The sequence below is a fragment of the Oncorhynchus gorbuscha genome, linkage group LG17, assembly GCF_021184085.1.
Source record: "Oncorhynchus gorbuscha isolate QuinsamMale2020 ecotype Even-year linkage group LG17, OgorEven_v1.0, whole genome shotgun sequence".
Taxonomy (NCBI): domain Eukaryota; kingdom Metazoa; phylum Chordata; class Actinopteri; order Salmoniformes; family Salmonidae; genus Oncorhynchus; species Oncorhynchus gorbuscha.
Window position 1 is genome coordinate 58570803 of NC_060189.1, and position 112870 is coordinate 58683672.

At 45.1% G+C, this 112870-nt stretch overlaps 5 protein-coding genes and 1 non-coding gene across 8 annotated transcripts in view; 3 read left to right on the plus strand and 3 right to left on the minus strand.

The window, feature by feature from the left end:
* The window catches only part of LOC124001502 (lymphoid enhancer-binding factor 1-like), a 68724-nt gene extending 43723 nt beyond the window's left edge, over window positions 1-25001 (plus strand). The window contains 4 exon segments of the mRNA XM_046308325.1: window positions 13711-13759; window positions 14733-14798; window positions 15380-15423; window positions 24661-25001. Coding sequence (XP_046164281.1) covers window positions 13711-13759; window positions 14733-14798; window positions 15380-15414 — 150 coding nt within the window. The 3' untranslated portion in view covers window positions 15415-15423; window positions 24661-25001.
* A 3567-nt stretch (window positions 25002-28568) lies between these two features.
* Window positions 28569-31993, minus strand: LOC124001499 (hydroxyacyl-coenzyme A dehydrogenase, mitochondrial-like). 2 transcript variants are annotated; one of them, XM_046308319.1, is made up of 8 exons: window positions 31773-31992; window positions 31071-31199; window positions 30828-30985; window positions 30167-30293; window positions 29864-29953; window positions 29627-29699; window positions 29329-29445; window positions 28569-29026 (listed from the first exon to the last, which is right to left on the minus strand). In XM_046308319.1, exons 1-8 carry the CDS (start codon window positions 31971-31973, stop codon window positions 28908-28910), a joined length of 1014 nt encoding a protein of 337 aa, XP_046164275.1. In that variant the 5' UTR covers window positions 31974-31992; the 3' UTR covers window positions 28569-28907. The 2 variants fall into 2 exon arrangements, 1 of the variants encoding a protein (XP_046164275.1); XR_006832796.1 differs by having other exon boundaries at window positions 29001-29026; window positions 29627-29748; window positions 31773-31993.
* A 724-nt stretch (window positions 31994-32717) lies between these two features.
* Window positions 32718-38181, minus strand: LOC124002282 (cytochrome P450 2U1-like). 2 transcript variants are annotated; one of them, XM_046309656.1, is made up of 6 exons: window positions 37592-38181; window positions 35171-35489; window positions 34630-34964; window positions 34280-34441; window positions 33893-34060; window positions 32718-33597 (listed from the first exon to the last, which is right to left on the minus strand). In XM_046309656.1, the coding sequence occupies exons 1-6, from the start codon at window positions 38040-38042 to the stop codon at window positions 33416-33418; spliced, it is 1617 nt and encodes a 538-aa protein (XP_046165612.1). In that variant the 5' UTR covers window positions 38043-38181; the 3' UTR covers window positions 32718-33415. The 2 variants fall into 2 exon arrangements, 1 of the variants encoding a protein (XP_046165612.1); XR_006832970.1 differs by having other exon boundaries at window positions 33455-33597; window positions 33893-33996.
* A 126-nt stretch (window positions 38182-38307) lies between these two features.
* Window positions 38308-61283, minus strand: LOC124002283 (phosphatidylcholine:ceramide cholinephosphotransferase 2-like). The gene is made up of 6 exons (XM_046309657.1): window positions 61074-61283; window positions 47445-48050; window positions 46923-47040; window positions 44600-44753; window positions 43725-43891; window positions 38308-39138 (listed from the first exon to the last, which is right to left on the minus strand). Exons 2-6 carry the CDS (start codon window positions 47897-47899, stop codon window positions 38953-38955), a joined length of 1080 nt encoding a protein of 359 aa, XP_046165613.1. The 5' UTR covers window positions 47900-48050; window positions 61074-61283; the 3' UTR covers window positions 38308-38952.
* On the plus strand, window positions 44912-44986 carry trnaa-ugc. Its single transcript has one exon. It is a non-coding gene; the product is annotated as a tRNA-Ala (tRNA).
* A 908-nt stretch (window positions 61284-62191) lies between the features above and the next one.
* On the plus strand, window positions 62192-91286 carry LOC124002281 (bifunctional 3'-phosphoadenosine 5'-phosphosulfate synthase 1-like). The gene is given in 14 exon segments (XM_046309654.1): window positions 62192-62438; window positions 63155-63269; window positions 63802-64037; window positions 64287-64425; window positions 67966-68084; window positions 68377-68490; window positions 68686-68797; window positions 71121-71165; window positions 71168-71325; window positions 76648-76783; window positions 76905-77072; window positions 77075-77172; window positions 83699-83928; window positions 89667-91286. Coding segments are annotated over 14 exon segments (1875 nt in total). The 5' UTR covers window positions 62192-62375; the 3' UTR covers window positions 89809-91286.
* The last annotated feature ends 21584 nt before the right edge of the window (window positions 91287-112870 follow it).

Below are 112870 nucleotides of genomic sequence, written 5' to 3' on the forward strand. Positions count from 1 at the left end.
CACTTTTAGGGCTATTCCATTGGTCATATTTATCCAGGCAAGGTTGATCAAGCACCGCTAAAGTATTTAAAATATTTCAAATGCTCTTTGAACCCAGGCCTGTTCAGTTTTGATGTAGGCTATATGTTGTTTACGAATTTCAGAACAGTAGCTAGTATTCTGTGTTAGATTTCTAAAGACAATGCTAGCTACAACATTCTAATAAACGTTAGCTTTTTCCATGATAATGGTGTCCATTTTTAGCTGCTATGCTACAGCCTAATGTGTAATTCATAGCACTCTACTTCCATGCTATTATTACCACCATAAAGGACTCTAGTATCAGACTCAGTATTATGCGACACTGAGAATAGTGGCCTGTGGATGGTGCTGCCAGTCTTTGATGTTCCGTATCAACATGGAAGCCTTGGATATGTAAACAGAGTTGATGCCCCTACCAAGAGCGTAGACACTTAGTGACGAGTAGATTACTGTGTGATTTCAGATGGCACAGCACCAAGATGTGTGTGTGTGTGTGTGTGTGTGTGTGTGTGTGTGTGTCAGGGCACCTGTCATGTTAGTAATATGTCATGTTCATCTAGGTGTGTGTGTCTGTTCCATATATGTGTGTGTGAGACTGTTCTGTGTGTGTGTGTGTGTGTGTGTGTGTGTGTGTGTGTGACTGTATGCTAGTGCCTGCCGTTGTTAAAAAGTGTGGCTCCAGCACTCGCTTTCACTCCACCACCACAGGGGCTCTTTGTAGTGTTCATCTGCCTTCTCTCTGGACAGCCCCGCTCAGCACCTCTCACCTTCTGCCTCCGCCGCCCCGCCGCCACCACACCACGCTGGGGGAAACACTGCAGGACAGGGAGTAGAGGACAGGACAGCATAGGGCAGAACAATACAATGCAGTACAGACTTTAGTCTCTAGCCCTTACCCCATTGGTGTTGACAGATCTGAAAGGACTGATCTGATAGGCTAAATGCAATTATCCAGGAAGCAGTGGATGACCTCCTGGTGTCTGATGGCCTCTACTACCGTATTCCTGCGTTCGAATACTTATACTAACCGTATTATTGTGACGTAAATTGAGTATGTAGTATGCTTATTGGTCATAGTATGGAGGTTAGTATACCAAAGGTTCCCGGATGTCGTACTAAATCCACCAGAATATGAAAGCAGTAGACACTATTTCTGTGCTCTTAGGTCCCATAATGAAATGATTCAGGAAATAGGCTTCACAACATTTCCAGGTTTGAAGAAAATGTCGGTAAATATGCAGCAGAAGTCAGGCGAGAGCGGATACATTATTCGTTGCTTTAACTAATTATGACAAATGTTAAGAAAATGTTGAGCAATGTCATAAAGTAATGACTTTTCAAATAAGTTACCTTACACGTTATGTTGGCTGACAATTTGTTAGCTACTCTGTCCTTACGAACCACATAGCATATCATTACAGCAGTATGGACAGGTATGTCAGCTAGTTACCTAACGTTAGTTGGCTACTAATACATTGTTGAACTTGCCAGTATATTAACTATATGCTATCTAATTAACTACCCAACTTTCACTGACTTATTATTCACAGCATTCTTAGCTTAGCGAAGTGGTATAGTCAGTGTGCGTTCTCAATGGACTGGCTATCTATTCCGATTTCAGAGCACTTGTCTGAGTGCAGAATAACTGATGAATTTACAAACGCTCAACACCCGTTGAATATGGCCGGTGTCAGTAAACGCTCAACACCCGTTGAATATGGCCGGTGTCAGTAAACGCTCAACACCCGTTGAATATGGCCGGTGTCAGTAAACGCTCAACACCCGTTGAATATGGCCGGTGTCAGTAAACGCTCAACACCCGTTGAATATGGCCGGTGTCATGGCCGGTGTCAGTAAACGCCATATGGCCGGTGTCAGTAAACGCCAACCGTTGAATATGGCCGGTGTCAGTAAACGCTCAACACCCGTTGAATATGGCCGTTGAATATGGCCGGTGTCAGTAAACGCTCAACACCCGTTGAATATGGCCGGTGTCAGTAAACGCCAACACCGTTGAATATGGTTGAATATGGCCGGTGTCAGTAAACGCTCAACACCCGTTGAATATGGCCGGTGTCAGTAAACGCTCAACACCCGTTGAATATGGCCGTTGAATATGGCCGGTGTCAGTAAACGCTCAACACCCGTTGAATATGGCCGGTGTCAGTAAACGCTCAACACCGTTGAATATGGCCGGTGTCAGTAAACGCTCAACACCCGTTGAATATGGCCGGTGTCAGTAAACGCTCAACACCCGTTGAATATGGCCGGTGTCAGTAAACGCTCAACACCCGTTGAATATGGCCGGTGTCAGTAAACGCTCAACACCCGTTGAATATGGCCGGTGTCAGTAAACGCTCAACACCCGTTGAATATGGCCGGTGTCAGTAAACGCTCAACACCCGTTGAATATGGCCGGTGTCAGTAAACGCAACACCGTTGAATATGAATATGGCCGGTGTCAGTAAACGCTCAACACCCGTTGAATATGGCCGGTGTCAGTAAACGCCAACACCGTTGAATATGGCCGGTGTCAGTAAACGCACCCGTTGAATATGGCCGGTGTCAGTAAACGCCAACGTTGAATATGGCCGGTGTCAGTAAACGCTCAACACCCGTTGAATACGGTGTCCGCTGAATATGGCCGGTGTCAGTAAACGCTCAACACCCGTTGAATATGGCCGGTGTCAGTAAACGCTCAACACCCGTTGAATATGGCCGGTGTCAGTAACCCGTTGAATATGGCTCAGTAAACGCTCAACACCCGTTGAATATGGCCGGTGGTGTCAGTAAACGCTCAACACCCGTTGAATATGGCCGGTGTCAGTAAACGCTCAACACCCGTTGAATATGGCCGGTGTCAGTAAACGCCAACACCCGTTGAATATGGCCGGTGTCAGTAAACGCCAACACCCGTTGAATATGGCCGTGTCAGTAAACGCCAACACCCGTTGAATATGGCCGGTGTCAGTAAACGCCAACACCCGTTGAATATGGCCGGTGTCAGTAAACGTTGAATATGGCGGTGTCAGTAACCTGAATATGGCTCAACACCGTTGAATATGGCCGGTGTCAGTAAACGCCAACACCCGTTGAATATGGCCGGTGTCAGTAAACGCTCAACACCCGTTGAATATGGCCGGTGTCAGAATATGGCCGGTGTCAGTAAACGCCAACACCCGTTGAATATGGCCGGTGTCAGTAAACGCTCAACACCCGTGAATATGGCCGGTGTCAGTAAACGCTCAACACCCGTTGAATATGGCCGGTGTCAGTAAACGCTCAACACCCGTTGAATATGGCCGGTGTCAGTAAACGCTCAACACCCGTTGAATATGGCCGGTGTCAGTAAACGCCAACACCCGTTGAATATGGCCGTGTCAGTAAACGCCAACCCGTTGAATATGGCCGTGTCAGTAAACGCCAACACCCGTTGAATGATATGGCCGTGTCAGTAAACGCCAACACCCGTTGAATATGGCCGGTGTCAGTAAACGCCAACACCCGTTGAATATGGCCGTGTCAGTAAACGTCAAACGTTGAATATGGCGGTGTCAGTAAAACACCCGTTGAATATGGCCGGTGTCAGTAAACGCCAACACCCGTTGAATATGGCCGGTGTCAGAATCAACACCCGTTGAATATGGCCGGTGTCAGTAAACGCCAACACCGTTGCGTTGAATATGGCCGGTGTCAGTAAACGCCAACACCCGTTGAATATGGCCGGTGTCAGTAAACGCTCAACACCCGTTGAATATGGCCGGTGTCAGTAAACGGCGTTGAATATGGCCGGTGTCAGTAAACGCTCAACACCCGTTGAATATGGCCGTGTCAGTAAACGCCAACACCCGTTGAATATGGCCGTGTCAGTAATACCCGTTGAATATGGCCGGTGTCAGTAAACGCCAACACCCGTTGAATATGGCCGTGTCAGTAAACGCCAACACCCGTTGAATATGGCCGGTGTCAGTAAACGCCAACACCCGTTGAATATGGCCGGTGTCAGTAAACGCTCAACACCCGTTGAATATGGCCGGTGTCAGTAAACGCCAACACCCGTTGAATATGGCCGGTGTCAGTAAACGCCAACACCCGTTGAATATGGCCGGTGTCAGTAAACGCCAACACCGCTGAAACGCTCAACACCCGTTGAATATGGCCGGTGTCAGTAAACGCCAACACGTTGAATATGGCGGTGTCAACACCCGTTGAATATGGCCGGTGTCAGTAAACGCCAACACCCGTTGAATATGGCCGGTGTCAGTAAACGCCAACACCCGTTGAATATGGCCGGTGTCAGTAAACGCTCAACACCCGTTGAATATGGCCGGTGTCAGTAAACGCCAACACCCGTTGAATATGGCCGGTGTCAGTAAACGCCAACACCGTTGAATATGGCCGTGTCAGTAAACGCGCTGAATATGGCCGGTGTCAGTAAACGCCAACACCCGTTGAATATGGCCGGTGTCAGTAAACCCGTTGAATATGGCCGGTGTCAGTAAACGCCAACACCCGTTGAATATGGCCGGTGTCAGTAAACGCCAACACCCGTTGAATATGGCCGGTGTCAGTAAACGCCAACACCCGTTGAATATGGCCGGTGTCAGTAAACGCCAAACCGTTGAATATGGCCGGTGTCAGTAAAACACCCGTTGAATATGGCCGGTGTCAGTAAACGCCAACACCCGTTGAATATGGCCGGTGTCAGTAAACGCCAACACCCGTTGAATATGGCCGGTGTCAGTAAACGCCAACACCCGTTGAATATGGCCGGTGTCAGTAAACGCCAACACCCGTTGAATATGGCCGTGTCAGTCAACACCCGTTGAATATGGCCGTGTCAGTAAACGCCAACACCCGTTGAATATGGCCGCAGTCAAGTGAATACGTCAGTAAACGCCAACACCCGTTGAATATGGCCGGTGTCAGTAAACGCTCAACACCCGTTGAATATGGCCGGTGTCAGTAAACGCCAACACCCGTTGAATATGGCCGGTGTCAGTAAACGCCAACACCCGTTGAATATGGCCGGTGTCAGTAAACGCCAACACCCGCTGAATATGGCCGGTGTCAGTAAACGCCAACACCCGTTGAATATGGCCGGTGTCAGTAAACGCTCAACACCCGTTGAATATGGCCGGTGTCAGTAAACGCCAACACCCGTTGAATATGGCCGGTGTCAGTAAAGTAAACGCTCAACACCCGTTGAATATGGCCGTGTCAGTGTCAGTAAACGCCAACACCCGCTGAATATGGCCGGTGTCAGTAAACGCCAACACCCGTTGAATATGGCCGTCAGTAAACGCCAACACCCGTTGAATATGGCCGTGTCAGTAAACGCCAACACCCGTTGAATATGGCCGGTGTCAGAATATGGCCGGTGTCAGTAAACGCCAACACCCGTTGAATATGGCCGGTGTCAGTAAACGCCAACACCCGTTGAATATGGCCGGTGTCAGTCTGAATATGGCCGGTGTCAAACGCCAACACCGTTGAATATGGCCGGTGTCAGTAAACGCCAACACGTTGAATATGGCCGTGTCAGTCAGTGAATATGGCCGGTGTCAGTAAACGCCAACACAGTGAATATGGCCGGTGTCAGTAAACGCCAACACCCGTTGAATATGGCCGGTGTCAGTGAATATGGCCGCAGTCAACACTGAATATGGCCCGTTGAATAATAAACGCCAACACCCGTTGAATATGGCCGGTGTCAGTAAACGCCAACACCGTGAATATGGCCGCTCAACACCCGTTGAATATGGCCGTGTCAGTAAACGCCAACACCCGTTGAATATGGCCGTGTCAGTAAACTCAACACCCGTTGAATATGGCCGTGTCAGTAAACGCCAACACCGTGAATATGGCCGGTGTCAGTAAACGCCAACACCCGTTGAATATGGCCGGTGTCAGTAAACGCCAACACCCGTTGAATATGGCCGTGTCAGTAAACGCCAACACCCGTTGAATATGGCCGGTGTCAGTAAACGCTCAACACCGTTGAATATGGCCGGTGTCAGTGAATATGGCCGGTGTCAGTAAACGCCAACACCCGTTGAATATGGCCGGTGTCAGTAAACGCCAACACCGTTGAATATGGCCGGTGTCAGTTGAATATGGCCGTGTCAGTAAACGTCGTTGAATAGTAAACGCCAACACCGTTGAATATGGCCGGTGTCAGTAAACGCTCAACACCCGTTGAATATGGCCGGTGTCAGTAAACGCTCAACCCGTTGAATATGGCCGGTGTCAGTAAACGCCAACACCCGTTGAATATGGCCGGTGTCAGTAAACGCCAACACCCGTTGAATATGGCCGGTGTCAGTAAACGCCAACACCCGTTGAATATGGCCGGTGTCAGTAAACGCTCAACACCCGTTGCGGTGTCAGTAAACGCCAACACCCGTTGAATATGGCCGGTGTCAGTAAACGCCAACACCCGCTGAATATGGCCGGTGTCAGTAAACGCAACACCCGTTGAATATGGCCCGTTGAATATGGCCGGTGTCAGTAAACGCTCAGTAAAACCCGTTGAATATGGCCGGTGTCAGTAAACGCCAACACCCGTTGAATATGGCCGGTGTCAGTAAACGTCAACACCCGTTGAATATGGCCGGTGTCAGTAAACGCCAACACCCGTTGAATATGGCCGGTGTCAGTAAACGCCAACACCCGTTGAATATGGCCGGTGTCAGTAAACGCTCAACACCCGTTGAATATGGCCGGTGTCAGTAAACGCTCAACACCCGTTGAATATGGCCGGTGTCAGTAAACGCCAACACCCGTTGAATATGGCCGGTGTCAGGCTCAACACCCGTTGAATATGGCCGGTGTCAGTAAACGCCAACACCCGTTGAATATGGCCGGTGTCAGTAAACGCTCAACACCCGTTGAATATGGCCGGTGTCAGTAAACGCCAACACCCGTTGAATATGGCCGGTGTCAGTAAACGCCAACACCCGTTGAATATGGCCGGTGTCAGTAAACGCCAACACCCGTTGAATATGGCGGTGTCAGTAAACGCCAACACCCGTTGAATATGGCCGTGTCAGTCAGTGAATAACGGTGTCAGTCAACACCCGTTGAATATGGCCGGTGGCCAACACCCGTTGAATATGGCCGGTGTCAGTAAACGCCAACACCGTTGAATATGGCCGTCAGTAAACGCCAACACCCGTTGAATATGGCCGGTGTCAGTAAACGCCAACACCCGTTGAATATGGCCGGTGTCAGTAAACGCCAACACCCGTTGAATATGGCCGGTGTCAGTAAACGCCAACACCCGTTGAATATGGCCGTGTCAGTAAACGCCAACATGGCGGTGTCAGTGAATATGGCCGGTGTCAGTAAACGCCAACACCCGTTGAATATGGCCGGTGTCAGTAAACGCCAACACCCGTTGAATATGGCCGGTGTCAGTAAACGCCAACACCCGTTGAATATGGCGGTGTCAGTAAACGCCAACACCCGTTGAATATGGCCGGTGTCAGTAAACGCTCAACACGTTGAATACCGTTGTTGAATATGGCCGGTGTCAGTAAACGCCAACACCCGTTGAATATGGCCGGTGTCAGTAAACGCTCAACACCCGTTGAATATGGCCGGTGTCAGTAAACGCTCAACACCCGTTGAATATGGCGGTGTCAGTAAACGCTCAACACCCGTTGAATATGGCCGGTGTCAGTAAACGCTCAACACCCGTTGAATATGGCCGGTGTCAGTAAACGCTCAACACCCGTTGAATATGGCCGGTGTCAGTAAACGCTCAACACCCGTTGAATATGGCGGTGTCAGTAAAACACCCGTTGAATATGGCCGGTGTCAGTAAACGTCAACACCCGTTGAATATGGCCGGTGTCAGTAAACGCTCAACACCCGTTGAATATGGCCGGTGTCAGTAAACGCTCAACACCCGTTGAATATGGCCGGTGTCAGTAAACGCTCAACACCCGTTGAATATGGCCGGTGTCAGTAAACGCTCAACACCGTTGAATATGGCCGGTGTCAGTAAACGCTCAACACCGTTGAATATGGCCGGTGTCAGTAAACGCCAACATATGGCCGTTGAATATGGGCGGTGTCAGTAAACGCTCAACACCCGTTGAATATGGCCGTGTGTGTCACCCGTTGAATATGGCCGGTGTCAGTAAACGCTCAACACCCGTTGAATATGGTCAGTAAACGCTCAACACCCGTTGAATATGGTCAGTAAACGCTCAACACCCGTTGAATATGGCCGGTGTCAGTAAACGCCAACACCCGTTGAATAGGGCGGTGTCAGTAAACGCCAACACCCGTTGAATATGGCGGTGTCAGTAAACAACACCCGTTGAATATGGCCGGTGTCAGTAAACGCTCAACACCCGTTGAATATGGCGGTGTCAGTAAACGCTCAACACCCGTTGAATATGGCCGGTGTCAGTAAACGCTCAACACCCGTTGAATATGGCCGGTGTCAGTAAACGCCAACACCCGTTGAATATGGCGGTGTCAGTAAACGCTCAACACCCGTTGAATATGGCGGTGTCAGTAAACGCTCAACACCCGTTGAATATGGCCGGTGTCAGTAAACGCTCAACACCCGTTGAATATGGCGGTGTCAGTAAACGCTCAACACCCGTTGAATATGGCCGGTGTCAGTAAACGCTCAACACCCGTGTCAGTAAACGAATATGGCGGTGTCAGTAAACGTCAACACCCAGTTGAATATGGCCGGTGTCAGTAAACGCTCAACACCCGTTGAATATGGCCGGTGTCAGTAAACGCTCAACACCCGTTGAATACCCGTTGAATATGGCCGGTGTCAGTAAACGCTCAACACCCGTTGAATATGGCCGGTGTCAGTAAACGCTCAACACGTTGAATATGGCCGGTGTCAGTAAACGCCAACACCCGTTGAATATGGCCGGTGTCAGTAAACGCTCAACACCCGTTGAATATGGCCGGTGTCAGTAAACGCTCAACACCCGTTGAATATGGCCGTGTGGCGTCTCAACACCCGTTGAATATGGCCGGTGTCAGTAAACGCTCAACACCCGTTGAATATGGCGGTGTCAGTAAACGCTCAACACCCGTTGAATATGGCCGGTGTCAGTAAACGCTCAACACCCGTTGAATATGGCCGGTGTCAGTAAACGCTCAACACCCGTTGAATATGGCCGGTGTCAGTAAACGCTCAACACCCGTTGAATATGGGCGGTGTCACCCGTGAATATGGCCGCAGTCAACACCCGTTGAATATGGCCGGTGTCAGTAAACGCTCAACACCCGTTGAATATGGCCGGTGTCAGTAAACGCTCAACACCCGTTGAATATGGCGGTGTCAGTGTCGTTGAATATGGCCGGTGTCAGTAAACGCTCAACACCCGTTGAATATGGTCGGTGTCAGTAAACACCCGTTGAATATGGCCGGTGTCAGTAAACGCTCAACACCCGTTGAATATGGCCGGTGTCAGTAAACGCTCAACACCCGTTGAATATGGCCGGTGTCAGTAAACGCTCAACACCCGTTGAATATGGCCGGTGTCAGTAAACGCTCAACACCCGTTGAATATGGCGGTGTCAGTAAACGCTCAACACCCGTTGAATAATATGTAAACGCTCAACACCCGTTGAATATGGCGGTGTCAGTAAACGCTCAACACCCGTTGAATATGGCGGTGTCAGTAAACGCTCAACACCCGTTGAATATGGCCGTGTCAGTAAACGCCAACAGTGAATAACGTGTCAGTAAACACCCGTTGAATATGGCCGGTGTCAGTGTCAGTGAAATGGCCGGTGTCAGTAAACGCTCAACACCCGGTGTCAGTGCTCAACACCCGTTGAATATGGCCGGTGTCAGTAAACGCTCAACACCCGTTGAATATGGCCGGTGTCAGTAAACGCTCAACACCCGTTGAATATGGCCGGTGTCAGTAAACGTCAACACCCGTTGAATATGGCCGGTGTCAGTAAACGCTCAACACCCGTTGAATATGGCGGTGTCAGTAAACGCTCAACACCCGTTGAATATGGCCGGTGTCAGTAACGCTCAACACCCGTTGAATATGGCTCAACACCCGTTGAATATGGCCGGTGTCAGTAAACGCCAACACCCGTTGAATATGGCCGGTGTCAGTAAACGCTCAACACCCGTTGAAATATGGCCGGTGTCAGTAAACGCCAACACCCGTTGAATATGGCCGGTGTCAGTAAACGCTCAACACCCGTTGAATATGGCCGGTGTCAGTAAACGCTCAACACCGTTGAATATGGCCGGTGTCAGTAAACGCTCAACACCCGTTGAATATGGCCGGTGTCAGTAAACGCTCAACGTTGAATATGGCCGGTGTCCGCTCAACACCCGTTGAATATGGCCGGTGTCAGTAAACGCTCAACACCCGTTGAATATGGCCGGTGTCAGTAAACGCTCAACACCCGTTGAATATGGCCGGTGTCAGTAAACGCTCAACACCCGTTGAATATGGCCGGTGTCAGTAAACGCTCAACAGTAAACCCGTTGAATATGGCCGGTGTCAGTAAACGCTCAACACCCGTTGAATATGGCCGGTGTCAGTAAACGCTCAACACCCGTTGAATATGGCCGGTGTCAGTAAACGCTCAACACCCGTTGAATATGGCCGGTGTCAGTAAACGCTCAACACCCGTTGAATATGGCGGTGTCAGTAAACGCTCAACACCCGTTGAATATGGTCAGTAAACGCTCAACACCCGTTGAATATGGCGGTGTCAGTAAACGCCAACACCCGCTGAATATGGCCGTGTCAGTAAACGCCCGTTGAATATGGCCGGTGTCAGTAACGCCAACACCGCTCAACGTGTCAGTAAACCCGTTGAATATGGCCGGTGTCAGTAAACGCTCAACACCCGTTGAATATGGCCGGTGTCAGTAAACGCTCAACACCCGTTGAATATGGCCGGTGTCAGTAAACGCTCAACACCCGTTGAATATGGCCGGTGTCAGTAAACGCTCAACACCCGTTGAATATGGCCGGTGTCAGTAAACGCCAACACCCGTTGAATATGGCCGGTGTCAGTAAACGCTCAACACCCGTTGAATATGGCCGGTGTCAGTAAACGCTCAACACCCGTTGAATATGGCCGGTGTCAGTAAACGCCAACAATGAATATGGCCGGTGTCAGTAAACGCTCAACACCCGTTGAATACCCGTTGAATATGGCCGTGTGTCAGTGAAACGCTCAACACCCGTTGAATATGGCCGTGTCAGTAAACGCCAACACCCGTTGAATATGGCCGGTGTCAGTAAACGCTCAACACCCGTTGAATATGGCCGGTGTCAGTAAACGCTCAACACCCGTTGAATATGGCCGGTGTCAGTAAACGCTCAACACCCGTTGAATATGGCCGGTGTCAGTAAACGCTCAACACCCGTTGAATATGGCCGGTGTCAGTAAACGCTCAACACCCGTTGAATATGGCCGGTGTCAGTAAACCGTTGAATATGGCTCAACACCCGTTGAATATGGCCGGTGTCAGTAAACGCTCAACACCCGTTGAATATGGCCGGTGTCAGTAAACGCTCAACACCCGTTGAATATGGCCGGTGTCAGTAAACGCTCAACACCCGTTGAATATGGCCGGTGTCAGTAAACGCTCAACACCCGTTGAATATGGCCGGTGTCAGTAAACGCTCAACACCCGTTGAATATGGCCGGTGTCAGTAAACGTCGTCGGGGAAAAAGCATCATTCAATTGTTGTCAGCAGGAGTTAGTCACCAACGCTCTGGATAACATGAACACAGCCTAACCAGCTCTGCTAGGGTGAGTAAAATGGTCAGAGTGAGATGTTCTCTCATGTTTGTCTGGAAGTAGCTAACAGGTTAGCCAGATAGCTTGGGTGCTTGACTGCCGTTGTGAGGTCAGAACGCTCAGATCAACCCCACTCCTCGACCAGAGCGTCCAGTGTGCGATCTGAACACTCCGAGCATTTAACGGACAATCTGACAAAGCTCTAAGTTTACGAACGCACAGAGCGCTCTCTGGCAGTCCAGATTGAATTTACGAACACACATCGTAAGATGTCTAGCTAGTAATTTGTTATGCTAACAAGCTAGCAAGAGGTTGCATAGCAACAGCATCAACTTCCGGTAGACAGGCGAAGCGCAAGTACGCTCAACTGAAAGCATACCGCTCATTTACAGTATACTAAAATGAACTAGTAGTATATAGTACGTAGCATATACTCATTAAGTATGTAGTATACTGTATGTTTTTATGGGTATTCGAACACAGCTTATGAGTCTCATAGACACTTAACCCCAAGTGTAACTTTAGACCGTCCCCTCGCCCATTACCCGGGCGCGAACCAGGGACCCTCTGCACACATCAACAACAGTCACCCACGAAGCATCGTTACCCATCGCTCCACAAAAGCCGCAGCTCTTGCAGAGCAAGGAGAACTACTACTTCAAGGTCTCAGAGCAAGTGACGTCACCGATTGAAACGCTATTTAGCGCGCACCGCTAACCGGAAGTTGATGCTGGGGTGGCAGGGTAGCCTAGTGGTTAGAGCGTTGGACTAGTAACCGGAAGGTTTCAAGTTCAAACCCCTGAGCTGACAAGGTACAAATCTGTCGTTCTGCCCCTGAACAGGTAGTTAACCCACTGTTCCTAGGCTGTCATTGAAAATAAGAATTTGTTCTTAACTGACTTGCCTAGTTAAATAAAGGTAAAATAAATCAAACTAAAACTAAGCTAGCCGTTTCACATCCGTTACACACCCCTCCGACATAAACTAAGCCTTTCATAGTACTGTACCACACACACACACACACACACACACACACACACACACACACACACACACACACACACACACACACACACACACACACACACACACTCACTGTCATAGACTACTGTACCCCCCCTCCTCTCTCTGTCTGCCACAGCGGTGTGAGAGGAACCCAGATTAGCTCATCATAAATAAGTGGATTAGTAGACTTTGCAGCAGGAAACCAAAGTGCTGCTCATATTTGACTAGAATGACTGTTATGCTGCTATCTCCACCTATAGTCCCCCTCCCTAGGGGATTTGGGTATAAGCTATAAATCCACACACACTTACTCACAGTGGAGCTCAGTGATCAGCGCTCGCTGGAGGGGCGGTTGACTGATGCTCTCCATGGTAATCAGTCGAGGACCAGCTCTCCCAAGTAATATATGTTTCTGTTTTAATTACGTATTGATGTTTGGTGTTAGGAGACTGAAAAAGACTATATACGCTGCTGCTGCTGCTACACTTTCAGCCTTCATATAAGAATGGCGATGGACTTTTGTTCATTATAGGTTGTTAGAGAGCACACACTGATACAGGTGAGGAGAGGACAGCCAAGTTTGCTACTTGCTCCGATTGGAAGGCAAGGGTGGGGTTCAAAACCTAACATTCTAGAATGGATCCAACCAAACATGTCTGTTTGTTAGAGAGCACACGGAAGTCAGGTGTGGAGAGGATGGAGACAACCAGCTCTCATAGGCAGGGAGTAGAGATGGTCAGCCCCTCTGACCAATCCCAGCGTGGTGATTGGCTGCAGGCCCAGAGAGCGAGGAGTGCTGGTTGGCTGCCCGGCGGGGGATGAGTGAACAGGGCAAACGGCAGCAGGACTAAGCGTGGTGGAGTGAGGGTGAGTGCTGGAGCCACACTTTAAGCGTTCACCTCGATATTTTCTAGGGAAAGAAGAAGAAGCGGAAGAGGGAGAAGATACAGGAACCGGCTGCAGGTAACCAACCTCTCCCCCTTTTCCTATCTCTTCCTCTCCTTTTCCCAATTTCACTCTTTCTCTCTCTCCCTCTTTCTCCCTCTCTTTCTCTTCCTATCTATCTCTCTCACCCTCTCTCTCCCCTCTCTCTCTCTCTCTCTCTCTCTCCCTCCCTCTCACGCCAACCCTTTCTCTCCCTGCCTTTCTCCCCCTCTTTCTCTCTCTTTTCCTCCCTCTGTCTCTCCCTCTCTCTCTCCCTCTGTTTCTCCCTCTCTTGCCCTCCCTTTCTTTCCCTCTCTCTTTTCCTCCTTCTCTTTCTCTCCCTCTCTTTCTCTCCCTCTCTTTCTCTCCCTCTCTTTTCCTTCCTCTGTCTCTCACTCTCTCTCCCTCTCTTTTCCTCTCTCCCTCTCTTTCTCTCCCCCTCTTTTCCTCTCTTTCTCTCCCTCTCTTTTCCTCCCTCTCTTTCTCTCTTTCTCTCCCTCTCTTTCTCTCCCTGTCTTTTCCACTCTCCCCCTTTCCTCCCTCTCTTTCTCTCTTTCTCTCCCTCTCTTTCTCTCCCTGTCTTTTCCACTCTCCCCCTTTCCTCCCTCTCTTTCTCTCTTTCTCTCCCTCTCTTTCTCTCCCTCTACCATTTTCCTCTCGATTGTTGTTCTATGAGGTGATGAGTGTTCAGTTTGTCCCGTACAAACTCTCCATGCAGTCTCTTTTGTGTTCGTCTCTCACACTAGCCCAAGTCATTTTAACACTACATGCACCACAAGCAGTAAAAGGCCTTGTCACTGTGAAACAGACCTCTGTAATGCTGAGATAATCATATGCAGGTGTTGTGACATGCTTGTCGCACAGTATTGGGGAAGTTATAGCTGCATTTCCCTAGAAATAACCAATCAAGAGGCCCCACTTTGACCATGTGGGTAGTTTCACCTGGAATATGCATGAAAGGTTTCAGCCCCATCCACCCATAACCACCCCTCTCCTCCTCCTCCCTCTCCAGACCCCCATAGAACTCCATTCGACCCCTCCGCCCTCACTAGAGTGGGCTTTCAGAACCACCATGCAGGTACCAGTGTCACTCAACCTGCACCTCTCCTTTGCACTCCCTCCCTGTCTCCTTTCTCCATCCACCCCCCCCCTCTCATCCCCCTCTCTCTCACCCCCCGCTCCACTCTACCTACTTTGGGATTAGTCTGTAAATGCTGGTTGACTTCTTAACTGCTCTATGGGCTTTGCACTCTATTGGTTGACCTGCTGTATGTCTCTGCCACTGTGCTCTTAGCGTAAAGCTCTATGTAAACACTGCACCGTTGTGGAGGAACCTATTGGGGGAAAAATATAGATTTAGAAATCTAATCACTGTCGGCCCAGCTATAATGTAGACCGCGTGCTCTATTACCATTTCCATATCTATTATCAAGTTGCTTCTACATCTGCATTGCTTGCTGTTTGGGGTTTTAGGCTGGGTTTCTGTACAGCACATGGTGAAATCTGCTGATGTAAAAAGGGCTTTATAAAAACATTAGATTGATTGAATTTCTGCTGTAGTTTGTGGTGAGACGCTCCATTAGCCCAATTGGCTTTCTTTTCCTCACCTGGACATGCCTTAGTAAAGACAAACATGTTAAAAGATGCCATTTTCTGCAGGTACAGGCCAGAGAATGAAAACGGCGTACATCTGAGCATAAATGGTAAGACCCCCCCCCCTCCAGTCATGCCCGTCTGGTCTGGTAGTATGTGTCAAGCCTTGTACACTGTTTACAGACTAATCCTACAGGGTCCACCCTCAACTCACCATGGTCATTGTGTCACTCAGTGGAGGCTGCTGAGGGGAGGACGGCTCATAATAAGGTCTGGAACGGAGCCAATGGAATGGCGTCAAACCATGTGTATGATACCCTTCTGCTTATTCTGCTCCAGCCATTAACAGGAGCCCATCCTCCCCAATTAATAATATAATAATAATATATGCCATTTAGCAGACGCTTTTATCCAAAGCGACTTACAGTCATGTGTGCATACATTCTACGTATTAAGGTGCCACCAACCTCCTGTGGTGTCAATGGTGTTAAGTCTCAAGGAGTGAGGTGTGTGTGTGTGTGTGTGTGTGTGTGTGTGTGTGTGTGTGTGTGTGTGTGTGTGTGTGTGTGTGTGTGTGTGTGTGTGTGTGTGTGTGTGTGTGTGTGTGTGTGTGTGTGTGTGTGTGTGTGTGTGTGTGTGTGTGTGTGTGTGTGTGTGTTCTGGGTGTATATTGACCTGGCCACTCCATTGACAGTCTTTTGTCTGGCTAGTTAGATGACCATCTGAATCCTCTGTGTGAACGTTGCAGTACATGGCTGAGAAACTGTTGTTGTTGAGTCCTGTCTTAAATCCAAACTGATGTCCTTATTAGATTTAACTCCAACACGAATATGGACAAAGTGCTCTGCATTATCGAAAGATGTTACTGCTCTTCATAGCAGCAGATATTCCTGGAGGAGTGGGAAGTTCCGTCCCAAATGGAACCCTATTCCCTACATAGTGCACTACCATACCCCTATGGGCCTAGTGCACTATATGGAATAGGGTGCCATTTGGGAGGCATGCGGTCTAGACCCAGATGGTCTGCATGTTTTCTGTTCTACCCAACACCAACACCAACTATATATATATATATATAGGGCAGAACTTACAATGAAATCCAACCCTGAACCAGACAAAGGTTTTCTGCTTGATTGATTCTTGACCGGTGTCTCCCCCCGCCGTACCTAAATTGGGCCGCTTTTCTCTTATTTGCCGGCCGCACTTCGCCTCTGCCTCTTTTCAAAGGCGGAGAGACTTTATCCGTGATCCAATAATTAGCTGGGTCTATCCGAGGCAGGATGGACACCACGGCGGATTCATTGTGACAACCTTAAACTCATATGCATAATACCAGAGAGGACTGCCACGACTCCTCAATTTATGTAGATCCCAAAGAGCCTGGATTGAGGTTAGCGTTTGGCACGGCAGACTTCAGGCAGCGAACGTTTTTAAATGAACTTACTTGTCTATTTCTTTTTATATCCGCCCTCGCCTCGATTGCAATGGTTTTGTAATGGTTTTGTAATGGTTTTGTAATGGTTTTGCAATGGTTTTGCAATGGTTTTGTAATGGTTTTGTAATGCATCTATCTATTCACTTTGAAAGGACACACCAGATGTTGTTGTTTATTTTGGTTGATATTGTTTGCACATTAATTTGCAGGGCATGATGAATCAGAACACCCTTTTAAAGGAGAGTAGGGTAAGGATCAATACAACTCTTCTGTACAGATTTAAATGTCTGGATGAAGAGGCCACACCAATGAGTGCAGCAGTTCATCAGTGTTTCATTTCCCGGAGTGGATTGTTTGTTATCCCCAGTGGGTCAGACACCAGACCCAGCAAACAGCTGGTTCTCTTACTCCGCAGTTAAATAGCTCTCTGGGAATCCAGCTATTAGTTTGACATTGTGAAATGTGTATTTCCTCCCTCCCTCTCGCTCGCTCTCTGACACTAAATTTCTCTCGCACTTCCTCTTTCTTTGACACGTTCTCTCTCTCTCTCTGTCTCTCTCTCTCTCTCTCTCTCTCTCTCTCTCTCTCTCTCTCTCTCTCTCTCTCTCTCTCTCTCTCTCTCTCTCTCTCTCTCTCTCTCTCTCTCTCTCTCTCTCTCTCTCTCTCTCTCTCTCTCTCTCTCTCTCTCTCTCTCTCTCTCTCTCTTTCTCTCTCTCTCTCTCTCTCTCTCTGTCTCTCTCTCTCTCTCTCTCTCTGTTCCTCTCTCTGACACTTACGTTCTGACACTCATAACTTTTCACTCTGCCCCCCCCCCCGGTAGTCTCATTGTCTGACTCAGCCAGTCTGATTCACAGGGAGATGTGTATCTGATCGGGAAACATACATGTCCTTAAAGCTATCTACTTTTCAGCCACTGCGCATTTGTCACAAAGGGAGGGAGACGACTACTAACAAAGGTGGCCATTTCAATCTGATGAACAGTGTGGGCCATGAGTCACAAACTTTCATAAAAACTCCCCAGCGTGGTAACGGAGTCATCTCAGTCTAACTCTTATGAACGTGCTCTTTTGTTTCCACCCGGTAACCGGATAGCTCTGTGAGAGCACACTTGAATTTCCCCAGTTTTTTCGTGCGAGTCAGTAAATATGTAGTTCTACGTTTTGGATATTGTTTTTTTGGGGGGATTCAGCTTGGTTGTTTGAATGTCTTTTTTTCGAATGCCCCAACTAAAAATGGTTTGGAGGCCAAAGATGGTGTGTTTGTGTCGGTAGCTGGTGAACTAGTGCGGTATGAAGCGTTGACTGTAGTGGAGAGACCTCTCTGTGATGTGTGGAGGCAGAAGTCAGCTGTCAGGCTTTGATGAGCAAGGAGTGGGGGTGGGGGGGGCAAGGGGGAGGGAGGGAGAGGGCAAAAAATAAAATTCCTCTTGTGCTCAAAGAGTTCTCATTCTCCCAACTGTCGTTCCACTCTCTCTCTGCCCCTCATCTCTCTCTCTTCCCTTTCTCCCCCTCTCTCTCCTCCCTTTCTCTCCCTCTCTCTCAAACAGCCAGCCACACTCTCCGGCTGCAGTCAGGCAAGGTTCAGAGTCTTACCTTCAGTTTGATTTGGTGCTGGTTGCCTTAAGGCCACAGTGGAGGACACACACACACTCCACCACCACAGCGTTATTAGCGACCTGGGATAATTGGAATGGTTTCGGGGGGCTGTGAAACACTCAGGGTCTTGCTCTGAGCGTCTCAGCTCAGCAGAGTAGAGGAGAGGGATCTCCTGCCTCCTCTTTAAAACTAGACTTCACAAAAAAGGGAAAAAAAGAGTGGCCTCGGCATAAATCAGGGCGACAGCCACCGGCTAATGTTACTGTGGGTTAGGAAGTAGAAACGGAAATGTCCCCTCTCGCGCTCACTCACTCACTCACTCACTCAGTCACTCACACACACACACACACACACACACACACACACACACACACACACACACACACACACACACACACACACACACACACACACACACACACACACACACACACACACACACACACACACACACACACACACACACACACACACACACACACAAAGCAGAGCCCTGTGAAGGAGAAAAAGACAACCTCAGCTCTTGTGGCCTTCCAGGGGTGTAGCAGCTGTAGTGGAATGTCTAAACTATGCAGGTGTGTTTTAGTCAAACACTGGACTTAATCTCTTGCCTCTCCCCCTTCAGAGAAAAGGGTTCTCTTTGATACTTCTTAGGGGCACTTGGGGACCTCTAGTTTACATGTGTGTGACTGAGCTGTGCATCCCCAATTGCACCCTATTCCCTTTATAGTGCACTACTTTTGAACAGAGCCCTATGGGTCCTGGCCTAAAGTAGTGCACTATAAAGGGAATAGGGTGCCATTTGGGACACAGTGAATCACCTAAAGTGGGGCTTTCTGTTTAGACTGGGTCTGTGGGTTTGTTTTGGTTGAGTCACTGGCCTATTGTGCCGAGGTCTGGCCAGCTGCAGGCAGCGACTGTATGAGGGTAGAGCCTCTCCCTCCCTGCTGGGTTTTGTCATGTCTTCTCTACTTCCTCTCCTTCCCTCCCCCTTCTCTGTCTCTCCCCGGTGGCTCCTTGAGACTGCAGATTGGGGGGTGGTGGGGGTGTGCTGCCTTGTAAAACGTCCCCCCTTCTGAGTCGTTATCTCTGGATCGTAAAAGGCCCGCAGGTAACAGAGGGGAGAGATGGGAAGGGGAAGATGGGAAGGGGAGAGGGGTCGCAGGAAGATGTTTTCTTTCTTTCTCTATTTAATAAACATGAAACTCTATTTTGAGATGTGGCTGAGTTTCTACTTCTGCTGAACAAAATGTGGCTCCTATTGTAGGGGGGTTTCTCTCCCTCTCTTTCCTCCTACTCTCTTTCTCTCTCTGTCCCGTCTTTCCTCCCCGTTCTCCCCTCTCTCCCCTCCTCTCCCTCCCTCCCATCCGATGGTGAGTCTGAGTGGCGGTGGAGCTCCTTTGAAGTGCGCCGCGGCAGAGGGAGCAGTCATTGTACGAGCCCTTTGATAGTGCCGCCCTGGCCTCCAGCCCTCAGCTCCAGCTTTGTAGCTGTGCAGTACTGCGGGGGCACACCACACTACACCATGCCGCGCTTGGCCAGACTTCAGCAGCTCGGGCCCCCAGCGACGGCGCATCAGATGTGGGTAGAGGGGTAAGGAGACAGGGCTCCTACCCCCAGACCCCCAACTCTACCCCAGTCTCACCAGCACATGCCTGAGGTTTGGGCTTTTGGTGGCTCGGTGGGCGGGAGCCTTACCCCCTACCGTTCCCCTCCCCACAATCAAAAAACCCTCCCCTCTCCCTTCATCTAGCCTCGTATAGACAGAAACCTCCTTTACACACTTCCCTTTCTCTTTTCTTCTCATCCCCCTCTCCCTCGTTCTGTTTCAAATGAACCCCCCCCCCCCGGTACATCCCACCGTTATCAACAATACCATTGTCCGTGGTTCCCAGCCCAGACAAGAACAACAACGTTTCTCCCACCAAACCACCCTGACTTTTGGTTGGAGGTTAGAAATGGCAGACACAACTATTCTAGGTTTTCCTGTTAATGTTCTGTCTCCCAGCCAGAGAAAGTGCTGACGGGATGAAGCCAGTTGTTTAAAACATCAGTTTGACCTCTTCGGTTTGACCTCTTCCTTCTCAAGCTGATGGCTGCCGGTTGTGGCATTGTCACAATTTAATAGAGAAAGTGAGACTGCCTGAGCCGAGAGGGTGTCGCCATACAAAACCATAGTTTAAACTCTTCACAGCAAGGTGATTATCTCACCAAAACGGAGCACAGTCAGTGCAAAGGGTGGCCATCGTCTTTTTTTCCTGGCCGTTTTGACTACGTTTCCTGAACTTAATGCTTTGTCTCTCTTAATGCTTTTTGGATTTGAATAGCCGCCATTTTCCTTTTCTTTCCATCCAGCCAAAGCTGTGTTAAAACCTGATTCTGACCATTTAGAAAATTACAAGAATTTCAGGTTTATTTCCAGATTTGAATGCCATCTTGGAGTAAATTCCAGTCGAGATGTACAAGTTCCTGGGTTTCTGTGATTTGGAGTTGATCTCTGAACTCATATTTCATAAAAGAAGAACATTGTCTGTCTAGGTTGCTGACTTTGTGGTCGAGACAGACATGGCAACAAACAGTCAGCTGATTTGGCATTTCCTCCTCTACTCTCTCTCCCAGAACTCTTTCTTTCTCTTTTTCCTCCTCCTCCTCCTCCTCCTCCCTCTCTCCCTCTGCCATGGTAAAGTCTACAGTCCTGCCTGTGTTGGAGACACCTCGCTCCATTTGGCTTATTTTCACTAATTTGTCGGCTGTGTTTTCCTTTTTCATGGAACCAAAAGAAATCCCAGAGTGCCGCTGCAGCGAAGGGAAGGGAAGGAGGGGGAGGGGGGGAGGAAAGGAGAAGGGGGGAGGGGGGGGGGGAGGAAAGGAGAAGGGGAGGAGGGGAGGGGGGAGGAAAGGAGAAGGAGGGGGAGGGGGGGAAAGGAGAGGGGAGGAGGGGGAGGGGGGGAGAGAAAGGAGAAGGGGAGGAGGGGGAGGGGGGGAGGAAAGGAGAAGGGGGAGGAGGGGGAGGGGGGGAGGAAAGGAGAAGGGGAGGAGGGGGGGGGGGAGGAAAGGAGAAGGGGAGGAGGGGGAGGGGGAGGAAAGGAGAAGGGGAGGAGGGGGAGGAGGGGGGGGGGAGGAAGGAGAAGGGAGAAGGGGAGGGAGGGGGAGGGGGGGGGGAGGAAAGGGAGAAGGAAAGGAGAAGGGAGGAGGGGGGGGGGGAAAGGGAGGAAAGGAGAAGGGAAGGAGGGGGAGGGGGAGGAAAGGAGAAGGGGAGGAGGGGGAGGGGGAGGAAAGGAGAAGGGGAGGAGGGGGAGGGGGAGGAAAGGAGAAGGGGGAGGAGGGGGAGGGGGGGAGGAAAGGAGAAGGGGAGGGAGGGGGAGGGGGGAGGAAAGGAGAAGGGGAGGAGGGGGAGGGGGAGGAAAGGAAAGGGGAGAGGGGGGGAGGAGGGGAGGGGAGGGGGAGGAAAGGAGAAGGGGGAGGAGGGGGGGGGGGGGAGGAAAGGAGAAGGGGAGAAGGGGGAGGGGGAGGGGGAGGAAAGGAGAAGGGAAGGAGGAAAGGGAAGGGGAGGGGGGAGGGGGAGGGAAAGGAGGAAGGGGGGGAAAGGGAAGGGAGGAGGGGGAGGGGGGGAGGAAAGGAGAAGGGGGGGAGGGAGGGGGAGGGGGAGGGGGGAAAGGAGAAGGGGAGGAGGGGGAGGGGGAGGAAAGGAGAAGGGGAGGAGGGGGAGGGGGAGGGGGAGGAAAGGGGGAGAAGGGAAGGAGGGGGAGGGGGAGGAAAGGGAGGGGAAGGGGGAGGGGGGAGAAAGGAGAGGGGGGGGGGGAGGAAAGGAGAAGGGGGGAGGGGGGGGGGGGGGGGAAGGGGAGGAGAAGGGGAGAAGGGAAGGAGGGGGAGGGGGGGGAGGAAAGGGAGGAAGGGGGGAGGAAAGGAGAAGGGGAGGAGGGGGAGGGGGAGGAAAGGAGAAGGGGAGGGGGGGGGGGAGGAAAGGAGAAGGGAAGGAGGGGGGGGGGGAGGAAAGGAGAAGGGGAGGAGGGGGAGGGGGGGAGGAAAGGAGAAGGGGAAGGAGGAGGGGGGGGGGAGGAAAGGAGAAGGGAAGGGGGGGAGGGGGAGGAAAGGGGGGAGGAAAGGAGAAGGAGGAGGAGAAGGGGAGGGGGGGAGGAGGAGAAGGGAGAAGGGGAGGAGGGGGAGGAAAGGGGGAGGAAAGGGGGAGAAAGGAGAAGGGGAGGAGGGGGAGGGGGGAGGAAAGGAGAAGGGGAGGAGTAGAGGAAGGCAGGCGGGACGGGCCCAGCTGCGGGCTCTTTGATTTGCCCCGGTAAGGTGGAGGCGGCGATTGAGAGACGAGGGGCCGTGCCAGTTATCTTAACCTCCCACGCTTCAAAGACCCAGAGCCTGGGCCCCGTTGGTCTCAGTCGCTCCCCCCACCTCCCATCCCCTCCCTGGGCCAAGGAGAGAGAGAGCCAGAGCCAGGACCCGGCCTCCACTGGAACAGAGGAGCGTTTCATTTCCTGCAAAGAAGTCCAGCCGGCATTCCTGAGTGCTAACTGAGGGGAGGGGAGGTGGGCAGAGGGAGAGGGGGCAGGGAAGGGGTCAAGTTGCTTCTGAATCCCGGCGTTTGTGTGTTGGTGTCGGGTGGGTCTGCTGTGAAGCCCTGGCCTGATGCCCCCTCCTGACCCACCACCATCACACCCCTCCATTGCCCCCTCCACCCCCCAGCCCCCCAGGCTTTTTTTTCCCAAGACAGGAAGGACTAAGCCAGGGCTTTTCATCTTGTGGCCGGGAGGGAAGGAAAAAGCTCCCCAGAACGGGAAGGGGGTGCTGGGGCTGAGGGCTGGGCTCTCAGATCCTGGGATAAAAAGGGGGCAGTGGAGGTAAATAAACAGCGACAGAGGCTCTTTCTCTCTCTGTGGCCCTCAGTACCTCCTCTCCTCCGCCCGGGAGGCTCAGGGTCAGCCATCCCTGGGAAAGGCGGCCTCCGTCCCACTCCCTTTCGTCCACATGTGGTGAAGCAATCTGGAGGGAGGGGAGTGTGTGTGTGTGTGTGTGTGTGTGTGTGTGTGTGTGTGTGTGTGTGTGTGTGTGTGTGTGTGTGTGTGTGTGTGTGTGTGTGTGTGTGTGTGTGTGTGTGTGTGTGTGTGTGTGTGTGTGTGTGTGTGTGTGTGTGGTGCCAGGGTGGAGTTGCAGGGCTCAGCTCAGCCTGACTTCTCAATCCACCAAAACACACTTCTTCTCTGACCTCACCACAAGGCAGCGGTCCTTCCACTAATACACCTTCTCTCTCTTTTCTCTCCTCACATCTTTCACTCCCTACCCGGTCAGACATCTACCTCTGAATCTCTTTCCCCTCTTTCCCCTCTCTCTTTGATCACGGATTCTATTTGATGCTGGAAAATAACCAACACCGTCCGTCCGTCAATAACTGAGGCTAACTCTTTTAGCTATGTTCGCCGTAGACCAGTATTTTGAGCAAAACCACTTTTATGGTTTGACAAACAATTTCCCTTGCATGGATGGGTGGATGGTGGCCGGCGGGGCTTTTTAGAAGGCCCTGTAAAGTGCCTTCTCAGCTTGAGAAGACTCCCTCTACCTCCCCACAGCCCACACACAGTGGTGGCAGCAGAAATGTCAACAAGAAGCTGTATCCTAACCAGATAGCTGGTTGCGTTCAGAGAGAGAGCGGTAGCAGTAGGTAGATGACATCAGGGTGTCAGTCAGAGAGGGGGGCAGAGCAGATGGAGCCAGCTTGGGTCACAGTGACCTGATGTCAGAGTGAGATCAAAGCTAATGCCAACCCACATCCTGTCACTAACCTACGACCTAATGTTCAGTCGGCAACGCCATTACTGCTCTCTGAAGATGGTAGAACTGTAGTGCTCCTTCACTCGTCCAGGTCCTCTGTAGTGTGTGTGTGTGTGTGTGTGTGTGTGTGTGTGTGTGTGTGTGTGTGTGTGTGTGTGTGTGTGTGTGTGTGTGTGTGTGTGTGTGTGTGTGTGTGTGTGTGTGTGTGTGTGTGTGTGTGTGTGTGTGTGTGTGTGTGTGTGTGTGTGTGTGTGTGTGTAGCATTATGAGGATGCAGCACTCATTCAATGTATGTGGGATGTGTGAGACTGTCTGGTTTCAGACGACGTTGACATCAATGTGTTGTTGCGGCTTCATGTGTTTCAGCTCCTTTTTTAGTTAGTGAGGGATTTTCCCTCAGACTGAACGGGTTATAAGTGCATTGCATCTCTCTGTTTCTGACCAGTATGAAAGACAGCAATCACTATGGACACGTTTAGGCCACGTTTAGGCCATCTGTTGTTGCCCATTGAACTGACAATGTTTCTCTCTCTGTCTTTCAGGAGGAAAACGGAACGCTTTCTCCACGTCGTGCAAAGCGAAGGCAGCAGCTATGGCCCCTCTGTTAGAGATGGAGGCCTGCTAGATTCCATCTTATCCCCGACCCCCAAGCCTCAACTCCTGTTCTCAGAGGAACTTGACTTTATACTCCTCTCCTGCAGTGGACTCTCCTATCTGCTGTAGAAACTCTGAACTGAACAAGACAATCACTACTAAAGACCATCATCCAACCGCATGCAAACTCCCCAGCCCCCTGACTCCCCAGCCCCCTGACTCCCCAGCCCCCTGACTCCCCAGCCCCCTCCCCAGCCCCTCACTCCCCAGCCCCCTGACTCCCCAGCCCCCTCACTCCCCTCCCCCCTGACTCCCCAGCCCCCTCACTCCCCAGCCCCTGACTCCCCAGCCCCCTGACTCCCCAGCCCCCTCACTCCCCAGCCCCCTGACTCCCCAGCCCCCTGACTCCCCAGCCCCCTCACACCTTTTTTTCTTCTTACAAGCAGTTCTATCTCAATACAAGGCCACTGCACTGAAAACAGTTCAGCGATTTCACTTTGTCAAACACAATTAACATCTCCCCAAACATACCCCAACACCTGTTTCTAAGTTATTCCTAAGTTATTTGCCACCTCCGTTCCTTTCCTTTGTACAGCCCACTATGTTCGACCAATCAACACTCCCCTTTCCTTTGTACAGCCCACTATGTTCGACCAATCAACACTCCCCTTTCCTTTGTACAGCCCACTATGTTCGACCCATCAACACTCCCCTTTCCTCTCTCTCACTGGATTTCAGACCACATGTTTGGGTTGCGGCCTGACCCAACACCTCTTTAGACTGACTGCACTATCACAAGGAAGATGGAGGGATGTCAATCACATGTTGTCAAGGAAACATCCTCTCACGGCTCCTGTCCTCCATTTAGTTTTTATTTACGACCAGTTGGTGCAAAAAATATCAACATTTTATGATTATAGCTTTTACTTTTGAGTTGGAATTAATTGAATGCTTTTTTTGTATTTTGAACTTGGTTTAAATTTCTCGGTGTATATTTTCAGTGAATGTTTTTTTGTTTTTTTATATATATATATACTGGTATATATGAAAATAAGCTTTGAACACAGGAAAGCCATTTGTTTTCTTGTTAAAGCGTCTTGCAGAAAAATGAAAATTAAGGCTTCTTTTGATACTATTTGTAACAAATAGTGACCTTGACTCGAGTCTTGCTCAGATGTAAGATAAAGCTCAGTATGTGTACTTTTTAAAGAAACTGTCAGGATATGTCACTTTTCTTGGTATTTTTGCAGGCAACGTTAGGACAAAGGCAAGTGGTTGCTCAGAGGCCTATATTTTATTGTTCTAAACTGACAAATGAAGCAGATATATATTTACCCCAGCACTTGGCAGTGTTCATTTTATTGCCATCAGGGTTGGGGTCAATTCAGAAAGTTAACCAAATTCCAATTGCAATTTGACATTTTCCCCGTTGGAAAGCATTGAAGAGAAGTTGGAGTTGGGATTTCAGAGTACTTCCTGAATTGACCCCAAGCTTGACTGCGATGGACTTTTCTCTTCTCTATCTGGTAACTGTGGTCTTTTTGCCCATGTTGTTTATTCCATGCATTTCTGTAACATTTCATTGATTTTATGCTCTATTTTTAGTATTACTTGATGCATTTTTTATTCATTGTCGTATTTTGAATCACTGTCATCTTGGTATAAGCACTTTGCTTCCCAAGAAGGTCACATTTTAACAGTTTCAACATGTTTTGTTTTTTTAAGAAAAATAAAAAGGCATTGGCTCATTTGATCTCCCGACCAGATTTATGTGATAGAAGGTGTACCTTACTTACAGGGCTGGTTTCCGGGAGAGAGATGAAACCTAGTCTTAGTTCAGTCTAAAAACCGATTCTTCATTGAGCATTGTTTTTAGTCTAGGGCTAAATCTCTTTCCAGGAAACCAGCCCAATAATCTTGTAGCTTGTGATCATTTGTCGGCCCATCATGATTCCCATCCAGAAATTCTGCATTTGACAACACTGCCACTTAGTGGTCTTAAATAGAACTACCAAGTGGAATTATTGACTATAAATCATTCAAATCTCGAAGGGAAACTTCAAAAGGCTCTAAAACCGACCAATTAAAACTCCAGCAGCATGTCGAGACTGAGGTTACGTTCATACTGTCTTACAGCTATGCTGACAAAAGGCTAAATCTACCTTGAGTATTGAAGCTGCTCTTAAACTGTGAAATCCATGGAAAAAGGTGAGATGTGATGTACCATGTATCCAAGATGATCAATTTAATGCCGGGATATAAAGAGGGTAATATTTTCGAATTGAGTAGTAGGGATAACATCAAAAGAACTCTTGAAACAATATTAGAAATGAACAGTGGGGTTGAACACGCAGGGGTTGTTGACTGACCATAGAGTACATTCAGAAAGTATTCAGACCCCTTCCCCTTTTCCACATTGTTACATTACAGCCTTATTCTACAATCCCTACTCAATCTACACACAACACCCCATGATAAAGCAAAAACAGGTTATACATATATATTTTTTAAGTACATAAGTATTCAGACCCTTTGCTATGAGACTCGAAATTGAGCTCAGGTGCATCCTGTTTCCATTTATAATCTTTCAGATGTTTCTACAACTTGGGAGTCCACCTGTGGTAAATTCAGTTGATTGGACATGATTTGGAAAGGCACACCTGTCTATATAAGGTCCCACAGTTGACCGCATGTCAGAGCAAAAACCAAGCCAAAACGTTGAAGGATTTGTCCGTAGAGCTCCGAGACAGGATTGTGTCGAGGCACAGATCTGGGGCACATTTCTGCAGCATTGAAGGTCACCAAGAACATGGTGGCCTCCATCATTCTTAAATAGAAGAAGTTTGGAACCATCAAGACTCTTTCCAGAGCTGGCTGTCTGTCCAAACTGAGCAATCAGGGGAGAAGTGCCCTGATCAGGGAGGTGACCCAAAACCCAATGGTCACTCTGACAGAGCTATAGAGTTCCTCTGTGGAGGAAGGGCAACCATCTCTGCAGCACTCCACCAATCAGGCATTTATGGTAGAGTGGCCAGACGGAAGCCACTCCTTAGTAAAAAGGCACATGACAGCCCGCTTGGAGTTTGCTAAAAGGCACCGGAAGGACTCTCAGGCCATGAGAAACAATAATGCCAAGCGTCACATCTGTTTTTCAGCGGCAGGGACTGGGAGACTAGTCAGGATGGAGGGAAAGATGAACGGAGCAAAGTACAGAGATCCATGATGAAAGCCTGCTCCAGAGCGCTCAGGACCTGACTGTAGCCAAGGTTCACCTTCCAACAGGACAATGACCGTAAGCACACAGCCGAGACAACACAGGAGTGGCTTCAGGACAAGTCCCTGAATGTCCTTGAACCCGATCTAACATCTCTGGAGAGACCAGAAAATAGCTGTGCAGCAATGCTCCCCATCCAACCTGACAGAGCTTGAGGATCTGCTGAGATGAATGGGTGAATCTCCCCAAATACAGGTGTGCCAAGCTTGTAGACAAATCATACCCAAGAATAAGAGGCTGTAATCGCTGCCAACGGTGCTTCAACAAAGTACCGAGTAAAGGGTCTGAATACTTATTTAAATGTGATATTTCCATTTATTTAATACATTTGCAAAAATGTATAAAAACCTGTTGTTGCTTTGTCGTTATGGGGTATCGTCTGTAGATTGATGAGGACAAAAAACAATCCAATCCATTTTAGAATAAGGCTGTAATGTAACAAAATGTGGAAAAAGTCAAGAGGTCTGAATACTCTCTGAATGCACTGGGTATCATTAATGGCAGGGTGTGTTGGCTCAAAGGACCAGAGGCAAATCCATCCCTAGAAAACATCTGTATGAATAGAAATCTCAGAACAACCTATGGGAAGCATTTGGAACAGTCAGTTTAATGCCACAAACTCAGTTACTTACAAACCACACATAAAGATGACATTCGGAATATACAGTCAAAAGACAGATTTGAATTGATAACACCGGTGTACCATTCTTCAGGAAGGCACCGAGGGTCGTAGCAGCTGCATCTCTGTTCTACCGTTGTCAAAGTTAACCAGCGGTTCATTCTATTATCATTCATGCCCTTATCAGTACTGGGAGGGACTACATGATCTTTGTCCAATCAGAAGCGCTTATTTTCATCTTCCATTTTGTAACGGTGTGCCTTAATGAACAGGCTCCAGCTCGTGTTGATTCTGGGGCGGGGTTACTTGTACTTGTAGAAGCCCTCTCCGGTCTTCTTGCCGAACTTGCCCTCGGCCACCAGCTTGTTCAGCATCTCACTGGGCTGCATCAGCGGGTTGTCAGGATCCTTCTCAACCCAGCCTGGAATCAAGTTATCAACACAAACGGTTCACTTTAACTAACTGCTTTTGCATTGGTTTTACACTACCTGCATCTACTTCATTTGATGTTTTTGTTTCTTCAAATATTCATCACCATTTTCAAAGACCACCGGCACCTCTCGTCCATCTCACCATTCTATAACCAAAACAGTGCTCTGCCCCTGTGCCATATGACATGCAGTTATTTCGATTGGGCCTGTTCCTAGCTGCTAATATAGTCTTCTTTTGGTACTGAAATCACTCTGTACTCGGAACACACTTGTGAAGCAGCCCAACACTCACCGTCCATGATGAACTTAGCCGTGTCCAGTCCTACGTAGTCCAGCAGCTCAAAGGGCCCCATGGGATACCCAGCACCCAGCTTCATGGCAATATCAATGTCCTCCTTTGACCCGTGGCCTGACGAGAAGAGCACACGCACACACTCAGCCATTGACTTTGAATGAAGGGTGACAACGGTTTCATATACAGACAACTATGTTTTGTTAACCATAGATGTTCGTACATAACCGTTTGTCACATCCCTCTTGGTGCCGATGCAATTTTCATTCATATACAGGCAATACATTTGGTGGTGTACCTCTCTCATGTAGCCTGATGGCTTCCATCATGTAGGGCACCAGCAGGCGGTTCACAATGAACCCAGGAGTGTCCTGGAGATGACCATAACGTACTGACGTTAGTGGACCGTTTAGAACGCATCTGAACGAGATATGATGAACATAATGTATGGTGTAATATGGTCACTGCATTATCTTTAAAGGTGTACAATACTAGTGACATAATTTATTTTTGTTCAAATGAGCGAGGATCTTACTTTGCAGGACACTGGCGTCTTTCCCAGTGCTTTGCTGAAAGCGAGGAGGGAATCAAAGGTCTCCTGGCTTGTGGCTGATGTTCCAATCACCTGAAGAGGACACGTAAACTACTTAACATCTTTCAATTGAATCTAGTTGATAAGGAGAGCAAGCCCAGTGTCATATTTTAAAGCAACTTACGTACGTTTCTAATTTAAACATCGCCATCATGACACAAAAAATAACTGCTTTGCGGGAGACTATATAGAGACTAATCATAGGGAGAGATGTCCTAAAATGTACACCACACTATTGATCCTTACCTCTACCAGCTTCATCATGGGGACGGGGTTGAAGAAGTGCAGCCCTCCAAATCTGTCCAGCCTGCTGGTGGAGCTGGCTATGTCGGTGATGGGCAGAGAGGATGTGTTGCTGGCGAAAATGGTGTGTCTTAAAATAGAGGAACCAAAAACATCAGGCAACAAGCAAACCCCCATGAGGTACATCCCAATTAGTAACATCAATTATGTGGGATACACAATGCCTTTCCTTTTGAAATATTTTATTTTAATTAGAATAGTTTTAAAATAGTCTCTTTTAAGCACATTTCAAGGATACCGGCATAGCTTTATAGTAAGATTAGAAAAAAAGCTCAAATGCAGATAAAGGAATTTGGTTATTTAGGCTACACATTCAAAACGGCAACAACAAACGTCTTCTCATCAAACAGCACCTGCTCTGGCTTGATGTTCATCTCAACACTGATCATGGATAGCTAACTCCTATGGTTATTGACAAAGTCCCAGGCAGCGGAGACAGGACAGTGCTTATGTGGTTTGGATTCACACTCACCTGGCGAGTGACCTTCAGACCAAAGACATGGGTTGGACCCACAAGCTAATGCCTGGGATTCAGCTCAGTGGGGTAAGACAGTCTTGTGGTGTGTAGGAGACACGGGTTCAAGCCCTAGCCGGTCATACTTACGCTGGTGCTACTTTGTCCAGAGCACCAAAGAGGCCCTGTTTGATCTTGAGGTTCTCCACGATGGCCTCCAGCACCAAGTCTGTACTCCCCACCACAGACGCTGCGTCTGTCGATATGGACACGTTGGCCATCACCTTGGCAATAAACTCTGCTCCTGCCTGCAACATACATGATGACTGTCAAATTAAGTTCTGCCAACATTTCCTCATTGGAAACAGCAACATTAACATATTAGTGACCAACATCTGGCTTGTCAGCGAACTTCTTCTTGACCACCCTCTTCAGGCTGCCTTCTATTCCCTTGGCGGATCTCTTCAGGATGTCCTCATTTGTGTCAACTAGCACCACCGAATGGCCCGTTGTAGCAGCAACCTATTAGAAAGGGGGAACACAAGTGCGAGTTGTGAGTGGGTGGGACAGGTGTTCACCAGGTTGGACTGTCAAAACGTCACTTTGGTAATAGAACTCCTGAATTGAAGGACATTTCAGGTAGGTAACAAAAACCCTTCTATAACTAGCTAGCTAAAGTAGATAGAGGTCAAAGGCCACCTCCTGCTGCTATCTTCACCATCTGTGTTGTGCACTGATCAACCTGAGACAGCTTGTGAGACATACTGTACTTCTTACCCAGACATGAACAACCGTTGCTTATAATACAGAGTTGTGTTACTGATTAGCCTGCACAACTTATCCCCTGAATTGCCTTGGTTGGCTTCTCAAGTGGGTATCTAACAAGCTAGTTAATAGCAAGCTGGCGTTTAGCTAACCAACAGTAGTCGGTAAGTTCGTGCACTTCATTGCTATATTTAACTGGCTTGTTAGCTAGTCTTGCAGCGTTAGCTACACAGCTGGTTAGCTTACAAGACAACTAGTTAGCCTCTGTAGCTAGCTAGCAAGCTAATGTTAGCAAACAAACTTCGGTCATTAACAGTTAACGATAACTACCTGTGCGATACCTGCACCCATCTGACCACCCCCGATGATCGTAACGTGTTTGATCGCTGCATTTCGGACTGCAGAAGAGGAGAGACCTCTGATGACTTGGTGAGTGAAGAAAGCCATGGTTTGCAAGGCGGAGAGGACCGCACCAGAATGAAGGAGCTGGCTGTGGCTGAACGTACAGGCAGACTGACACTCAGACACCATGGAAAGTAGGAAGGTCGTTGTGTGGCGGTGGTCACGTGACTATTTAGCCCGTTCCATGACCTTTCACACAGTTTTGATGTGGTGTGTTTTATTAGATTCCTACTATTGCTCGGATATATAAATTAGTCAATAATACCATTGTAGTTTGATAGGATGCAAGAGCACTTTCTATTGAAAGACAAGAATAGTGTGTGCAACAGATGCATTAAAGCACACCAAGATCATAATGCAATAGATATGTATTTGTATTTCAGTCCAGTGAAATACAAATACAAAATACTCAAGTAATTTAAATACATATTTCAAAAACATGTAACAGAATACTGGCCATCAGTGGATTAACGCACCAAAATACAAAGGGTATGAAAAATATAAGCTATGTAAAATATTTTAATTACATAACAGAAGGTTGTCTTTAATATTTACTGTTGCCTTGTTTAGAAGATAGAGCTGAAGGAAAAAATTGAGGGAACATTAGGCCCTAGGAACATTAGGCCCTAGGAACATTAGGCCCTAGGAACATTAGGCCCTAGGAACATTAGGCCCTGGGAACATTAGGCCCTGGGAACATGGGGCCCTGGGAACATGGGGCCCTGGGAACAGACATGGTCCCCCTGCATTGCACCCATTTAGTTTAGAAGGAACTCCCAATACCTTTGCATAGCAACTATGCAAAAAAAAAATTAAGACCATGTGGCATCGGTAGCAACATGACAAAAATAACTAAACCTGATTTTTGTCTAGACTATATCTTCCGGTGGAAGAATTAAAGAGTATGAATTGACTTATCAAAATATTTTTTTTTATTAAAATATGTTATTCATTGTTATTTTAGTACCAGTTTTATAAAAGCATTAAGGCACGAGGCAGTATCATGAATACAGTTACAGACAAATGGGTTGACTGTGTCACGAACCGGCTCAAAGCCCGTAACAAAAGGGAGACAACGTGGAGATAAGGAGTAACAAAATATATATTTATTAACTAAAGAAACTAAGGAAAATATACAATGGTGTGTAATCAGTAATCAGTAGTGTAAGTGAGTGTTTTACATGCATGAATGTGATAATGCAGGGTGTTGAAAGATGCTGTCGCAAACATCCCAAAAACCACCAAGAAACACAACAAAATCCATAAAGGTGTCTGCATGGAGAGAGTCTCCTCCATGAATGGGGAAGTGGTGTATTTATCCTGGGCGACACCGGGCCCAGGTGTTTCCCATGTAGCTGACGACTCACCCAACTCCGCCCACCAGCATCCTAATAAGGAAATAACAGAGAGAGAATACGGCAGACAGAGTGGGTGGGTCGTCACAACTGGCTGATGCTGTCGCATCGGGCCAACTAACGCTGTTTACCTGTGACTGTATTCATGATACACCACTTCCTCTTGTGCCTTATGGCTTAATTACAGTGTCAGCGGTTGTTGTTCGTCTGGTGGCCTCACTGCCGGGGCCTCACAGTCACAGTGTATGAGCAGGGGGCCAGGGTGAGGCCAAAGCGCCCGTGCATGGGAGGAGGGGCCAGCCCCTCGGGCAGTCTGAGACTGAAGGCCTGTAGTAGGCTGGTGAACATCAGAAACAGCTCCATCTTAGCCAGCTGCTCGCCCATACACACCCTGCGTCCTGGGAAAGAGAGGGAGAGATACACTGTAAAGATGCACATTAAGTCATGTGTCATACTAAGTGCATTCCAATAATCAAGTAAGACTGTGAAATCAAATTATTGAAATGTTCAGTCGTGGCCTTTTGAACCTTGTTTCAGTGGATTTTACAGGAGCCTAACTGTAAATGTTCACAGTAGAAAGGCTCCATACTCAGTGTATACCGTGTAACTACACTCCTGTTGGCCGATCGTAGAGCAAGTCGCTAATGGGACACCCCACATACGTCTGTCGAGAGAGACGGCCGAACAACCTACCTATTCCGAACGGTATGAAGCACTCTTTCCTCAGGAGATTCCCCTGGTCGTCTAGGAAACGAGAGGGGTTGAAGTCGTCTGGCTCCTCCCACACAGTGGGATCCCTATGGACAGACCACAGGTTGGGGATGATCACTGTGCCCTTAGGGATCGTATAGCCACGGAACTCTGCAAGACAACAACAGACGAACCATAGCGAAAGGGTTGTACTCTCCTGTTTTTGCTGCAGCAGCCTAGTCCCTGTTGTAGTGTTGGTCTGGTGGAACTGACTGACCAAGTTGTTGAGAAAGCAATTCAATACAACTTTATTGATCTGACTGTGCATAACGGAAGAGTCAGGTTCTACCATAGAATTAGAATGACTAGTATGGGTTTCTCTCTCCTCACCTGTGGTCTCTGAGGCCATGTGAGGGATGGCCAGGGGGACCACCACAGTCAACCTCTGCACCTCCATGATGGTGGCCTCCGTGAACGGCAGGCTGCCTTTATCAGTGAGAGACGGGACCCTGTCTGGGCCCACCACTGCATCGATCTCCGCCTGCACCCTCTCTGTGGTGTGAACGGGTACAAATGACATGGAAAACATTATTACAAAGCAACGAGCGTTGGGAAACAGGACACTGGATATGTTACACATAGCATTATGATTGGGCACTGTACTACATCATGCTTCAACAAGGAGTTCTCTTTAGGTTCCATTGAACTGGTCCTCCACACCCCTCTTTCTGATGTAGTACCTTGGATATCTGGATACACGACCATGTAGAGCATCATCCACAGCACTGTGTTGGTGGTGGTATCAGTACCAGCAATGAAGAGGTCTCCTATGATGTAGAATAGATAGTCCTCTGAGAAGCTACTGTCTGTCTCCCCAGCGGCCTCCTGGGCCAGCATCTCTACCAGGTACATGTCTATGAGATCTCTGGGGTTGGCTGGGTCTAACGTCTCTCTGTGTCTGGTGATGATCTGCTTCAGGAAGGCAGTGATGTCCCTTTCCACTTGCCGTACCTCTCTGAAGACACCGAAGGGCAGGTAGTAGAGCAGGGGGAAGACATTGATGAGGACCGCCGCGCTGTTAGAATAGAATAGAGTAGAATAGATACGTTACTGCCTGTTTTCTGGGAGGAACTGAAATGTGTTAAGCGCTTATGGGCACACAGCAGGAACTTCTACTTGAGATCAGAGGACCAGCAGCTCTCCAGTTGTCAGTTCAATTCTCACGTCTTTGAACCAGTTAACCTTCCGGCTACTGATCCACATCTCTAACCTCTAGGCTACCTGTTGGCGATGATCTCTAGGCCGCGGGCCATCAGGTCCAGCAGGGCGCCAAACTCCCGGTCAGTGTGGTGGAAGCGCTGGCCCAGGGCGATGTAGGAGATTACGTTGGACACAGAGTTAGTTATCAGAGGGGTCAGGTCCACTCCTGAACCCTCAGTATCTTCCTCGCTGAGACGCAGCAGCTCAGATTTGACCACAGCCAGCCCCTCAAGGATACAGGGCTCCAGGCTCAACTTGCCCAGGCCAAAGTTCCGCAGCGTGGTGTGGCAGAACTTGCGCTGCCTTCTCCATACTGGTCCATAAGGTGCAAAAACTATGCCTACGGTTCAGAGAAATGATAAGAGGCGAGGACGGTTAATAGTGCTGTCACTACACATATGTAATTATTTACAGAGCAAAATTACATTTCTCTTTCTTTTTCTGCTTGGAAGACTTTTGATGAGATTAATATAATATAACAATAGAACAGACCAATATAATATAACAATAGAATATAACAATATAATATAATAGAACAATAGAATATAACAGACCAATATAATATAGCAAAATAATATAACAATATAATATAATAGAACAATAGAATATAACAGAACAATATAATAGAACAATATAATATAATATAGCAATAGAATATATTAGAATAATATAATATAACAGACCAATAGAATAGAACACTAGAATAGAACAATATAACATAACAATAGAGCAACAGAATAGAACATACCAATAGAATAGAACAATAGAATAGAAAATACCAATAGAATAGAACAGACCAATATAATAGAACAATAGAATAGAGCAATAGAATAGAACAATAGAATAGAGCAATAGAATAGAACAATAGAAGAGAACAGACCGATATATTATAACAATATAATAGAACAATAGAATAGAACAGACCAATATAATAGAACAATAGAATAGAGCAATAGAATAGAACAATACAAGATAACAATAGAATATAACAATAGAAGAGAACAGACCGATATATTATAACAATATAATAGAACACTAGAATGGAACAGAACAATAGAATAACATAACAATCTAATAGAACATACCAATAAAATCGAACAATTGAATAGATCAATTGAATAGAATAATATAATATAACAATAGAATAGAGACAAAGGAGAGGAGGGGTTCTTTTGTTTATAGTTAATCCATGAGGTGCTCTTTGATCATGGGATGAAATACTATAAAACAAACAGAAGTTGATGCTGGATAGTCAACAAGATTAACTAAATGAACATGGAATAACAAGAATGCAACACCACAAAATAAATGCAATATTATAAAAGGAAAAAAATAACTGTGTACACGTGACCTCATGTTACCAAATTTAAGATTGGAGAATCACAAAATAAAGGCCATCTTTTACAGGAACAGAGAATAATCCATTTCCTCATTTCGACCTGGCAATACAGTGGCCTTTAGTTTAAAGATCCACAACGTTTTGCATGGTGGGAGGTGTTTGAGATCCCTGCGAGTACTGGGGACCACTTCAATGGCCATGGCTTTCAGAGAGTTTGGGCTGCCTATGTGGTGTACAGGCTGCCCAGGTGGGTGCTTTTACATAGGATGTACTTAGAGAAGGCTCAAGGACAGGGTGTCTGAACATGCCTATGCTATAAGGACTGCTAACGACATATATCCGTTGGCTAAACATTACAGACAGATTGGCCATGCCAGCCCAAACCCTCTTAAAGCCATGGCCATTGAAGTGGTTCCCATTTCTCGCAGGTGGGGGGGGGGTGATAGTCTCAAACGCCTCCTAACATGCGAAACGCTCTGGATCTTTAAACTAAAGGCCACTGTATTGCCAGGTCGAAATGAGGAAATGGATTATTCTCATTTCCTGTAAAAGATGGGCTTTATTTTTTGGTTCTCCATTCTTAAGTTTGGTAACGAGCTCACGTGTAGACAGTTCGTTTCTTCCTTTTATGATGTTGCATTTCTTTCTCTTGTTATGCCATGTTTATTTCTGTTCATCTTTGTATCTTGAATGTGTTTTTCCCCCATTTTTTTCCTACTTGATCAATTACATATGGTAATAAAGTGAGTCACTTCCTGCGAGAGTTGGGATATACACCTGTTCATACAGCACTATTCTTTGTCACCCTGATGAAAGCTGATATAGCCGCAACACGTCGGTGTAAGCCACAACGAAGAGGCGTTTACATTCTGCTGTTACATGAGAGTGGCTTGATTACTTCTGGAAGTTCAAAGGCTTTTCCGGCGTTGTTTACTATCTAGCATCAACTTATTTTTGTTTTTATAGAACAATAGAATATTCACCGGGCAAAACGCTCATCCAAGAGCGCTCATACGATGAGTAAAATCGACTCAGCAAAATCTATGGAATATTGTGCTTTCATGCGTTATTACGCACAGGTTGAGTCTAGAAGCAGCACTTACCTTTCCGCTTGGTCATGATGGTAACGGTGGGAATCTCTGGTCTGTCGGAGAACACATCTGCCCGGTTTGAGAGGGCATCCCTGACCACTTCATATCCGTTCAGTACTACTACCAGCTGACTCCCTACCCACATACTGTAGATGTTACCGTAAACCTTAGCTTGTTCCGTGATACTAACTTGAGGCGAAATTAGAGCTCGTGTCTTTGACTTTGGGACGTCCTTCTCTCCCCAGTCTCCAAACCTCCTCCAGATGAAATTGGGAACCAGAAACCCGCCGAAATTTCCTACTATTGGCCATGGTTTAGGACCAGGAGGAATATTGGAGAAATCCTGGTGTTTGCGAAATGTGTGCATTAGATAATAGACGGCCACGAATACTGTCAAGGCCAGAATGCAGACATGGGACGGCGCAGAAGTGCCCAGGAGCTCGTGCCATAATTCCATAACCATGGGGTTTATATCGGCTGCAAAGCAGAAAAAAATACCTCGTAATCCTTGGAAACGAGTTGAATATTTAGACTATTCGAAGTATATTTTGAAAGTTTAAATATGCTTTTCAAGGGTCTGCCATGTTATTTGTTTGTGTACGCAAACGACGCATGGGGAGTTCTAGCTTCCTATTGGTGGGTGAGAGAACGGGTGGTGTGATTGGTGCGTTGATAGATTACGAAGGCAAAGGGGTTGAAGTAGTATCTGCACTTTGATTGGACAAAACTGAAGTCAACGTGTTCTTTTTTTATTATGAAGGTATAAATTATGGTACATTAGGACACACAATCATATGAGACTAAAGACTAAATGCACATTGAATGCAAATTAAATTAATACACAATATAAAACATTGAAAACAAACATCTTAAAGTTTGCAATTTAAAATTGCATGCATTTCTATTTAAAGGCACATTTTGGAAATTATATATTTTTAAAGTACTTAATATTCATTAAATCAAATTGATGTAGACGTAATAATGTATAGCTCTATAAAATTCAATTTTTATGTTGGAGTTTTGAGTAAAGCTGCAAACCAGTGGCAAAGCGCTGCATGATATCGCAACATGTTGACTTCAGTTGAGTTTGTTACAGTAACATTCACAAGAATAAAGAACATTTTCAAATAAACGGACCTCATAAATAACATACATTGTAGTGGTGAAGTACACAAGGACCCAATGTGGACTATGTTATTCTTCTCACATACTTTCCCTATATGACCATTTCCTCACAAACTTCAACTATCCTTCACATAATACTTTAAATCACATAATAGAGCATAAATACTGCGTGAATACAAAATAGGTTGGGGTGTTCAAAGCAACACTGGCGGTGAATGCCTGGTGAACACGACCCTGAACTGGAGTCCCTACTCCTCCCGCAGGCTCTGCACTGCACTGTACTTCTTACAGGAGTTCTTAAGGCAGGCAGGGGGCCAGGTGATTGGCCAGCAGAAGGAGCAGGGCACCTGGGTCTGCACGTTCCTCTCAAAGAAGTTGAACACGGGGTTCCACCAGGTGTTGGTGAGGTAGTTGTTGGGTGAGCACCGCAGGGCCTGTCAACAGAAACAACAGACAACTTAAACGTGAGCATTACATCATAGGAGACTTCAAATCGCTGGTACTGATACCACCACCAACACAGTGCTGTGGATGATGCTCTACATGGTCGTGTATCCAGATATCCAAGGTACTACATCAGAAAGAGGGGTGTGGAGGACCAGTTCAATGGAACCTAAAGAGAACTCCTTGTTGAAGCATGATGTAGTACAGTGCCCAATCATAATGCTATGTGTAACATATCCAGTGTCCTGTTTCCCAACGCTCGTTGCTTTGTAATAATGTTTTCCATGTCATTTGTACCCGTTCACACCACAGAGAGGGTGCAGGCGGAGATCGATGCAGTGGTGGGCCCAGACAGGGTCCCGTCTCTCACTGATAAAGGCAGCCTGCCATTCACAGAGGCCATGACCATGGAGGTGCAGAGGATGACTGGTGGTCAGTTAAGAACAAATTCTTATTTACAATGACAGCCTACCCCGGCCAACGTTGGGCCAATTGTGCGCCGCCCTATGGGACTCCAAATCACGGCCGGATGTGATACAGCCTGGAATCGAACCAGGGACTGTAGTGACGCCTCTTGCACTGAGATGCAGTGCCTTAGACCACTGCACCACTCAGGAGCATTAGCACAACAAACAAAGACAAGAGCCTTACTGAAGAATAAATAGTCCTCTTTTTAATTTGTTTGTCTTTTAGCAGATGCTCTTATTAAGAGTAACTTACAGGAGCAATTAGGGTTAAGTGCCTTGCACAAAGGGCACATCTACAGGTTTCACCTAGTCAGCTAGGGGAATGGAACCAGCAACACCTTTCAGTTACTGGTCCAACCTATTAACCGCTAGGCTACTACCCAGTGTGGCAAAAGGCAAAAAAGATCAGACCCCTCCCTCAGTGGCCGGTCCAGATCCAGAGCCACATTTATGGGCTCTAAGACCAACTATTGACTGGGGAATAAAATAAGAAACTGCCACAACAGCATGCGACCAGCAGAGGGAGCCAAATGCACGGGAACTACAAGTACTGAGCATTAAACAAGAACCAACCTACAGGAAGACTGAGGAGGAGTGGTAGGAACAGACCTACCAAACCAACGCCCCAACGGAAGAATACTTATGGGCATCGGTGCTGAAGGAACTAACATTGGACTAAGTGCTACATAATCTTGAGCACGCGGCAAAGAAAAGTGGCAAGGACATAATGTAATGGCACACTGTGCTAAGATAGTTAGGGGGGAAGATGTTCGGGAGTGCAATCTGAGTGTCTAAAAGAGGTATAAAATTAGGAGAGATCAGTGCCTCGGCATGATCCTCAACCCATATGATTTGGACATCATAGAGAATCATCAGACCAGGTAAATGACCTTTACTATACTCTGTTTGTATTGGCTACTTTGACATCAAGGCAGAGCAAACTATTGACTGGTACATCTTAAGAATAGTGTTGTACACTAGAAGCTCACACCACTTAAAAAGAATAAGAGAACAAGGTTGTGAAAGAGAGAACTTCACCCCTCAACAGCGCGAGGCATAGAGAACTCTTGGGAGCAACAAGTTCCATCTTTAGTGTGTCAGTGAAAATTGCAGTTTGGCAAGATTGAAAAAGCCCTGAAATAAGTAAGCCTCGTAGTAGCCAAGGGTCGATAAAAGGGAATCAATATCTAAACAGTAGGCAGTAAAAAGTGGAACCATAGGAAATTCGGACTAAATAAGAAAATTATCGTATTATAAACAGCAGAGGCCAAAATATTACTACTCTTATAAAGAGCAGTTTCGGGAAGGACCAAGGGAATAGAGCTTCAAGGTAAATATATGGGTGTTTGCTTTGCTTAAGAGTTATAAGAAGTGTGTTAAGCGATTTACATTTGCAATATTATCTGGCATAGTATAGCGCATTAAGGATTGATTGAGCATTATTGATGTATTAGGAAACTGTAGAACCATTGAATTGTAATAACGTGTAGAAGACAAAAAACAGAGTGACTTAATAAAAGCTTGAAACTTTGACAACTAGGCCAGATTAACGATCTGGAGAGCAAACGCCTCTGACACTCTCACAGAACAGAAAGTGACCCTGGTTATAGGTTCAAGTGATTGCACTAAAGAATATTTCATTGTGTGTCGTTGGAAAAGTCAATACATATAACAATACTAGTTTCCAATGACTACTAGCTGACGAGCATAATAACTAACAGAAGATAAGTTATTAGGTATTGATATATAAAAGAAGAAGAAAAGGTAAGGGAGTATAGGAAGAGACTATAAACATAAAGTAATAAAGTACTCATCTATCCAAGGCCCCACGCTAGACCGGGAAATAAGGGAGTGACAACGTGAACGAAGGAACAAACCCAACTCACGCGAAGGGCCATTACGAATACATAGAAGGGTCTAACCAGAGGACGGGGTAGAGGCTTTTGCTGCAGACGACGGGCAAAAGTCAGCACCGTGACACCAGCCAAAAACAATTGTAGACTTTGGCATAAACATTTATCAATAGTAGTAATATGGATATGTAGAACATCTCATTTTGTGCAATTCAATAATCAATGAAATTGTTGACAGTCAGTCAATTGACACAACTACAAGGGAAGGAGCTGTAATAGTAAATGTCAGGCCCTATTATGACGTCAGTCTTAGTTTTGACCAGCAGGGGGAGTAACACCGTGCCAACACATTATAGCACTTCTATAACCTACACGTTGTGATGACACTGCTATCAAACAAACGTTCACACTTGTAATTCACAGAACTATGGGAGGTTTACACAACATTTCCCTGAAACATGAAGGTCATTACGTTAACATTAGGTTAATCATTATGTAAACATGCAGAAAGCGGTCGTCTTTTGAGGTGAATCTCACAGGGTGGGTAGAGCCATCTATCATGATCCAAGCCAGGGTTAATGGATGAGGATGAGGGTGTACTCAGTCGTGTAAACACTGTGGTAGGTGGTTCAGAAGTGTGTGTGAGTGCTTCTGGCATTGCACGTGCACACACACACACACACACACACACACACACACACACACACACACACACACACACACACACACACACACACACACACACACACACACACACACACACACACACACACACACACACACACACACACACACACACACACACACAGCTAACCTTGTGGGACACACAATTCAGTCCCATTAAAAATCCTATTTTCCCTAACCCGTACTCTTCCCCTAAACCTAGCTCATAACCCTAAAACTAACCCTAGCTCCTTACCCAAACCCTTAACGTAATTCTAACCCTAACACTAATTCCAACCTTAACCCTAACCCCCCTAGAAATAGCATTTGACCTCGTGGGGACTAACATCATGTCCCCAGTTGGTCAAATGATTGTTTGTTTACTATTATTGTGGGGACTTTTGGTTTGGAACCATTTCTTATTGGTCTATTAACTTATCACCTGGTGATTTCACCAGCAGGCAAAAACTACATCCCACTAAAATTGGCTGAAATTTCAGCCTGCCTTTTCAAACAGCTCTTACATTACAATGGCATTATCATAATTTCACATATTATTCCAACCTCGGTGTCACAATATACATAAAACACAGGTAAATCAAGTTTTTGACAGCACTGGGCCTTTTAAACAGCTGTATTGTGAGTGTTGTCTTGCTCATCCACCAATAGGTCTACAGAGAAAGAAGTAGAGACTGAACAAGCTGCTTGTCAAAAGGGACACCTTTTCTACTTTGTCTCATTCTCACTGGTGGGTGTAATTCAATTCATCTTGTAAAGAAGATTCTAAAGCAGCAGTATTCAACTCTGACCCGACGAGATCCAGAGCCTGCTGGTTTCCTGTTCCACCTGATAATGAATTGCACACACCCGGTGTCCCAGGTCTAAATCAGTCCCTGATTTTTGGGGAACAATGAAAAAAATGCAGTGGAGCTGGTTTCGAGGTCCAGAGTAGAGTTTGAAGGTTCTGAAGCCTGGTAAGCCGTTTCTGCTGGATAGCATCAGTCCATCTGCAGTATCATCAAGAATCTACTTTATCATCTGCTGTATTATCTATCTGCTTCTACTACATGACAGTATCATGTCACCTGGACGTTGGCCATGGTGTGGGATCACCAGAAGAGAAACGATTACTCTTATCTACATCACAGGAGGTTGGTGGCACCTTAATTGGGGAGGACGGGCTCGTGGTAATGGCTGGAGCGGAATAGGTGATCTAGAATAGGGCATTCCATTTGTTCCGTTCCAGCCATTATTATGAGCCGTCCTCCCCTCAGCAGCCGACTGATCAATATCTCACCTGGATGACCAGAAGAGAATGTGTCATTTATTTTTAAGATGTTTCATTGTCACATACACCAGATAGGTGCAGTGAAATGTGTTGTTTTGCAGGGTCAGACAAAGTAGTACGGAGCCACTGGAGCAAATTAGGGTTAAATGGCTTGTTTAAGGACACAGACAGATTTTCACGTTGGTTATTCCAACCAGCAAACTTTCAGTTACTGGCCTACCCCTCTTAACCCCTAGGCTACCTGCCACCCCATTACTATATCTAGTATCAGCATCATTCTAGATCCTACAGTGTCAGCAGGTCACCTGGACGTTGGCCATGGTGTGGTACCACCAGAAGAGGCGTGAGGTGATGAAGTAGGCCACCACCACATCCACACTGTAGTGTTCGTGGGCCACCAGAATACACACCACTCCCACAGCAGCCAGCAGCCAGCACATCAGGTGGTACCACCAGAACGTCCGCGGGGAGTCTGGACGAGACAAAAACAAACACAGGAGGTTCTTTCATTTCATTAACCTGGTCAATGTTAAGTGGATGACCATATAAACATATGAGTCTGGAGGGGGGGGGGGGGCAGACACAGGGGGTTGTGAATGTCGTCAGTAAGGTCAGACGTTGCATCCTCTTGAACAAGTCCCACACAGGAGGGAAGGTAATAGATCAGAGCTGTCATACTCATTCCATGGAGGGCCTTCTTCCAATTAAGACCCAGACAACCAGGTGAGGGGGGAGTTCCTTACTAATTAGTGACAAGAGAGAAGTGAAAACCCACAGACAGCCCCTTAGAATTAGTTTGACACGTGTAATAGTGCAGGGTTTCCCAAACTTGGTCCTGGGCCCCGCTTGGGGGACCATTTAGTTTTTTGCCCTAGCACTACACAGCTGGTTCAAATGATCTAAGCTTGATGAGGAGTTGGTTATTGAAGAAGAGGAGAGGGGTGGGGGCAGGGTTTGGGAAACACTGTAATAGAGGATCAGGCCACACCTGGAAAATGTCCCTCCATCAACCAAATGTATATCTGCCTGGTAACATTACTACATAATCCAGGATGCGGTAGCTATGGGACCTTGTTTGACCTAACAGATAATCTAACCTAGATGAGAATATGATATACTTGTTTGTTATCAAGAATGAACAGTATTTAGATGTGTGTGTGATATTTTATCCAGCACTCACACTCTTTAATAAACAGGTAGGTGAGGGTAAGCATGACGGTGTGTCCACTGTAGAGGAAGTCACCACACATGAGGTGGGAGCCGGTGATGGACAGACCGCCGCCGGAGATCAATGTCAGCACACGCTGCATCTTAGCGTGAGAGTCCCCATACAGCTGAGAGAGAGATAGGAGGGAGAGAGAGAGAAGGGGGGTTGAGAGAGAAAGAGATAGGAGAGAGAGATTAGCTTGACAGACAATACAAGCAGCTTCAGTTAGAGGAATAAAGAACATTATACAAAACGTCATTGTAACATCAGTGCAACACAAACGATGTTCCCGTGTGGCTCAGTTGGTAGAGCATGGCACTTGCAATGCCAGGGTTGTGGGTTTGATTCCCATAGGGGACCAGTACAAACAAAATATTAAAAGTATGGACTCGCTACCGTAAATCGCCCTGGACAAGTCCATCTGCTAAATTACGTACAGTTGAAGTCGGAAGATTACATACACTTAGGTTTGTCATTAAAACAATTAGGACATCTACTTTAAACAGCTTGGGAAATTCCAGAAAACTATGTCATGGCTTTAGAAGCTTCTGATAGGCTAATTGACATCATTTGAGTCAATTGGAAGTGTACCTGTGGATGTATTTCAAGGCCTACCTTCAAACTCAGTGCCTTTTGCTTGACATCATGGGAAAGTCAAAAGAAATCAGCCAAGACCTCAGAAAAAGAATTGTAGACCTCCACAGGTCTGGTTCATCCTTGGGAGAAATTTTCAAACACCTGAAGGTACCATGTCCATCTGTACAAATAGTACGCAAGTTGAAACACCATTGGATCACGCAGCCGTCATACCGCTCAGGAAGGAGACGTGTTCTGTCTCCTAAAGATGAACATACTTGTGCGAAAAGTGCAAATCAATCCCAGAACAGCAGCAAGGGACCTTGTGAAGATGCTGGAGGAAACCAGTACAAAAGTATCTATATCCACAGTAAAACGAGTTCTATATTGACATAACCTGAAAGGCCGCTCAGCAAGGAAGAAGCCACTGCTCCAAAACTGCTGTAAAAAAGCCAGACTGTGGTTTGCAACTGCACATGGGGACAAAGATCGTACTTTATGGAGAAATGTCCTCTGGTCTGATGAAACAAAAATAGAACAGTTTGGCCATATTGACCATCGTTATGTTTGGAGGGAAAAGGGGAGGCTTGCAAGCCGAAGAACACCATGTTAAACCATGGGGGTGGCAGCATCATGTTGTGGGGGTGCTTTGCTGCAGGAGGGACTGGTGCACTTCACAAAATAGATGGTATCATGAGAAGAGGAAGATTATGTGGATATATTGAAGCAACATCTTAAGACATCAGTTAAAGCTTGGTTGCAAATGGGTCTTCCAAATGGACAATGACCCCAAGCATACTTCCAAAGTTGTGGCAAAATGGCTTAAGGAAAACAAAGTCAAGGTATTGGAGTGGCCATCACAAAGCCCTGACCTCAATCCTATAGAACATTTGTGGGCAGAACTGAAAAAGCGTGTGCAAGCAAGGAGGCGGACAAACCTGACTCAGTTACACCAGCTCTGTCAGGAGGAATGGGCCAAAATTCACTTATTGTAGGAAGCTTGTGGAAGGCTACCCGAAATGTTCGACCCAAGTTAAACAATTTAAAGGCAATGCTACCAAATACTAATTGAGTGTATGTAAACTTCTGACACACTGGGAATGTGATGAAAGAAATAAAAGCTGAAATAAATCATTCTCTCTACTTATTATTCTGACATTTCACATTCCCAGTGGGTGGTGGTGATCCTAACTGACCTAAAATAGGGAATTCTTAACAGGATTAAATGTCAGGAATTGTGAAAAACTGAGTTTAGATGTATTTGGCTGAGGTGTATGTAAACTTCCGACTTCAATTGTAAATGTTTGGAAGTGTTAATATGAGCCTGTGTTAATGGATAGAATTGTACCTATCCAATGAAATTGCATTTAAACTCGCCAGTGTCGTCATCTTTCTCCCATCAGATCACTGTACCACAATACCCAGAAAACCTCAATTCCCTGGGGCATATATTTCCAATCGAACTCAAGACCGGATGCGATAATGTTTGTGTCTCCAGGGTTCGAATCCAAAATGGCTTTTTTTTATGAGCAGCTATTGAGCATGGCAGGCAGATCGATATGAGTTCTGGAGGGAGCCAGGATGAGATCACGGTAGGACGTGGGTCACATGCCACAGCTCACACACACACACACACACACACACACACACACACACACACACACACACACACACACACACACACACACACACACACACACACACACACACACACACACACCTTGGGGGCACAGGTGAAGTGATTGCCGGGTACAGGAAGGGTTGTGATGTACATGGTGACGCAGCGGTACAGGTAGAGGGTGCCAATCAGGAAGAAGAACCTCCGACCTGCAATCGACCTGGAAACAAACACACAAAGGGAAAATAAATGATGTCATCAAACAGGCCACTGTTAAAAGGGCCGTGGAACATTTCTCTTGGACATAGAACAGTGGAGGCTGCTGAGGGGAGGACGGCTCATAATATTGGCTGGAACGGAGCCAATGGAATGGCATCCAACCATGTGTTTGATGTGTTTGATACCATTCCACCTCCCCAATTAATTCCTCCCCAATTAACGTGCCACTAACCTCCTGTGACATAATAATAATGAAAATGTCATGTTCAGCATACCGTAGCACTTCATATAGCCTGCAATCACTGTCTTATACTGTTAAACCTGAATGTTGTATAGTCTGGTTAGAATGTCACATACATGGGGATAGCCTGTGACACAGATATCCCAAGATAACCGTTCTCTTACTTGTATCTGAGGAACAGCCACTGTATAACCCAGATTCCCACCAGGAGCATGCCGTTGATCTCGGTGACTGTGAACGCCCACTTCACCCGGTCGATGTAGTCAAAGAACTTATCGGGCAGTGGCGGGCTGTTCTCCTTCTCCGGGACCCTCTCGTGGACGACCGTGATGACCACGGTGGTCAGGACCAGGTTGAAGATGGCGTAGAAGAACGCAATGGCTGTCTTCCACCACTCCGTGGGCAGCCGGTTTCCCTTGGCGTCGGGCAGCGAGATCTTCACGTAGTCCCTGTGGTGCCCAATGACCTTGCGTAGGCATCGTTTCGTGTCCTCCGGAGTGTTTTGCCCGTGTTTGGGGCAGTTGGCGTTAGGGAGGACCCCAAAGACACTGGCAAGGACCCCGCTCTCACCATCCATGCCCGGGTCCAGATGGGATGCAGTCGGGTCCACGAGCGCCATGGTCCAACACTGTCTACTGTCCACACACCAATGAAGAGCTCTCTGGTTCACTCAGTCAGCTAGTGCCTCTGAGGGGCCTGGAGAAATAGGAATTAGTCCTTGTTGTTGGGCCTACTGTATTTGGTTTGACTGAGGCAAAGATGTCTTCCCCCTGAAGAAGAACAAGAGGTTAGGATTTCAGTTTCATTTTGGTTCAAAAGGTGTTTACTGTGTGCTTGTTTCCTGCAGGAGAAAGAAGACACTGGAGAGACTTGAGCCGTAATGGAAGGATGGAATGCCTATCTGTGGGTAATTACTGGCTAATGTTCCCTCATTGTCTTTAATTTGGCTGGAGACAGACATGTCTGTTGGAAACTCATGACAATCTCTTCTCTTCTCATTCTTTAGTTAACAACAAGTACAGTACACTAATATCCACCACCATTCCATTTGCAAAAGGACAGTTGTACACTGAGATACTAATTAATAATACCAGATGGCAAGGAAGTCATCATTACGAAATGCTAGTAGGCTACATATGTAGGATCTTAATCTGATCACTCTGTTGCAGGAGAACATTCCTGCAATGCAGGACATTTCAAATGTGCAGTATATTTGAAGTTTAAATGGCGTCTGAAATTTGTAATTTCCAATTTGAAGTTTCAGACTTGATTCTGCCCATCAAAATTTTAAATCAAAACCTACAAACATTTCCATTAAATATAATACACATAATAATTCAAATTTCCTGTTGCTGCAGGATTATCTTCCTGCTATATATTAAAAGTAATTTCCTCACCATCTTAAATAAGCATGCCCCTTTCAAAAAATGTAGAACTAAGAACAGATATAGCCCATAGTTCACTCCAGACCTGCCTGCCCTTGACCAGCACAAAAACATCCTGTGGTGGACTGCAATAGCATCGAATAGTCCCCGCGATATGCAACTGTTCAGGGAAGTCAGGAACCAATACACACAGTCAGTCAGGAAAGCAAAGGCCAGCTTTTTCAAACATAAATGTGCATCCTGTAGCTCTAACTCCAGTTTTGGGACACTATAAAGTCCATGGAGAATAAGAGCACCTCCTCCCAGCTGCCCACTGCACTGAGGCTAGGTGACACGGTCACCACCGATAAATCCATGATAATCGAAAGTTTCAATAAGCATATCTCTGCGGCTGGCCATGCTTTCCTCCTGGCTACTCCAACCCCGGCCAACAACAATCTGGATCCTCTCTTTCTAAAATTATCCACCGCCATTGTTGCAACCCCTATTACAAGTCTGTTCAACCTCTCTTTCATTTCTTCCGAGAACCCTAAAGATTGGAAAGCTGCTGCGGTCATCCCCCTCTTCAAAGGGGGGTGACACTCTAGACCCAAACTGTTACAGACCTATATCCATCCTGCCCTGCCTTTTAAAGTCTTTGAAAGCCAAGTTAATAAACAGATCACTGACCATTTCGAATCCCACCGTACCTTCTCCACTGTGCAATCCGGTTTCCGAGCCGGTCACGGGTGCACCTCAGCCACGCTCAAGGTACTAAACGATATCATAACCGCCATAGATAAAAGACTTTTAACTTTGTCAATCACCGTATTCGTCGTATTGGCAGACTCAATAGCCTTGGTTTCTCAAATGACTACCTCGCCTGGTTCACCAACTACTTCGCAGTTAGAGTTACGTGTGTAAAATCGGAGGGCCTGTTGTCCGGACCTCTGGCAGTCTATGGGGGTACCACAGGGTTCAATTCTCGGGCAGACTCTTTTCTCTGTATATATCAACGACCTCGCTCTTGCTGCTGGTGATTCCCTGATCCACCTCTACGCAGATGACACCATTCTGTATACATCTGGCCCTTCTTTGGACACTGTGTTAACCAACCTCCAAACGAGCTTCAATGCCATATAACTCTCCTTCCGTGGCCTCCAACTGCTCTTAAACTCTGGCAAAACCAAATACATGCTTTCAACCGGTCGCTGCCCGCATCCACCCGCCTGACTAGCATCACTACTCTGGACGGTTCTGACCTAGAACACGTGGACAACTACAAATACCTAGGTGTATGGCTAGACTGTAAACTCTCCTTCCAGACTCATATCAAACATCTCCAATCCAAAATCTTTCAATTTCGCAACAAAGCCTTCACTCACTCCGCGAAACTTACACTAATAAAACTGACTATCCTACCAATCCTCGACTTTGGCGATGTCATCTACAAAATAGCTTCCAATACTCTACTCTGGATGCAGTCTATCACAGTGCCATCCGTTTTGTTACCAAAGCGCCTTATACAACCCACCACTGCGACCTGTATGCTCTAGTCGGCTGGCCCTCGCTACATATTCATTGCCAGACCCACTGGCTCTAGGTCATCTACAAGTCTATGCTAGGTAAAGCTCCGCCTTATCTCAGCTCACTGGTCACGATAACAACACCCACCCGTAGCACACGTTCCAGCAGGTATATCTCACTGGTCATCCCCAAAGCAAACACCTCTTTCGGCCACCTTTCCTTCCAGTTTTCTGCTGCCAGTGACTGGGACGAATTGCAAAAAAAATATAAAAAAATAAATAAATAAATTTAAAAAATAAAAAAATAAAAAATTAAAATAAAATTTAAAAAAAATCGCTGAAGCTGGAGACTTACATTTCCCTCACTAACTTTAAACATCAGCTATCTGAGCAGCTAACCGATCGCTGCAGCTGTACATAGTCCTTCTGTAAATAGCCCACCCAATCTACCTACCTCATCCCCATATTGTTTTTATTTACTTTGCTGCTCTTTTGCAGACCAGTATCACTACTTACACACCATCATCTGATCATCATCATCTGCTCATCTATCACTCCAGTGTTAATCTGCTAAATTGTAATTACTTTGCTAATATTTATTGCCATACCTCCTCATGCCATTTGCACACACTGTATATAGACTTTCTTTTTTTTCTATTGTGTTATTGACTGTACGCTTGTTTATTCCATGTAACTCTGTGTTGTTGTTTTGTCGCACTGCTTTGCTTTATCTTGGCCAGGTCTCAGTTGTAAATGAGAACTTGTTCTCAACTAGCTAACCTGGTTAAATAAAGATGAAATAAAATAAAATATAAAACTAGCAAATCCTATATCTGTATGTCCCTTTAATTACTAACTCGTCAACTATCATCTCCTGTCCTGTGATTGAAATAGTTTGGGTTTAAATACCACATTTTCTCCCCAAAAAACCTGCCAACCTTCTAGGCAAAAAAAAAACAAATTGTCGTTTCTCTAAATAGGTAGTCCAGGGATGATGCCAGAACCAAAATAGGAACCACTTCCCCAAAAGTTTTCAGAATGTAGCCTAAGCAAGGCTGCTGGTTTGCTTTAATGCAATAGAACATTAGTACATGAAAAGCCATGGCTCCATAATGATGATTTAGGATTAGGATGATGATGAGCAGGGAGGTGGTGGAAACTTCCAGATGTTTACTGTTATTCCACTACTCTTTATATTTAGGATTAGGATGATGATGAGCAGGGAGGTGGTGGAAACTTCCAGATGTTTACTGTGATTCCACTACATGACTTTATATTTCGATTTTGGATAAAAGGTGGAAACTTGCAGATGTTAACTGATTCCACAGATTACTCTTTATATTTAGGATTAGAATGATGATGAGCAGGGAGGTGGTGGAAACTGTGATTCCTTTATATTTAGATTAGAATTGATGATTCCATACTCTTTATATTTAGGATTAGGATATGATGAGCAGGGAGGTGGTGGAAACTTCCAGATGTTTACTGTGATTCCACTACTCTTTATATTTAGGATTAGGATGATGATGAGCAGGGAGGTGGTGGAAACTTCCAGATGTTTACTGTGATTCCACTACTCTTTATATTTAGGATTAGGATGATGATGAGCAGGGAGGTGGTGGAAACTTCCAGATGTTTACTGTGATTCCACTACTCTTTATATTTAGGATTAGGATGATGATGAGCAGGGAGGTGGTGGAAACTTCCAGATGTTTACTGTGATTCCACTACTCTTTATATTTAGGATTAGGATGATGATGAGCAGGAGGTGGTGGAAACTTCCAGATGTTCCTTTATATTTTACTGTACTAGTCTGTGATTCCACTACTCTAGGGTGTTGACGTGAGTGTTTATTTTATTTAGGATTAGGTCATTCCTGGCTGTATCAGCATTTGAATGATGACTCTTATTTTGGTGAGGTGACAATTGCACCAGAAACTTCCAGATGTTTACTATTTGAAACCCTATTGATTTCCATTTACATTTACATTTATATTTAGGATTAGGATGATGGTTAATTGAGCTTGCATGGCTTAATGGTGGTGGAAACTACAAACCCCAGATGCATTTACTGTGAAACACTAAAAGTATTTGAAAGATTTATGTAGGATTAGGATGATGAGTTTGTTCTTCTGTCAGGAGGTGGTGATCAAACCATTTTCCAGATGTTTGCCTGAGATGATTCCAGCCTCCTCTCTTATATTTAGGATTCCAAATGCAGGCTTACATGTATAGACTAATGTAAGGAGAGTTAGTGAGTTTGAACACCATGTCACATGGCTTAGTCATTCCTAGGGCTGTGGGAGATCAGCTTAAATGTTCCTTTTATCAAAATGCACTTTGTGGTGTTTACAACTAGAGAGGAAGAGGGAAAAAAGAGCAGGCTACTCTAGGGTGAAGGAGAGACAGAGGGAGGTGTTTATTTTAACCAAGAGAGGGTGAGGGGTGAGGGGTGTCTGTGGGAATGACTTAGAACCTATGGACGCTCTCTCATAAAGGGAGGGCACCAATCAGGGGGGCTTTGTCCCGATGCACAAGAACACACAATCCCATTGTACCAGCTGACAATCCAGGTAAAAGACACACACACACACACACACAATACCATGCATGCACACATGTTCGAACACACACAATGCATAGACACATTACACCGACTGCACTGTACTTTGAGGTTTCTCTGAGCTAAGAAAAGAGAGCCCAGCCCATTGCTTATCCAGCTCTCAAATTGAGGGCATCTGGCTTGATTGAAGAGTCCTAAGCTAAGTATAACCTCTGACTCCAAGGCCTACTGCAAATTAAATCTTCAGCCAGGGGGTGGATGGATGACTGAGACCACGGAGTTGGTATCTTCTATCACAGATACAGATGACAGTCTTAGTATAGGGAGGCTCCAGTGTTCCTGCGAGATTCACACGGCCAAAGAGCAAAGTGTGTGTGTGTGTGTAACCTGAGACTGACTGAAACCTGTCGACAGACACACCTCTCCTGCGTCACATTCCTCCAGGCACACACACACACACACACACACTGAGAGCAAGGGGTCGCCTTCTGAAATTCAAAGTGAATTTTTCTCTGTAGTCTTTAATCATTAGAGAAAATGTTATTGCAACCACATGCTTAAACTCTAAAAAGTGAACAACTGTAGCTACAAAAATAAAGAATTGTTCATTTGATGTGGGAGTAATAGACAGTTTACTGTCAACCTTCCACTTTCCAGAGGTGGACAAACTAGCCAAAACAAAGGACCATGACTTACCTAAAGCCACAGGTCCGTTGACTAGAGGTTTCCATTCACACGCCAGAATAAAGCACAGAATCTTGGACACAGGAACATGAGTTTATTTGGGACTGAGCCCTTTTTTTTGTTTCTTTTGGGTTGAAGGGGACCCCCATTTAAAGCATCCGTGAGGTCTGAGGTGTTAAATCCTAGTGCCAGGTCCTTACTAACTAGTGTGTATATATCTGGGTTGATTTAGTGACTCAAAGGGGGTGATAATAATGGTTGGTTTATAACATGTTTCCAAGTTTAGTTGTTTATTGAAACTGAATTGATATGCAGACTTCACAGACCATGTTGAAACTGAATTCAAATGCAGGCTTCACATGTATAGACTATATGTTCTGCAAGACTGCCTCAAGTAGTTACAGTGTAGAAGCTGCTCACTGAACACCATGTCACATGGCTTGTGTCGTCCACCTTGCGTGGACGTTAGGAGATACAGGACATGGAGGAATAATCATTCAGAACTTTACCTTGTGTTTATTCTCAAGTTAAAAGGAATACGTTGTGTTGTTTCATATACTGTAGAGGCATGTTATATTTCCGTAGGTGGACCATGTTCTTAGAGGTATTTTACCCACTAGGTGGAAGCACTGCACAATTTTATGTATGGTTTTCAAATTGATGTAGTAGTTCTGTCCTTGTCTATTAAATGTTCTGTATTATGTCATGTTTCATGTGTTGCTGATACTTTTGCACCGGCTAATGGGGATCCTAATAAAATACCAAATGGTTAGGCCAAAACAGTACACATGCTGCCTATCTACCCACCCTAGATACAATTTCCAAACTGATATGAACAGGTCCCTCAGAAGAGAGGGCTACTCACGGAATTTGAATAGCAAAGTAGAGTACTTTGCACCTGACCCGAAATAGGCTGCATCCTGGTGTTCTAACTGAGCCTTCTAGTGTACCGTTTAAAGAACTGTACGGTGGTGTCGTAACGTTGCCTTAGGCAGATTGACCCGACAGTACAAAACATGGTTTCATTCACTGGGGAAAATCGCCCCAACAGCAACACGGAAAGAGAAAAGGATTAAGTAATAAGGCCCGAGGGGAAGTGGTACATGAGCAATATACCACAGCTAAGGGCTGTTCTTAGGCACGACACAACACGGAGTGGTAGAGTAAAAAGGAAGAGAACGCAACACAGCATGGTATAGTATTCCACTATTCCAATACAGGAGACATGAACCAAAAAGGATGCCAGTAAAATGTACTTTAAATGGGGATAATCTCTGCCTGTTCATGCTCTCTACCTCTTTTCAGTTCATGATGTGAGAGGACTTCAGGAATGGCCCTTTTCTATTCTCCTGCACTTCACAAGCTTCTGCCGCCTTTTAAAAGGTGTGAGTGCATCTCCAGCTTCCAAAATGCATCTTATACTGAACAAAAATATAGAAATGCAACGTGTTGTGCTGAATTCATTTTTTAACCTTTATTTAACTAGTCAAGTCTGTTAAGAACAAATTCTTATTTTCAATGACGGCCTAGGAGTGGGTTAACTGCGTGTTCAGGTGCGGAACAACAGATTTGACCTTATCAGCTCAGGGATTCAATCTTGCAACCTTTCGGTTACTAGTCCAACGCTCTAACCACTAAGTTACCTGACGCCCCGAGATATCAGAAATGTTCCAATGCGCACATAAAGCTTATTTCTCTCAAAAATGTTCCACAAATTTGTATTTCAACCCTATTCTTAGTGAGCATTTATTTTTGCCAAGATAATCCATCCACCTGACAGGTGTGGCATATCACAAAGCTGATTAAACATTACACAGGTGCACCTTGTGCTGGGGAAAATACAATGTCACTCTAAAATGTGCCGTTTTGTCACACAACCCATGTATCAAGGTTTGAGGGAGTGTGCTATTGGCATGCTGACTGCAAGAATGTCTACCAGAGCTGTTGCCAGATAATTGAATGTTCATTTCTCTATCATAAGTCGCCGCCTCCTGACAAATTCTCTAAAATAGCATTGTATGTCCAACCGGCCTCACAACCACAGATCATGTGTATGGCGTCGTATAGGCGAGCGGTTTGCTGATGTCAACGTTGTGAACAGAGTGCGCCATGGTGGCGGTGGGGTTAAGGTATGGACAGGCATAAGCTAGAGACAATGAACACAATTGCGTTTTTTAGATGGCAATTTGAATGCACAGAGATACCGTGACGAGATCCTGAGGCCCATTGTCATGCCATTCATCCACCGCCATCACCTCTTGTTTCAGCATGATAACACATGGCCCCATGTCGCAAGGATCTGTACACAATTCCTGGAAGCTGAAAATGTCCCTGTTCTTCCATGGCCTGTCTACTCACCAGACATGTCACCCAATGATCATGTTTGGTGTGTACGACAACGTGTTCCAGTTCCTGCCAATATCCAGCAACTTCGCACAGCCATTGACGAGGAGTGGGACAACATTCCACGGGTCACCACGATCAGCAAGTTTCAGACAGAACACCACCTTCCTGACTCACAGATGTTTCGCTTTCTCTTATGTAACAAGATTCTGAGAGGATGGCTGTAAACCAATAACTATGGTCCTGACTGTTGCTCTCTGAACAAAGCTCTATTAGGAATCCTATATCAGTAAATGATATAGACAAGTAACCACATCAAAGGCAACATGTCCTTGTCAAGGAGCCTTCTCTGTCTCCTCTCCTTCTGTAGCACTGAGGCCAATACTCAAAGTTTTGATGCTTCCCTCAAGGCTATCAATCACTGGCAGGTCCCTCAATACTCTCTCAAGGTTACAGACAGTGCAGAGAGCATCATAAGGGCTAAAATATGCTACAGGGCTTCTATGAGTAAGTAAAGGTGTGGATATAAGTCTATAATTTATTTCTATTCGTATTTACTGTAACTAATATTTTTCAGATGAGATTGAAGATATTTCTTTCCAATGGTGTCCTCCGCATGACTGTACTGTGTACTGACCTGCAGGTCAACAGATACCACCAGGCTAGTTTTCCACTGGCCCTCCCAGATGTGCACAGCAAAGCCTGTTTTCCAGCAGTCCCTACTGCTGCACCCAGTTCTCTCTCGGAGTCTACAGGGATGGGTGGTGATGGGAAAACTGGCAGCCAAACCTATCCCACATGCTCACAGACTGAGTAATGGATGGCACTCCACTCTCCTCATGTTAGCTATACTAGCTATTTCTAGAGGAGCCGCCCCAGTTGCCATGAAAGCTGTATTTTACTCTAGAGGAGTCGTGAAACTGCGGCCACCATTTTGGGTCCCACATAATGACATGTTACATGACAGCTGTCCAGTTATTTAGTCAGATTCACCATCAAAGGGAGGGTTAAAAATAAAGCAGAGTCAGTACCAGAAGTGACTCGGCCCTGTGGAGATCAGAGCTCATCATAGTGAAGAGTCCCATCCAGAATACTATTTACCCTAATCCCTAACCTTAACCCTAAAACTATACCTAACCCTCAATGTAACCCCTAACACTAACCCGAATTGTAACCCTAACCACCCCTAAAATAGCATTTCTCCTTGTGGGGAGTGGCAAAATGTCTCCACTTGAGGATAGTTAAACACACACACACACACACACACACACACACACACACACACACACACACACACACACACACACACACACACACACACACACACACACACACACACACACACACACACACACACACACACACACACACACACACACACACACACACACACTATTTAAGAGCTTTGCAGTTTAGTTTAGAAATGTTTGGAAAGCAATCATGATCATATTTGAGGAGACATTTCATGGGGAGCTCTAAGTGGAATATGATGCTAAATGCAGGTTCGAAAATATGGATGTATGTTTATGTGAGAGCAGTTAATTATGCATTTTTAGACAGTGGTTTACATACACTGTGAAGGCTTTACGGCACAGCACACAATAATGGGATGAATGATGGCAGGTCAGGAATCACTGTATGTCCTTTCCCACTGTCCAATCAATGCGGTTGATTTAAATAAAGTTCAGTCAGTGAATAGATAAATGCACAGTAATCAATATGAGGTACTGCCTAACAGAGGAATATTGACATATCGTTGTCTGTTAATAAGACCTTTTTAGAAACAACCCAAATTTCCACATTTACTTTGCCTTCTTCAAATTTCTTAGATTTGAGCTCTTAATCATTGAGTCTTCTTCTTATTGCAGTGATTGCTCTCTTTCTCCGATACTTCTCCTTCTCACTCAACAATAGGGGCAACAGCATTGGAAGGTCGGACAATTTAAATCCGTTTACCAAATTTTTACCAGCATGTCACATGTGCAACCAGAGGGAAAAAATCCTAGACCCCCTTTACTCCACACATAGAGACGCATAGAAAGCTCTCCCCCGCCCTCCATTTGGCAAATTTTACCATAATTCTATCCTTCCGATTCCTTCTGAAAGCAGGAAGTACCAGTGACTCGCTCAATACGGAAAGGGTCAGATGACAAGGATGCTACACTACAGGACTGTTTTGATAGCACAGACTGGAATATGTTCCAGGATTCATCCAATGGCATTGAGGAGTTCCCCACCTCAGTCATCGGCTTCATCAATACGTCCATTGATAACGTTGTTCCCACAGTGACTGTACGCAAGAATATCCTGCTATGCCCTCAGACAAACCATCAAACAAGCAAAGCGTCAATTCAGGATTAAGATTGAATCCTACTACACTGGCTCTGACGCTCATCAGATGTGGCAGGGCTTGAAAACTATTACAGACAACAAAGGGAAACCCAGACGCGAGCCTACCAGATGAGCTAAATGCTTTTTATGCTCGCTTCGAGGCAAGCAACACAGTAGCATGCATGAGAGCACCAGCTGTTCTGGATGACTGTGTGATAACGCTCTGGGTAGCCGATGTGAAAAAACCTTTAAACAGGTCAACATTCACAAAGCCACTGGCCAGACGGATTACCAGTGCGTGTACTCAAAGCATGCGCAGACCAACTGTCTTCACTGACATTTTCAACCTCTCCCTGACCGAGTCTGTAATACCTACATGTTTCATGCAGACCACCATAGTCCCTGTGCCCAAGGAAGCGAAGGTAACCTGCCTAAATGATTACCGACCCATAGAACACATGTCCGTAGTCATGGAGTGCTTTGAAAGGCTAGTCATGGGTCACACCAACAGCATCCTCCCGGACACCCTAGACCCACTCCAATTCGCATACCGCACCAACAGATCCACAGATGGCGCAATCTCAATTGCACTCCACACTGCCCTTTCCCACTTGGACAAAAGGAACACCTATGTGAAAATGCAGTTCATTGACTACAGCTCAGCGTTCAACACTATAGTGCCCACGAAGTTCATCACTAAGCTAAGGACTCTGGGACTAAACACCTCCCTCTGCAACTGGATCCTGAACTTCCTGACTGGGGCCCCTCAGGGGTGTGTACTTAGTCCCCTTCTGTATTCCCTGTTCACCCGTGACTGCATGGCCAAAAATGACTCCAACACCATTAAGTTTTCTGACGACACAACAGTGGTAGGCCTGATCACCGACAATGATGAGACGGCCTATAGGGAGGACGTCAGAGAACTGGTAGTGTGGTGCCAGGACAACAACCTCTCCCTCAATGTGAGCAAAACAAAGGAGCTGATCGTGGACTACAGGAAAAGGCGGGTGGAACAGGCCCCCATTAATATTGACGGGGCAGTAGTGGAGCAGGTCGAGAGTTTCAAGTTCCTTGGTGTCCACATCACCAACAAACTATCATGGTCCAAACATACCAAGACAGTTGTGAAGAGAGCATAACAAAACCTTTTTGCCCTCAGGAGACAGAAAAGATTTGGCAGGTGTCCCCAGATACTCAAAAAGTTCTACAGCTGCACCATCGAGAGCATCCTGACCGGTTGCATTACCGTCTGGTATGTGCAACTGCTCGTTATCTGAACGTAAGGCGCTACAGAGGGTAATGCATAAAGCCCAGTATATCACTGGGGCCAAGCTTCCTACTGTCCAAGACCTATATACTTGGCGGTGTCAGAGGAAAGCCCATAAAATTGTCAGACTCCAGTCACCCAAGTTATAGACTGTTTTCTCTGTTACTGTACGGCAAGCGGTACCGGAGCATCAAGTTTAGGACCAAAAGGCTCTTCAACAGCTTCTACCCCCAAGCCATAAGACTGCTGAACATTTAATAAAATGGCCACCAGACTATTTTCATTGACCCCCATCCCTTTTGTACATTGCTGCAACTTGTTGTTTATTATCTATGCATAGTTACTTCACCCCTACCTACATGTACAAATTACCTCTAACTGGTACCACCTGCATATAGCCTCGTTATTGTTATTTTATTGTGTTACTTTAAAAAATATTTGATTTACTTTAGTCTATTTGGTAAATATTTTCTTAACTCTTCAACTGCACTGTCGGTTAAGGGCTTGTAAGGAAGCATTTCATGGTAAGGTCTACACTGTATTCGGCGCATGTGACATAAAGTTTGATTTGATTAGCATTGTAAAGTTCAAGCCTGTCTTCCATCAAGACATAGGACCAAATAACATGTGCATGTTCCAACTCTTTTACATGGAAAAATAATTAACCGGCAGCACATAGCAGTAGCTTTATCTTTCCCCCTTAGAAGACCAACATGGGCAGGTCTCCGGTCGGCTGAAACCACTCTGTTACACCCTGGTGGCTTAGCCACACATGGGTGGGTGCCTGGTGGATAATTTCAGGGTATGGAGACTGCCTGGGTTCCAGGATTACAGGGCGCTGCGGCGGGGTGTGTCTGTGTGCTGAGCAGCAGGTCTCCACATTTAACATTTACTTTTCAGGAACAGCCCTGGTTAGTTAGTAGGACACAGCACCCCCCACCTTCACCTACCACCATGTTCTAAAAGGGGCACCAGGGTGAGGTGAGGGTTCCACCATGGAAATAGTCATTATAATGTTAAGGGTTCTGTGAGCTGTTCTGTCTCTTGTAACTCAATGGAAGGACATTTCCAGACTTTCATAGACCTGCTGCAATTGGAAATGGGCCGGTATTGGATTAATGTAATGTAATTAGACTAAGAAACATTTGAACATCTACTGTAGCCTACGTCGTTGGCTTGTACATTAAACGTATTATATTCAAATACTGTATAGTTAGCATAGTTTAGACGTTCAACAAGAACATATCACCTGTAGAAGTGTGCCTTGTCTACAGTATTTCCTGTTCCACGTCATGCTGCCAATGAATGATAACGAACCTGTTCTCTTGGCCCTAATAAAGTATCTTCACATGACATCCTCATTTCGTGCACAGTATTAGGCTAGTATTCTTTCACCACTCATGCATCTTTGTTTGCTAATTTACTATTGTGAAAGATCATGTTTTAATTTGGAAACTAGGCTATTTGGAACTGTCCATGACTATAGGCTACACAGTGAATGAAAGAAAAACGTATTTTGTTGTCGAACTACAATGACGTGACCTACTGGCAACATAACATAAATTGGCGATACCAACCTAGATCACAATAATTATCTTCACACGTTGTAATATTCATTCCATATGATGCAATTCACTCTAGGCTATTTAGTAGCCTAGCATACGTGCATTTGGTTATAATTCATTTTATATAGAGCATATCGTTTATCAACCTACCTGTCTTGCTTGGGATCCTCTCCAGTTGTGCGCCTTGTTCTTTCAGCGATCAAACTCCTAATGTTTACATGGCTGAAATGAACTCTGTCTTTGAGCGTGCGCTCCTCCCATATGCAAACATACAGTGGTCCAACCCCTCTCTGTATTACTGTACAGCCTAGCCTACAGTCAGCTGCAGAAACTGTCGCCAAAAACATCACTTATTTACGTACCTGCCCACTCCTTTGTATAAAGATGATTTAATAGCAAGCATACAATTGTTTCACCTGACCAGAGGTGATAGACATGATAAAGCAACCTTCCAATTCTCACCCATTCAAAGATATATTGCATTTTGAAGTGCAAGATATGCATTTCAATCTTTTTCTAACTTCCCATAATGAATTAGGACTACAATGTATACAACTGGATATTTGATTGCAATTCAATTTATAAAAAAATATATATATATTTTTAACTCTCATACAAAACATCTAAGAAATAAACATGCTCTATTTAAACCAGATTGTTCACGCTTCAAAAGAGGTAAAGCCTAGTCTTAGCCAACTAGTCCTGCATGATGATTAAGAAAAATAGGCTATTTATTCCCAGGCCTGTTCTGTAATGAGGACATTGGATAAGTACATAGCCTATCATCACACTTCTTTCTTTGATGTTGGGTTTGGCGTTTTCCAAAGAAGCAAACTACAGGGCCAACCATATGCAACATTTAGTCGGCTACAAGTTTACAGTGCAATTCTTCACAGATTGCTTTTAATGTTTTGTAATCAAGTCTGTCTTTACGATAATTGTTTTATAGGTTGGATAATATTTTGTATGTATTTTTTCATGAGTAGGATTTGCCCCAGTACGCGATATAGTTATTTAAATAAGTTATTTCCAATCATATAATTTAATTGGAAAAAATCGAACTGGAGCCAACAAACTAAAATGTCTAATATGAATATGTATTTTATCCAATGTGCATTCCGCCCTTATCTCCGCGACGCACACCACAGGTAATAAATAACTGGTCCAGGATATGTTATGTAATCTAGCTCTGTCATCCATAGTTGTCATCACCGTGTCGTTTGAGACTTGCGCGGATAAAACTGATTCAAAATCAGTTTTCAAAGAACAGACAGTTCACCAGCCAATAGACATCACTTCCGATTCTGATGACGTAGGGCGTCCTCATCGGTTCCTGTTTGAGGTTCCTCCATTCAAAGAGATAACTGTCCGTAAAAAGATAACGTTTTAGTAATTGATTTAGTAGGTCGCATATACCTTAACTGGTGACGAAAAATTTCATTATAGACCGTTATGGAGACTTCCGGAAACTCTCACAAGAAACCGAAGCTGAGCAACTCGTCCAGCGAGAATTGGGTGAGTTGTTGTATTCATTCCTACCCCGGCGACCGCTGCCACGTCAACAATATGCTGCTGAACTATCAATGTTGTCTCTTGTTTCTGCAATTTCTGTTCCCAGTAAAACATTTACTGCTATAATTAAATTATGCAATACTTTCTTAGCTGCGCGGAATGGCCGTGTTGCTAGGATTGGAGAAATACAACTAGTTAGCTTCTTAGTCCTGCCACCAAATGCCAGACAGACAGCCATTTGTAGCAAGCTATAGCTTGCACGACATTTCAAAAGCAAGCTGTTCTACCATATAGCAACTGCTATATGCTGCAGTTAGCTAGTTAACTATGAGATACTGTATCTGCTGCAAAATGATCTGTCGTCATCACGATGACCCGTGTACCTTGACGTACATTTTTGTGTGACTCTCAAAATGCTTCTTGCTAATCTACTCAGCAGGAGCCTAGTGACCGAGCACATGCATTGGAATGTAGTCCTATGTCACCTTACTGTACATTAGGGTCAAACCAGTCCTTCAACGTTTTTGTCATTATATTGCTGATGACATTTTGCTTCATGAGTAAGAAATGTGCCTGTCCTGGACTCAGTGCACGTCATTGTGGCTTCAGTATGTTGCAAAGTCACAGTCAGTGTTGGCTGCAAATGCAAAGGAACAAATGGGACTAAGTCAGTGTAATTTGATATGAAACTAAAGGACAGAACAATATTGTGATTGCAGGGAATGCAGAGGGCGACTAATGTGACCTACCAGGCTCATCACGTCAGCAGGAATAAGCGTGGTCAGGTGGTGGGGACGAGAGGGGGCTTCCGTGGATGTACTGTCTGGCTCACAGGTATACAGAAGAACTAAAGTTCAGTTCGCCTGGTCCCAGATCTGTTTGGGCTGTGTTGTCAACTCCTAGGGTCATTGGTTGTTGTGAGACTGACCATAGGAGTTGGCAAGACCACACAAAAAGATCTGGGACCAGGCTATCGTCAGTTAGTCTTCACAAAGAAATACAAACGTTTTTTTAAGCCTTTCTTTCAGTCCCTTTATATTCACTCACTAAACTCACCATTGAACAAGGTTTACTGATGTATTTACATTTCAAATACTACCAAAAGACAATATTAGCATTCAATCAACAGTAGCATTTCTAAAGACTGCATCACATTCATCCACGCTCTGCCTTCAATTCTAATATTGTCAGGCACCATTTGTTATCATGCATTCAAAGCTAATATTGACGGCCACCATTTTCATCATTCATTCAATGCTAATATTGACACAATGCTAAAATGGGGGTATTGCTAGTTGGCTACACTCAATACTAATATTGACCAACCACCATCAACACCTATTCCTCGCCACTCTCTCCCACCCAGGTCTGTCTGGGGCTGGGAAGACCACGGTGAGCATGGCCCTGGAGGAGTACCTGGTGTGCCACGGCATCCCCTGCTACTCGCTGGATGGAGACAACATCCGCCAGGGCTTAAACAAGAACCTGGGCTTCAGCCCTGAGGACCGCGAGGAGAACGTCAGGCGTATAGCCGAGGTGGCCCGCCTGTTCGCCGACGCAGGGCTCGTCTGCATCGCCAGCTTCATCTCTCCCTACGGACGGGTGAGTGAGGGGGGAACAAGTGAGAGAAAGAGGAGAGGGAGGTAGAGACCCAATAGAAGAGGATATCGGAAGACCGAGGGGAAGAGGTGATAAGTCATGAGAAAGAGGAGAGGAAAGAGAGCAAAAGAAAGATGCAGAGAGTTAATATGCTGCTACTTGTGTTTTGCCTGTAATTCCCAGTTGACGATTTCAAATACACCATCATCGTCAGGAGTTAACTATCCCGTTGTTTGTCTCCCCATCGTCCAGGATCGTGTGAACGCCAGGAAGATCCACGAGGCTGCAGGCTTGCCCTTCTTCGAGGTTTTTGTCGACGCGCCGCTTGACGTGTGTGAACAGCGAGACGTCAAGGGCCTCTACAAGAGAGCCAGGGCTGGAGAGATCAGAGGTAAGGCAAGACAAATAACACGTGCTTATGTGTCGATTAATTAGGGCCAATTTAAAGTTTTTATAACAATCGGAAATCTGTATTTTTGGACACTGATTTGGCCAATTTTTATTTTATTTTGTACTACACCTTTATTTATCCTTTATTTACCTAGGCAAGTCAGTTAAGAACACACACATTCTTATTTTCAATAACGGCCTTGGAACAGTGGGTTAACTGCATCGTTCAGGGGCAGAACAACAGATTTTTACCTTGTCAGCTCGGGGATTCAATCCCGCAACCTTAGAGTTAACTAGTCCAATGCTCTAACCACCTGATTACATTGCACTCCACGAGGAGAGTGCCTGTTACGCGAATGCAGTAAGAAGCCAAGGTAAGTTGCTAGCTAGCATTAAACTTATCTCTTAAAAAACAATCAATAAATCATAATCACTAGTTAACTACACATGGTTGATGATATTACTAGTTTATCTAGCGTGTCCTGCGTTGCATATAATCGATGCAGTGCGTATTTGTGAAAAAGGACTCTCGTTGCTCCAATGTGTACCTAACCATAAACATCAATGACTTTCTTAAAATCAATACACTAGTATATATTTTTAAACCTGCATATTTAGTTAATATTGCCTGCTGACATGACTCGTTGCGAACTGCGAAGACTATTTCTTTTTAACAAAGACGGCCAACTTCGCCAAACGGGATGATTTAACAAAAGCGCATTTGCGAAAAAAGCACAATCGTTGCATAACTATACCTAACCAGAAACATATTTTTAAACCTGCATATTTAGCTAAAAGAAATCCAGGTTAGCGGGCAATATTAACCAGGTGAATTGTGTCACTTCTCTTGCGTTCATTGCACGCAGAGTCAGTGTCTATGCGACAGTTTAGGCCGCCTAATTTGCCAGAATTTTAAGAAATTGTGACATAACATTGAAGGTTGTGCAATGTAACAGGAATATTTAGAATAATGGATGCCACCGCTTAGATAAAATACAGAACGGTTCCGTATTTCACTGAAAGAATAAATGTCTTGTTTTCGAGATGATGATTTCCGTATTCGACCATATTAATGACCTAAGGCTCGTATTTCTGTGTGTTATTATGTTATAACTAAGTCTATGATTTGATAGAGCAGTCTGACTGAGCGATGGTAGGCAGCAGCAGGCTTGTAAGCATTCATTCAAACAGCACTTTTGTGCGTTTTGCCAGCAGCTCTGCTGTTTATGACTTCAAGCCTATCAACTCCCAAGATTAGGCTGGTGTAACCGATGTGAAATGGCTAGCTAGTTTGCGGGATGCACGCTAATAGCATTTCAAATGTCACTCGCTCTGAGACTGAGTGGTTGTTCCCCTTGCTCTGCATGGGCAACGCTGTTGTTGATGTGTTCCTGGTTCGAGCCCAGGTAGGAGCGAGGAGAGGGACGGAAGCTATACTGTTACACTGGCAATACTAAAGTGCCTATAAGAACATCCAATAGCCAAAGGTATATGAAATACAAATGGAATAGAGAGAAATAGTCCTATAATTCCTATAACAACTCCAACCTAAAACTTCTTACCTGGGAATATTGAAGACTCATGTTAAAAGGAACCACCAGCTTTCATATGTTCTCATGTTCTGAGCAAGGAACTTAAAGGTTAGCTTTCTTACATGGCACATATTGCACTTTTACTCTTCTCCAACACTTTCTTTTTGCATTATTTAAACCAAATTGAACATGTTTCATTATTTGAGGCTAAATTGATTTTATTGATGTATTATATTAAGTTAAAATACGTGTTCATTCAGTATTGTTGTAATTGTCATTATTACAAACAAAACATTTTTTTTTTTAATCGGGATCTGCTTTTTTGGTCCTCCAATAATCTGTATCGGTGTTGAAAAGTCATATTCGGGGGCGACCTCTAATGCTTTTAGGCATTTTACCATAACTCTCTTATAGCATTAGTATGTATGAAAAAGTTGGAGAGAAGTCTCTAGAGAAAGTATGTATTGGTTTTGTGTATTGGTTTTGACCAGCAGGAACATGAGATCTCATGTCTTTGGCTGTGGTTACCAGAGGAAGTGCTGTGTCATTTATCGCTTAGTGAAACAGTGAGTCACAGGCTAAGGAAGCTGCTGGGACAAGATCTTCATCTAGTCTATTGCACCCTGCTGAGCTCGGAGTCAGTTCATGTGTCATATGCACAGTATCCCCACAGTGTGCAGAGTATCCCCACGGTGTGCACAGTATCCCCACAGTGTGCACAGTATCCCCACGCTGTGTCAGTATCCCCACGCTGTGCTCAGTATCCCCACGGTGTGCACAGTATCCCCACGGTGTGCACAGTATCCCCACGCTGTGCTGCAGAGTATCCCCACGGTGTGCTCAGTATCCCCACGGTGTGCTCAGTATCCCCCGGTGTGCCATCCCCACGGTGTGCACAGTATCCCACGGTGTGCAGAGTATCCCCACGGTGTGCACAGTATCCCCACGGTGTGCACAGTATCCCCACGGTGTGCACAGTATCCCCACAGTGTGCACAGTATCCCCACAGTGTGCACAGTGTGCACAGTATCCCCACAGTGTGCACAGTATCCCCACGGTGTGCAGAGTATCCCCACGGTGTGCAGAGTATCCCCACGGTGTGCAGAGTATCCCCACGGTGTGCAGAGTATCCCCACGGTGTGCAGAGTATCCCCACGGTGTGCACGCTGTGCTCAGTATCCCCACGGTGTGCACAGTATCCCCACGGTGTGCAGTATCCCCAGTATCCCCACGGTGTGCTCAGTATCCCCACGGTGTGCACAGTATCCCCACGGTGTGCACAGTATCCCCACGGTGTGCACAGTATCCCCACGGTGTGCACAGTATCCCCACGGTGTGCACAGTATCACGGTGTGCACGGTGTGCACAGTCCAATGAAATTCTTACTTACAGGTTTCTTCATGCTAAGCTCTGAGCTGTAGGCATGAGACAATATACTGCGAAGCCTAGTTAAGCTCTCCAACTGGTCAAGACATGATCTACCAGGTGCCATATGTCAGGTAGTAGAGTGACTAATTGAATGGGGGGAGGGGGTGGGATTCAGCCCTGTTCGAGTGCGTCCTCAGACCACACTTTTAAGAATCTTGTCTCTTCCTGTCACGCCAATCTGGATAATAAGCTGTGTGAACCCAAAAGCCTGTCTAGATTTCTGTTCATTTGTGTGACTTGTGCAGTGTTTCCAACCAGAGGTACAAGGGCCCCTGGGGTTACTTGGTCTATCCACAGTGGTACTTGAGAAGACTCATGAGACAATAGGGTTGCTGTTCAAATGCACATGAGGGGGTACTTCAGGGGTACTCTGGGTAGAGCACAATTCAGTTGGTGGTACAATAACGTTTGTGAGCCACTGACTCAGTGGATAGATATTACCTTCCCTGCAACTTTAATGAAGTCACAACCTTTCTGCAAATGACATATTGTTTCATATTCAGCTATTGTTATTCATGCCAATTGAGGGACTGATTTAGCTATTCCATAAATGAATTGTGACTGTTTTCTCCATGTGTCAGGTTTCACTGGGATAGACTCGGAGTATGAGAAACCAGAGGCCCCAGAACTGGTGCTGAAGACTGACTCCTGCAGTGTCAACGAGTCTATACAGCAGCTCATTGACCTGCTACATGAGAAGGTGAGAGAAACAACCTTGTCTTTCATCCATCCATTGATGAGGTTTGGCATAAACAGATTCATTGAAACCTGTAACATGGAAGCATGCTGTCATATTTAATTTCCACCACTAGAGGGCAGTGTCTTCACACTTTCAGATTGGGATTCACATTTCCAAAATACTAACGCTTCACAGCTGAATAACCCCCACTTTCACACCCCTGAATTCTTATCCAATGCGATCAACGTCTTGGATGTTCTCGTTTTGTGATATTTTGTGCATTTCCACTGGTATAATGAATGAATATTTGTAGGATATAGTGCCGGTGGATGCTTCTTATGAAGTGAAGGAGCTGTACGTAGTTGAGAACAAGCTGGACCTGGCCAAGACTGATGCTGAAACACTACCTGCTGTGCAGATTGGAAAGGTAACCTTTCTCATCAAATACCATTTTTACTAACACCTACTGATGCTTTCCGGGAGTCTACAGGGATGGATAGATTCTAAAGACCTATGTGAAAGTGATAAGGGAACATTTCTGAAAGTGTGATCCATGTTCGACCACACTTTGAATGGCGTTGAACCATTATTTGAGTGCTGATTGACCGCTGTTTGACCACAGGTGGACATGCAGTGGGTTCAGGTGCTTGCTGAGGGCTGGGCCACCCCTCTGAACGGCTTCATGAGGGAGAGGGAGTTCCTGCAGTGTCTCCACTTTGACTGTCTGCTGGATGGTAAAGATGGCATCATGGCCCTTTCTCAATAATCTTTCCTTGATCCCTGATGTTTTCCTATTGTCCTCTCCTCAAAATGTCTGCCTTAGAGTCCTTTCCTTGCCTACTTCTCAAAATGTCTGCCTTTCTTAATCCTCTCCTCACTTCTCACTGACATTTTGAGAAGGAGGTGCTGTGATAAATACAGGTGTATTTCTCTGTGAAGTCAAATAAATCGATTGATGTTATGCTCTATAACGGCCACTAGAGGGAGATGAAAGCTCTCAAAAGGACATGTTCAAATCAAATGTTATTTGTGACATGGCTGAATACAACAGGTGAAGACCATGCAGTGAAATTACTTAAAAGCTCTTAACCAACACTGCAGTTAAAATAAAATAAAATGGACAAGTAGACAAGTCAAAAATAGACAAGTTAAAGAGCAGCAGTAAAATAACAGTACCGAGGCTGTGTACAGGGGGTACAGGAACAGAGTCAATGTGTCGAGGTAATATGTACATGCAGGTAGAGTTGGAACAAGTGGTCTTGATTAGCTCATCATTACCTCAAAATGACCGAATACACTAGTTAATCAAAAGTAAGTCTGATTTTTAGATGAAAGAATCAGAGGGATAATCTTACCATGCTATTGTGTTGAGTCATCGTGATCCTTTTACACTTCAGGCTCAAGACTTTTCATTCTCTGGAAACAAATGGAACCGGTACCTTTTGAGTTGGGCTGAAGGAACACCGCGGGAACACCGCGGGGCCCAGTCTTTGGTTTTGGTGAAACTGTGTAATTACACCAATTTCCTACACAGAGTTTGAATTTCCAAAAAAGAGTCAATTTGCTTTTATTGCCCACATAACACTGACCCTTAAGGCGACGTGTGTGATGTGTTGCCAATACATACTGACACACACATGCACACGCACGCGCAGCATAAAAATGTGTTCAACAACAGAAATGATAACCAAGCCAGTGTTTCATTAGCTGTCCGATATCACAGGTGTTCCTGACAGCAACAACTCTCTATTCTTCACAGCACCAACAAGTCATTTTTGGATCAGGTCTTGTTTGGTTTTTCTTTAGATATGATTTCAATATGTTTTGGACCAGAGCTAATGGTGACTCTATGCTGTGGTAAATAAGTGGAACTGGGCCTGTGTACTTGGTAGAGAACGCTGAATGACGTGTCCATGTGCAATGCCCTCACTCAGGTTTTCACTTGTTTGTCCTAGCGAGGAAATGTGAGCGGAGGAAAAGGATGAAGCCTCAATATTGATTGCCTCCACAAACTATCATTTGTCTATTTCCAGTTCCTTGTAGGGATTTTACAGTGGCTGACCCTTACGGCCCTGGAGGAGCTTCTGTTCCACACAATCACCACTGAACCAAACATGACTGGATAGAAGTCAGATCATTTGTTCATTTAACTTTTGTACTTTTACCCTCACTTTCACTTAAGGTTGCAAAATTCTGGTGACTTTCCCAAAATTCCCTAGTTTTCCAGAAATTATGGTTGGAAAATTCCTGGAATTAAGAGGAAATCAGAAGGAAATATGGGAATCCTCCAACCAGGATTTCTGGTAAACTAGGGAATTTTGGGAATGTTACTGGAATTTTACAACCCTACTCTCACTTCATTGTAATCTGTCCCTGATTTGGAGTCCCAGTTAATAGGATTGACAAGGACACCAGCATTTCCCTGGTAGATGACTGTGTTGTGTGTTTGTGCCAGCTCCTTGTTTGGCATGGGCCAGGCTGGGACAGCAGGCATGTGTGTGTGTTCACGTGTCTTATTGAAGCCAGCTGTGTGTGCTAACTCTGTGACAGAGGATGGAGGAGTGGTGGCGGGGTGGTTGGCAGCAATGGCATCCCATCCAGCAACACACCATCTGATCCAATAGGATGTGAGAAGCGTGCTGGTCATGTTGGTTTAATCAAGGTGTAGGGCTAAATGAATCTGCCAACGTCATGTCAACACGGGGCCTCTCTCTTTCTTTTCTCTTTTTCTTTCTTTCTGCGCGGGTCAGAAACCACCTGAATGCACAAGACTGGATGGTGTTTGTTCCCTAAACACCTCATATATCTTACATGTCTAAATATTCCCTGGCATAGTATGCAGTAGATAGGCTGTACTTGAAGTTATTTTAGGAGAGACAGTTAAACTGCTGCAGGTTTGCTGATGGTGCTGTCTGGTTTCTGACCTATCAACTTCCTCTGTCAGCAGTCTGACGTTGATTTATTCTGTGTCTCAAAGCACTAACATGTCTCCTTTCCTTTATTCCACCTCTGACCCCCTCAATGAACCGAACCACCTGTTCCCCTCCCGTCCCCTAGGTGGCGTCATCAACCTGTCTGTGCCGGTGGTGTTGCCGGTGTCGGGGCGGACAAGGAGCGTCTGGACGGCGTCACGGCCATGGCCCTGGTGTACGAGGGCCGCCGTGTGGCCATCCTCCGCAACCCCGAGTTCTATGAGCACCGCAAAGAGGAGCGCTGTGCCCGCCAGTGGGGCACTACCTGCAAGGACCACCCCTACATCAAGGTCAGTGGTTAGTTCCAGAGACCCCTACCACATAGACAGACAGGGCAGCCATGGTCCGGTCCACTACACCGCGAGGGGTGTTATGCCAGCAAAAGCTGTGTTGAAAACTGTTGAGTAACACTCCTACATCAAGGCCAGTGGTTAGTTCCAGAGACCCTATCACATAAACGACAGGGGGCTACGGACCGTTCCACTGCACAGCAAGGGGTGTCTTGACCTTCAGACGAAAGCTGTCACTTTTGAAAACTGTCATGTAAAATGTCAAAACGACGATGTTTGTTTTCCTTTGAGTGTTTCTTATCTTTGTTTGGCTCAAACCGGTGCTCTTGACAGCTTCATCTGACAGTTTATGTCATGTGACAGGCAGGAGCCTTTGCGTTCTCACACCTCCCTCCACCAGGTTTATTATCATAGACCCATACCTTCTGTTACAGCTCCTCAGTCTCCAGAGCTGTGTAGAATGTCCCACTGGTAGTTATTATGAAATGGAACCCTGGTCATAATGCTGAACAATGCAGGCATGGCCCCTGAGATGGTTACCCTTAACGTGATGTTTCATAAACACCCTCCCCATGTCCAACCCAACCAACTCTCCCCTTGTATGTGCGTGCACACACACACACACACACACACACACACACACACACACACACACACACACACACGTTCTAATAGAAGACAGATCCTAGGTGACCCTTTTCCTCAGTGCTGCTTATGGAAGGAGTGAATAAAGTGGAGTAGTGTCGTAAAGAAATGAGCTGCTGCTGCTCCCCCTGTCAGAAGTGCTTGTGTAATCGCTCCATCGCCTTCGGACCGCCCTCAATTTGCACATGTGTTTTATTTGGATCGCAGTCTCTCTCGGCCCCCTCTCTCCATCTGGCCCCTTCAAACAGCCTTTTATTTACACAGGGCTTTTAGTAAAGCTGTCCTGGACTTGGAGCTGGCCTTGCTGAACACATTACCCCTCGCCAGCAGCCACCCACCTCATCCATTCCAAATATACCTGAGCAAAGATGGCAACAATGGTGTCTTATTATTATGGACTGTTATTATATCAGTGGGCGCTCAGGTAGACTTCGTGGCGTCCTGAAATGATCCCACCCCCTGCTTTAAAAAAAAAAAAAAACTACAGGCGCCAGCCGAGCCGTGGCGAGGGATCAGACCTGGGAAAGCTGTCTTGCGCACACACAAGTGTAGTCACACACACGCCACCACGTCACACAACAGGACTGGAGATCTATAACCGGGGAGGACAATTGTGAAATTGCATTTTTGAAACCCTATCTTCAAGACTGATGGTGGCAGGAGCCGGGCTAGGGTTATTTTTGCTATCTGTCTCGGGACAATTTGGGCTCCCATTGTTATTATGGATTAGTGTGGGTTTACACACACACACACACACACACACACACACACACACACACACACACACACACACACACACACACACACACACACACACACACACACACACACACAGAGGGAGCTGGATAGTGCTATACTGTCTTCAGCCCAACTCGGTCTGGTGATTTTAAACACACTGAACAGACACACACTAACACCACGGTGGCTCATTTTAAAGCCCTGCCCTGTTGAGTCATTGGCTGGGTGAGATGCTGTGAATTTGCTTCTCCTGTTTCACTCAAAATGCCCTTCAATTCAACAAAGTTGAACAGCCAACACTATCTTCAGCGTCTCTGTTATCCATTCTGGGTTGATGTTCAGTTGTAGGCACTGTCAGTTTACCAAGAGAGCAGCGTGGTTGGCTGTCCATCAGCTACCCATAATCAAATCAAATCAAATTGTATTTGTCACATACACATGGTTAGCAGATGTTAATGCGAGTGTAGCGAAATGCTTGTGCTTCTAGTTCCGACAATGCAGTGATAACCAACAAGTAATCTAACTAACAATTCCAAAACTACTGTCTTATGCACAGTGTAAGGGGATAAAGAATATGTACATAAGGATATATGAATGAGTGATGGTACAGAGCAGCATACAGTAGATGGTATCGAGTACAGTATATACATATGAGATGAGTATGTAGACAAAGTAAACAAAGTGGCATAGTTAAAGTGGCTAGTGATACATGTATTACATAAGGATGATGTAGAGTACAGTATATACGTATGCATATGAGATGAATAATGTAGGGTAAGTAACATTATATAAGGTAGCATTGTTTAAAGTGGCTAGTGATATATTTACATCATTTCCCATCAATTCCCATTATTAAAGTGGCTGGAGTTGAGTCAGTGTCAGTGTGTTGGCAGCAGCCACTCAATGTTAGTGGTGGCTGTTTAACAGTCTGATGGCCTTGAGATAGAAGCTGTTTTTCAGTCTCTCGGTCCCAGCTTTGATGCACCTGTACTGACCTCGCCTTCTGGATGATAGCGGGGTGAACTGGCAGTGGCTCGGGTGGTTGATGTCCTTGATGATCTTTATGGCCTTCCTGTAACATCGGGTGGTGTAGGTGTCCTGGAGGGCAGGTAGTTTGCCCCCGGTGATGCGTTGTGCAGACCTCACTACCCTCTGGAGAGCCTTACGGTTGAGGGCGGAGCAGTTGCCGTACCAGGCGGTGATACAGCCCGCCAGGATGCTCTCGATTGTGCATCTGTAGAACTTTGTGAGTGCTTTTGGTGACAAGCCGAATTTCTTCAGCCTCCTGAGGTTGAAGAGGCGCTGCTGCGCCTTCTTCACGACGCTGTCAGTGTGAGTGGACCAATTCAGTTTGTCTGTGATGTGTATGCCGAGGAACTTAAAACTTGCTACCCTCTCCACTACTGTTCCATCGATGTGGATAGGGGGGTGTTCCCTCTGCTGTTTCCTGAAGTCCACAATCATCTCCTTAGTTTTGTTGACGTTGAGTGTGAGGTTATTTTCCTGACACCACACTCTGAGGGCTCTCACCTCCTCCCTGTAGGCCGTCTCGTCGTTGTTGGTAATCAAGCCTACCACTGTTGTGTCGTCCGCAAACTTGATGATTGAGTTGGAGGCGTGCGTGGCCACGCAGTCGTGGGTGAACAGGGAGTACAGGAGAGGGCTCAGAACGCAACCTTGTGGGGCCCCGTGTTGAGGATCAGCGGGGAGGAGATGTTGTTGCCTACCCTCACCACCTGGGGGCGGCCCGTCAGGAAGTCCAGTACCCAGTTGCACAGGGCGGGGTCGAGACCCAGGGTCAAATACCCATAATCCTCTAGTGCGTCTGTGTCTGGTGGCTCTGGCCCTGCTGCAGGCAATGTATGCTGGGTAGTGGGTTCTCCCAGACCTGTCACTCACTCTGTTTCTCCAGCAGTGCCTCCTGTCCTGTCTCCGCTGTGTGTGTGTGTACAGCTTGCTATGATTAAGGTGTCACTCGTTTAACACACACACACTTTAACTCCCTGCGCTGTAGCCGATCCGTCAACACACCCCTCGCAGGCGGCAGCCCCTCATCCCGTCTCCGTCTCTCTCTGAGACGAGGAATAACCTGCTCCATATTACGTCGCGGTCAATCCACCTTTCCTGTTTACTCCTGTCCGTGCCGCCAGGGAGCCTTCACGTCGGAAACTACAGCAAGCTGAGTTGTTTAATTTAGCAGGAGTCCCTTTTGTATCTAAAACACAGTGTGTGTGTTGTCGTGTAAATGCAGCTTTGGGTTACCCCTGAGCTATAGCATTCTACTATCATTCCATTCTACTATCATTTTCCATCTTCCAATGTTTAAAACATCTACTGTGTGTTTGGGATTTGAATTGAAACGTTTTTTCCTCAGATGGGTCTTTCATGTCTCAGCCGCCAAAGTGAGGGATATTTGTCTTCTTAGCCACTGATCTGGAGCCAGTAAATCAGACTAGTTGGATCAAGTGGAATGACAGGCACCTCTTCACACCGTTACACTGAACTCCATCCATCCTTCCTCTCTGGCTTATTGATGCAGTAGATCAGACTAGTTGGATCAAGTGGAATGACAGGCACCTCTTCACACCGTTACACTGAACTCCATCCATCCTTCCTCTCTGGCTTATTGATGATAACAACAAGAGGGCAGAGTTTTAGCAGCCTTCGGTTCACTCAATGTTTTATTGAACACTGAAGATGTATGCAGTGTATACAACCTTGTGGATAATACATGCCCCATCTCTGTTGTGAAAGACGTCCTACTACAACTTACAAAGACTTGGGCGAAATGCACTACCAACGTCTGTCAGACAGTCAGTGCTACTGTGGAATCCTCCTCAGAATATGAATTAAAGTCTGTGGAATCTAAGACTCAGCCCCCATACAGTTACATCCATAGGAACCCACCCCTTTAAATCCAAACCTTTACATGCCACTGTGAGCGTTTTTATATGGGACATCAGAACTGCTCACTAGTAGGCTGGTATTGTTTTCTAACTTTGACTCCTTGAGTAATATTGAATAGCTATTCTCTATAAGACACATTTGTGTATATGCTTCTGGACCCCCCCTGCCATAGTCTATCCATAGTCCTGATTTGATGGCTTGAGTACCTACCCTGCAGTGTGTACTCCATAAAGAGCCCAGTGGTTACAGCACAGGCACAGTACATGCCCAGAAAGGCAGACCAAGAGTTATAGCCTGAAACAAAGCTGGCTTTGCCTGGGTTTAGCAGTGCTTTGGGGACATTAGAACAATATTGTAGGGGGGGGTCGCTTCAATGTGGTCCATGAGCTCATCGTGGATGGTGTCTCGTTGTGGATTACATTACACGTCATATTTTGTGTTCCTCGTGAGTTTTTCCCCCGCTAAAGTCGAGAGGGATGCGGTCAAAGGCATAAAGCAAAGGGGATTCTTCATTCTTCCTGGGCTCCAATTTGTAGGAGTCTCAACTTTTTTAGATGTTGTATTTCAACTTGTCTGGGGGCTGTTATTGCTTTATCCATAATCCCGCTCCTTTTCAGCGGTTGCCAGATTGGGGTGGTTTACTGTTTTGAAACAGTCCTTGATGGCTGTCATAACCGCAGTATGAACATGGTAGAGGAGTTAGAGAAGTCCACTTGTTTAGCATCAATTTCAAATTGATCCATAGCCGCAGGCTCTTCATGTACCTCTGACAGGATTGGATAGTTCTAAGCAGTATGGTCATTACTGCACCTCTCTTCTTTGATAGGCTGAAATGTTCACCATATTGCTTTCCAGTCTTTTCAGATCTGCACAATACCCGGGTTGAAATAAGTTCTGGTAAAAAGGTCATTGAAATGTCCTGGAAAAATATTTTTTGAAAATTGGGAACCCTGGAAAATATATGAGTCACAGTGAAGTGGGTGTGGTATTGTATGATGCTAATGGTCAGTGTTGTCTCTCTGTCTGGTCCAGATGGTAATGGAGAGTGGAGACTGGCTGGTAGGAGGAGACCTGCAGGTCCTGGACAAGATCAGCTGGAACGACGGCCTGGACCAGTACAGACTCACCCCCACTGAGCTCAAACACAAGTTCAAGGAGATGAATGCAGGTAACGGTAGAGAGTTAATCTCTCTCTCTCTATTTTGCCCTCTCTGTTTAAGAAAAGCAGGATGTCTCAATAAAGATGCAGCATCTAAATCAGTCTTTCTCTGACCTCTTTCTCCCTCCAGACGCGGTGTTTGCCTTCCAGCTGCGTAACCCGGTGCACAACGGCCACGCCCTCCTCATGCAGGACACCCACAAGCGTCTGATCGAACGGGGCTACCGCCGGCCCGTCCTACTGCTGCACCCGCTGGGCGGCTGGACCAAGGACGACGACGTGCCGTTGGAGTGGCGCATGAGCAGCACGCCGCCGTGCTGGACGAGGGCGTGCTGAAACCCGAAAACACCATCGTGGCCATCTTCCCGTCGCCCATGATGTACGCCGGCCCCACTGAGGTAAGCTTAGCAGTAATCTGACCATAGAACCTGTAGAACGGGCTTCCCTATTCAAGTCAATGGTTGAAATAATGGGAGGACTGGCAGCCAAGTCCATTCTATGGATTCTATTTCTATGGACCTGTAACACAAGCCAAAGTAATGAGTACACTTGGGAGTACACTTGGGAGTACACTTCAAGAATTAGAGGCTACTTAAATTTCCTGACTGTCACTGTGATGTAATATGATGGGACGGTCCACACATGATTTATGAAATCAGCTTAATCTAACATGGATGGCAATTTCCATTCAGAATTAGAAAGTTCAGTATAATCTCTGTCACTTTGTATTGTACTTACTTGATGCCTGTCTAGCTGTTTGAAGTCTCCTGCTGTCCTTTAATCATGTAGTCAGGGTTATGGGAATACGATCATTGGGACCAGACTGAGTTCTGTTCTGGGAACACGATGCAGCCTGGAAAGGCCCATCATCTGTCTGTGTGATCTCACAGCCTGACATCAAATGCACCACAAAAGCATCCTCATTGTTAAAAGTAGAACCAACCCGTTTCTGATTTTTTTTTGGAGCCTTCTGAGAATAAATAAACGTTTTATAATGTAATTCCATTGTCCTCCAAGAGTTGCTGCATGTTCTCTGTAATTCTGTCACCTTTGTTGGATAGCGAGGTAGTGGTAGGGATCCCTTCTCTTCAGATGGACTTCACCCATAAGATAATCAAATACTTCTTCACCCTGGAATAATACAACCGGCTTAAGATCAGTCCAGGTCCATACATTTAGGAGAAGATGAACGATCTTCCGGACTCATCTAACACCCTATGAAATGTTTTGTGTGTTTGACTACATATGCTGTATTCCCATCCATCATAAGTCAAGTTTATTTGTCGTCCAGTACCTTCAGAAAGTAGTCATACCTCTTGACTTATTCCACCTCTTGACTTATTCCACATCTTGTTGTTACAGCCTGGGTTAAATAGATGTATTTCTCACCCATCTACACACACAATACCCCATGATGAAAAAAGCAAAAATGTGTTTTTTTTAAACCTTATTGCAAATGTATTAATTAAATGCAGAAATACCTCAAACGTAATTATTCACACCCCTGAGTCAATACATGTTAGAATCACCTTTGGCAGTGGTTAAAGCTGTGAGTCTTTCTGGGTAATTCTCTAAGAGCTGTACACATCTGGATTGTACAATATTTGCCCATTATTTTGTTCAAAATTCTTCAAGCTCTGTCAAATTGGTTGTTGATCGTTGCTTGACAACCTGTTTCAAGTCTTGCCACAGATTTTCAAGCAGATTAAAGTCAGAACTGTAACTCTGCCACTCCGGAACATTCACTGTCTTCTTGGTAAGCAGGTCCAGTGTAGATTTGGCCTTGTGTTGTGGGTTATTGTCCTGCTGAAAGGTAAGTAATCAGCCAGTGTCTGGTGGAAAGCAGACTGAACCAGGGTTTCCTCTGTATTTAGATCCATTAGGTTCATTTTTGATCCTCTAACTCCCCAGTCCTTAACGATTACAAGCGTAACCATAACATGATGCAGCTACTACTATGCTTGAAAATAAAACATATTCAGGACAAATGATTTGCTTTGACACATTTCTTGCAGTATTTATTTCGTGGCTTGTTGCAAACAGGATGCATGCTTTGGAATATTTGTTTTAAAAGGAAGCTGTACAGAATAACTCTGTCAATTAGGTTTGTATTGTGGAGAAACTACAATGTTGATCCATCCTCAGTCTTCTCCTATCACAGCTATTAAACTCTGACTGTTTTAATGTCCCCATTGGCCTCGTGGTGAAATCCCAGAGCGGTTTCTGAGTAAGGAAGGACGCCTGTATCTTTGTAGTGACGGAGTGTATTGATACACCATCCAAAGTGTAATCAATAACTTCACCATGCTCAAAGGGATATTAATAACTTCACCATGCTCAAAGGGATATTAATAACTTCACCATGCTCAAAGGGATATTAATAACTTCACCATGCTCAAAGGGATATTAATAACATCACCATGCTCAAAGGGATATTAATAACTTCACCATGCTCAAAGGGATATTCATAACTTCACCATGCTCAAAGGGATATTCATAACTTCACCATGCTCAAAGGGATATTAATAACTTCACCATGCACAAAGGGATATTAATAACTTCACCATGCTCAAAGGGATATTAATAACTTCACCATGCTCAAAGGGATATTCAATGTGTGCTTTTTCTATTTTGACCCATCTACCAATAGGTGCCCTTCTCGTCGAGGCGTTGAAAAACCTCCCAGGTCTTTGTGGTTGAATCTGTGGTTGAAATTCACTGCTCGGTTGAAGAACCTTACAGTTATCTGTATGTGAGGAGTACAGAGACGAGTCATTAAAAATCATGTTAAACACTATTTCACACAGAATGAGTCTATGCAATTTATCATGTGACTTGTTACTCCTGAACTTATTTAGGCTCGCTGTAACAACGGGGTTGAATACTTAGTGACCGAAGACATTTCAGCTTTTCAGTTATTAGTTCGTAAAATAAAAGAAAACATATTTCAACTTTGATATTATGGGGTATTGTGTGTAGGCCAGTGACACAATCTCCATTTAATACATTTTAAATTCAGGTTATAGCAACAACAATGTGGAACAAGTCAAGGGGTGTGAATACTTTCTGAAGGTACAGGATACACATGCAGTACAATGAGGTGCTTACCTACAGTACAATGAGGTGCTTACCTACAGGTTCCCTATCCACATGATACGCAGTACAATGACGTGCTTACCTACAGGTTCTCTCCACTGCCATCCAGTACAATGACGTGCTTACCTACAGGTTCTCTATCCACGATGCCACGTGACACGCAGTACAATGACGTGCTTACCTACAGGTTCTCTATCCACAATGCCACGTGTGACACGCAGTACAATGACGTGCTTACCTACAGGTTCTCTATCCACGATGCCACGTGACACGCAGTACAATGACGTGCTTACCTACAGGTTCTCTATCCACGATGCCACGTGATACGCAGTACAATGACGTGCTTACCTACAGGTTCTCTATCCACATGATACGCAGTACAATGATGTGCTTACCTACAGGTTCTCTATCCACGATGCCACGTGACACGCAGTACAATGACGTGCTTACCTACAGGTTCTCTATCCACGATGCCACGTGATACGCAGTACAATGACGTGCTTACCTACAGGTTCTCTATCCACATGATACGCAGTACAATGACGTGCTTACCTACAGGTTCTCCACTCACAGGTTCTCTATCCACATACGCAGTACAATGATGTGCTTATACAGGTTCTCTATCCACGTGCCACATGTTACGCAGTACAATGACGTGCTTACCTACAGGTTCTCTATCTGATCCACAATGACGTGCTTACCTACATGCCACTGATACGCAGTACAATGACGTGCTTACCTACAGGTTCTCTATCCACGATGCCACGTGATACGCAGTACAATGACGTGCTTACCTACAGGTTCTCTATCCACGATGCCACGTGATACGCAGTACAATGACGTGCTTACCTACAGGTTCTCTATCCACGATGCCACGTGATACGCAGTACAATGACGTGCTTACCTACAGGTTCTCTATCCACATGATACGCAGTACAATGATGTGCTTACCTACAGGTTCTCTATCCACGATGCCACATGTTACGCAGTACAATGACGTGCTTACCTACAGGTTCCCTATCCACGATGCCACGTGATACGCAGTACAATGACGTGCTTACCTACAGGTTCCCTATCCACATGATACGCAGTACAATGACGTGCTTACCTGCAGGTTCCCTATCCACGATGCCACGTGATACGCAGTACAATGACGTGCTTACCTACAGGTTCTCTATCCACGATGCCACGTGATACGCAGTACAATGACGTGCTTACCTACAGATTCCCTATCCACGATGCCATGTGATACGCAGTGCAATGACGTGCTTACCTACAGGTTCTCTATCCACGATGCCACATGTTACGCAGTACAATGACGTGCTTACCTACAGGTTCTCTATCCACGATGCCACGTGATACGCAGTACAATGACGTGCTTACCTACAGGTTCTCTATCCACATGATACGCAGTACAATGATGTGCTTACCTACAGGTTCTCTATCCACGATGCCACATGTTACGCAGTACAATGACGTGCTTACCTACAGGTTCTCTATCCACGATGCCACGTGATACGCAGTACAATGACGTGCTTACCTACAGGTTCTCTATCCACGATGCCACGTGATACGCAGTACAATGACGTGCTTACCTACAGGTTCTCTATCCACGATGCCACGTGATACGCAGTACAATGACGTGCTTACCTACAGGTTCCCTATCCACGATGCCACGTGATACGCAGTACAATGACGTGCTTACCTACAGGTTCTCTATCCACGATGCCACGTGATACGCAGTACAATGACGTGCTTACCTACAGGTTCTCTATCCACATGATACGCAGTACAATGATGTGCTTACCTACAGGTTCTCTATCCACGATGCCACATGTTACGCAGTACAATGACGTGCTTACCTACAGGTTCCCTATCCACGATGCCACGTGATACGCAGTACAATGACGTGCTTACCTACAGGTTCTCTATCCACGATGCCACGTGATACGCAGTACAATGACGTGCTTACCTACAGGTTCTCTATCCACGATGCCACGTGATACGCAGTACAATGACGTGCTTACCTACAGGTTCTCTATCCACGATGCCACGTGATACGCAGTACAATGACGTGCTTACCTACAGATTCCCTATCCCACGATGACGTGCTTACCTGCAGGTTCCCTATCCACGATGCCACGTGATACGCAGTACAATGACGTGCTTACCTACAGGTTCCCTATCCACGATGTCACGTGATACGCAGTACAATGACGTGCTTACCTACAGGTTCTCTATCCACGATGCCACGTGATACGCAGTACAATGACGTGCTTACCTACAGATTCCTATCCACGATGCCATGTGATACGCAGTACAATGACGTGCTTACCTACAGGTTCTCTATCCACGATGCCATGATACGCAGTACAATGACGTGCTTACCTACAGTTTCTCTATCCACGATGCCATGTGATACGCAGTACAATGACGTACAGTTTCTCTTATGCCCAGTACAATGACGGCTTACCTACAGGTTCCCTATCCACATGATACGCAGTACAATGACGTGCTTACCTGCAGGTTCCCTATCCACGATGCCACGTGATACGCAGTACAATGACGTGCTTACCTACAGGTTCCCTATCCACGATGTCACGTGATACGCAGTACAATGACGTGCTTACCTACAGGTTCTCTATCCACGATGCCACGTGATACGCAGTACAATGACGTGCTTACCTACAGGTTCCTACATGATACGTGATACGCAGTACAATGATGTGCTTACCTACAGGTTCTCTATCCACATGATACGCAGTACAATGACGTGCTTACCTACAGGTTCCTACATGATACGGTTAAGAGGACGCAAGTTAAGAATAATACAAAATAAGATGAATATAATAAAACATTTAGTACATTTAGCAGGAATATAAATACAGGGAAGGCACAGTAGGATATGTGCCGGGGAGGGGCATAAAAATAGAATAGCTGCCAGGTTGGAGGGAGTGGGTTCACATGGCCCGGAGTGTCCATCTTAAGCCTCTCTTCCAACCTGGCAACCAGCTAACAAAACAATACACTCCATCCCTCCCTCTCCAGACTGCCTACAGAGTTTAACTGTCGTTTTCTCCTCCTCCTAACTTCCTTTGTTCTCTCATCAAGGTCTTTTAGTTTAAGACTTGCGTTTCTCAGGTTGAAGACTTCCAATTTTAAAAGTCGGATGGGAGCGTATGGGTGGTTAAATAGTGGGATTGGCCCAAAGAATGAAGTCTTGTTTTCTTTAGTCATTTGAAACTTCCAATCGAGCTCCGTTTATTGTTGTTTCTGTAATGTGTTGTAAAACCGGATTCTCGCATGTCGACGGTGGGAGCTGCGTTCGGGGGGGTTTTGAGCACTCCTGTCCAAACGTCATTACCATAATTGGCTGTTTATTATTGAAGAAAGTGCTTTGTAATGTAATTAAAGGGGGCTTGCGTCCATGTCCATCGGCGGTAGCAGCGAGAGCAATGTCCACTCGTATTTAGGGGAATTGTGTTCCACCGTACGTGATTACGAATCAGTCAAGGTAATCAAGTGCTGTTTTTCCCTTCCCATCGGTCTCACCACAATGTGCCTGTTGTGCCAAGGCTTCCTTGTTTCTCCAACCCACTGAAAGAGCTGCCCAACCACTTCCCCTTCTCCTGGCTTCCCATTAAAACGTTCTAAACGTTCTCATCCTCTGAGTGACCAGAGGGGTTTTCCCATTGGAAATGCTATAAGGTAGATTTGGCGCTAAATCGGAATTACCAGCTAGTATTTTCACCCATTGGAAATGCCAACATTTAGCGTTGACATTAGTTTTGAGTAACTAAAGCAAACTTTTTCCCCATAAAACCACAGGTGCAGTGGCACTGCCGAGCCCGAATGGTGGCCGGTGCCAACTTCTACATCGTGGGTCGCGACCCGGCGGGCATGCCCCACCCAGCCACGGGCAAGGACCTGTATGAGCCAACCCATGGGGCTAAAGTCCTCACCATGGCGCCTGGACTCATCACCCTGGAGATTGTACCCTTCAAGGTGGCCGCCTACAACAAAGCCAAGAGGGCCATGGACTTCTACGACCCCAAGAAGTAAGCCCTGTCACTCATCGTTTGTTTTTCAGTCTCCATCCCATCTCGTTATTGTAGATCAGCTTTAATATTGTAGAAAGATTATCTCCTTATGTGTGTTGTCTGTCTGCCATTTTGTGTTTGCGTGAAGGACAGGATGATTAATCCCAGTGGAATTGTTTTATTTATTTTTATTTAACCTGAACTTGGCAAGTCAGTTAAGAACAAATTTTTATTTACAATGACGGCCTAGAAACAGTGGGTTACCTGCCTGTTCAGGGGCAGAACGACATATTTTTACCTTGTCAGCTCAGGGATTGGTTCTAGCAACCTTTCGGTTACTGGCCCAACGCTCTGACCACTAGGCTACCTTCCGCCCCATAATGAGTGTCTTTATAAACAAAGCTCTACTCTCAAGGTTCGAAGAATGTAATCGTGGATGTCACTCGTAATACCAGTGTTCTTCAACGGATGTAATGAAGTCCAAATGTTACCTTCTTGAAGGTTTTAAGATGTTTCTAAGTCATGGTGACCTTTCTCAACCAATCAGAATTAGTCAACATTTAGTCACACTTTTACCTAGATATCAAAATACTATAAAGGTGTATACTCTGCCGTACAATCTTGATGTGGGTAAGCAGGGTGCGTTCATTAAGACATATGACATAAAACGTTTTGCAACGGAAAACAAATGAGCGGGTCTTTTTTTTTTTTTTCATCGGTGGCAGGAATGTTGTTCCACAGCCTGTAAACATTATCATGCCTAACTCCAATAACCCAAATTGATCATTCATTAAGCTTCTCCACTGAAACCTCCCATGTGTTTTTCTTCCTTATCTACGGCAAACGGCAAAGCCAAGAATAACAGGAACTCCTTTGCTTTCTTATGCTCTTTACAAAGTTTTGTGGCTTTCTGAGCTTTTGAAGTGGTTCGGAAATCACAGAGAACTGCTATTAATTAAAGTCTGTAAAAAGTCTGTGTACGGATACTGCAGCCGATGACTAATGAAAATCGTGCAATCTCTGTGTGCTATGGGCTTTAATACCGTCCACGCTATCACTTTATAGCCATGTCTGGCTTAGAATATCATGACTGAGAACTGATCTGACTGATTAAAGGAATATGATGACTTAAAAAGTAGGAACTGATTGATCAGAAGGAGTACACACTTTTTTTCCATGGCGCATGGTTTGATATCAGAATAAATTGAGTTGACAAGATAAATATAGTATTTGTATATGGGGGGGGTTACCACAATCGCCAGGAGAACTAGTCTGAAAGGAAATATTTCCCCACACCCAGTTGAGTTTCACCTAGGTATGGGATTCAGAAATGGAGCACAGAGATATATATCCTTCCTGGATTGAAAGCAGGAGAATTACGACAGTAAGAGCCACAACTGACACGGCTGTTTATATTCTATGTATAATCTGTCTCTCCATACCAGTAGTCCAGTATGTTGATAAAGGCTGACTCCAGAACCATTTGGTATGTTATAAAGATACAATCGATGAGTATTTCTCTCAGCTTGTATTCTACTTCGAGTGGCTGAACTGTCCATTATCCAGTGTTTTTGGACTAGTTTTACAGTTGGATAAGACCGTTTGGATAGCAGTAAATCTTCCTGCTAAAGCGTGAGAATTCTGCAGTGTGACTCAGTGGAAATGTAAGAGTAATGGGACAAAGGTCCGATAGTGGTTACTATGTCACCACTACTAGAATTCCCCTTGTGCTCTTCTCAACGAGCCCCTTAAGAACTGCCGAGTCAGCAGTCTGGCTTGTCAAGAACCGTAACCACGTTATATTCTACTCCGTCCAGGAAAGTAATTGTCAGTTTTCTGACTGTCACAATAACATTATATAACAGGCGACTTCATTTCAGCTCAATTGTGTTGTTTTTATTAATATGAAACCTGAAGACTCGAAAAGAGCTACGCCAGAAAATTTCAAAGCCGCAATGACCGTCTCTTTCTGACCGTATCAGTGCTAGGCTAGCAGCTAGGGAGAGCTGAGAGAAAGTAAACGCTAAATCACAATTTCAAAGGCTCTGGTTGGCGCCTTGTGAAATGTATGGCATTCCGTCTGTTCTCGACCACTCCTTGTGCACATTGTGCCGGCCGGCGCTGCCAAATGTGAGAGGAATATAGATGCTAGGCCTAATTGCCAACGATCGCCCTTAAAGTCTGCCTCTATAGTGTAATGGCTAAAATCAGCGCAAGCTGTTTCTCATTTGACCGCATATTAAGTGTTCCTCCTCTGCAGAGTTTGAAGTTTGTGCTCCCCTCCCCCTCGCTCTCCTTTCTCTCCTCTCTTTTGTCTCTCTCTCTCTCTCTCTCTCTCTCTCTCGCGCTCTCTCTTTGTGTCTCTCTCTCTCTGCCCTGTCATTTCCACCTATTGTAATGAATACAAGTCCTCCACAATCAGAGTTCATCAAAGTATTTCATCAAAGTATTTAGGACCAGAACACATTGAGCGTAATATACAGTAGAACAGGTTCACTGGATGGCAATTCTAGAATGTTTATTTCTTCCCAGTGAGAATGCAAGTGTTAGCCCCATGGCCTGAGCTATAGATCTGATAGGAAATAGGACAATATGATAAAAAGGTGTGATTTTCCAGTACAAAATTCACTAATTTATGGGGAGAATACAGTCATTTATGGGGAGAATACAGTCATTTATGGGGAGAATGCAGTCATTTATGGGGAGAATGCAGTCATTTATGGGGAGAATGCAGTCATTTATGGGGAGAATGCAGTCATTTATGGGGAGAATGCAGTCATTTATGGGGAGAATACAGTCATTTATGGGGAGAATACAGTCATTTATGGGGAGAATACAGTAGTAGATGTGTTCAACAGTGTGTTTGCATTACGGAGGTCAGGAGGAAGGTGATCCCATTGCTGCCTATGGAGATGGAGAAACGGGAGCTGACTCGTTGGCACACCTGGACTGTCAGACATACACAGGGATCTGGGTTCCACCACCTGGACCGTCAGACATACACAGGGTTCTGGGTTCTGCCACCTGGCTGTCAGCCTGGTCTGCATTGTACTGTACTGCAGGCTCAGGACTCACTGTTGTGCAGAGGAAAATAACGGTACCTCAGCAGTACTAGGGGAGTAATTAGGGAGGTTATTTAATTGGTCTATTCAGTTGATTTGAACAGGGACCATGTACTAAAACACACGTTTCAGGACACTTGAGAAATGATACATTTGTATCAGATTTAGCTGACAGCTGATTTACATCTGCAAGTGGGTTCTTTGACAACCCAGAACCCAGAGTCCTTAAGAATGAGATTCATTGACTAATTTAAAGTCCAATTCAAGAATGGAGGGGAAAAGTGAAATTTTCTGAATGAAATTGAACCCCAAACCAACCCTTAAATTGTCCGCGGGCTTCAATATGTAGTTTCAGGAGTGAGGTAGACAGGAGAGGACACTGCAGAATATGTGGAACTGGAGTTTACATCCTACTACAACTCTGCTGGTCAGGAATCCATGAGGTTTAATGTGTGTAAACGTCGTGGCTCTTGCTGCGGCTCTAACAGTACAAATCCATACAAGCCGCTCCGCTGCGCACAACAGTCCACACGACCGCAAGCCGCTGAGAAACAGAACCACATTTGACAAATGTGATTATTATGAGGAAAGTGCATTGTAACGGTGGCGAGAGAAGGAATGTGATTTGAATGTTACCCCCTTTGTCTAAAGGGAGGAATCTACAGTAGTATCTAATGAATCTAATCCTTGACATATGTCATTTATCCCCTACTTGTGTGTGGCGGAGTCATGGAAGGTTGTATTTAGACTAGTCTGTTTTTTACAGGAATTTTCTCATTTTGGTTTGAGACTGATTAGCTGTGTTTAGACAATTTTTTTTGTCCCGTGTTTATTTTTGAACCAGTTGTTTAAACTGAGAGGTCTAACAGAAGGTTTGAATTTGACGGCGAAGGTCTGACGTTTAGGTTGAGCTCTTTCTTTGCCGCTGACTTGAAGCAACGTCTCTGAGTGCTGCTGGTTCATGTGTCTGAGGTTCTTCTCATATCCCAGGTCCCCTGGCGTAACGGGGCTCGAGTGCTGCTGGTTCATGTGTCTGAGGTTCTTCTCATATCCCAGGTCCCCTGGCGTAACGGGGCTCGAGTGCTGCTGGTTCATGTGTCTGAGGTTCTTTTCATATCCCAGGTCCCCTGGCGTAACGGGGCTCGAGTGCTGCTGGTTCATGTGTCTGAGGTTCTTCTCATATCCCAGGTCCCCTGGCGTAACGGGGCTCGAGTGCTGCTGGTTCATGTGTCTGAGGTTCTTCTCATATCCCAGGTCCCCTGGCGTAACGGGGCTCGAGTGCTGCTGGTTCATGTGTCTGAGGTTCTTCTCATATCCCTTCTGGCTGGTTAACTGAGGTTCTTTTATCTGCTGTTCATGTGTCTGAGGTTCTTCTCATATCCCAGGTCCCCTGGCGTAACGGGGCTCGAGTGCTGCTGGTTCATGTGTCTGAGGTTCTTTCATATCCCAGGTCCCCTATCGAGTGCTGCTGGTTCCCTGAGGTTCTTTTCATATCCCAGGTCCCCTGGCGTAACGGGGCTCGAGTGCTGCTGGTTCATGTGTCTGAGGTTCTTCTCATATCCCAGGTCCCCTGGCGTAACGTCTGGGCTCGAGTGCTGCTGGTTCATGTGTCTGAGGTTCTTTTCATATCCCAGGTCCCCTGGCGTAACGGGGCTCGAGTGCTGCTGGTTCATGTGTCTGAGGTTCTTTTCATATCCCAGGTCCCCTGGCGTAACGGGGCTAGTGCTGCTGGTTCATGTGTCTGAGGTTCTTTTCATATCCCAGGTCCCCTGGCGTAACGGGGCTCGAGTGCTGCTGGTTCATGTGTCTGAGGTTCTTTTCATATCCCAGGTCCCCTGGCGTAACGGGGCTCGAGTGCTGCTGGTTCATGTGTCTGAGGTTCTTTTCATATCCCAGGTCCCCTGGCGTAACGGGGCTCGAGTGCTGCTGGTTCATGTGTCTGAGGTTCTTTTCATATCCCAGGTCCCCTGGCCTAACGGGGCTCGAGTGCTGCTGGTTCATGTGTCTGAGGTTCTTTTCATATCCCAGGTCCCCTGGCGTAACGGGGCTCGAGTGCTGCTGGTTCATGTGTCTGAGGTTCTTTTCATATCCCAGGTCCCCTGGCGTAACGGGGCTCGAGTGCTGCTGGTTCATGTGTCTGAGGTTCTTTTCATATCCCAGGTCCCCTGGCGTAACGGGGCTCGAGTGCTGCTGGTTCATGTGTCTGAGGTTCTTTTCATATCCCAGGTCCCCTGGCGTAACGGGGCATGTGTCGAGTGCTGCTGGTTCATGTGTCTGAGGTTCTTTTCATATCCCAGGTCCCCTGGCGTAACGGGGCTCGAGTGCTGCTGGTTCATGTGTCTGAGGTTCTTTTCATATCCCAGGTCCCCTGGCGTAACGGGGCTCGAGTGCTGCTGGTTCATGTGTCTGAGGTTCTTTTCATATCCCAGGTCCCCTGGCGTAACGGGGCTCGAGTGCGTGTTTACTTCAATTACCCAAATACATGGCCTTTTTTTCCAAGCATATGAAGTGCATTTTGTGAAGTTCCCTCAAAGACCTCTTCCTAAAGTGTCCTTGAATTGAGTTGGTCATGCCATTCATCCACACAGTAAGTTAGAAGTTTGTTCCTCACTTACCAGACAGCGTTTCAGGGTCAGGCTGTTGAAATGAGACGGTGCTTTCTACATGTTTGTTTTCTTCTTCGTTTTCTTTCAGCCATCAAGACTATGACTTCATCTCAGGGACACGGATGCGTAAGATGGCTCGCGAAGGACAGAACCCTCCGGAAGGCTTCATGGCCCCCAAAGCCTGGGCTGTCCTGGTGGAGTACTATCAGTCCCTGGACAAGGCTACCTAAGGTCAAATGTGGTCAAAGGTCAAAATGGGGAACATCCGGGTCGTATTCATTAGGGCACACCATAGTAAAACTTTTTCAAATGTTTTCCACCAGGAAAACGAAAACAAGCGGTTGTCATTGGACAAGTCCAGATAGTCCCTGCCTGCTTCAGTCTGTTTCCCTCTGTTTGGTGCCTAATGAATACGACACAGCTATCTCCTCTAAAACAGTTAAAAGATTAATACGAGGACCACTCAACAGCTAGATGTCCCTCTCCAACGCACACACCTCTCTATTCTCCCCTTCTCCTGTATTTTCTCCTCTCCTCTCTCTCGTTCTGCTGCTACTGCCACTGGGCTTCAGTCTTACCACACTGAGTATGTACTTTATTTCAACTCACCATTACAAATTGGTTTCTCTAATTGTGCAACTATCAGTATTTTTAAATGTGTTTTAAACTGGGTTCAAATGTTCATTTTAAAAGGTGTGAAGAGGCAAAGATTGTTGTTTTTAGAGAACGATGCTTAAAGTTTCCTCATGATGTGACAAGATGTGGTTTAGTTGAGGATGAAAACATGATACATGTAGGAAGTCAATGCACCTCTTAGTACTGTTTCCTAGAACTCTTACCGTGTCCATGGCTAACGTGATCATATTGATTCTTTTGAGTGTTTGGCTTTGTCCCTTTGTCCCCATGCACACTTCAAATAAGTCAGTGGAAAGCGTAGACTCATTTAGTAATCTGAAAACAAGCCATCGCTGTGTAGCTGCAGTATGTGGGTAACTGTCATCTGAGGTTGTTGACCTGACTGGAACTGTGGTTTGAATTGGAGTTTGCGGTCAAGTTGAGTGCCTTGTCTTTGTCAATCGTTCTCACACAGAGACATTGCACCCCCCCCCCACACACACACACACACACACACACCTGTTCATACTCCCACTTGCCTCTGTTACATTAAAGCGGTCCAATAGATCCAGGAAGTGATCTGCAAAGCAGATGAGAACCGAACTAATGACTAAACCTTTAGAAAACCTTCCTGTTTTACCATTAGCTTTATTTCTCCATACTGATAAATGATGTTCTCTTTTCACCTTGATGTAGCATGTAGTGAAGTGTTTACCACCTATGACTGTTTTAGTGAACTATCAGTATTTATTTTTTTAGTTGATGTTTATCACACAGGAGGTTGGTGGCATCTTACTTGGGGAGGACAGGCTGGTGATAGAGACTAGAGCAGGATAGGTGGAATGGTATTCCATTTCTTCTGTTCCAGCCATTATTATGAGCTGTCCTCCCCTCGGCAGCCCCCTGTGGTCTGTCACTATATATATTTTAGTTTGTTTGCTTGTTTTAATATTCTTTGTACTGAGTTATGATATTTTCCATTTGGTTACTACTGTACAAACATGGGTCTGCTCTGCCAGTATGGCCGGAAGAAAAGAGATCGGTTTATATATTATTGTCCATGTTCTCCAATAAAGCATTTTTAGCAAATGGATATATTTTGTATTTTATTTTTTTGTTGGTTAGCCACAGGCCATGATAGATACATATAAATAAAATGCTTCCAGACTCTCAAAAATATTGTGTCTTCAAAGAATTCATATTTAACTCAGAACAAAATCTAATTTGCTTCAAAAAGAACTACCATTGATGAGCTTTTACTGACTTAAACCAGAGTAGGTGATCTCATTCCCAATGTATACCGTTAAAATACCCTGCCATCTCCCATCAGGCACATATAGTGCTGACGTATGTGTGACAACCTGTAATGTTTCAACTGGTCCTGTTGTACGTCTCAGTGCCTCATGTCCACACCTTTTATATAGGAATTTCCATTCGTTTTTAATATTCTCAGACCCGGTACATTGTGCTCACTGCTCAATCATGGTAAAGAGCCCCCTCGTGCTCAATCTCTCCTTCTGTCTATCCCCCGTCTCTGTTTCACACACACACACACACACACACACACACACACACACACACACACACACACACACACACACACACACACACACACACACACACACACACACACACACACACACACACACACACACACACACAGTCCCAGCTGTGGCCCAGATGCGCGGGCCCTGTGAAAGTGGAACACACAGTGTAAATGCATGGCCTTAAGTCGCCCCTCTTAGACAGGAGGACCCTGGATATTCCATCTAAGCCACCTCATGGAGACCTCCGTAACCAATAGACCTGCCTGCCAGCAGTCATTTTTCTACACGCGTTGCCAGACCTTGTTCAATCTCAAATGGTAATCAAGCTCGGACCTCGATACCTCTTCAAAGGGAGTGCTGTTGTTTTTTTAGCTGTAAATGAAGGAATGCTGTAGGGATTGGGAAGCTTGCCTTACATTTTGGTTGTCCTTTTAACTTTCTCTGAGGGAATGAGGGGGTGTAGTTCTCTGGGGGGTCAGGTGTGCAGAGTTATACTGCAGATTCCCTTCAACCCTTGTGATGTTCTAGATGGATCACACACATTGTATAAGAGGTGATTATACCATCTATCACTCCTTTTCATCTGTATGAAGAATCGAGACCATTTTTCAGATGGCTCTACCTTTAATCAGATGTGGCTTTGAACTTTTGTCATCTCTGATTTCATCAAATTTGCCAAAGAGTATTCCTTTACAACATGGCTGGCTGCCAGCCCCAAATATACTACTAGAAAGATGCTAATGCTTCTACTAATGTTACTGTGCCATGTACCCGTCTGTCTACTCACCTGTCTGTCTACTCACCTCACCTGTCTGTCTACTCACCTCACCTGTCTGTCTACTCTACTCACCTATATCACTTATTCATATTGACTTGAATTACAGTCTCACATCGACAGGACAGTCTCACCATTTTACTTTTTGTTATCTTGGCTAAAACTGTAGAACAACTTTGCTGAAACTGTTTCCAGACAGTTTTATGTACAATACAGTTTGAGATTTCCATAAATGCTAGACTTGACACCAATATCTCTGCTATCCCAGAGATTCTCCAGTCCATAGAAATGCACAGTGACCCATGCGTGGCACATATGATGACCTCACACCCCCTCTCCATCGCCAAAAGATTCTGCCACTTACATGGATTCCAGCTGCATTTAACTTCAATTTCCCCCCATCTGGTTCTAGTTCCCATTCAAAGCCAGCCATTATAAAAATAGGCTTCTTCTTCTTCTCTGCAAAATGCAATACATTGGTATATACACCAGGATGTCTGGGGACTCTGGACAGATGAATCAAAGCAAAGCCAACTCCAGCCTGTCATAAAATGGGACAGGGGGGATTGTCATCCTTATGTCTCTGTTCCCAGATCAAGTCCATACTGACTCCATAGCATCCTGGTCACATGGTCTAGAGAGATGACTATATAATAACAGCATAGTACAGTAGGCTAGCCTGGCTCCAGATCTGTTTCTGCTGTGTAGCCAACTCCTATGGTCATTTGCATGACAACGATCAGGATCCAGGCTAAATACAGTATACAAAGTAAGTCTTGGAGCTTGGCGGTCCATTAAGGGGTGTTGTGGAGACAGCTGTAGTTGTGTAATGATCGTTTCTCTTTATCGGAGTATCGTCACCACGGTGTTTACACTGTAGCTATGTGATCCTATTACTTTTTTTGGCTCCCGTCATGAATTAGTGTAGTGATGTCATCCAAAGTGGACATAAATCGCTATGAAAAGACTTGATAACATCAGCCTGGGGGTTAATGACAAATGATTGGCCGCTGTCATGTAAACACACATCGTGTAGCCTTGCTATTTCTATTCGCTGTTGATATATGATACTGAAGACATGTTATTACTACAACATCTCGGCTGGGATAAATCCATGAAGGTTCATTATGATATCCTGTCTGTTCGTCGTGTCAGAGTGAGATGGGACAGGCCGGGAGACCATTACCTCAGTAGAGGGGGAAGACTAGAACATATGAAGAGGAGAATATCATTCATCAAATGATCCTGCATTGGCCCGCCGCACATCAAAAGGATATGCATCTGTTTCAGGCAGGGAACGAGGGGAGGACCAAGGAGGAATTCTTCCAGGCTGTTTTACCACACAGGGGTAAGCTGCCTGACAGGCACGTACTGAGGTGGGCTTTGAGACCAGCCTAGCTCCAGGCCAGCTTCAGCCTGCTGTATCTACCCAGCCAATCGCCTTCCCCCTACAGTCCTACCTACTGAGCACTAGCTGTCTAACAATGGGTACATTCCACCTGCCTGGTATGCCTGCCTACCACCTACCTGGAGGAAAGAAATGAGGGACTTTCATGATGTCACTGCTGGGTGCAGTCCCTAAGCATGTGATGTCATAGAACGTATGGTATGGGGACAACAAGTTGGGAGAAGCTGGGCCTAGTTCTAACAACATTGCCATGGCAATAATATCTAAACGCTTCTTTGTTTTATTTGGGGATTCCACCAGACCAGTCAGCCCCCTCTCTCTCTCTCTCTCTCTCTCTCTCTCTCTCTCTGTCTCTCTCTCTCTCTGTCTCTCTCTGTCTCTCTCTCTCTCTCTCTCTCTCTCTCTCTCTCTCTCTCTCTCTCTCTCTCTCTCTCTCTCTCTCTCTCTCTCTCTCTCTCTGTCTCTGTCTCTGTCTCTGTCTCTCTCTCTGTCTCTCTCTCTCTCTCTCTCTCTTTGGTTGTTTATAATGGCAGGTTTTCAATGAGCCTTGCTGAATGCAAGTTGTCAACTGCCTATTAACAAACATGATTCACTCAAAGATGAATGAATCGTTGATAGTAAGTAGCCTTTGATAGCATGACACCGTTTATGACACTGCCACACAGAGGGGATGACCGTGATAGGCTGGCACACCGGTAGTCATTGTGAAGAATTCCCGCTCATAATCTCTATCAATCTCCCCACACGCCTCTCATGTTGAACAACGGACCACATGTAGCCGCCAGAATAAAGGAAAGGCCTCCGTAAATGAGGGAAACAAAGTATATTGAACGGTTTAAGCACAAATGTTAATTAAGAATTTAACATCCCATCATGCTGAGGGTCATGTAGAAAAATGCCCAATGGCCCATTATTTTATCTACCATGTCTAGAAGAAGAGATCTCAGTGCCTTTGAAAGAGGGTCTCAAAGGAGCTTAGAGGGTTTAAAGGGTGTGTGTGTGTGTGTGTCTCAGTCACCAGACATCAACCAAATTGAACACTGATGGGGAGATTCTGGAGCGGTGCCTGAGACAGTGTTTTCCACCACCATCAACAAAACACCAAATTATGTAATTTCTCGTGGAAGAATGGAGTCACATCCCTCCAATAGAGTTCCAGACACTTGTAGAATCTCTGCCAAGATGCACTGAAGCTGTTCTGGGTGAACTTGATTTCACTACTGTTACTATTGATACTTGGAGTTGTGAACTTGATTTCACTACTGTTACTATTGATACTTGGAGTTGTGAACTTGATTTCACTACTGTTACTATTGATACTTGGAGTTGTGAACTTGATTTCACTACTGTTACTATTGATACTTGGAGTTGTGAACTTGATTTCACTACTGTTACTATTGATACTTGGAAGTTGTGAACTTGATTTCACTACTGTTACTATTGATACTTGGAGTTGTGAACTTGATTTCACTACTGTTACTATTGATACTTGGAAGTTGTGAACTTGATTTCACTACTGTTACTATTGATACTTGGAGTTGTGAACTTGATTTCACTACTGTTACTATTGATACTTGGAAGTTGTGAACTTGATTTCACTACTGTTACTATTGATACTTGGAGATGTGAACTTGATTTCACTACTGTTACTATTGATACTTGGAGTTGTGAACTTGATTTCACTACTGTTACTATTGATACTTGGAAGTTGTGCAGTGAAGGGATGCTACTAAGGCGAGCAACGGAGGACTTTTGAAAGGTGAGTATCTGAATGAAATAGAATAGAAACCTGAATGTTTAAAACTATAGTTTATCATGCTCTATAGTAAGCAAACTTGGCTCGCTGTGACTGCTAACTATTGTCATTGGCTCCTAGCTCTCAATATCGAATAATTTAGCTTTGTCTCTAGTCTAGGCCCATGTCCAATGACCTCCTGCGTATTTCACACCTGCACCATAGTACCACGCCTCTGAAACAACACAAGCCCTAACAAGAGAACCATTCAATCCACTGTACTGTTTGCAGGTGCATTTGAATGGCATGAATGAATAGACTTAAAGCACCTGGACACATAAGAGGACGACAACACATGGATTGTTCCCCACTGCACAGTGCCTCTGTCTGCATGATATCTCCTGTCTGCTGGGGTTCCCCAAAACTTCACACCTTGACACATAGTGTACTCCTCTACTGTTGTCCACATGCCAAGAAGGGTCAGTCTCTCTTTCTCTGTCATGCTCTTTCTCTGTCTCTCATCTCTGACATCTGTGAAATGTCAGAATAATAGTAGAGTGATTTATTTCAGCTTTTATTTCTTTCATCACATTCCCAGTGGGTCAGAAGTTTACATACACTCAATTATTTGGTAGCATTGCTTTTAAATTGTTTAACTTGGGTCAAACGTTTCAGGTAGACTTCCACAAGCTTCCCACAATAAGTTGGATGAATTCTGTCCCATTCCTCCTGACAGAGCTGGTGTAACTGAGTCAGGTTTGTAGGCCTCCTTGCTCACACATGCTTTGTCAGTTCTGCCCACACATTTTCTATGGGATTGAGGTCAGGGCTTTGTGATGGCCACTCCAATACCTTGACTTTGTTGTCCTTAAGCCATTTTGCCACAACTTTGGAAATATGCTTGGGGTCATTGTCCATTTGGAAGACCCATTTGTGACCAAGCTTTAACTTCCTGACTGTCTTGAGCTGTTGCTTCAATATATCTACATAATCTTCCTACCTCATGATGCCATCTATTTTGTGAAGTGCACAAGTCCCTCCAGCAGCAAAGCACCCCCACAACATGATGCTGCCACCCCCGTGCTTCACGGTTGGGATGGTGTTCTTCGGCTTGCAAGCCTCCCCCTTTTTCCTCCAAACATAACAATGGTCATTAAGGCCAAACAGTTCTATTTTTGTTTCATCAGGCAAGAGGACATTTCTCAAAAAGTACGATCTTTGTCCCCATGTGCAGTTGCAAACTGTAGTCTGACTTTTTTATGGCGGTTTTGGAGCAGTGGCTTCTTCCTTGCTGAGCGGCCTTTCAGGGTTTATCGATATAGGACTTGTTTTACTGTGGATATAGATACTTTGTACTGGTTTCCTCTAGCATCTTCACAAGGTCCTTTGCTGTTGTTCTGGGATTGATTTGCACTTTTCGCACCAAAGTACGTTCATCTCTAGGAGACGGAACGCGCCTCCTTCCTGAGCTGCATGACAGCTGCATGATCCCATGGTGTTTATACTTGCATACTATTGTTTGTACAGATTAATGTGGTACCTTCAGGCATTTGGAAATTGCTCCCAAGGGTGACTCAGACTTGTGGAGGTCAAGAATTATTTTTCTGAGGTCTTGGCTGATTTCTTTTGATTTTCCTATGATGTCAAGCAAAGAGGCACTGAGTTTGAAGGTAGGCCTTGAAATACATCCACAGGTACACCTCCAATTGACTCAAATGATGTCAATTAGCTTATTAGAAGCTTCCAATGCCATGGCATCATTTTCTGGAATTTTCCAAGGTGTTTAAAGGCACAGTCAACTTAGCATATGTAAGCTTCTGACCCACTGGAATTGTGATACAGTGAATTATATGTGAAATAATCTGTCTGTTAGCAATTGTTGGAAAAATGACTTGTGTCATGAACAAAGTAGATGTCCAGACCGACTTGCCAAAACTATAGTTTCACAAGACATTTGTGGAGTGGTTGAAAAACGAGTTTTAATGACTCCAACCTATGTGTATGTAAACTTCCGACTTCAACTGTATATGTGTGTGTGTGTGTGTGTGTGTGTATATATATATCTTCCTAATTCTCTCTCAAGAAACCACAGCCAATGCATAAGTAGTGTAGGATCTGAACATATATCTTTCCTAAACCAATCTCAGAACTGTAGTCAGACTGTAGAGAGTGGACATACCGTATGCCTGAGGGGTACAGGAGAGATAGGGTTGCTACAGCAGTCAGCCTGTTATTGTCTCAAAGTTTAAAAAGGTTTGGAGAGAGAGAGAGAGTGAATGGGTCATTTTGATGCATAGAATATGGGGGAAAGAATGTTGAAGTATAGGCCCAGGTCACGTGATCAAGCTATAGTATAATGAATGTCAATCCAATCTATCCACATTGAGATAACACACGTGTCTTTTGACATGATCCCTACTACATCTTTGCACCTGGAAATAAATCAACCCGACCACATGTTTTTAGTGTTTTTAATAATCCACTTTACCGCCATACAGCCGCTATACAATAGCTCCTTATACAACATCTGTGTGTTGACCCCATATCATATCCTGTGCGACGTAGATCACTCAACACAGGCACCTGAGTTCACTCCAAGTTCACAAGGTAATACTCACGTCGTATGGCATAATTGGTACCTACCTGTGTGAGTGACTTCCAGACGCTTGTTTTTCAGTAATAAAGTGTAGTGATGCGGTTTCAGCTCTCAGCAGCCTCTACCTTGGCAGGGCACCTTTTGGCAATCTCAGATTCCCCGCGTATCATCAGATGTGCTGCTATCCGATGTCACCTTGTACTTGTCTTGGACATTGTTCTAGCTTTGATCATAAATTGCCGTAATTATTCCGGTGGCCTATACTTTCCAGCCTACTTCCCGTAAGAAACACAATTCATGGAACAGGAGAAGCCGGTGCTGTGGTAGTTGTACAGTACACAAGCACAGCGGGGGAAAGGGGAGTGGCCTACCTGACTGGATAAATGGGCCCAATTAAATGCGTCTTTTATGTTTTTCATCAGCAATGCACTTTGCAGCTCTCGCTGCTGCTGCTGCTGCTGCTATTGTGCGGCGTCGTCTCTCAGGCTCTTCATGACTGAGTCCGGATGTGTAAACGAACCGAGGGTGAAATTGAACCAGCTTTTTTTTCTCTACCTCCTCCCTCACTCCATTCTCCTATTTTTCTTTCATCTCCGAAACACAAATAAATAAATGAAGAGAACCTGAGAGGTGAATGCAGGGAATTGTTCATTTGCGGTTTCCGGAAAACAGGAGAAATCAGGACTTAAATTGGGGGTGTTTGACTGACTCATTTGGCTTTTAATAGTGACACACACACACTTAACCCTAGGGTGCCCACAGCCCACACCTTACCGTAATCACATGGGCTACTGTGTCGCTTGTCTTTCTTCTACCCTCTTGTATATATGGCTGGGATTTGCCAAGGACCTCACGACACGATATTATCACGATACCTTGTTCCCGATACGATAGGTATTGCGATTCTCACGATTCTATATGTATTATGATTTGATACTGAAATGTTAGTGCGATTCGATGCTCCAAACATATTGCTCTCCATATGTCTATTGCAGAGGGACAATAGAGAGACATGAGAAATCAAGTTTGGATCAGTCATGGAAATAAAAGTGCTGAAAATAAATTGGCTCCTTATTTAAAAAAGATGGAGAACGAGCTATGAAGGACAAATACTGGAGTTTGCAGGTACAGCCAACTTGTGTAAAAATAATATTGTGATATTGTAAAATCAAGCTTTATTTATACATCACATTTCAGACATGCAATGCAATATGTTTTACAGGGGGGGTGAAAATAAAAGGTGAAATATTTACTACTCAACAAACATAAGATTAAAAAACAAAAGAATGACACAAACTGACACTAAAAAGCACCCTGAGGAAAAGCAACGCAAAAGATATGTGTTTGAAGATCTCTTTAAAATATGTCCACAGTTTCGGCCCCCCTTTCAGCCCCCTCCGGTTCATATCATCCAAAATAATATCACACTATGTAACTAGCAACTTTTCCCCTATCACTACTTGTACACAATGCAAACATCCATCTATCACTCCAGTGTTTAATTGCTATATTGTAATTATTTTGCCACTATGGCCTATTTATTGTCTTACCTCCCTTATCTTACCTCATTTGCACACACTGTATATAGACTTTTTATATTGTGTTATTGACTGTATGTTTGTTTATTCCATGTGTAACTCTTTGTTGTTGTACAGTATGTGTCGAAACTGCTTTGCTTTATCTTGGCCAGGTCACAGTTGTAAATGAGAACTTGTTCTCAACCAGCCTACCTGGTTAAATAAAGGTGAAATAAAGGTGAAATAAAAATGTAAGCAATGAGACCCAAGGGGGCATAACATATTGTGAATGTACCACAGCTAAGAGCTGTTGTTCGGCACGATGCGTTACCCTTTCTTAACTTGTTATTATATGCAACAAACATGTACGAATTCACAGCATCAGTGATATGTTTATAATTTGCATGTCGCTGAAATATTTTCCCAGTTAGACCGTCATTTATTTCCATCAGACATTTATTGCAGACCACTTACTGGCATTGTTTTCTGGTCGTTAAAGCACTAAGACTTGGTCTGTTCAGTCAGTGTGGTTATCCAGAAATATGGAGAGAGAAATTCCAGTGATTCTCTATTTTTTCCCATAAAAAGGTTTTATTGCTGTGAGAATGATGGGATTCCCTTTTCACTGTTCCTTGGAGAGACAGTGCATGCAGCCTCCCTGTGGTACAGCCATTCTGATCGCTCCCCACTGGGACTCGTGGCTGCAGGTTGAATGACTGTCTGAGCAGCTCCTGAAGTAGCCCAGCTGTCTTTGTAACAGAATAACTTTACGTCCGTCCCCTCGCCCATACCCGGGCGCGAACCAGGGACCCTCTGCACACATCGACAACAGTCACCCTCGAAGCATCGTTACCCATCGCTCCACAAAAGCCGCGGCCCTTGCAGAGCAAGGGGAACTACTACTTCAAGGTCTCAGAGCAAGTGACGTAACCGATTGAAACGCTATTTAGCACACACCGCTAACTAAGCTAGCCGTTTCACATCCGTTACATCTTGACTGGCTCATTACTGATCATCAACAAAAGGTCCTATACCGTCGTCCTCCTCTTTAGCAATACACAGGCCACGTCCGCCGGCTGTATTACGCATGTTTTCGTTTCCGTTGTCCAGAAAGTCCCTCATCCCTCACAGTTAGTTAATCACTCGTCTCCATAGAGGACTGGAGCCCACAGACGAGCTGAGCAGAAATTTTGATGTTTACACTATAACACAGTTAACGTAAGCCAATTTTCAAGGTTAAGTGTAAAAGCAAATTCAATTTTGATCCGCAGGATTTAAACCGATGACTAACTGAGAAAAGGAGAGACATGGTGTGGCACATAGACAACAAGATGGTGAAAATCACAGTTTGGAACGGAACACTGTCCCAGGCTCAAATTGATCTCCAATGTTATTTTTCTCTCAGTCTTTTCATTCTCAGCCACTTACCGAAAAAGGCAATATTATGAGACATGCCCTGATCTAGTATAACAAATATGACTTGGACTGGGCCTGTAATTACGTTGAAATGGTAAGTGTTATCATCAGTTGAATGTGTTGGAAAGGATTAAAAGAAGTTGTACTTTTTTTGTCCAAATGTATGACCTCTCTTGATGTATGGTAGTAAAATACAACACAGAAGAGATGATTTCTCATATCCAAGACTAATACGAAACAGCTTTTTCTGGCCTGTAGGCCTGCAGAATGTTCATCCTTACTGCACAGCACAATGATTCATACATTTCTACAAAAGCAGAATTCTCTGAAAATGCATTCTGGTTGCCGGGGACGAAACTTCTCTCGTAGTTTGTCCCAAAAATAACTGATGTTAATTGAAAACCTTACTTTCTGCAATTTCAAAAGGGACCTCGGCGCCCACAACAATTATGAAATGCAACAGCTGGTTTCTTTACTTTGTAGAAATGCTCTGTCTTTGAGTTTGAACATTGTGCATATTGCTAAATAACATGGTTCCAGTTTCTTTACCGTGGCATTTATTTATGGGAATCGTCTTGGTAACAGTAATGAAAATATAGACCCGTCAACAGTATCAGATATACATCCTCCGGGAGGTCATTACTTTATGATGTGGTATGTTCAGAATCAGATGCCATCCACAAAGGATTCACCAGTCTCAAAGACGCTTCCCTGGGTGCCTTGTGTCAGCCAGTCAACCCTTTGCTCTAGGTACATATCACAGGAGGCTTCTGAGGGCAGGACGGCCCATAATAATGGCCGAAGCGGACTGAATGGAAACCATGTACAGTGCATTCGGAAAGTATACAGACCCTGTGACTTTTTACACATTTTATTACGTTACAGCCTTATTCTATTATTACGTTACAGCCTTATTCTATTATTACGTTACAGCCTTATTCTATTATTACGTTACAGCCTTATTCTATTATTACGTTACAGCCTTATTCTATTATTACGTTACAGCCTTATTCTATTATTACGTTACAGCCTTATTCTATTATTACGTTACAGCCTTATTCTATTATTACGTTACAGCCTTATTCTATTATTACGTTACAGCCTTATTCTATTATTACGTTACAGCCTTATTCTATTATCACGTTACAGCCTTATTCTATTATCACGTTACAGCCTTATTCTATTATTACGTTACAGCCTTATTCTATTATTACGTTACAGCCTTATTCTATTATTACGTTACAGCCTTATTCTATTATTACGTTACAGCCTTATTCTATTATTACGTTACAGCCTTATTCTATTATTACGTTACAGCCTTATTCTATTATTACGTTACAGCCTTATTCTATTATTACGTTACAGCCTTATTCTATTATTACGTTACAGCCTTATTCTATTATTACGTTACAGCCTTATTCTATTATTACGTTACAGCCTTATTCCCCTCATCAATCTACACACAATACCCCTTAATGACAAAGACAAAACAGGTCTCTAGACATTTTTTGCAAATGTATTAAAAATAAAAACCAAAATATCACATTTACATAAGTATTCAGACCCTTTACTCAGTACTTTGTTGAAGCACCTTTGGCAGTGATTACAGCCTTGACTCTTCTTGGGTATGATGCTGCAAGCTTAGCACACCTGTATTTGGGGAGTTTCTCCCATTCTTCTCTGCAGATCCTCTCAAGCTCTGTCAGGTTGGATGGGGAGCATTGCTGCACAACTATTTTCAGGTTTTTCAAGAGATGTTCGATCAGCTTTAAGTCTGGGCTCTGGCTGGGCCACTCAAGGACATTCAGAGACTTGTCCTGAAGCCACTCCTGTGTTGTCTTGGCTGTGTAAATATAGTCGCCCCAGTCTGAGGTCCTGAGCGCTCTAGAGCAGGTTTTCATCAAGGATCTCTCTGTACTTTGCTCTGTTCATCTTTCCCTCGATCCTGACTAGTCTCCCAGTCCCTGCTGCTGAAAAACATCCCCACAGCATGATGCTGCCTCCACTATGCTTCACCGTAGGGATGGTGCCATGTTTCCTCCAGACGTGACGCTTGGTATTCAGGCCAAAGAGTTCAATCTTGGTTTCATCATCATTTTTCTCATGGTCTGAGTCCTTAAAGTGCCTTTTGGCAAACTCCAAGTGGGCTGTCATGTGCCTTTTACAGAGTATTGGCTTCTGTGTGGCCACTCTACCATAAAGACCTGATTGGTGGAGTGCTGCAGAGATGTCCTTCTGGAAGGTTCTCATATCTCCACAGAGGAACTCTGGAGCTCTGTCAGAGTGACCATCGGGTTCTTGGTCACCTCCCTGACCAAGGCCCGTCTCCCCTGATTGCTCAGTTTGGCCGGGCAGCCAGCTCTAGGAAGAGTCTTGATGGTTCCAAGCTTCTTCCATTTAAGAATGATGGAGGCCTGTGTATTATTGGGGACCAACAATGCTCCAGAAATGTTTCGGGACCCTTTCCCAGATCTGTGCCACGACATAATCCTGTCTCGGAGCTCTACGAACAATTCCTTTCACCTCATGGCTTGGTTTCTGCTATGACATGCACTGTCAACTGTGGGACCTTTATATAGACTGGTGTGTGCCTTTCCAAATCATGTCCAATCAATAATATAATTTAACACAGGTGGACTCCAATCAAGTTGTAGAAGCATCTCAAGGATGATCAATGGAAACAGGATGCACCTGAGCTCAATTGACCCCATTACCCTTTTTGACAAGCTGCTTCAAAGCTGTAATGTTTACATTTATTCTGATTATTTCCAGGGATACACAACATATTGAAATATATGTAGATATCTTTGTTAGAAAGAATGCTATATTTCCCTTGACGTAACAAGGCTGAATGTAAAGAATTGTTCAATATACCCCACTCTCCCATCTACGTAAGTTATTAGTTATGTTTTTACTATGTATAAGGTTGATTGGGATACCAAAAGCTGTTTACTGACACACTGCCTGACACTCACTTCTGCCAACAAACGTCCAGCCACCAACCTACATGTGACCTGTCATCTGGCATGTGACAGGTCTGCGGTGTTGTGCTAACATTAGCTAGAGTAGTGTTACTCCACTTTTTCCCACTCTTGACAAATTGCAGCGTTGAGAGGCACCAAAGTGAGAAATGCAAGTGCAAACAGCTTCGCTCCCTCCAACACTGCTGAAATACACCACACTGCCAAGACCCTAGCTGGGTACAGTATAATTCAGCCTTTGGCTCCCTGTGCTATTAAGCTGTCAAATATAAAATACAACAGTATTATGACTACTGTTTTCTGCCTAGATGCAATACTTTAAAGCGACTCATAAAGAGGCACGATCATTAATTTCAGACTTTTATTAGGTATTTTCACCTTTTTTTATGTTGCAATAACAAACATTTATTTGAATAATTATTTTTTTAAATAAAGAAGGTAAAAAATATTTTTATTGGCGTGTACAACAATTTAAAAATAATCTTAATCCAAACCACATGAAGACAAACATTTGATACAACGAAACTCAAAAGCACCTCTGTAAAGCTCTGAGAATTTCCATAATTTTGTGGTGGAATTGCACACTACAATTATCTTTGAAACGATAGGCTACCTGTAAACATTTTGAATAATCAAATGCAACTGGTTGGCCATGAACAATAATCAGAAATTGTATCCATCGGACATATATAGAGGTAATAGCTCTTTCGATTAGTCAAATCAAATGTACTTGTACTACCGTAAAGTGCTGAGACAGGAAGATTTTTATGGTCCGTTTTAAACTTGTTAATTAACCTCTATCTGCCGCTCATTCTGTCTGCTTTAGCTGTTTATTTGCTAGTTTGGTTGTCTGGCTGCAGCTCCCAGCTTTCTCTGAGATTGTTCTACTGTAAATCACATCGAAGCAGACAGTCTGACTGCCTAAAGCCCTGGCTGCTGTACAGAAACTCAACCTTTCTCAGGAGTTAGGTTTAATGAAAGGATTTAGTAGTACGCTGATCTAGGATCAGGCTTCCTGTGACAATGCACACCTGTACATTGGAACCGTCATGAGATCTGAAGCTGGTCTTCTTTCTCAAAACACTGATGGATCATCCTCATCTCCCGAGAAAAGGTTGTTGCTTAATTATGTTAACACTATAATCTGCTTGCTGCTGGTTGGCTTTGATAAGCTCAGGTAACATGTGGGTGTGTTGGTTCTGTTGACTAGATGAAACCACACCAGATAACACGGTGGGACAGTTTGGGGACGGCGATGTAAGACGACATGCTTCAGCATGTATTGTAAGGGTATCAATTCAAGTCAATATTGTTCAAGTCAAGGGCACAACTTTCATTGGGGAGCCATGTCCCACATTCTGAAATTGCATTTTTGTCCCCCTAGTTTAATCATTGGAATGTGATACAAAACCAGGCAACATTGTGTTTTTAGGACCATGGGGACGCCTCCGAGCGGTCGGGTACGCTGTTTGGAGTGTTTATCCGACTGGATAACAAAAAAAAACGAACAAAAATGATTATGTCCCCCACTTCTAAAACCAAAGTTGCGCCCCTGGTGGGGGACGGTTATGTAAAAGGACATGCTTCAGCCTGTATTGTAACGGTATCAGTGTACTCAATCAGAGACTGTTTGTTCAAGTCAATATCAAAGTGTCTTAGATTGCCTGTTTATCTCATATTCCCCCTGTGTAACAGTTCATTAAAACAATTTCCGTGTCCATTTGTTGTTAGTCGGCTCCCATGTCATAGGTGCACAGATGAGTTTTTAACATGGCCCGTAGCTCTTATGTTCTTCAGAGTCAACATTTCTGGGAAATATTACGAGCTGCACTTTACATGGGAAGGAGGGGACATTTTGTTCTTTGCCGTTGCTTGGGAGATGGTTTTCTCTTTGTGGCGGCTCAGTACAATGGTTTTCAGTGGTTTCCCCGTTGACCACAGACACTTTGTTCACTTTCTCAAGGAGGAATTCCAGGCCCAGCGGCCAAGGCCTCCTCCGCATAGTGACTGAGCATCAAAACATGCCCAATATGCATCACATCTGCCCCCAACAACTCCCATGGGGACGGCATGTTGGCGCGTCAGTTTGAGACGACATTCTCCAGACCTGGTCTTAGCTTCTCAACTTGTGAGTGTAGCCCAAAACTCCATAACAAATGTGTTTCTCTGTACCACAATTAGGCCTCAGACTGCAATTTCCAACTAGATATTGCAACTGGAGACTTGAAGTGCAATTGTGAAAGACATCATGAGCCTTCTACGTTCTGTTCAATTAGAATTGACATATCATGATTTGGCTTTGGCTTACACTTGTATAAACGGTTCTCCAATTGTTGCCACTTTTATTAGGGTTAACCTACTGGAGTTCATTAAGCGTGGGTGTAGGTGCTGACAGACCAACAGACCTCCATGAAGTGTAAGTGGGGTAGGGATGTCCAAAGGATGAAAACTAGACTAGTGGTGGAGCTGGCTAGCCATTCTTAGTATCTAGTTAGCTAGTCATCTAGTGGCATTGAAAGCTAGCCATGTTAGCACCTGGTACTGTTCTAGCCTTACATGGTTAACGTTAGACTACTTTGTGAATGATGAAATAGTTATGCAAGTGCGTGAACCAAGGTGCTTGTCAGCAAACTAAACAGCTTGGAGTCTGTTATGCATATACACTTGTCCCATACAGGCCTACATTTCTCATCACTCACCCTTCATTGGTGCCATCTCATTCAGTCACCTAAACCCAGGGTTTCCCAAACTCGGTCCTCAGGACCCCAAGAGGGGCACGTTTTGGTGTCTGCCCTAGCACTACACAGCTGATTGAGACAATCAACTAATCATCAAGCTTTGATCATTTGAATCAGCTGTGTGGTGTTAAGGAAAAATACTAAGTGTGAACCCCATGGAGTCCCTAGGACAGAGTTTGGGAAACACTGATAACCATCTTCTCTCACGCAGCGTCTAGCCAACCATGTGTCAATACACCGTCAGCCCATCCTTCATCAGTATAGCCTCTCATTTGTACAAGTGGACTAAGAGATTTACTACAGCTCAAGTCTTTCCCACCTAATCAGTCTTCATAGTGGAGGGTTATACCCAGGACGTCCCAGCTGGCATGCATTATAACATAGGCTTACATTTGCTTGCATACACACACACACACAACCACAAATGGTCACACACACACACACACACACACACACACACACACACACACACACACACACACACACACACACACACACACACACACACACACACACACACACACACACACACACACACACACACACACACACACACACACACACACACACACACACACACACACACACACACACACGCTATTATAGCTTAGGTAGACACAGTGTATGGTTAAATAACCCTATCAGAGTGACAGTGGGATCCCTGCTTGCACATGGATCCTATTTGTAAAGCTGGAGCCAACAGGGCCCTCTCTAGTTGTATCTCCTTATGAATAATTTTAATTCAGTCTCGTTGTCAGTGACACATCGCTCCAAACCAGTGGCATTGTTGGTGCTGATGAATACTTTGTCTGTCAGACCAAGAAAAACAGACACCTCGCTGCATGTGCGTGGCTGCTGTGCTGAGATGGATCTAGTTCAAATAAACGACAGAAAAAGTAGGTTATACTGTAGGTGCCAACTGACCTGAACATCTTATGTCCACATGGGATTGGTGTGTTTCTCAGGGAGGGTTCTTCTTCTCTGTTCTAGAGAGTGAGAGGGTTCTTCTTCTTCTTCTCTTGTCTAGAGAGGGAAAGGGTTCTTCTTCTCTCTTCTAGAGAGTGAGAGGGTTCTTCTTCTGTCTTCTAGAGAGTGAGAGGGTTCTTCTCTTTTCTAGAGTGAGAGGGTTCTTCTCTTTTCTAGAGTGAGAGGCTTCTTCTCTTTACTAGAGAGTGAGAGGGTTCTTCTCTGTTCTAGAGAGTAAGAGGGTTCGTCTTCTTCTTTTCTCTTCTAGAGAGTGATAGGGTTCTTCTCTCTTCTAGAGAGTGATAGGGTTCTTCTTCTTATTTTCTCTTCTAGAGAGTGATAGGGTTCTTCTTCTGTCTTCTAGAGAGTGAGAGGGTTCTTCTTCTTGTAGTGTGAGATGGTTCTTCTCTTTTCTAGAGAGTGAGAGGGTTCTTCTCTTTTCTAGAGTGAGAGGCTTCTTCTCTTTACTAGAGAGTGAGAGGGTTCTTCTTCTCTTTACTAGATAGTGAGAGGCTTCATCTCTCTTCTAGAGAGTGAGTGTATTTGAATCACTGTACCAATCTGGAGCATAAAACCACCACAACAAGAGACAAGAACAACAGCAAAATAACACATGTGCTTTGTATAGCCCCTTTTATAACTAATATATTCAGCCTCTACCTGTTCCTGAGGCGTTGTGTTTTAGTTTTCTACTGTCCTGAAGCTCCCATTCTCCGGTCAATTATTTCAGGTTGGAAATCAGAAATAAATCAGTTGATGGTCGATGCCAAGTTTACCTCAAACAATATTAAAGGCAGAATCTGCAGTCATAACGTAGTTGAATGATTTAGCGAAGACAATATCTGCCCTCATGCCGCGGATTATCTTGTCATAGGTAAATGGAAGGGAATGGATAGCTCCGTTCCTCTCTAGCTTTCTTCATAGGTTCCTGGCTTCTAGGGAGTTTCTCCTAGCCACTGTGCTTCTGCATCTGCATTGCTTGTATGTTGATGTACATTGTCCTGAATCTTAGCCTGGAGGCAGAACTGAGCGATTTCCACTAGATGGTCCAGTTGCAAAGTCAAAATATTGTAAATTTTCATGAAAAAAGAAAGTGCTTTTCAGGTCTTTATTTAAGGTTAAGGTTAGAGACATTAGGATTAGCAGTGTGGTTAAGGTTAGGTTTAACATGCTAAGGCCATGCTAGGCAAAGCTCCGCCTTATCTCAGCTCACTGGTCACGGATGGCAACACCCATCCGTAGCATGCGCTCCAGCAGGTGTATCTCATTGATCATCCCTAAAGCCAACACCTCATTCGGCCGCCTTTCGTTCCAGTACTCTGCTGCCTGTGACTGGAACGAATTGCAAAAATCGCTGAAGTTGGAGACTTTATCTCCTCACCAACTTCAAACATCAGCTAGCTGAGCAGCTAACCGATCGCTGCAGCTGTACATAATCATCCCCCACAGTTTTTATTTATTTACTTTTCTGCTCTTTTTGCACACCAATATCTCTACCTGTACATGATCATCTGATCATTTATCACTCCAGTGTTAATCTGCAATATTGTAATTATTCGCCTACCACCTCATGCCTTTTGCACACATTGTATATAGACTCCCCTTTTTTCTCTGTGTTATTGACTTGTTAATTGTTTACTCCATGTGTAACTCTGTGTTGTCTGTTCACACTGCTATGCTTTATCTTGGCCAGGTCGCAGTTGCAAGTGAGAACCTGTTCTCAACTAGCCTACCTGTTTAAATAAAGGTGAAAAAAAAAAATAAAAACATCATATTTTATGACTTAACACCTGTTCCAGCGAGTGACCACTCTGCAGATAAGATGGAGAAAAAGGTTAACCTGTGCATTGCTTGCTCTTTGGGGAGTTTAAGGCACTTTGTTACAACTGCTGATGTAAAAGGGTTTATAAAATACATTTGATTGATGGATGGATGAATGATGGAGATTGGATGGATGATACATAAAGCGGAGGAAATGGATGAGTGTTTATAATGTGAATCATCCCAAGCAGCATCATTGGTCAGTTGAGACACAAAGAAGCCACTGATTAGATGTAAGTGGAGAGAGAGAATGTCTTTATTGTTTTTCAACTTCTGTATGTGTAATGTTTACTGTTATCTTTTATTTCACTTTTGTATATCTACCGCACTTGCTGAGAGAGAGAGAGAGAGAGAGAGAGAGAGAGATCAGTCACCACACAATGGTAAAGAAAAGTAGATTGAGATTTTTGCATGATGAGCTCATGCTGTGACCAAGATAAAGTCTTTGGCTAATTGAACGGAAGGGCTTAGAGGACTGCTCTTTCTTTAGTCTCTCGTTTGTTCGGAAACTTCTTTGAGGTCTCTGTGTTCAGTAATGGATGTTGGACCAAAGACACATAACAGGAACTTATCTTTTGGAATAGTCTCCTCTCAAAGACCATCCAGTTTTACTCATCTTCCTTTACCACCAGTAGCATAGATTACTTAGGTTTGGGCTTCACCATGGTGAAATTGGAAACATACCTCTAGTCGCTGGGCACGCCGCTCTCATTCTTTTTAAGTTCTTCCTTCCTTTTTAATGTGGGCTTTTGAGGGAGAAGACAAAGAGGCTTTCAGGTCAGTAACACCTTGAACCATCTGGGGCGAGCATATCCCAACCAATAAAAACATCAAGGCCCAGGAGGGATTATAGTCTGATTGTAGTAAAAAACAACCCACCTCTCTGTTAGGGAGGATTTGTGTGTGTGTGTGTGTGTGTGTGTGTGTGTGTGTGTGTGTGTGTGTGTGTGTGTGTGTGTGTGTGTGTGTGTGTGTGTGTGTGTGTGTGTGTGTGTGTGTGTGTGTGTGTGTGTGTGTGTGTGAGACCCATGGAATATAGACAAAATAGAGAAAGAACAATTATAGTGGGCATTTCACTGTAAGGTGAATTTTTTATTTTATTTGAGGAGTGAAGTGTCCATTTGTTTCAGTATACTTCTCCTTGTAAGGATGTTTTCCTACTAGACATACTAGATGCCCGTCTTCAAGTGATTATATAGATACAGGTAACTGCCAAAATAAAGGGAAACAGCAACATAAAGTGTCTTAATAAGGCATTTGGGCACCACGATCCAGAACAGCTTCAATGCATCTTGGCATAGATTCTACAAGTGTCTGGAATTCTATTGGAGGGATGTGACTCCATTCCATGAAGAAATTCCATCATTTGGTGTTTTGTTGACGGTGGTGAAACGCTGTCTCAGCCGTTGCTCAGAATCTCCCCATAAGTGTTCGGTTCAGGTTTGAGATCTGGTGGCTGGGGCCGGCCAGAGCAAATGGTTTACCTCGTTTTCATGCTCATCAAACCATTACGTCACCACTCCTGCCTGTGGATGGGGGGCACAGCCAAAATAAAGGCCACAATAATGGCCTGCCCAGCATTATGGGATGTTAATTGCTTAATTGCTCAGGGACCACACCTGTGTGGAAAGCACCTGCTTTCAATATACCTTGTAGCCCTCATTTATTCAAGTGTTTCCATTATTTTGGCAGTTAATATGCGCTATAACCTATATTAATTAATCACGGTGAGGAGATTCAGCTCCACCAACATACTACCAACTACCTCCTCAGCATGTGTGTGTGTGTGTGTGTGTGTGTGTGTGTGTGTGTGTGTGTGTGTGTGTGTGTGTGTGTGTGTGTGTGTGTGTGTGTGTGTGTGTGTGTGTGTGTGTGGTATGTAGTCGCAGGTGGCTGAAATGTGTTGTTTACCACTGCATCTGTTTCCTGTATGTCCCTAACCATGGTCACACCCAAAGAATCACATTTCCCAGTCGCCTGACCGCATCACTTCCTGTATCTAGTGTCTGTAACTGACCTCAATGACTTTGGTAGGCAGTGTTATCTATCTTCTCTGGCCTGGCTATAGAGCGTGCATCATGGGATACGACCATCTTGTGTACGTGTTGGAGATTACAGTATGACTTCGGTCCTAAGGAGGCTGTGGCCAAAGCCTCAAAATGGGGTGTGAAATTCCTCTTTTGGCTAAATGGTGGTTTGTGTTGATTGCATGCTTACTCATAGTTGACTGTTCCCCCTCCCCTTCACCAATATATATCATTGTCCATATCTTCTAGGACATTTTTCCCCAAGTAAAAGTTTTTCACATTTTTTGTCCAAACCTCAAAATATCCCAACACCGACTCACATATTTCGGTGACCCATGACTGAACTTGGATCAAAATACACATTGAAGTAACAGAGGGGTTATTCACAGTCACATACGGATTCTTGCGGTAGAGAATGAATTGTGGGTACATTTAATTTGAAATGTGTCTCACAATTCTTCCCCTGACACCCTGAAGGTCTTCTGGAATCAATTGTCGCCTCAACAGAGTGTCAGCACTCTCAAAGAAAGACTCTCTCTCTCAATAAACCCACAGTCGCTTCTTCTGCCATATTAACTGTCCAGGCTTCAGGCATTGAGTGGCGGTTAGACTAGGGTACAAACATTCACTCATTGAGAGAATGTTACTTAATAGAAATGAATGATGATTCCCTCTGTAGCTCGGTTGGTAGAGCACAGTGATTGCAATTCCAGGAATGTGGGTTCGATTCCCGGGACCACCCTAAATGTATGCGTGACAGTAAATCGCTTTTGATAAAAGCATCTGCTCAATGGTATACATTATATGTTATAGGTGGATATAATGTAGGCTAATGTTCTCAGTAGTGGGTGATCAAGTTAAGCATGGACTCGTTTTACTACCAGAGCTCATCCCTTTCATGCAGCTTTTTTCAAATCATCATTAGAGTTGCATCATGCAGCCTTAGAATGTATTAAAAATCCAAACACATAGTCCAACATTTGTATCACAACTAAAGTTGGATAAATAACTCTAAATGAAGCAAATAGTTGGACCTGTTTCTTTGTCAACCGCTCAACACAGAATAGCCCCATGTGTTCACTCCCTCACATCGTTGGAGAAAATATCCTTTCTGTTTGATTCATCTATGTTCAATTATATTCTTCATACT

What these genes read in the sequence shown, in the direction of transcription:
- LOC124001499 (XM_046308319.1), bottom strand. Translation starts at nt 31,973, where the DNA reads ATGGTGTCTGAGTGTCAGTCTGCCTGTACGTTCAGCCACAGCCAGCTC. An exon ending in TGGGTGCAGGTATCGCACAG is followed by an intron (nt 31,200 to 31,772) that starts GTAGTTATCGTT and finishes CCTTTCTAATAG; the next exon opens with GTTGCTGCTACAACGGGCCA. An exon ending in GGCTAAGTTCATCATGGACG is followed by an intron (nt 29,027 to 29,328) that starts GTGAGTGTTGGG and finishes ACTTGATTCCAG; the next exon opens with GCTGGGTTGAGAAGGATCCT.
- LOC124002282 (XM_046309656.1), bottom strand. Translation starts at nt 38,042, where the DNA reads ATGGTTATGGAATTATGGCACGAGCTCCTGGGCACTTCTGCGCCGTCC. An exon ending in CATCATGACCAAGCGGAAAG is followed by an intron (nt 35,490 to 37,591) that starts GTAAGTGCTGCT and finishes TCTGAACCGTAG; the next exon opens with GCATAGTTTTTGCACCTTAT. An exon ending in CTAGAGATCATCGCCAACAG is followed by an intron (nt 34,965 to 35,170) that starts GTAGCCTAGAGG and finishes CTATTCTAACAG; the next exon opens with CGCGGCGGTCCTCATCAATG.
- LOC124002283 (XM_046309657.1), bottom strand. Translation starts at nt 47,899, where the DNA reads ATGGCGCTCGTGGACCCGACTGCATCCCATCTGGACCCGGGCATGGAT. An exon ending in TGGCTGTTCCTCAGATACAA is followed by an intron (nt 47,041 to 47,444) that starts GTAAGAGAACGG and finishes GTTTGTTTCCAG; the next exon opens with GTCGATTGCAGGTCGGAGGT. An exon ending in ACTTCACCTGTGCCCCCAAG is followed by an intron (nt 44,754 to 46,922) that starts GTGTGTGTGTGT and finishes TCTCTCTCTCAG; the next exon opens with CTGTATGGGGACTCTCACGC.